General features: G+C 40.2%; 3 protein-coding genes and 1 long non-coding RNA gene across 7 annotated transcripts; 2 read left to right on the top strand and 2 right to left on the bottom strand.

Annotated features, from left to right (window-relative positions):
* The first annotated feature begins 3,457 nt into the window (after positions 1-3,457).
* LOC122669080 (protein tesmin/TSO1-like CXC 2) lies at positions 3,458-42,640 on the top strand. 4 transcript variants are annotated; one of them, XM_043865729.1, is made up of 11 exons: positions 3,458-3,665; positions 5,020-5,180; positions 5,286-6,135; positions 23,301-24,028; positions 24,123-24,197; positions 24,274-24,460; positions 24,541-24,639; positions 24,732-24,798; positions 41,457-41,607; positions 41,712-42,441; positions 42,562-42,640. In XM_043865729.1, exons 1-10 carry the CDS (start codon positions 3,606-3,608, stop codon positions 42,418-42,420), a joined length of 3,087 nt encoding a protein of 1,028 aa, XP_043721664.1. In that variant the 5' UTR covers positions 3,458-3,605; the 3' UTR covers positions 42,421-42,441; positions 42,562-42,640. The 4 variants fall into 4 exon arrangements, with proteins under 4 accessions (XP_043721664.1, XP_043721665.1, XP_043721666.1 ...); XM_043865730.1 differs by having other exon boundaries at positions 24,274-24,457; positions 41,712-42,640; XM_043865731.1 differs by having other exon boundaries at positions 41,718-42,640.
* A 7,017-nt stretch (positions 42,641-49,657) lies between these two features.
* On the bottom strand, positions 49,658-73,620 carry LOC122666647 (flavin mononucleotide hydrolase 1, chloroplatic). The gene is made up of 7 exons (XM_043862686.1): positions 73,379-73,620; positions 72,946-73,021; positions 72,151-72,202; positions 55,958-56,072; positions 55,462-55,532; positions 52,351-52,438; positions 49,658-50,082 (listed from the first exon to the last, which is right to left on the bottom strand). The coding sequence occupies exons 1-7, from the start codon at positions 73,591-73,593 to the stop codon at positions 49,911-49,913; spliced, it is 789 nt and encodes a 262-aa protein (XP_043718621.1). The 5' UTR covers positions 73,594-73,620; the 3' UTR covers positions 49,658-49,910.
* On the top strand, positions 56,881-69,891 carry LOC122666648. The gene is made up of 4 exons (XR_006333696.1): positions 56,881-56,999; positions 57,039-57,044; positions 68,608-68,615; positions 69,881-69,891. It is a non-coding gene; the product is annotated as an uncharacterized LOC122666648 (long non-coding RNA).
* A 46,590-nt stretch (positions 73,621-120,210) lies between the features above and the next one.
* Positions 120,211-121,648, bottom strand: LOC122668460 (phospholipase A1-Ialpha2, chloroplastic-like). Its single transcript, XM_043865023.1, has one exon. It carries the CDS (start codon positions 121,646-121,648, stop codon positions 120,287-120,289), a length of 1,362 nt encoding a protein of 453 aa, XP_043720958.1. The 3' UTR covers positions 120,211-120,286.
* Positions 121,649-121,896: the final 248 nt, after the last annotated feature.

The following is a 121,896-nucleotide window of genomic DNA, read 5'->3' as shown; positions in this document are numbered from 1 at the left end:
GCCCCAAATAATCAAAATATGTCTGTTTCTGAAGTTGTCCTTGCAATGTCGCTGCCGGATACAGCTAAGCTTGGAAGAAACAATGGAGGAGATGGCTTTCCAAATCGTATCGAAAGATCTAGATTTGGAAGTCCATCTCCTAATATTTCTCTCCAACCAGATATGGTGAACTACAGCGCTAAAAACAAGCTTCCCAATAATGTCACAAATAGAGTTCCCTGGGAAATTCTTAAGCAACCAAAGCTCCTAACTCTTCTAGTCCGCGGCCAGATGGAAGACAAGGCCTTATTCCAGATGGTGGAGGTGAAGGGGCATTCGAAGAAGAGGTGAGAGGTGTCTTCTCGGCCAATCTAGCAAAGGTTACAGGCGGGGGAAGCTGAGATGGTGCGGTAGATGAGGAAAGCTTGGGTAGGCAGGCAATGTCTGAGGGTTCTCCAAATAGTGAGGCTATGGCGGGGAATGTGGCCCTTGAATAAGACTAGGTTGTGCCAGGGAACAGGAGGGCTAGGGTCCCTAGAGAGGTTCCAAGCAGAAGAAGAGGTGAAGATACCTTTGTGTGAGGGTAGCCAGTTAACCCGGTCCGCATGATGGGGAGTGTTGGGCTGGATGGGGGGGAGAGTTGCTCAGATCTGAGTGATGATGGAAGGATTAAGGTAAGGAGGGGGAGACCAGCGGCCGTCAGAAATGAGGGCGGAGACATTTGCATCCTTAGGGAGGCCAGAGGAATAGTTTGCTCTGGGACCAAGTATGTTGTAGAGGATCTAAGAGGGTGCCAAGGGTCAAGCCAGAGGGAAGTAGAGGTGCCATCTGCAATGTAGCAAGAGATGCCCTAGAGAGCAAGGGGGTGGAGGGAGACGATCTTCTGCCAGATCTAAGAGGAGTCAGTCGGGGTTTTGACCGTCCAGATGGAGTCAGACTTGAGGAGGTAGGATTGGACCCAGGTGCCCTAGATAGAGTCGTGGTGGGAAGTGATTTTCCACAGAAGCTTGAGAATGCCTGCCTTGTTAGAGTCACGGATGCGGCGGAGGCCCAGACCACCCTCCGATTTGGGGAGACAAATGGACTTCCAACTGGTCGGGTGGAGAAATATGGTGGTACCTTTTCCTTTCCAAAGGAAGGCACATAGTTTGCATTCAATGGCCTTGATGGTGGAATTAGGGATGTTGAATATACCGGTCCAGTAGATGTAAGAGGCTTGGAGGACCGAGCGAATGCATTCGAGTCTTCCAGCATAGGAGAGGAGCTTGCCTTTCCAGAGCTGGAGGCGCTTGTGAATGTTATCGAGCATAGGAGTGCAATGGTGGCTAGAGCGCCTGGCAGTGATCAGGGGAAGGCCTTGGTAGGTGACAGGAAGGAAGCCAATAGTGAAGCCAGTGAGCTGACGAAGAGCCTCTTTGGAAGAATCCGGGATACCAAAGAGGAAAATTTTGGACTTGAGAAGGTTGACATGAAGTCCGGAGAGAGACTCAAAGAGATGAAGAGAGTCCATGATGGCAGAGATAGAGGAGTGGGAGGCCTTGGAGAAGATCATCAGGTCGTTTGCAAAGGCCAGATGGGAGAGATTGATGTGTTTGCATTTAGGGAGGGGAGAAATGAGGTGGAGGTCCGTCTTAGCTTGGAGGCTTCTGGACAGGACTTCTAAGGTGAGGGAGAAGAGGAAAGGAGAGAGAGGGCAGCCTTGGTGAATGCCAACCTTGGAGTGGAAGAAGCCTGCAGGGGTGCCATTGACTAGCACAGAGAAGGAGGGGGAAGAGATGTAGGCATGGATCCAACGAACAAAGACAGGGGGGAAACCCATGGGGGAGAGAACATCACAAATGAAGTCCCAACGGATCGAGTCAAAGGCTTTGTGGAGATCAATTTTTAGAAGGGCCGCGGGGGAGTGAGGTTTGCGGTCAAAACCACGAACAATTTCAGAGCAGAGAATAATATTGTCCGCAATACTTCGGCCAGAGATGAAGGCCGATTGGTTGGGACTAACAAAGGAGGGGATGACAAGCTTGATTCGGTTGGCGAGAATCTTAGCAATGAACTTGTAGATGAGGTTGCAAAGGGAGATGGGCCGAAAATCGGATAGGGAAGAAGCCCCATCTTTTTTGGGGATGAGGCAAATGAATGTCTGATTGATCTGAGGAAACTGACCCGGCTTGAAGAAGAAACTGCGGATAGCTTTGAACACCTCACCTTTGATGGAGTCCCAGCGACTTAGAAAGAACCCCATGCTGAAGCCATCTGGGCCAGGGGCTTTGTTGGCTTTGTGGGAGAGGATAGCTAAAGAGATTTCCTCATCGGAGGGAATGGCGATGAGGGAATCGGAGAGGGAAGAGGGGATGAATTTATCAATGAGCCCCAGCGGGATAGGGGTAGGGGGGAGGGAGGGGTTGAAGAGAGAGGAGAAGAAGGATGAGGCAGCCTCTTTAATAGTAGGGGGAAGTGAGGGAGGAACCATCAGCGGCGGTAAGCTGGGTGATGGAGTTAGAGTTCTACCTGGCTTTAAGAGAGCGATGGAAATAGGTAGAATTCGAATCTCCAACTTCAAGTCACTTGGAGCGGGATTTCTGACGCAGGAAGCTCTCCTCGAGCAGGGAGAGGGAAGAAAGCTCTTCGGAGAGACGCTTTTCATCAATGGCAAAGCCCAGGTTGAGAGGATCGAACTGAAGCTGAAATTAGACCATTGAAAGATCCGACCGACAAGAAGAAAGCCTTGAAGGGATATTACCGAAGGTGGAGAGATTCCAACGGCGGAGGGCCGCTTTGGCATCACGAAGCTTTCTAGCTAGGGTAATCAGGGGCTGCAATGGGGCCGAGACAGAGATGCACCAGGCTTTCACGATAGTGTCGTGAAAGAGGGGGTGAGAAGTCCACATGTCAAAGAATTTGAAAGGCTTGGGACCAAAGGAGGAGTAAGGTGGGATGTGGATGAGACAGGGGCAATGGTCAGAGAGACCCTAGAGAAGAAAAGAGGCATGGGAGAGGGGAAAGGAGGAGAGCCAAGCTTCATTGACAAGGAAACGGTCAAGTTTACAGGCGATACGATCCGGACCGACACGACGGTTGTGCCAAGTGAGAGGGGAGCTGGACCAACGAAGGTCGTCCAAATCAAGATCCTCAATACAATCATTGAAAGGGTCCACCGCAGAGCGATCAGTTTTGGATTTTATCGGTCGGTTTCGGTTCATTCATTGTTCTGGTCCTAATTAACACTCCTATTTGTTTAATTTATGTCTAACCCTATTTTCTCATTTCATTACTAGGGAGGATGGTTTCACCTCCCCCCCCCCCCCCCCCAAAAAAAAAAAAAAAAAAAAAAAACTATGGAGGATGGAAATTTCATGTAATAAAAAAGAAAGAAGAAAAAAGCACATGGCGAAAACTATTATATGGTGTAGAATGTAGATACGTAGAAATTGACGGCGTAGGAAAATTCCCGCCCATATTTAAGAGTTGGCGCTTCTCGCCTCTCTTATCTATCTTATAAGCCTGAAAAAGCATAAAAATAAAAGTTCCATTTTTATTTTCCATTTCCCTCTTCTTCCGTTTCAGGACAACAGCGTTAAAAAAGATGCAGCGGGACCGTCTCAAGCCAAGGTCTAGGGTTTCAAACCATGGATTCTCCTGAAGGCAATCGTATCGTACCTACCTCATCCTCTTCGCCCCCTATTCAAGTACAGTAAAATTTGTTAATTGTATTTTATTGTGAATAAGGTTTCTTGGAACTACTGTTCTACTATAGTTCATCCATGTCGATGATTTGAAAATTTATTAATCCGTACTTGGTTTTACTTTTTGTGGGTAAGCTTTAGATGGAGTACCCATTTCGTTTTTTCGGATTGTTTTTGTTGTGAAATTTTCCATATTTTCATTTTTGTGTATGATTTTTGTTGAATATGGAATTGAGTTGTTTGTTTCTTCTTAATGGCTTGAATTCGAGCTTTGGTTTAGGATCTTTTGTTGCAATGCCGTGGCTAGGGTTTTGATGCATTTTGTGGAGGTTTGTTTAGTGGTTGGCTTTTAGATCGGCCAGGAAAGTCATTCCTTAGCTTAGAATTAGAAAGGTTAGCCATCCAATACAAGTTGGTTTGACAGTTAGCTTCATGGTTGACCAGCTTGTCGGCCAAGTTATTACCTTCTCTGACTAATACATGTGACATGTTAGACGTTCTATCGGCCTGATCTTGCCCTTGATGTTTGTCAGTGTCTCACAGTCTTCCAGTATGATATGAGTGAGGCAAAGTTCTTGAGTTTTTTGAGGCATGAAGTTTGCAGCCATATCTGTAAGGCTGGTACTTATATGCCTATAGAGAAACAAAAACTAAACTGAGCATGGTGTTATGCTAGTCCTCTGCAGCCCACCTTGCCAGGTTGTCCTATGGATAGACAGGCCATCAAGACAGAGCTTGACGTAAGGCGAAGAGCCCAATGAAGATCTCCTTGATGTGGAGATGGGCATGTGTGGCTCTGCTATTAGCCTCTGTGGCTGCCTTGGTGTGTGGTATGAGCTGTAGTAGGTGAGTATGCCCCACTGTTGGAAAACCAACTATTTCTTGACATTCCAGAAGGCTGTTGGTAGTGCAGGATCACCCATGTGTTTCAGAGGCAGACTTCCAGGAAAGTTTTACTCAGTTATTTGCAATGTCATGGTTGAATTAATTGATTGCACCTTCTAGTTTCCATGATTTTGTTCTTATCTTCCCATTTTCCAGTCTCTTTTCTTCCAAAATTTGTAAGCATTTAGAAAGTTTTACTCTCTAATCTGTTTATGTATTATTCTATAAGAGTACAAGTAATGGACATTGTAATGAAGAGTTTATGGATCTACTCTTCCGTTGAATTGTGAAAAGTTTTAAGATGTGCCTTTTCACACGACTTCTGAGCATTCCCTTTTGAAGATATTACGTGTTAACATAGTTAAACATATCTTTAGATTTATTGTTCTTGATAGAAAACACCTGGAATTTGTTTGTACAGCATTACAAATTTGGCTCTTGTTCATCATTTTTACTTCTAAATAAATTGCAGGATTCACCTTTCTCCAATTTCCTTCGCACTCTGTCACCTATAAAGTCAGTTAAGTCTATTCATGTTGCACAAGGATTTTCAGAACTTAATTTTCCTCCTCCACCTCCTGTGTTTACATCTCCACGTATAAACAAACAGCGAAGAGCAAGTTTCGTAAAAAGGTATTTGTTGCCTTTAAATTCACAGCGCATTTTGTCTTTTCAAATTGGAGAATGTGGATTTTGATTTGGCAGCTGGTCATGTGATAATTTTATTTTTGTTTTCAGGCCCCAATTTCCACACTCATCTAATGCAGAGCTCTCTCAGGCTGATGATAGTGACAAGATGGTTGCAGGAGCTTCAGATATTTCCAGCAGGTCTCAGAAGGAATGCGATAGTAAGTGCTCCGTTCAAGTTCAGCCCTGCAGTCCTTCAGGATGTGTTGATGAATTCCTGGCTGATCCTGTGGACCCAGAGGACAGTGTGAATTCCATTGATTCAGCCAATTTATGTTTGAAGCAATCTAATGGTGCACCTAAAGCACTAGAGAATAGTTCCAGCTTGAAGGAAAGCATAGAAAAAGTTAATGATAACATAGATAACAGGGAAGGCATTGATACTGAAGCGGTGGCTGCATCCCTTACCTTGTTAGAAAAAGCTGAAGAGGAAGTGCCAGAAAAGTTGCTGTTACCTGATAATCCAGTTGAATCTGAAGCTGAACAGCAAAAGGATAGTGGGAGGCTTCCTGGTGAGTACCAATGTGTAATTTCTGAGAAAATCAGTGCTCATGGGGAGTCTGATTTGTCCATACAACATGATTCTGTTGCACAAAATGACAAGAATGTAGTGGTCCAAATTGCTAAAGACTTATCCTCTATAATTTCAATGGAAGAGGAGCATGGAGATGCTGATTTTGATAAGAGACAAAGGTCTAATCGCTCCAGAAATCCTTGTCAACATAGATTAGAAGCTGTTACATTGCAGAATGCAGAAGGTGGGCAGCAGGATGAATGGGATTGTACACCTCAATTGTTGCCTGAATCTCTGCATATTTCTCAGGCATATCAAGATCATGATGAGAAGACAGGATTAATACTAAGTGTGTCTCTTGAAAGCAGGATGCAATGTGATTTTGAGGTACAAATAAGGTGTCTCTAATTCATCAATTGATTCTTCCAGTTATCTTTGTTTAGCTCTTATGAGAGTAACCAATTTATTCATAAGAAGAAATAATTTTGATGTTACAAATGCTCCATTATAGAGCCTTTGTGATGCTAAAATTACGTCTCAGCTTTAAACATCCGTGCAATATCACTTAGGAAAGATATGTCTCTTCCAATAACCTAACAGATTCTAACATGAACCCCTTGTTTTGCAAGCTTTTCTGAAACCTCATTGTATGAACTAGGAATTGAATTGAGTGAAGCATTCAAATAGGAACTTTTTTTTTCTTTTGTTGGAAAATAGGACAATGTTGATATTGTTTGTCCATGGTCGAGCATAAGTTTAAATAACTATTCATGAAAATACGCTAGTAAAATATTACTAAAATTGTTGCATGACTTGTTCTTGCTTTTATATACTAAAATTGATTGCTAATGACTTGGGCAAATGCATAAATACATAATACATATAAGAATGACAAGTTTCATTTTAATATATATCCTGCTTCATTTTGTAAGTTGATAGAATTGTGAGCTGGAATTAAGGATGCAGTTGGCGTGGGTTTAAATTGAATGATGGTAATGTAGTCCTAGGTAGGAGTAATCCCACTAGGAGCCAGGGTAAAGGGGTCACACACAAGGGCTGACCGATTAGGCTAGGGTTTAGTAACTTAGGGCAAAACTAGGGTTAGGGTTGGATATTGGGAAAGGGGTTTATAGGGTATTAATGGGCAGGTCTAGGGGGTCAATATGGTACAAAAAGGTTAGGGTTTGGATGAGTTTGGAAATTTTCCAATTTTGGGCAGAATTGAATTTTAGGGTTTTGGGTTTGGGTTTTAATGGAGCAAGGAGATGAAGGGGTTAGAGTGGGAGTTTGGGGCTGAAACTTGGATCGAGTGTAGGGAGAGATGAGAGGGATGTTCGATGGGAGTTTGGTTTGAAACTGATGGACAGATTTGAAGTTATGGAGGTTTCCTAGTAGAAGTAGGAGAGAGGGGTAAAACTGTAATTTCAGACAATCGGCTGGGTGGATGGTGATGAGATTTGAATCAAGTCTCTATTAGGGTTTGAGGAAGATTCGATCAAATTTTTAGCAGGTTCTAACGGTTAGATTTGGCTGGGCAGAATTCTCACCAAAATCACCTTGTATGTGACCTTCTAGAAGGAAGAAGAATAGTTGTAGAATTTCTTACTTGTTGCAGGTCTTCAATGGCAGCAACTTTGAAGATGAACAATGGGGTCTCCCGATCTTCACGATGCAAGGAGTCGATTGGAGATCCACCAATCCCTTCCACCTTGATAAACCCACAAGGATGCAACATTCTCAAGGACCAACAACAGCAACAAAGGCAACAAGCATAAAGCTGAGTTTTATTAATCAAATTCGTGTTCAATGCTGGCCTCCCTTACAAACATATATAGAAGACTCAAAAATAGACTTAAACACTAAAAAGGAAAGGCCTAACCCAATCCTTAACCTATTAGCTAACTTAATCTGATTAGGAAACTGAATAGATTCAAAATAGAGTCCTAATCCATCTCAACTAAACAACTAAAAGAAAAACTAATAAAATCACTTAAATTGAACCATTGGTTCAAACCAGCTTTGGACCGGTGATGCAGACCCTAGCCTCCTTCAATTGAAGAAGCCACCCTAAGCCTAGGGTTTTAGTAGGAGCCTTAGTTTAGTTATTTCAGTTCTATACTTAGGTTTTATTTTGTGTTTTTAATTGAACCGGTTTAAATTGGTTGCACCCAATTGGTTCAATTGGTCTAATTTAAGTGAAGTGCTCCTATTGGCTAAGAGGTTCTTATATCCTATTGGCTAGTAGGGAATCTTCTTTTATTTCAAGTAGTTTAAGTTGTTTTAAGTCATTAGGGTCAATTGAGTCTTTTTATACCTTTTAAATTGTTTTAAATCACTTAATTGTACCTCTCCACGATTTTGGATGGAGATTAGAGTTGTAATAGTTTTAGGAATTAGGCCTTTGGCCTCCTATTTAATAAGAGATCGTGGGAGAGGCTCCCCCACCAATGCATGTTTAAAAAAAATCGAGCTTTTTGCTGTTGGCCTTTGTTGCTGCTTCTTCTCTCTTCAGAGACTGTCTTGTGAGTCATATCAAGACCCCTTGTGAGTCATATCAAGGGTGAGGGCTGGTGGATTCCGGCGACTCCTTGCATCTTGTAGATCGGGAGGTCCTTCTCCTTCTTCAATCAAGTTTCTCCAAGCTACTGTTGTTGCAGATCTGCAAATCCAGTAAGTGTTTACAGTTTCTGCAAGTTATCCTTCTCTTCTTCTTCCCCCCATCTAACCTAATCGATCCCACAAAACCCTAGCTTTTCTAAATACATTCCAGCATTCATCCTTCACCCATATTCATCCAAAATCAGAGCATAACCTCTCCATACCAGTACCTCCACTCGACCTGACCCCTAAGCCTCCATTCTCATTTGAAACCCTAAAATCCCCTCATCCCCCATAAACCTAAACACCCTAAATTCTGTAAAACGCTATTCAGCCATCAGAAAACCCTTATATTACAGTTGAACATCCCCCTCCCTGTTTAGAAAACTCGACCTCAGCCCCAGCCCTTAGATCCCACTCAAAACCCTAAATTCAACCTATTTTCTAAAACCTAAAACCCAAACTCTAACCCTAGAATTTCAGAATTTTAATTTTCTGTTTAAACCTATTTAAAACCTATATCAGTAGCTTTCTTTAGACCTGCCCAACATTATCATATATCACATTCACTAATTCCCCTTACCTAACCCTAATTTTGAGTTAAATCAGCCTGCTTTGCCCAATCGGCTGATTAATTTCAGAACCATTGTACACCTGGCCTCTAATAGGATCCTTCTCCTATTTAGAGCTACATCAACCGGTTCAATTTAAAACATTAAAAACATGAAAATAAACTAAGTATGGGGTTAATCCCGTATGCAGCTCATGTACCCCAACTTTTGGCCCATAAAAGTGGCCTATTATATAGAAAACCCATGGGATCAAAGGCCCAACATGTATATAACCTAACCCTCGACTTATTCCTAATAAAAGAAGCCCAGTTTGGTGACAAATCTGCATCAGATGGTCTTGCCCTTTTCTCTCTTGTAATTTGTTATGCTTCATCATAGGCTGCATCGTGAGAGTCCCCCACTCTCTACGGTCACCCTTTTGTTCGGTTGGTCTTCTAGTCCATAAAGCTTCTAATGGTAAAACTCCTCAATTGGCCACTTTATAGGCAGCTATCTGCCCTTCAACATAGTAAAACTTTCTCTGACCCAACAATGGAGAATTCAAGGGGTTGTAGACACTTGATGGATAATGGGTTCTTCATTTTCAAAATTTCTGAGGAAGATAAACAAGATTCATGCTCTGGAAGGAGGGCCTTGGCAAGTGGGTCAGAAACCCATCTTCCTCTGGAAATGGGATCGATACCCGCAACTGCAACTGCAACTGCAACTGCAAGTGCAACGGGTAGGCTTCAGCAACATCCCTCTATAGATCACCCTTTTAAGGCTTCCTCTCCACTTCTGGTGTGAAGACGATCTCAGTATAGTTGGCTCGGTCTGGGAAAGCCGCTTTACTTTGATAGTAGAACAAAACATATAGATCAACTTGCTTATGCAAGTATATGTATAAATGTTGGCTGATGAAGCTCCTCCATTTTTCATCTCTATGGCTGATGATGAAGGCTTTTTCGTTCAACAAACAAATCTGCTTTGAGTGGCTTTGTCCTTAATGCTTAGTTTGTAAGGTATTTGGCCATGACTCTAGTAAGTGCTCCTCCATGCCTGCCGCCCCTGTGGATCTTCCCATTCCTTTGAAGCTACACTGTTACTCCTCAATTAGCTGGTGCTCCACATTCCTCTGGTGTATTCGTTGATGTAATCGAAGCTCCTTATTCCGCTGTTTCTCCCCAATGTTTTGTTGCAATTGGTACTGCTCCTAGTAAGCACAAGCCCACCATCTACCCCCTCTTCCTCTTTCCCTTTCATACCCTGGTTCTTCTCAGTCATTTGGCCTTCGCTCCTCTAATTGGGGCCACCGTAGAAGTCAACGGCGGAATAGAAACCACCATGCCACACAAGGATATACCTAGTAAATAGTTAACAACAACATCTGACCATACTCTTGATACTACCTTCCTACCATTGGTCCATAGTCCGTTAAGGACCAAAGACAACACCCTCCAACCTTGCCCCCATCTGATTTTGACATTGTCTGTCCTATTCCCTCCTCTGAGGCTTTGATTCTTCATGCAAGTTGCTTCTTTCCTCCTCTTTGTCCTTTGTCCAGTCACCATCTCTTGGCTGGCCCTGCGCTTGCTCGACAACGCCTCGCCCTTGAGTCCTTCAACTAACTTTCCCTTTGTAGTTGCAATTGATAACTCTAGAAATATCGCTTTCACCTCTCCCCTCCCCCTTTTACCTCTCCCTTCGAAACCCCTTTCGGGTCGGCCTAGCCTTGGTCTCGCTGCCTCTCTGCAACCCAGTCCTCAGCCTTGCCCATCATATCCTTCTAATCAAAGCCTTAGGACTAACTAGCCTCTCGTTTGCTAGCCCACCTTCATTCAGGCTTGACCCATCTGGTCCATCACCCTATAGACTGTTTGCACCCCAACTTGGTTGGACCACAATCATATCCAACACTTGCAAGTCTCCTTTCACCTTTTATCATCTGCAGAGTTGGAGCCTTTGCTGACCCACCCGACCCAATCATCCACTTATCCATCATCTTCACCCGCCCCCCAATGATGGCTCTTCTGTTTTGTCAATCAACCTGCCCTTCTATTGCCCTGCCATTCCTTGAGTCTTCCACTCTCCTTCTAATGACCCACTAGGTCCTCCCTTCCACCATTCTACTCTCCACCCCCTTTTGATGTTGCTTACCCCCTATCTGTGCTTACCATCGGCACCACCGTAGCAGTTAGTTTGTGTCTTGTCTGTCCGTGGCTAGTCCCAACTCTTTGAGCTTGTGTTGCACCCTCCCCTGCTAGCTAATGAATCAGGGTATTATTTATAATATATTAGAGGCCTCAACTCCCCTTCCAAGTAAGGTTTAAGAACTTGGTTTTGGTACAGGTTTTGCCCTGGCCAAAAACCGAGTTGGGGTAAATTTTTTTTTTTGGAACTCGATTGCTGGTTTCTGTGGGTTTAGACCTATTTTGGCACTCATCTTATTTTAGGCCATTTAAACACAATGACACTATCAGATTTTGCAAAAACAAAGTCCAAATAGGAGTTTCACTTTGGACCCTAGGTTGGTAGGAGACGACGTACAAATAGGCCCTATTCTACACTTAATTTAATAATTGAATACAATCAAATCATACAACTAATATAAAACATATATATATTTTTTTCCATAAAAAAATATATAAAACAACTTAAATAAACATTACAAATGTAAAAGTGTACATTACATCAATCTTAACATGTTACATCTATCATCCCATGCCATAGTGCCGAATCAAGTATTCATCTCCATATCGTGCCACAAAGTTTCCCACGTCATAATGTTGTTGTAGTATTGCACATAGGTTGCCACACAACTCATATAAGTGTTGTCATCAACATATTCCAAGTTCCCTAACCTAAGGTATATAAGAGGCGGTTGCGATGAGGGCCATGAGGCTTGAGATCCAATGCTACCGTCACCAGGCTGTTGAAAAACCATTGGCATGCATGGGAACTGGTGCTCTCCTGGCCATAATCATAGTCATATTGAGGCTGAGATGCATGCCACGATTGACGCTCACTAGTAGTATCTATACTCATGCTTCCGAAACTTTCAAGTATGGTCTTCATACTCATGTTATCATCCCGAACCTGTGACTGTTTGCGAAGTGGGCATCTCTGGTACGTAGCGGGGACACCATGGTTCTGATTGCGTGTGGCATGCGTAAATTGAGTCTCACCTGTGTAATGCACATGCCCCGACAACGTCCCCAGCTCATACTGGTACTGCTCGCGCATCCCCTCATGACGATTATCATAATAACCACCACCCAGCATGCCACTACCACCACCACCACCATCATCATTAGACTGGTGTTCCTCATCATTAACACTTCTTGTTGCAGCCTCTAAAGGTATCGGTGAGGTCTTCATACTCATGTCATCATCCCGAGCCTGTGACTGTTTGCGACGCGGGCATCTCTGGTACGTAGCGGGGACACCATGGTCCTGATCGTGTGTGTCATGTGTAAATTGAGTCTCACCTGTGTAATGCACATGCCCCGGCTACGTCCCCAGCTCATACTGGTACTGCTCGCGCATCCCCTCATGACGATCATCATAATAACCACCACCCAGCATGCCACTACCACCACCACCATCATCATCAGACTGGTGTTCCTCATCATAACACTTCTTGCTGCAGCCTCTGAAGGTCTCGGTGACTCTGAATGTACACCGCCCTCTTCTGATATATATTCGTCAACATCTGTACCGGTTTTGGTCGCAATGGTGGGGTTGGGCCTACCCCCTGCCTGATCCATTTTTGGTGCACCATGATCCCTCACCCACTGAATAGGGGATCCTCATCATCATCAGAGTCTGGTACACCAAGCCCAAGTCTGTTTTGTTGGTGCTCTGTGGAGCACTCAGGAACAACCCACCACCAGATTTGGGGAGGACCTCAGATTTAAGAGGAGTTTTTTTTGGGGGGGGGGGGAGAGTCTCAAGTTTTCAGGGCTGTCGTGTGAAATTCCGAAGGAACAACACCAACTCCGTCGGTACCACAACCTTCACGGCGAGAATGGGGCTACCCTGGTGGCCAGAATCCCCATTGATGAGCTCTCTCGTTTGTAAAGACGGAGCGGTCAAGGCCTCAAGGGAGGAATTTGGGCTTTTAGTTGTAGATGCATTGGACAGGGGGGAAGATTGAGAATGGGATGGGGAAGAGTATTTGTCTTGCCCTGGTTGAGAGTGTAGATGATGAGAAGGTAAACACCTACATTGTCATTGGCAGAAGCATTGGTTCCCTGCGTTCTGCGGGGCAAGATGAGGGGGTGCTGCGGCGGGGGATGGTTTGCTGTGTTCTACAGAGCAAGTGTTCTGCGGAGAAAGAAGAAGTAGAAGTAGAATGTGGGTCCCACTTCTGTTAATAAAATGAAAATAAATAACAATGACAGTTTAGGAGTTGAATAAAAAATTAAAAGGGGCCAATCGGTTAACATGGGAAAAGGAGGGGTAAATTTGGGTATTTTAAAGTACCTGGAGAGGAGAGGTAGAATTTTTTTTTTTGGGGGGGGGGATCAGATGAGGAAGTTCAAGTAGGGGGAGTTTGAGTAAATGTAGGGTACGCATAGGGGAGTGATAGAAATTTTCCCTTTAAAATAATATCCCTAAGTCTTCAATACGCAGAGTTGACACTTGTCCAATTGAGCTCTTTGGCGCATTCTCCAATGGTCTTACTGAAGTGAAGCTTGAGTCTTCAATTCTACTTCTGAATCTTCATGCCTTGGTTGGGCTTACTGAAATATCTTGATCTTCAATTTGTGTAGACATTTCATGCTGTCAATGGGCTTCCTGAGGTGGCTTATGATCTTTTAGTAAATATACCACTTCATGCTGCAGTTGTTGACCAAGCTTGAGAGATCTTCTAAGTTTCTTGTAGCTTGACAACACACCTTCCACTTGCTTTGGCAGAATTCCTGCACAATTTCGAGCTTAAGAGGGGTTACTTGGGAAACCAATTCAATTGAGCTTTTTAACAAGCAAAAATAATTACTCAAGTTAAATCACCAAAAACATGTTAAAATAATACAATGTCTCAACATTGTCCCCCTTTTTGGTGATGACAAACCAGTGTGCGAAAAAGACTATGTGCAAGGGCTCTTATGCATACCCATAAGAATTTGGAGAATTGATCCTCCTATGAATTATAATATATGCACACACAACTAATAGCAATACCATCCTTATAACTCTATACTTTTTCACATATTTCTCGCCCTTTTGTCATTGAGAAAAAGAGAAGTAACCAATGTAGCAAGGAAATGGGAAACAATAGAACAATTTTAGGCACAAGGAATGGTATGAATAATGGTATGAATTTAGCATTGTAAGTTGTAACTGTGCTACATTATCAAACTAAAAAGATTTCATTCCACAAACTTCAACCGTTTCATTGATTTGATCATCATTACACCTATGATTGAAGAGAGTACAAAAACAGGAAAAATACTGAAATGTTCAAACGAGCTTACAACAGGAAACAGAACACAACAAAAGTGATCCAAAGAACTTACATAACACTTATAATTAAAAGACCCAAAGGGCTTGCAAACCATATAAATGAGCTTACAAGCCTAGCCCACAAAACAGAGTCATACATTGAAATGTAAACACAACATATTGCTTACACAATGAACAGACAGACACCTTATAAACAAACAGAAAGCAAAGAAAACATGGACTGAAATGTGAGAGTTCCATTTCACTGCGGTGGAGGTGGAAAGACTCTGTTAATTTTACTTGAGAGCTCAAGGAGGAAATGCTGCAAACGCCGAATCTGTTCAGTATTTTCCTTTTGAGATACATTGAGATTATGCAGCTGTCTTATCATGTCCTCTTGATTTTCTTGAATCCGCTCTATGCCAATCAGTGCATCGTTGGCGAAGTCTCAGAACTCCCTTTTTTGAATCGGTATCATTCAGATTTTCTGAGGCTTTCCATTCATTATAGTTTAATTCATCAAGGAGCCTCTGATGTTGTCCTTGGGACTGAGCTACATTGTCTACGCTTCTCCTCCTTCCTCTACAGGAAAATGCTCTTTTGGGTCATAAGTACCCTATTATCTTCAATTAGATGTTCCAGAATATTGTCGTTGACAGAAGAGTTCCATTATGACCCTCCCCAGATCCCGCAATGGCGGGAGCCTTGTGCACTGGGTATGGCCTTTTTTGTACAGAAGAGTGCCATTCATGAATGGGAGTAGATTGTTTATTGGAAGATCTTCCATGGACAGGGGTAGATGGATCAGAGGAGGCATTTTCTCTTTCAGGGTTAGAAGACGATGGTGAACCTCTAAGAGCTCTTCTAGGTCTAGGAGCCATGAAGAAAATAAGTGAGTAAGGCGAAGAGAGTAGGAGAAAGGAAGAAGGTGAGGGTACAAGAAGGAAGATTCAGACGATGTGAGGTGGAAGGATCGACCAAGGGGGTGAGGAAGGTCTTAGGGCTTGAAATAAGAGAGAAAAATGGGAAGAAATGGCCTAGAACCCACATTTGGGATTTTAATTTCGGGTGTAATTGTTGACCGCTTGCTAGAGCCGGTCGACCGCCTAGTAAAAATTGACTAAGGCTGGCTGGGTCAGGAGAGAGAGAGAGAATGGAAAGGGGAAACACATAAACAGAAAAATTAAGTTCATTAAACTTACAAAAACAGTAAAACACACTCACACTACGATTAATTATCATAGTCACATATCAAGTCACAAAACAAGTAAGAAAACAATCCTAACTAATAAGCAGTCCTAAAACAGAAAAACAAAACTCAAGATGGACAAAAGTAAGACAAAAATCTTAACACACATTTGACTTAGTGATACTCATTAAGCTAAAGCTTCTAATCATGCTTCGAAGTCATAATTAATTAGTCATGTTTAACTAAGAGAGAGGAATATTTCTGCTCCTTTGAAGTAGTTATACTTATACCATTTATGCACTTGACCTCATTTAAGGCCATCTTTAAGCTTAGCATCCTCCTTTGAGGAAGATTCAAACCTCTTCAAGGTAACAAGCTTACCTACATGAGCTTTGTGAGCACTCAACAAAAATCCATCAATGGCTTATTTAACGGAATATGCATAGTTTAAAAATGAGATGCACAATGAATTAATGTCTCAACATTTTGCTCATGAAAAGTCCCAAATTGGTCAAGACTTAGTCTAGACCTATAATTTAAGCTCTATGAGCTTGGTTCAAAGCAACAAAGATAACCTTGATAAAGGCATGTGGTTTGAGGGATTAAGGAACTTTATACCTTTGTTCATATTAACCACTTTAACTAGGTATAGCCGTATAGATTTAGTGCTCATATCAAGATAATTTTGAGTTAGGGTGATGATACCCATACTCCTTACCGATGAGAGACAAATTATGAACAAGTTTTGAAAAACAATGAAGAAAGAAAGTTCAAACTAGAACTAAGAAACAAAAGAACACAAACTAAGCTAGCATGCATAATAAAAAAACTATCCTAGGCATGCAAACTACCTCCTTAAGCAAGTTAAAACTAGGTGTGATTGGGTAGTCCCAACACCCATAGTTTTAAATCAAACTGGGATCTCGAATATTTTGAGAATCTCGAGCTCCTTGAGATGAAATTACATACGAAACTTAAAACCTGCGGTGTTTCAAAAATTTCGGTCGAAATTTTGGCGAAATCTGGAATATCTCGACCTGCTTGAGAAGAAACTACTCTTGTTTCTTCTTGAACACTATGATGTGGCATTCATATGCCATGCAGATGGAAGACAATCCATGTCGGTTCCATTGGACCTCGAGTGGACTTGATTCTGCACGTCATAGTTCATATCAATAGACAGTCACAGACTCACAATATTGTATTGTTGGGACATGGAATAGAGCCGATTGGAGAGTACAGATCCATGTAGCTGACCCCATTTAGTTGAGAAAAGGCTGAGTTGAGTAGAGCTTAAATAAGGATTTTCAGTTTCATACCTTTCTTTACCTTTGTGTCTCTTGTCTTGGTTTTAAGAAGCTAACCTCTTATTCTTTTTAGGTTGTTTCAGGTTCTTCAATTCTTTCCCTTTTGTTGGCTTTGGAACTTGATGACCAACATTAAGAAATAAACATTTTAAAGTGGTCTTTGGTACCCTATTTTGCTTGGGTCTATGTTGGTTAGTCCTATATGACCCTCTTTTCCATACCAATGGCAATAGTAGAATTAAAAGATGCTGAATTATGTGAAACCTATCTAATGGTCTTAGTAGATCTACTTGCATGGCTAATTGACAATTCTTTGCTTAATCCTCCATTAGTGAGCTTCCCGAGTGATGCTTTTCAATCATCTACTTGTGAGCTCAAGGTTTTCATTGGGTTTCTTTAGAGAATCATTTTTGAAGTTTAGTGTAGAGGTCATTTTCTTAAGTTCCTCATTTTTAAAACATTATTTCTCAAACTCCTTATGTTATTCCTCAAAGGCATTTGTCAATTTCTCATAAGAGGATTATTACCTACCTCCTCTTCATCACTAGAATCTTCCATACCAAGAAAACATAGATTATCATTTTCATTAGGAGAGTACTCATTGATAATCCCAAGTGCACTGAGAGGCGGGGTGAATCAGTGTCTTCAAGAATTCTTTCAAACTCGATCCCGTGGCTATAAAAATCACGCACAAAGATTGGCCGGGGCAGTCCCGTAATTACCAATCAAACATGCATGTCTAGCTCGTAACCACTATGTGGCCTGGTCTACCAGACAGTGCACCACCATTCTGCAGCAAACACACTCCAAGAATATGCAGGAGAAATAACAAACACAGTACACCAAGTATACGTGGTTCGGCTAAGCTGCCTACATCCACGGAGGAATACTCATAAGGGTTTCGTATTTCCTCAAATACTCAACTCGAATTCAACTACTACAATAGCCCAAGTGCTACAACACCTGCTTTTGATTCCGCAACAACGAAATCTAGGGCTACAACCCCAATCCAATCAAGCCCCAACTTAATTGGTATTACAATATGAATTAAAAAAGTTCGATTACAAGTCCCTCCCAATAACATGAACAAATTTGGATTCTTTTTACATGAATCTAACCCTAGATATAAAATTGGACTTGTGAAAACAAAAGATTACCTCTCCCTGAGTAATCCTATGACGAACCCACCGCTTGAAGCCTTGCTGATGTCGTGCACGTTCTCTAATGTTCAAAGTAGCATCTCCGATCGTTCAACCAAGGTTTTGTCACAGTTTTTGACGTTTCTGACATTCTTCTATTCATTCTAACGCTTCCACTGTGTTCTCCTTGAAAAATTATGCAATTTAAAAAAAAAAATTGGCAACTGATTTGGACTCCGAATGAGAGATATATTGCCTTCCAAAGTTAAACGGTCCAAAAATGGCAAGTGGAGGGCGAAACTGTAATATTCAGAAACGTTTTGAGACAATTGGCATGGCATGACCCCGCAGCGGCAACGTTGGCCAACAGGTCTCTTTCCAGAACGCGGTGATAGCTGTACTGCACTTACGCAGTTTGAATTTCGAATTCCAAAAACGCGTGGAACTCTCCCATGGATCTAGGCTATGGCGTATGATGTAGCACTGTGCACCATTAGGGACAAGCCAATCAGAGAGCTCGCGTCGAATCTGACTGAAGAAACGACGCGTGCAACTTCGAGCTCTTCACCTTCGCCATTGAGATCTTGATTCGGTGTAGCGCAGCTGTACCAAACACCACAGAACCAGCCAATGGAGATGCGCCCGCCCGGATCAATAAAAATCGACATGGTGAACAAAATCCAACGGCCACCATGATTCTGTTTTCGATTTTTATAATGAATTTTTACTGTTTCAGAACATGGTTACCAAGAGCAAATAAGAAAAGACGCTAAAAAAAAACTAAGTATGGGAGAAAGACGTCCATCTCCAGATTTGCTTCGTTTTCGCGCGACGATATGAAAACCTCAATATCTCCTTCGTCCGAACTCCGAATTGCGTAATTCCGGTTGCGTTGGAACCACAATGCGAAGAACTAAATTTCTCATGAAGACCACTTCACCCAGATCAGCCACTAATTTCAAACATAGCTCCAAAGTGGCTGCCAGTGCATGAACATGTGAAATTTCAAATTTAATAGTATGAAATCTTCACCTGCTGCTTCAGGCCTTCACCAAACACTTTGTAAGGACCTAATACACTTCCAAATGGTGTCCCACACGTCTGGATGCCTCTGTAACCATGCCAAATGACCAAAATACCCTTGACGTTGTGTAGTTGACCGTTTGACAATTCCAACTCTTCCAACTCACCAAACACTACCGCCACATCATCAATATGACTAATATGGTTGCCAACAATGACAACACTACTCCAGAATACCTCAATTGACCCAGTTGACCAACACTCATTTTCCGACTCACTCTTATCGAGTTCATCCCAAGTGGCCTTCATGGCATTCTTCTTCTTAAAGTTGTCATTAGACACCTTTTTGGCTTTTTAGAAGGGCTCTCATTGGCCAAATGTCCCAACTTTTTACAATTATAGCATTGGACATTTTTAAATTGGTGGTTTACTACTATGATTTCTCCTTAAAATGTTCTTTAATTTTTTAGCAAGGAGAACTACATCCTTGTCATCTTCATTGGGATCCTCATCATCCGATGAGGCCTTAAGAGCAATGCCCTTCTTCTTGGATTCATCATCCCTAAGATTCATCTTGTGTGTAATGAGAGATCCCATAAGCTCCTCAAGAGGAAGCTTTCTAAGGTCTTTCGCCTCTTGAATGGTGGTTACCTTGGGTTCCCAATTCTTTGGTAGAGACCTAAGAATCTTGTTTACCAAATCTACCGTGTGATACACTTTCGTGGGAGAATTTAAACCATTAACAATATCGGTAAATCTAGCATACATTTCAGAATAGACTTACTATCCATCATTTTAAATAATTCAAATTGCTGAGCTAGAAGGTTAAGCAATTTGTACCTTCATGTGTAACCTTCAAGGTCATCCATATCTCCTTCGCCATCTTGCATATTGATATCCGGTTGAATTCTTCCTTACTCAGTGAACAAAACAAATTTTTTTTTGCCTTCGAGTTGAGGGTGTGAGCATAGTTGTCTAGGGGTCTTAAAGCGTTAGAGGGCCTTCCTAAGCGTTTAGGCGAAAAGGCTGTCTCTAGGCGGCGGGCCTAGGTGACTTGTGCGTGCATGAAGATGACCATGGAGCATGGAGAGAGAGAGACTGCCTGCCGGTTGAAAAAAAAACATGTGGGCACAATTGGATAATTGTCACCCACCATCTATACTCTATTTTCTCTTTTCCTTCCTTATCCCTTTTATAATTTTCACCATTGTATTAAAACCAAATAATTTAGGTAAAACAACCAATTGACCAAGGAAGCAAGTAGTAGAGAAGGGTTCCGACTTTGGTTGCTTCGTCCCACGATGAAATATTCTCCCTTTCTTTCTTTCTTTCCTCCCCCCCTTTTTAATACAAGGCATGATCCCATGCATCACCCTGTATATAAACATTCCACACACCCAATCAAAACAGTAGAAAAGGCATTTAATCATATATAATCATAAAAAAACCAAGGCGTTCAATACAATAAGGCGGTGAATGCCTAGGTCCCTAAAAGAAGCCTTGTTGCCTAGGCGGTGCTTAGTTGACGCTTTGACAGCTATGGGTGTGAGCCTTCTTCTTGGTGGTTGTCCACTTGGACCCCGACATAGGTGTTGCAACTCCACCGGTGGGAGTGGTTGGCTATTTGTAGCCTTCCTCCACCATCTCCCAAATCTCATAGTCAAGACTGAGGAAGATACACATCTTCGCCATCCAATAATTGTAATTCGTCATTGAAACTTAGTGGATGAGTGATGGAGAGATATTCGGCTTGACCGTAGTTTGACGTTGCCATCCTTCTAAAGGTAAGATTCTATGTGTAGGAACTTTGCTCTAATACTAGTTGTTGTATTGTTGGCAACCTAAGAGGGGGTGATTTGGGTATGGGAGAATGAAGTGACCAATTAAAATTTAACTTTATCCAATGATGAACCTCAAGTGGTTGTAAGAAAGTGTGTGAAGACCAATGTGAGAAGGAGGGAAAGAGACAATTGAAATTTTGAAGAGGTTCGGCAACCCTGCCTACATTCACTACTAAGAGACCCCACTCTTGGACTTTCCACTATTCGATCAAATTGCCCAATGGTATTGATAAAGTCTTTAACAATTGTTTTACCGGGTTCACAATCAACCCTAGTGTTAAGTCTCACACTCAAACCTAGTGGTTTTCGGGGGCTCACCACTAAAAACCAATCTTCCAATGAAGATTATGATTAATTGCTCTCACAAAACCAAGTTTACAAATGAAGCACAAATCTATACTCTACAATGATAAGTATACAAATGAAAGTTGCACAACAATGATTCTCACAAATTAAGCTCTAAGACTCAAGAATTGATCTACCAATAGAGTTCACAAAGTAGAAACTCTCTCAAAACCCCTTTAAATTGAGGTCAAGGAATGGCCAAAAAAAGTTCCAAAGCTCTAATTTTAGTAGAGGACTAGCTATGATAGAAATACCTTTTTATAGTCATTAACAGCATCTGGGTGATCGCTGGTTGACTGGTACATCATCCGGACACAGTCCGGTTTCTTACCATCGTCCGTCCACCTCTAGCTTTAATGTGGACTGGTCTCACTGTTCGATCGGATGTCTTCCGACATACCTTTTTGGGGCCAGGACAGTCTGACTCTCGGCATTTTAGCTCCCACATGTGTTTGGTCATTTTGCCTTGTCTAATATACCAATTAAGGTCCATATGTTCACTTATGGTCATTTGTCTAGGCCCCCCAATTAAAGGTTATACCATTTAAGGTCTTTTGTGTGACTTAGAAGACTAAGTTCAATGGGTCTGAGAGCCTATGTGAGAACCACTTTACAACTTAGAAATTATTACAAATTAAAATAGTATTCCTATATCTTCACTACACCGAGTTGACACTTGTCCAGTTGAGCTCTTGTCTCATTCTCCAATGGTCTTACTGAAGTGAAGCTTGAGTTTTCATTTTGGATTTTCAATCTTCATGCCTCGGTTGGGCTTATAAAAATGAATGATCTTCAATTTGTGTAGATACTTAATGCCAATAGGCTTTCTGAACTGGTTATGATCTTTCAATAAAATATACCCACTTTATGCCACGGTTACCAAGCTTGAGAGGTCTTCCAAGTTTGTTGTAGCTTGACAACACACATTCCATTTGCTTTGGCAGAATTCCTACACACTTTGGAGCTTAGGAGAGTTACTTGATAAACCAATTCAGTTGAGCTATTTTACAATCAAGCACTGGTTAGAATCACTAAACACATTCAAATAATACAATGCCTCAACACACCATCAAGTATTTTGAGCATTTAAGGCCCATACTTGTCCTCCCTCTTCTAGTTTTGAATTTTATCAATGAGTTCTTATCGCCATTGACACTTGGGCAAACATAAACTCTCTTTATTTAATAAGCTGTGAAACTAGGTTCTCTTTTTAAACCTTCAAGCAGATCCCTTTTTTCAACTTGCCCTATTTTTAAGTACCTTATCTGCACTCAGAATATATTTTTCTTTGCTTGCTACTTTATTTTTCACATATTTGTGGTTACCTACCTGTCGACCTCTCTTCCACATGTTCCATATGTTCACCAACCCTCCTTCCCCTAAAAAGGAAAAAAAAAAAAGAAGAAAAAAAAAACATGAATTTTGAATCGTGAAATTGGATTAATAATCACTGAATTACAGAGGTGCTTATGGACTGATAATGAGTTTGGATTCTGATCAAGTTTAACTAAGTTCTGAATGGCCATATCAGAATTGACACCTATCTTGATCTGATGATCCAAACAAAGACCAACTGATCCAGTGAGAGAAAGGCTATAGTAACATTTGGTGCAACAGCTTATCCCCAAAGCTCAAGCTGTTAGGAAGAGCACACAACAATGTATAGCAACACCCCCCCACATGTGCAGGCCCATATACACATGGCTCTGCACGTGATACCAACACATGGCATTGAGGGTACAAAGCGCAGGGGCACAACACTCCCCCGCACCTACCAGGGATTGAACAGCGGCCTCCTGGCTCTTATACCATGTTACAACAGCTTATCCCCAAAGCTCGAGCTGTTAGGAAGGGTGTACAACAATGTATATCAACAACAGTGTACCGCAGCGTTATCTGATCCACCTGGTATGATGGATTGGATCTGTCCTGTCTGATTCCAATACTCATTGGTGGTCCAATAAATTAATGCTGATTTTTGGAATCATAAGTGTCATAATTTGAGAAGTTTTGACAAACTGATGTCTAGCAAAACTAATATGCTTGGGTTTCTGTTATTTATTTCCTTTTAATATTTATTGCCAGTAGAATAATTGCAACAGTCAATGTAGGAGGCCAGTCAGCATCAACGGGGCACACTTAGGCGCTGTCTACAATTTGAGACTGCAGAGGGTCGTAGAAATATTGTTGGGAGTTGTTGCGGTCAGAACCCAACAAATATGACTCCTGGTACTCCTACAGACTTGGGGGATATGGATTTATGTAATCTTGGACCAAGTGCTGGTTCCAGTCCAAAGCAACCACTCGATTTATCTCAACCTGCCCCTTCAAAGTTGTCTCACTCCCCAGTTCAAAATTCAGAAACTCGAGTTGATAAGGTTGATAAATCTGTTCGAGATTGTGGAAATGCTGCCGTAACAGCTCTAGTGCCAACTGGTATTGGCTTGCACTTAAATAGCATTGTCCATGCTTCGGCAAGGGTAACTGGTGTAAGTGCAACCATGAAATTAGTGGAAAAGAGTTATGTGAATGTACAAGAGCAGAAGTCATTTTGTGTTATTAACCATCATTTCCAGGACGACTCAAAGAGTAGCCCACTTCCATTGAGAATGATTGGAGAAATTTCATCAAATATTGATGATGATCGGCAAGAAAGTCAGGCCACACTTCTGGCAACTTCTGCCTCCTCTCAGTTACCTGACAACATGAAAGCTATGAAAAATTCTCAGCAGTTGAAACTCACGGAACACCACTCGATCCCAAGTCATAAAAGAAAATCTGCCTCCGAAAGTGCTGACATGTTCGAGGAGTTCAACCAACTGAGCCCCAAAAAGGGGAGGCAAGTTCACCTGATTATTCTCTGGAATTTAAATTTAATCTTGTCATTCTTCTTTTATTGGGGAAACTCTAATTAGGATTTTCATTATGTCCAGGAAGAAAGCATCATACAACAACCAGAATGAAGGTTGCAAACGTTGCAATTGTAAGAGGTCAAAATGCTTGAAACTGTAAGTGCCAAGAACATTTTCCTTAACATTCTTATTATTGGTTACAGTTCCTGATTTTTCTTATCCATTTTGGCAGTTATTGTGAATGCTTTGCGGCAGGAGTGTATTGTGCTGATCCATGTGCATGCCAGGAGTGCTTCAACAAGCCTGAATATGAAGACACAGTTCTTGGGACCCGTCAACAAATTGAGACCCGCAATCCACTTGCATTTGCTCCAAAGATTGTGCAGCGTGTCTCTGAGTCTTCAGCAAACAGTGGGGTAGTGAGCCCCTTCTCTAAACAAATCTAAGTATTGTCCTTTTGACTTCAAATTAAACTTAACGGTCAGAGTGTTTTCTGTAGGAAGAGAGTAACCGGATGACACCATCTTCAGCAAGGCACAAAAGAGGATGCAATTGTAAGAGATCATTGTGTTTGAAAAAGTACTGCGAATGCTTTCAGGTTTTGGCTCTCTTTGCTCACTTGTGTATAACACATTCACCATTTGGACTTTTTCTGATTGGACATTCCTATCTATCTGTTATGCCTTAAAGTCTGGTGTTGGATGCTCTGAAGCTTGTCGATGCGAAGGATGTAAAAATGTTTACGGTGTGAAGGAAGGTAAGAACTTAAACTACAAGTTTTCTTCTTCAACTTCATATATTATTTTCTTTAAACTAATTTAGTACTATTTCTAGTTTTATAAGTCCAGAATATAAAAAACTTACTTTCCATGTAGTAGCTGTATGGATAAGATGGATGTCACCAGAATACAAGTCAGAGCAGAAAACAAACACTAGTGCATTAGCTTCCTCTATCTGCGCAAGGTGCAGTCCTAGTGTTTTTCCTGAAGAAACCAGTGTGCTGAAAAACATAACCATGATGTAATCAACGAACAGTTTTTAAGTAATCACACTTAAAAGAAATATCTGCATTGATAATGAACAGTTTTTAGTTCTGGATTATGGAATGAGGCACAGGTTAATCCTCTCTATTCTTGTGTTCTTGAGCCCTATAATCATATGATTTTGGTAATGAGTGAAGATGGAACTCTCTTACTTTAATGGTTACTAAGGGGCATCATGCAAAATCACCTCCGAGAGTTGGCTTTCCTATTGACCTTTTCTTGCACAAGATACTGGTGAATTATCTTCCTCAAATTTAGTGAGAGGAAATCAACTTGATGCCTTATGCTTCATTCACTCTAGCATGACCTTCAGAAATGTTGTATCTTCCCATTTAAGGGTAAAGCAATCCCCAATTGGAAACTTTTAGGCTGTGTTTGGTATGCATTCTTGGAATGCATTCTAAGTCGATTTCGCATTCTCAGACGATAAAAACAACTATTTTTATCATTCGAGAATGCGAAATCGACCCAGAATGCATTCCAAGAAAGCATACCAAATGCAGCCTTAGTTTCTGAAGTTTCAACATTCAATATCTTAAGCACATTGGAGAATAATAGTACTGAACTATATTGATATCAGATATCTGCTAGGATGATGTTTCTGCACAAGTTCAATAAGGTCAGGTCAGATATTTGATTTGATAGTATGTGCATTTTGCCTTCCAATGCAATCTTTTTGATTAGGGCTGCCAACTCTCAGTTGTATTCACATTTGTACCGTATTGCCATCATCTACTGCAGTTTGCAATAACTTGGGATATTTATTTGGTTCCAGTTAGTCTTGTACTTATTCTTTGGATATTCGTGCTAGGCTCTAAATGGGTGTTGACATCAAATAGATGTTCTTTAAACTTTCTGGGCATGTGTCATGTGGTCAAAGTGTTGCTAACTTACATGGTAGTTAACCAGGAAGCAAACTGCCTTCTTTGAAGATCCAATGAGCAGACTTTTTTACAACACAAGTAAGAAGTTATAATACATAAAAAATGACTGATAACAGAAAGAGAGGAAAACAGGCGTATCAAAGGTGTTCTACTTTTTGCCCAACAGCACAAGAATTTTTTTAAAAGGAAGTCTTAGATGGAGAAGCTCCTTCCTAGAAAAGTGAAATTTGCAAGAAAAGGGGGTGGGTAGACCAACAGATGTGAGACAAACTGAAAGTAAAAGCTCCTTTAGCAAGGAAATGGGCCTTCCTATTGGAGGAACGGGGAATGAATCTAAACAACACAACAGAGAATAAGGAAACTGAGGACAGAATATCATCAACTATGGCTCTAGTAGCTCAATCTAAAGAACACACAGACAAGTTACAAGCATCTACTACAGGTTGGCAATCACTAAAGATAACCATCGAAGATAGTTCGATGGCCATAGTGAGCAGAATTCCATCCCAGATTTCCTCAGCTTCCATAGCTGATCAGAGAAACTGATCCCAGTAGTGCACTTAGCTGCAACAGGGGAGCCCACTGGAGACTTGACAATAATTCCTCTACTTCCTTTCCACGAATCAGCCTTCCGGGCCTCATCTGTGGAGATAGTAAAGAGCCCAGGAGGCAGAGAAAGAGCAAAAGAGCTACCAGAACCAGGTACCAAAATTGAAGGATCAGAGCTAGTAATTCACACATGTCCCTCAACGACAGTAGCAGAAGTAGCAGTCAAGACACTATGCAAATCTGGGTCAATGTGATTGAAAACCATGTTATGGGCTTTCCAAATCTGGCACAAAATAGAAGATCATGAGATATGGAAATCAGAGGAATTAGGAACATCCTTAAACTTAGTAAAAAGATAGTTCAACCATTCTTTAAAGCACTCACAGTGGAATTCCTGGACATTGAAACAGAGAGGAGATACTAACTAAATAGAAGCTGTAAATGGACACCTAAAGAGAGCATGAGAGATGGTCTTCTAAGCACTATTGCACATAGGACAAGTGGCATTAGAAGTTAATTTCCTTACAAACAACTGATGTTTTACAGCTGTAAATACTAGAAGAGAGAAAGAGAGGAGAACTGGAGAAGAGAAGAGAACCCCTTCATTCATTATATATAGAGAGTGATTTAGGATACAAGAAAACCGAAATACCCAAACTACCCCTAGAACAGAATCGATACATGAAACAGTCCTACTAACACTCCCCTTCAAGATGGAGCATAGATATTAATCATGCCTAGCTTGTTACAAATATAATCTACTCTAACACTCCCCAAAGACTTCGTAAATAAATCTGCAAGTTGTTCTCTTGTACGAACATGGCTAGGAGAAATGAGTCTTTGTTGCAGCTTCTCTCGAACAAAGTGACAATCTACTTCAATGTGTTTCGTTCTTTCATGAAACACAGGGTTTGAAGTAATATGAATAACAACTTGATAATCACACCATAGTTGCATAGGACAGTCATCCATAAATCTAAGCTCAGTTAGCAACTGTTTCACCCACATCAATTCACATGTAACATGTGCCATGACTTGATACTCTGAATCGGCACTGGATTGAGCCATAATAGTCTGCTTTTTTACTTTTCCATGACACAAGAGTTCCTCCTATAAATGTGTAATAACCAGTAGTTGATCTTCTGTCAGCAGGAGAGCCAACCCAATTAGCATCAGAAAAACCCTCAACTCGACTATGTCCATGATCCGAGTAGAGTACACCACGTCCAGGAGCCTTCTTGAGGTACCTCAAGGTACGTATGACAACCTCCCAATGAGATGTACGAGGAGCAGATAGAAACTGACTCATGACACTGACGGGGAAGGCAATGTTAGGTTGAGTCACAGCCAATTAGTTTAGTTTCCCAACAAGCCTCCTATACTTCTCAGGCAAGGTACTAAAACTCGGGTCTCAGTACCAACTCGACCCTTGGAAAAACCGAGTCGAGTCGAGATCTCGCCGAGTTGGTGCATTTTTTTTTTCCGACTTAAAGCCTCAACTTGGTGGGTTTTAGGCCTAGTTTGGGTCTGAAACTTGGTATTCAGCCTATTTTAGGCCATTTAAACACAATGATGCTATCAGATTTTGTAAAAACAAAGTCCAAATATGAGTTTCAATTCGGACCATAGGTTGGTAGGCGATGACGTACTAAAATACCCTACTCTACACATAATTTAGTAATAGAAAGCAAGCAAAACATTCAATTAATAGCTAAACAACTTAAATAAGAATTAGAAATGTTAAAGTGATACATCAAACTGTTTAATAGTGCTACAACTATCATCACATAAAATGACTTTGAATCAAGTATTCAGCCCCCGCTAGTGTCACATAGTCTTCCCATGACATAGTGTTGTTGTAATGTTGCATATAGTGCTCCACAGGACCACAACAAGCATATAAGAGTTTTGTCAAGTTAGGTAAGTAAATACATAGTAGATGGGTCATTTCCGTCGAGATCTGAGATCTCGCCGAGATATGTCGAGTTCTGTCGAGTTAGGTAAGTAAATACACAGTAGAAGGGTCATTTCCATGGGTCAACCCGAGATTTTGACCCGAGATCCGAGATCTCGCTGAGATATTGCACTTTTATGTACCGTATGCCATCTCGTCTCTGTTTCTCAGAAAACCAAGAAACTCGCCGAGATCTCGCCGAGTCGAGACGAGTTTTAGAACTATGTTCTCAGAATCATTAAGAACATCACCACTATCAGTTGTAAGTTTTGAATTAGGATCCATCGGAGTATCTAGAGGTTTAGAGTTTAGACCCTAGCAATCCTGTCTCTGAAAGAAGGTCCATAGCATATTTTCATTGTGAGAGCGAAATCCCTTTCCTAGACTGAGCAACTTCAACACCCAGAAAGTATTTCAATCTTCACAAATCTTTGGTTTGAAACTTCTGTTGTAAGTGCATCTTCAACTTTTCAATTCCTTAAGAGTTATCTCCTGTAATGACAATACCATCCACATTTACAATAAGAAATATTCTTCTTGCATCAGAATGCTTGAAAAATACAGAACGATCACTATTACAATGTGTCAGTCCAAATTCCAAAACTACTTCAGTGAACCGACCAAACCAAGCTCTGGGTGACTTTTTGAGCCCATACAAGGATTTCTTCAACTTACACACCATCCCATACTCCCCCTGAGCAATAAACCCAGGAGGTTGCTCCATATATACCTCTTCTTAGAGATCACCATGTAAGAACGCATTCTTAACATCCAATTGAAACAGAGACTAGTGATGAATGACAGCAAGAAAAAGTAAGATACGAACAAAAGTGAGCTTAACAATAGGAGAGAAGGTGTGCAAATAGTCAACACCATACACTTGGGCATAGCCCTTTGCTACAAGTCGAGCCTTCAAGCGAGCTAGAGAGCCATCGGGATTCACCTTCACTACAAAGACCCATCTGCAACCAATTGCTGATTTACTAGAGGGTACTGGAACAAGATCCCATGTCTGATTGGTCTCCAAAGCTAACAATTCCTCAACCATAGCAGCCCTCCAGCCAGGATGAGATAGTGCCTCTGTAACAGACTTAGGAACAGGATGTTGTTTAAGAGTATTCAAGCAAGAATTGAAAGAAGTGGATAAACCAGAATATGACACAAAGTTAGATAAGGGATATTGGGTACAACTCCGAACACCCTTACGAAAAGCAATAGGAACATCAAGGTCAGAAGGAACAACATAAGAAGAATTACCCGGGGTAGGATCTGCCGGCAAAGAAGATGAGGGTGAAGCCGGAGCAGGGGGAGCCCACACCTAATGGTGATGACGTTGGTACACAACAACTGGTGGCAGCAGCGGTGGAGATGGCAGCTGTGGTGGAGGTGGAGAAACCTGTGGAGTAGAAGGCTGAACAATATAAAGAGGAAGATCATCATCCAATGTAGAGTCAGCAACAGGAGAAACTGTATAAGGAGTGGACTCAAAGAAGGAAACATGACCAGTAACAAAATACTTTTGTAACTCAAAGGAAAAACAACGATAGCCCTTTTGAGTTCGGGAATAACAAACTAACATGCATTTAAGGGCCTTGGGATCCAACTTGGATACACTTGGACGATGATCACAAGTGAAACAAACACTACCAAAGACATGTGGTGGTAAGGCAAATAAGGGAGCAAAAGGAAACAATAGAGAATGAGGTATCCCACCACGTAAGATAGAGGACGGCATGCGGTTGATTAGATAACAAGCTGTTAAAACAGCATCAGCCCAAAAAGGTTTGGCCATCCTCATCTCAAATAAAAGAGACCGAGTGACCTCCATCAATTGTCTGTTTTTCCTTTCTGCCACACCGTTTTGTTGTGGGGTGTCGGCATAGAAAGACTGATGTATAATGCCATGGTGAGTCATAAACTCAGTAAAGGGAGCAGAAAAATATTCCTTGGCATTATCACTACGAAGAACACGTAAAGGAGTACTAAATTGAGTGTTAACTTCATTCACAAATGCACAAAAAATATAAAACAACTCATAACGATTCTTCATTAAGTAAAGCCAAGTAACCCTGGAATAGTTATCAACAAAAGTTACAAAATAACGAAATCCCAATTTAGAAACAATAGGACAAGGACCCTATATATATGAATGAACTAAAGCAAAAGGTTAATTAGTCCTTGGACTTACTCTGGGGGGGATAGCTTACACGATGTAGCTTCCCAAACTGACAAGACTCACAATGTAAACTAGAAATAGACTGAAAACGAGGATCTAAAATCCATAAACTCTGTAATGATGGATGACCCAAGCGATAATTTACTTGATGAGGAGAGAAGCCAAACTCGAACATGCCACAGATAAGGTCTCTTCAAGTAGGTATAACCCTCCCGACTCATGACCTCCACCAATCATCTTCTTCGTCATAAGGTCCTGAAAGACACATGAATCAAAGAAAAAGTTTACAGAACAGTTATGAGTTTTAGTAAGCTTAGTAACGAACAGAAGGTTAAAAGGGAACTCAGGTAAATAGAGAACAACAGAAAGGGATAATAAACGAGTGGCCTAAACAATGCCTATACCAGTTACTTTAGCCAAAGAACTATCATCTAAGGTAACATTAGAGGATGATGCACGAAAGGAAGAAAATATACCTGAGACCATGGTCCGAAGCTCTTGAATTAATGATCCAGGGGCGAGGTGCAATCGAAAGACATGCAGTGGCATTACCTGTCTAACTAAAGGTAGCAGTAGAAGGCTGGGAAGACCGAGGGATCTGGAACTGAGTAAAGCGAGCATAATCCTCATCAGACATCGTCACTGTCTTACCCTCAGAAGGTGATGAATCAGTAGACTCAGTAATGGCAACAGAATTGGCAAACTGTTGCTGTGGTGGTTTGCTATGAAGATTCCAACAAAAGCGTTGAATATGCCCAGTACGACCACAGTGGTGACATGTCCTCACCATGCCTGAAGAATCTGAACCAGAAGTGGGAGTTGAAGTAGGAGCTTTCCCAGAGATAGGGGCTTTGCCAGAACCACCCCCACGGCTACGACTACCACCAATCCCTGTCCCACTACTAGGACCTTGGTAAGGTGTGAGAAAGGCCAAGGCCGAACTATCTACAGTGGTGGAATCATGAGAAGACTCACGAGATACGTGTAGAACTCGTGAAAAAGTGTCCGAAAGTGTGGCTACCTTATCACCACCAAGTATCTGAGAATGAACAGAGTCAAACTCCTTCCCAAGACCTCCCAGAAATCCCATGACTGCGAGTTGCTCTCACTGGTTCTGCATCTGTTGGACATCAGCAGTGATAGGAAGTAGGGAATTCAGCTCCTCATACATCCTCTTAAAATCAGCAAAATACTGGGTCAAGGGACGACCCTTTCGATCAGCCCTGTAGAAATATTGAGATAGCTCATAGATACGAGATAAGTTGTTCTGGCCAGAATACAAAACATGTAGATAGTCCCATAGTTCCTTGACTGTATCAATATGAGTTACCAGGTCAACAATCTTGTTGTCCATAGAGTTCAGCAGCTGCCCCAAGATGCGTGCATCAATTGTATCCCTACCAACCAGCACTAATCTAACAATCTTCTTCCATTATTGGAAGTTGTTGATGCCCTCCAACTTCTTCTCAATAATACGGTTAGATGAAGAGGATATAACCTCACTAACAGCAGTTTTCGATGAGTCACCCATTTCATCAAACACAAAGGATGCAAAAGGAAAAGAAGAAACCTGAGAAAATCGATTTTAGCTTCTAGAATCCCCAAAAACGATCTCAATACCTTGAAGTTGATGCCAAAAGCCCAAGACCTTGAAGCAAGCTTGATGTCTTCCTTCCAATGTGATAAGAATCACCTTCCAAGCAACCAAAACTTGATTTCAGGCCCAAACCAGAAAAGTCGATCTTAAAATTTCAAAATCCTGACAAAACCCTGATAATGTCGATCTCAGCTGCTGCCCCCAGAAATCGATCCAAAAACATGATCAGACTTGCTTTCTATACTCTTGAATGTATCCTCCACCTCATAGATCAATAAACCACCATAAAAGAGACCTAGTTCTCAATCTTCAGCCATGAATTAGTCTCTACACAGTACGAAAATGCAGTATAGGGTGCTGCACCCCTTTCAAACCAAAGAACTGAAGAAGCTCTCAAAACCCAATAAAAATAGAATCAATCAATGATGATTGAGACCTCAGAAGGAAAGAGACAAGATACTAGGAAGGTTGTAGCAGTCCCTAGAGATCTTGTTCTGATACCATGTAAATGCTAGAAGAGAGGAAGAGAAGAGAAGAGAGGAGAAGAGAAGAGGAGCCGATAGGTTGTGTACCCTTGGGAGATTTTCACTTAGTGTGAGAGCTACCCCTTCATTCATTATATATAGAGAGTGACTTAAGATACAAAAAAACAGAAAATACCCAAACTACCCCTAGAACAGAATCGATACATGAAACAGTCCTACTAACAACAGCAATAGCATTAGAACAGCAACGGCAAACAAAAAATTTAATCTTTGGAATTAACTTCAGTGCCCACAACTGAGCCCAAAAAGGTTTAATTAAAGAAGTAGCTAAATTCAAGGAGGCTAAAGAAACATTATAAGCAGACCTAACCGTAAACAATCCAGATTTTATATGGGCCCATGCCCAGCAATCCTCCTTTGAGGAAACACAAATAGGGATTTGTGAGATAGCACTAACCTCAGAGGCTGAGAAAAGGGATCTAAGGAGAGCAACATTCCAACATTTCTGAGGAAGTCAAATAAGATCAGAAACTTTAGAAACAAAAGGATGGGAAGGGATGCTAAAGATACGTCCCCTAGGAAGAGATGGAATCCATCTATCCTTGAAAACAAATGTTGAACACCCATTCCCAATTCTCCTACAAAGCCCCTGACAAAGCAAATCCCTACCCTTTAATAAACTACACCATGTCCAGGAACAATTAGGTCCAGAAGAAGCCTCAAGAAGAGGAGATAGGAAGTATTTCCCCTTAAAAACCTAAACCCATAAGGCAGTCTCATATGCAACAGCCTCCAAAATTGCCTGGCCAGGATAGCGAGATTAAAACTTATGATGTCCCTAAATCCAAGATGCTCATCCCACTTGCTTTGACAAAGTTGGTACCATTTAATCCAGGATACCCTCTTACCATCGCTACTCTCCCACCAAAACTGTCTAATAATCTTAGATAATTCCTTAAACAAGCCAACAGGGAGTAAAACCATTGACATATAATAGGAGGGAAGAGCACAGGCAACAGATTTGATAAGAATCTCCTTCCCAGTGGTAGGAGACTCTCTTTCCATCCAGAAAGCCTTTTCTGGAATCTTTCAATAATATGTGCAAACAAATGTTTTTTAGAATGTCTAAAATTAGTAGGCAGTCCCAAATAGTTTACCGAAATCAGAGACCTCCTTAAACCCAGTGGCAAGGGGCACCTCCCCCCTAATTGAAAGAGGGGTACTTGGATTAAACCAAATACCGGTCTTAGATATACATTAAGCATCTGGCCAGATACAAGGCAATAGTCCTGAATAAGGGAAGCGGTTTTCTGGCTCTCAAGAGTTCCAGCCTTAGAGAAGATTAAGCAGTCATCTGCAAAAAGGAGATGGGAAATAGTGGGTCCAGATCTGCTAGTCCTAACACCAGAAATTTCTTTGCACCTCTTAGCCCTAATCATGTGACAGGAAAATACCTCCTGGCATAAGATGAAGAGATAAGGGCTAATAAGAGGACACCCTTGCCTAAGGCCTCTATGAGTGCGGAACTGACCAATGATAAAACCATTTAATCTGATATGATATGACACTGTAGAAACGCACTGCATAATCCAATTAACCCAAGTAGGATAGAAGTCAAGCCTGAACTTAACATGTTTTAAATAGGGCCATTTGACTCTATCATAAGCTTTACTTAGATCCAACTTAATGGCCATAAAACCCTTCCTAGCTTTAGAGAGGTGCATTTGGTGCAAGACTTTATGGGCTACATACACATTATCTGAGATGGTCATAGAGGGGACAAAGGCACTTTGAAATGGGCATATGGGTTTTAAACAGAAGACTAATTGGTCTAAAACGGTGCAGTTCACGGGGATTCTTTTACTTGGGCACAAGGACTATAATAGTGCGGTTAAAATCTTTAATCATGTGCCCGAGTATTAAAAAACCATTGGACAGGCTTTGACTACATCAGTGCCTATAAAGTGCCAGTGAATGTGGAAAATCTTTGCTGCCAGGCCATCTCTGTCTGGGACTTTAAGAGCCCCAATTTGGAATGTAGCTGATTTAATTTCGTCATAGGAAAAAGGGGCAACATGCTTACTGTTATGCACATCAGCGACTCTAGGTTCAACACATTGCAACAGGTCCAAAATATTGGAATGATTGGAGGATGCAAATAACTGGGAAAAATGATCTAAGAAGAGTTGAGACACACCTGATTCAGTTGTTACACATTCACGAGAACCATTATGGATTCGAGATATATGGTTAAGTTGCCTCCGAGTTGTGGCAGTGTGGAAAAAAGTCGTATTTTTATTGCCTTCTTAATTCTTATATCCCCTGAATTCTGGATCTTTGAGCCCAATACTGCTCTTCTATAAGTAGGGCCCCTCAAGCTTCTGTGTAAGGGTAATCTCCTCTTGTTGAAGCAGCGCCCGCTGTGGATGTTTCTGTAGGTTCTCCAAGTCCTCAGTTAATAGAATAACTACTTTTTGGCCATTTTTGAAGACCTCAGAACTCTACCACTGAAGTTTGTATCCAGAGTCCTTAAACCACCTAGCTAGCGCGCTCCTCATCTCAATGCTACACTTCGGCAGCTACGAACTAACACGCTTCAGAAGAGAAGCTACATCCACTACCTGCATTCACCCTGACAGGCTAACCCGAGTGTACCAAGGGACTTACTGACCGAACCTGCTCACTAATGTGACTCTAGACAAAAAATTTCACCCGATCACCTCAATGTCCCGCTTGGAAAGCTCTCCTCTACCGTGCCCTAGCCTAGCCCCTCCGACTCAAATTAAAGGACGTAGACCCCTGAAAGTTCATTTGCCATGCCTGTGATACAACCTGAGGTAGTTTGGGGTGTCCAATCCACTTAGATTCGAAGAAGAATTGCCGCTGATGACGTTTGCCCAAGGAAGAAACCAGATTGAGAGTGGGGTATGATCCAACCCCACCATAACATGTCAACAGACTTCTATGAGCTCCTGCTTACAAAGGAGGTTGCCGTTCCCAAATGCTTTATCGATACTAGTCATGATTAACTCATACCTAATGCGCTCGTTCGACCAGGAAAAGCGCGGACCAGAGAAAGGAAGCTCCATAAGATTGCACTGATTAATTGCAGAGGAGAAGTCATGAATTTGGGCAACCACTTTGGCCTTCCAGTTTTTTGTCCAGACGTGAGATTTCATTGAAATCACCGATACAAAGCCAAGGTTCAGTAACAGAATGTCTCTACTAGACTATCTCATGCCACATATTCTGTCGAAGCTTGGCTTGGAATCACCATACACAAGCCTAGTGGAAGAGACCAAAAGGAGCACAAATTAACAGATCAAAGATTCTGCATGAGACACAGAGAATTGATAGTGATATGCTATCATCCCAAAATAAAGCAGAGCCCCTCCGAACGCCCCTAAGGATCAAGAAATTAGGAATTAACAAAGCCTAAACTTCGTTGAAGCTTATTTATATACCTCTGTTGTTGCTTAGTTTCAATCAAGAAAAAGTACTGCCAGTTGGATTGATGAGCAAAGGCTGCTCAAATACCAAACTGCCAGGGGCCGACTGCGCCTGGCAGTTCCAGCATAGGAGACTTATGGCCCTTGGGGGGTTGAGTTAGGGCAGCCACCCCCGATTAGAAAGAAAACATTACCATAAGATGATCTATCCGCAACAGGGAAATTTAGGACGAGCTCAATCCTTAGTACACAAATGGGAAGGATAGAAATCCAACAAAGCCAGCTGAGGAGCTGGCTGGAAAACAAGACAGTCCTCCGCCTATGATTCCAGTCGTAAACTTTTAAATTTCCTGATAATAGGAGTAGAGGATTCTCTTGACAGATGTTTACTAGCCATGCGACGAGTGGGGTAGACTGGTGGGGAAGGTATCTCCTCAATAACAACCGACGAAGGGGGGTCAGAGGGTGAGGCCGTAAAGTCAGTTGACAAAAGAACAATCTTCGAAGCTGTTACTATTGCTAAGTTCTCCGGTTTATATTCTGCCACACCCTGGGCTGACCCTAGACCATCAGATAGAGAGGAAATTTGCCTCAAGGTCAGGGTTATCACGCAAAATAACAGAAGAGCAAGATTGAGCCTAGACTGGACTTAAACCAGAGCTCAAGGGCTGGGGTGGACTAGGAACTGGCTGACCTTGAATAAGGCATGCTGGACCAGAGCCTACTTTGCAGCCAAATCATCACGAACTCAAGGAGAGGTAGACTTAGGATAGTGGGCAGGCCGAGGCGATAATGCCTTGGATAAAACCTCGTTTAGAAATCGGTCAGGGCCGCAGGTCATGTGGGTTCCAGTTATAGATTGGCTCGAAGAAATAGAGTCCACACAAGTATTTGTGGATTGGCAAGGACGTGGGCCCACGGGGTTCATATGACCCAGTCTAGATTGTATAACAGCATTGTGAAGCCCAGAGCTACAAGGCTGGCCTGTTAAAGGAGAATTGGGCAAGGTCCAAAACACCCATACCTGTTTTAGAGGACCGGACCGGAGAAGATATCCATTTACCATTCAAAGCAGAGTTACTTGAAGCAAGCCCACTAGGCACAATGGGCTCGCAAGACGATTCCAACGAAACTGGCTTACTCTAGTTGGTAAGACCAACCGATCTATTGTCACCGTCGTTGGGCCTTGGGGTTTGGCCCAACAAGCCCATATGGATCATTCACGAAAATTCTGGACCAGGTTGCTGCAAGCGCTGATGTCGGCCTCCTGAAACTTGCCGGAGACAAAGAAGATGAGCTGCACTTAGAGAGGAATGCTGACACAGAGGTTCGTCGGGATGGAGGAGCCAAAATAGGAGTCCTTCCAAATAGCTTGATCTTTGCAACGTCTGATCCATAACCAAAGAATCACTTGCCGGAGATCGGAACTCAATCGTCAGAAGGATTGTCTTGGCTGCCAGACACATTTGGATGTTTGTTGTTGGCCGAGCGACTGATCCACCTAGGGGGAACCAGTTGCCAAAACTGGCATCCCAGAATTTCTGTCTAAGCTCTGGGGTAAGGGACATGGCCTTGATGAGGGAAAACCCTCAGGGAGAGCATCTCACTCAGGACACAATCTAGACTCATGGCTGACAACTCCACGTAAGAAACAAAACAAAGGTAACTTGGCATAACAGAATTTGAGCCAAATAGGCTTGCAGTCAGGCCAAGTGAGCCTCATACCAAGGTGGAGAGGAGCACAAAGCTATAAGGACACTCGAATGGCCAAAGCCCGATTTACAGCCCTAAGGGACACACGGAGACAGACATCCCTGAAAATCCCTATTTTTCTAGCTATGCATAGTGCTACCTTCGTATGAAGAAAGAATGGTAGTTCGTAAAATGTATACCTAGATATGAGAAGACTCTAAAGACATATTGGACCGACGGTGACCAGAGCTGGAATACAACCAGATAGTTCTTTACAAGCCACAGCCCCTGATTAAGGGTAGTGGAGACCTCATTCTGATTTTCGAGCTGAAAGAGGAACATATTACCTCCTAGTGCTCGTACCTCAAGATCTTTGCTTAATCCCCAAGCTACGGATAAAGATTTGGAGATTGAAGCGGAGAAAACTTGTTTCACTGTAAGAATTTTTCCGATGATAACAAGGTTCCAACAAATGCCACTAGATTCCTGAATCAGATCTGTAGAAGTCAAATCTAAACCCTCGGCTGTATTCGAAGAAAGTAGACCTGGCCACTCTTCTGCAGTGTTTGTTTTCATGTCGGAAGCCGTGGATTGATCTAGCAGATGCCTGCACAGAGTTAGAAAACAAAGAGAAACCCTAACCTAACCAAGAACAAGAGAAAAGCCCTAAAAAATAACAAAGAAACCCTAACCTACCCAAACCAAATCGCTGTCAAACTGTAAACTGAGCAAAGAAAACGTGTTTAACAGGAACAGAGAGAATAAAGAAGCACAACCCGAACATCACACAAATGACAAACAAAAGTAAAAAAAGAAGAAATTCACAAACACAATGAAACAAGAGAATGACCGCCAAAAACTAGAAAAGAAACAGAAGAGAAGCACATGCAAACCAGAGAGACACTAACGATCAAATGTAAACAAACAAAGAAACAAACAAAGAAACAAACAAGAAAATTAAGCTCCAAAGCCAAAACACAAGCAGGCCAGGAGCAAAGGAAAGCAAAAAAAGAAATAGAGAAAGGCTGGAGTGACGGATCCAGACAGGAACAACGAGTAGGAACCTCACCAAAGAGTATCGCTGGTGCAAACCGTTCATGCAATCATAGAATCACCCCTCACGGGAAGGAAACCTTGCAGCGATCGAAACCCTAAGGAAAGAAGGAGAACCCTAAACACGGTAGCAAGAAACCTTGAAGAGCAAGGAACTGTCTAACAGATGAATTGTCTTGCACATACTCCGCTACATCAAAGGTATTCTACAACAACAACAACAGCTATCCCAACTAAATGAAGTCGGCTACCTGGATCCTTGCCATCCAATCTGCTTTATTCAAGGTTATACTTGATATAAGACCTAAGCTATTCATGTCTTTTCTCACCACTTCTCCTAAGGCCAGTTTAGGTCTACCCCTGGCTCTTTTAGATCTTTCAATTTGAATCGAATTACTCCATAAAACCTTGCACTAATCCATCCATGCGTTCCCAAAATTGTAACTTGACTTTCATCCAATCTTACTTGAGGTGTGTAGATGCTAATTATATTGACAACCTCTTTCTCCAACACAAGCTTGATGGAAATAATCCTATCTCGGATTCTTTAACATCCACCAACATCGTTCTTTAAATCCATATCCACTACTATGCTCACTCCACTTCTGTTACTTTTATCCCGGTACACCAAAGTTTAAAGTCGTCCAACTCCTTAGCTTTTTTACCCTTCCATATAGTCTCTTGACTACAGGCTACTAGAATTGCTATTCTTGGCCAACAGAGTCCAATGACATTGACTGGATGTCAATCGGACTCCTCAAGAAAATTCATCAGCCCAAAGGCGTACGATGAGAATATACGAAAAAGGGCAGTACAACAGTATAGGAAAAGTAACTTACAGATAATTTAAAATAGTAAAACAAAGTTAATTAATGACAAAATTAAATAATTAAATAAAGTGAGGAGACAAAAATGCATGGTTTGGCCAAAAAGGCCTCGTAGACTCAGTTTTGCAGAGTTTTGACGCTCTTGTTGCGATCACATCAGATTCTTGGCTCTAGGGGTATTTTGGGATTTTCCAGGGCTCTCTCATAGGTTTTTCAGAGGATTTCCTTAACTGTTTCAAATCTCTGAATTGCACATTGTGTTTTTGAAATGAGGGGGACCCCTATTTATATTAAATTCAGGGTTAGGGGTAAAATGGTAAGAAAACCAAAGGCAACATTGCCAAGGGACTGAAGGGAGGTTTGGCGGTGCCACCAAGGGCTTGCCATGTGCCTGCCCTCGGATGGCCCAGAAACCCTAATTTTGTTGCTTTATGGTCAATTTTCGGATGGTGTGTACTTGGAGATCGAATCATCGGGATTTTCGCAAGCCATATGTCGTTGAAAAGGTCTTTCCGATTACTATCCAATGATGCAGAATCGGATACACATTCGCCCGGGAATACAGCCAAAATTGTGCTTAAAGTGGGGGACTCGCATAACAGTAATTAGTGGTCACCCTGCTTGACCTATTGCCATCCTTAGATCTGATTGATAATTGGGTTAGGGCTGGGACCAGGCTATTGTGGCTTGTACATTTTTTCAAGGTGTCCAGGAGCCTTGGTCAGCTAGGCAGGCACCTTGGGTCGCCTAGATGCCATGACAACTATGGGATTATTATAAGTCAGATCATATTATGGGATTTCATTGTAATACTGGTTGTATTTATTATAAATTCCTTTTATGTTTTTTTAAAGTTCTGTTGCATTTTCAACTTAAATATTTAGAGTGCAATACATATCTGATTTAGTACCTGCCTTTTGGTGGATGTGGTGCAGACTCATCCATCTATACCTGGGCAACTCTGGATCCAACAAAAGCCCAGGCCACCGAACATAATAGGGCCTGGATGTGGGTGTGATAGGAACCCACCTCACCAACCTGTTGAGAACCCTATATTTGGACAGGCATGCTGAAGTGTCCAACACAAAGGCTTTAAGCTTTTAGGTGGAGGCCCAACTGTTATATCAAGCCATCTAAGGTCTAAGTTTTAGAATTTGGGATTACTCTCAATGCTCCTCCTCACATGTTGCCCTTCTTTTAGGTGGCAGTACACGTGTCATGTGTGGCTCCTCCTTTGGGTGACCATACACAGGCATTATTAATGTGGTGGGGCTTGATGGATTTAATACCATGCTGAAGTATCCAACCCAAAAACTTAAGATTTTAGGTGAAGAGGCTCAATTGGTGTATAAAGTCATCCAAAGTCCCAGAGTTTTCCAATGTGGGATTATTTCGAACAGGGTATTTCCGATTATTTAAGATTGGTATAACTTGCACATCAACAGTACTTAATTGTATTTTGATATAACTAGACATCCCACATTTAGGGTATGTTCAAAAGGTGGTTCAGAAATTGGGAGTTTTTGACAGAGAACACTAACACAATCAATTTTATACTGGCAACTAACCTCTTACCATAGTTTTCCATGAAATAAAATTATGTTTAGACACTAAATGCCACTTTAGTTTTTTTTCTCTTTAGATTGGAAATGGATTCGTCCTTTTCAGTCACAATGAAATTTACTTGGGCTATGGTGGAATTACAGAAATGATGTACAAAAGGGCTGTTGATGAAAGATGGGAGGACCTGTCTAATGAGAAGCTAGATATGGTGGAAGCGAGGAGTGACACTTCACAGTGGGAGCATTCTCATCCCCAAAGCCTGTCACCTCTCACACCATCATTTGACTGCTCTAAGTAAGGCTCCATTTGAACATAACTAAATGATGTCACATTCTTTCATTGAGATCTGTTTTCTTTGTTTTTGTTTGCCAAGAAGATTAATATATTTCACTTTCCAGCCATGGAAAGAATGTGCCCAAACCACGAGTACCTGCTAGAAGATGTCTACCATCCCCAGAATCTGATTCTTCTGCTTTATCATCCTATGGCAAGTCTGCAAGGTCTCCAAACAATAACTATGAGACGCAACAAAAAACGAGTAAAGAAGTTTTAGATATTGTTCCTTATGATCAGGATTTGGACTTCATCAAGGCAGGAAGAGTTGATCAATTTTTGCCAAGATGGGATGGACATGCTGACATCTGCAATCTCACTCCATTGCCACATCCTCCTTCAAGGGCTATTGCCTCTTTGGCTTCATCCAATACCAGTGACCACATAAAAGTTTCACGAGCCCCGTCATCTCGTGGAAGTGGCCACTTATCATCAGTTAGTTCCCTTCGTTGGCATAGCTCACCCATCACTCCTATGCCCCACTTGGGTGGTAGTAATTTCACCTCAGAACTGGACTCTGATAATGGGCTATATGACATCTTGGGAGATGACACACCTGAGATACTGAAGGATACTGCTACTCCCATCAATGTTGTGAAAGCAAGTTCTCCGAATAAGAAGAGAGTTTCTCCTCCACACAGTCGCTTGCACGAGGTGAAGTCAAATTCTTCACTGGCTTTGAGAAGTGGCCGCAAGTTCATATTGCAGGCTGTACCTTCATTCCCTCCGCTCTCTCCAGACAGTGATCCTAAGAGTAGTAGTGGTGACAAGTGATTGTTACAATAAGAGACAAAGGTTAGTACCTAGTTTTCTTTATTATCAGGGTCTATATGTTACATCCTTTTGACCTTTAATTCACAGAGTTGCTGTTATTTGACAGTACCCTGCTTTGTGGTGGCATGTGGTTGAGACCAGAAAGAGCAGAAGCTGTGATGAGGTGCTTGTTCTAAATGAATTGCACAGGTTTGGGCGGACCTTGACTTGTGAACTTTTTCCAAATTTATCATTACTTGGCTGCTCCTGCCGTAACTATCAGTACTTGAGGAACCCAATTTTTTTTTTTAATTGGGAGGATACAAGTCCAAAAATGGAAGATAAATGTGGTGACATTGCCAGTAAACCTACATGGTTTACTTTGCATTACCCCGTTAATTTCACTTAGTTTTGTTGTTGAATTGGCTTTGTTGCAGTACTGATAAAAGAGATGGACCCATTGGCTTAAATAATTTGATGCATGTCTAAGTAATTCCCAGTTCCAAAACTAAGAAAAGATCAAAAAAATTTGGGAAAAAGATTTCCACAACGCAAGTGTGCAGTTTCCCTCACATATATATTTTTTTAAAATTTTCTCATCTGCTTTTAAAATGTGGGCCCCATATACATGATACCTTTTTCAAGATGTCCATTGGTGTACGTGCAGATTCCTCCCCACACTAGCAGCGTAGGGAACCCTCTCCCAAAAAATTTATAGCTACTTCAAATTGCTTTTTGATTTCTCTAGTTACTAGCTAACCTGAGTAGCGGTGAAGGTTTACAGCCTGGCCCCATGTTAAGTGTTGAATTGCTTAAAGCTGCCCTTGCAGTTTGACCCCAGAGTACTGCACCTTGCAACCCTTCATGCCTATATTGTTTTGCTTAACATGATTTAAACCAAATTAGTAAATGATTTATGGGAACATGTTCTCTGTCGGGAGTGCTCCCCATTGTTTTGCTTAACATGATTTAAACCAAATTAGTAATTGATTTATGGGAACATGTTCTCTGTCCGGGAGTGCTCCCCTGTGCCCAGGCATGGGCATGCGAAGTGACCACCGCACCCCTCTTGGTTGATGCCCATGTGTGCATTCTCATTGGCTGGGTGCTGGTTCAGGGGCCACGTTCCCTGACAGAGTTCATTTTCCTATGATTTATAAAGAAGTTTGCTTCGAATGCTGATAAAGGATAGGTTTATCTAAATCTTTTGGATCGTAGGACTGAAAATGGATGCTTTATTTGTATGGTAGTCTACTGCACTGTATAAAAGGATCTTGGGTTGGCTTTTGTTGTTTTACATGTGTACAAACCTGTTTGCCCTGAATAATTTAAGGGAGAGGGATCTATGTGTGCTGCCCATTTATATTGGGATCTTACATGTCAAGCCAATAGCGGATAGTGAAACAGTATATTTAATAGAAAGATGACCCATATAAAAGAAAGACATTGGGTATTGAGTAATAACAAATCACTTTAGACCTTCTGTCTTGCTAAATTTCTTGCAACATGGGAAATGCCACTTCACGGCTTTGTAGAGATAAGCCTCTCTAAAGGATTCATATCTTATGATCCACACATTGGATCTTCAAGGGTAAGTGGAATATATTAGCCATGTGTTGAAATTCCCGTTTCTATCTCCATTGTATAACTTACCATGTTAGGGTTTTTATGTGAAGGAAATTTGCCAAAGTTGAACAATCAATTTTGAGAGATGGGCTGTCAATCAATGTAACCTTAATTTATTTAACTGACAGGAATCCTTTACCCTATATATACTACTAAGAATTAGATAGCTTCCTGTGTTTTCTGGCAGAAGAGGTGCAAAACAGATTGTTAAGGAGAGCAAGTAAGGCAGATATGAATGGGGTGTAAGCTTGACTACGATGGTACCTGAAAGTCCCAGGGTCTGAATTCTGAAATTCTATATACGGGAGTGGGCCTCCTTAGCCATGAACTTATTAGAATTTCTGTAGAAGCTAGGCTATAAAATATTTGTTAAAAGCCTTTCAGCCCCTGCAATCGTCCCCTGAGCTTTGTACTAAATCCAATCCGATGGTACAAAAAATCTCCAAATAGATAAAAATCAGAAAGCAATTAATATACAATTCTATTGATTCTTTCAATCTCAAGAAACCTAGAAACTTATCTTAGACCAGAAATGAAAAATAGGTATATATGCAGACAAGGCTGTCTGATGCGTGGACGGATGAGAGAGAGAGAGAGAGAGAGAGAGATTGGCTAAATTAGGAGGAAACCAACCTCTATTCTCGAGAGAGAAGTAGGGAGTTAAAAGGGAGAGGGATTTACTTGGCTGATTGGGAGGTAGCTGAGCCTTACTTCTTATAAGAGAATAATTAGGAAATTCAAATTTTACGATTGATCCATAATAACTTTCATTAAATTCCTAATACAATAACCACTATTAACTACATATTCAAACTCATAACTAGATAATTGGATACTAAATATCTAACATAACTTACCTCCCATATTACCAAGTTGCCCATGCCATAGGTACGTAACAAATTTCTCCCCCTAAGAAATTGTCAATGTCCTCGAGAACAAATTGATCTGGATCATATGGAAAAGTTTGGACAAATGATCGAAGGATCTCTCCCCCTTGGAATTGTTCTTGAAAAAGCATATGTGTACTAGGATGGCAGAAAAATATGAACTCACGCTCACTTTCCTTGCCAATAATTGCTGACAATCCACCAAGTCTTGAAATCCCAACAACAACATTTGCAGGAGCTCCCCCATGCATGGGCCTCCTTAAATGCCGGTGCTTTTGCAAGGGAAGCTTTACCAACAGTTGGAACAAAGTCAATTAAATCTCCCCAACACACACAACAAATGAGCCATTCTGTGGAGTTTCGCTTCTCGCATCTTCAGAAAGAGATTTCAGTTCATCATTGGTGCCGCTGAAATGGGGACATATAATCTTATCAAGTTTGGGTAGCACTGGAATGGAGTGTCCGACTCGAATAGACTCATTTTGACCGTTGCCACCTGCTACCAACTACTCAAGGTGGGTGAAAGTTGCCCATAGTTTCTCCGCTCTGATGACAAGGGATGTCACTTTTGCCCATAGTTTCTTCTCTCGAGAATTGAGGTTGCTTCCTCCTAGTTTCTCACATGTTAAGTTTCTACCTGAATGGGGTTGCTCAAATGGTGAGATAAAACCTAAAACTTCAAGACTACCAAGAAGATGAATGACAGTACATGGGAAGATATATGATTGAACTGAAGTTGACACATAGCAAATCCAAGCAGTCATTCCCTAGGTATTCAACTATCGAAATCGCCCAATATTAATCCCTCCACATAGCAACAACAAGCCTCGTTTGAGCAAAATTCCAAGGTTACTCCAGTAATCTTACTATTTTGAAATTTAACATTGCATGCTATGCAACTTTTTTTTTGTTTTTGTTTGGTCTATCCTACTCAAGGGCCCACAGGCCAACTACAAGCTAAGGGGGAAGGCTAAGACAAACCAACAATCTACAACCCTCGGGGGGGAGGGGAGAGAGGGGAGCCTTTTTGGCACAGTATGCAATCCAGAAGAGTCAATCCCTTAACCTCCTAGGGGGGTATGCATTCAACCGGTAATGCCTCCAACCAACCGAGCTAGCGGTTGTTTTGCCTATGCAACTTTTCACTTGCTCTAAATTGTAGGTAGACTAATATCTTCTCTATACTTAACTTTTACAACTGTGCGATTAAGGAAGGAAAATGAAATCAAATCATTGGTGATGTGGGAATTTTTGGTATCATTACCTCACATTATTGTGTAATTAATTCCAAAACATTTCAAGTTTGATAATTATTTTTTTGGGAATGAGCTGGCTTCTTGGGCCTTTAGAGTCTGCACGTGCGCATTAGCCAAAGGGAGTGCATGTGCAAGCATCGCCCTAGGTAAAATTTCCACCTTTCCATGGGAGTAGCGGAGGGAAAATTATCCTTTCCAATTCCTTCAAGTGTGGCAGTGCGGCAGTGCTAGGTGAAGATGTCGACACTTGGCAGCTGCTGCATCCAACGGTCCATATCAATGAGATCGAACCGTTGGATGCGATAGCTGCTAGGTGTCGACATCTCCAACTAGCACTGCCGCACTGCCACACTTTAGGAATTGGAGAGGATAATAATTCGGTAGCGGAATACTCTCACGGGTTTCTGTGTCTAGGTGCAGGAGCCACACGGGCCATGTGACCAGGTAGCGTTCTTGTCCCCTAAATTTTGTTTTATTTTGCAACCAAATCCCTTTGAAAAATAAAAATTGAGGTAGCTCTTAGATACTTATCAGTTCCAAAATTTCCTTTTTCTTTTCAAAACTAATCGCCTTAAATCTTAAGAGAGAGAGAGAGAGATTCTTGTGTTGCTAAATCTGAAAATTTACTTTATAAATAGATACTTTCTCTCTTTCTCCTCTCCAAAGAGAGGGAAATATCGGCTAAATTAGGAGGAAACAACCTCAATTCTTAAGAGAGAGAAAGTAGGGAGATAAAAGGGAGAGGGATTTACTTGCCTGATTGGGAGCTAGTTGAGCCTCACTTCTTATAAATAATTAGGGAATTCAAATCTTACGTTCGATCCATGATAACTCCCATTAACTTCCTAATATAATAACTACTATTAATTACATATTCAAACTCATAACTAGATAATGGATACTAAATATCTTATGCAACTTCCCTCTCATATCAGCAAGTTGCCCACGCCATAGGTACGTAACTCTCTCATGGTGGATCCAGGCTCAAGTAGCCATCAAGTGAGACAGGAAAGTCATAGTTCTTTTTTTTTTTCATTACACTAATATTAATAAAAGTTGTAGATAATTATTTGATATCCCATAAAATTTGGAAAACTTCCCAAGGCCATGAATCCATATCACCCATAATCCAATTTACCACATCTTGGCCATCAGTCCAGAATTCAATATCGAAAGTAATTACGTCTCGAGGTCTTTGTAGTCTAATGAGGATGGCTCTTGCCTCGGACTTCTTAGTGATCCTTGCAAAATCAAAGTCCTAGTAAAATTGTGATTGATAAAACTTATGACTGCCCAAACTGCTTCTTTGGAGGACTGAAGAAAACTGCCATCGCATATGATAGTAAGGGAAAAGTTTTCATACACGGCTGTGTAAGCCGTGTATGTGAGAGGGTCTCTCAGAAAGAGTTGGAAAAATCATAAATCCCCACCCATTAATTAATGCCTTGAAACTCCCACCCTCTCACATACACGGTTTACACGACCGTGTATGAAAACTTTCCCCTAGTAGTAAACATAAAAGAAATAGGAGCTGGAGATGGATTAAAAGAGTTTTGGATAGTAGCTTCTTTGAAATCCAAAAGCTGGAGGTCTGAAATCCACCAAAAGATATTCTACATTATTTTATGTGAGTTAGGTTTCTCAGAAGAGTAAATACATTGATTTTGAGCAACCCAAAGAAAATAACAAGTTATTGTAAAGATAACCAGAATATTACCTTTCTCCTTAGATTCCTACAAATTATGAAGAAAGGAATGAAGAAAATCTATTATAAAGGAAGCAGTAATTAGTTATGTTCTCAAGACCAAAGGACCAGAACCCCAAATTCTTTTTGCAAAAGAACAAGATAGAAACACATGCCAAGTAGTCCAACTGCAGTCCCCACCAAAAACACAAGAACAGTTCAATTTAAAAAATTTTTGAAATTTATCCTTTGTAGCAATACCATCATGTAAAAGTTCCCATAGAAAATGCTGAAACTTGGGGTGCATTTTGGACGTCCAAATGAAATTCTAGATGTTGAAAGAGAATCGGATTAAAGACCTGTGAAATTACCCAGGTTGAATTGTCGGATTGATGAAATTCTAGGAGCTCATTGGATAGGGCAGTCATTTCACTCTCCTTGTGTTTGGGCGTAGGGGTCATGCAACCTGTTAACGATCCCCTTGACAAAAGAGGAAATGTTTATAGACAAAATCTTATCTTGATGCCATTTTATGGCAGGTTGGGTTCAACCCTTTCTTTCTCCCTGTGCAATCGATAATTTTCTATACGTTACATACAGTTTCTGTATTTAGTATTTTTTTTCTGAGTCCTTTTCCCTAGTACATTGCCATTAAGAATGCATGTTTGGTGGATGGTTGAACCTGTTTTTCATTTAAATTTTTTTTTTTTTTTTTTTATAAAACTTTTTGGAGGGTTGAACCTGTTGCATACTGAGAAATATGTCATTCATCCCATTCTTCAATGTGGCTATCACTTCAGGATTTGACAATACAAACTTTGTATTACCAAAAAAACACAATACAAACTGTATTTTTTTTGGGTAAAGATGACAATACAAACTCCCCACACTATATAATGTATATCTGCTAGGGGAAAAACATGATAGAAGGCCGCTAACACTTGGTCTTCAAGTATCAGTCAAGCACGAATATGAGCTTGAGATTGAGGTGAGACGGCTTTCAGCAACATTCAGAATTTCAAGATCAGTCAGGCCAGATGAATTGACTTTTTTTTTCTTTCTTTCTTACAATTGCTGTTACAGGCATGCTTTGGAGCTGGTTTTGATGTTGAGGGCTTTCTTTGGAATGCCACAACAGTGGTAGTATAGAAAAAGATCCTATCCAACCACCCATATGGAGGACTTGAACACGCATCTCCAAGTGTTGGGATGCATGTACAAGTCCTCCCAACCATTAAATGGGTGTTTGGAGAGTAGTTAGACGCCCAAATAGTTGGAGAGGATCCGACTCCCCAGTTCCCCACCCCCCACACGAAAAAAAAAAAAATACAACTTTTGTAAGTGTCCACTTTATTTTCACCATTACAAAAGCAATCATCGACAGGATCAGATAAAAACTGCAGAAATAAAGTGATGTGATCATCAACATTACTGGAGTATTAGCATTCAGTGAAAATGGTTTGAGTGTTGGAATTCCATTTTCTTGATGGTATGTTGAAGCTTCCGAAAGATTAAAGAAAAGGGATATCCTTCATTGAGACTTCAGACTCTGCTATCACTGCAGTGCTATATTTTACAGGAATTATCTAAAACCTCTAAGTGACATGAATTGGATTTGAAACATGACTTTGATTTTAAATATCTTTTTAGTTTTTTTTTTCCAAAAAAAAAAATTAATATCTCCGTCTACAGATGCAATTTTTCCCCACAAACACACACACACTTAACCATCTACAGCTCCTTGCAGAAGAAAACCAAAATTTTGGAGCAACGAGCATTCAGGTAGTCTTAAATTTTTTCAGAAATTGTGAAATTCAAGAATTACTTCAATTCAATATAATCTTGTTTCAGAATTGGCCAGTGCTGCCTATTGAGTTTGAGACATATATATATAAGGTTTGACCAAGTAGAATTGCAGACAATGCCAACCAGGACATCAGTAGTTTAATTGTATTGATAATAATAACTGCCAACAAAAAGAGTGACAATAATCAAAGCAGAAAAAAAAAAAAAAAATACCACACTAAGTTTACAGATTGCATTGAGAGATTGAAGAACTTAAGACAATGGTTCTTTGATGAGGATGGCTGGATCCAGCTTTTGGTGGCATTTATCTGCTGGAGAATCAATCTCAATCCCTAGTATAGAGAGATCATGCTGAAGAGAAACTGAATCCTTGAAATGTAAACCGACCATCCCAACATTTACTGCTGCTTCAACATTTGCCATCCTGGTGAAGTTCAGACATTGAAAGAAAATCAGTATAGGCCAATAAGAAGAAAACAAATCAATGCTGAACACAATGAGTAAGAGATGTTAAACACTACGGAGAAAATAAGAGTACCTGAATCAAATGAATAAGATACATATAGATATCTTCTAAACACATGAGAACTCACAATCTGAAAAGTGCAATCACCTGTGTAACCTCAAGATCTAAAGTTTTTTTCTTTTCTGATGAATCCTCAGAGTTGTATCTTTGATGTCTATATAGTTTTTTTTCTTCTTTTTGGTTAGCAACAACAAAATTACATTTATTTATCAAAATTTCATTCACTGATCTTTACACTTTCTAAAAGAATATGGTACTTAAAATCAACTACTTTGAGTTAATTTTCTAAGGCAGTTCTGAGTGCTCCCACCAGGATGTGGGCCCACCTCACTCAGGCTCCACATGCATGGGTATACCAAGAAACACAATTTAAATCATCATGACCTCAGAGTAAGGGTGTTAAACGGTCCGGTTTCAGTTAAACGGTTCGGTTCAGTTCAGTTTTGACTACTCGAGGGTAGAAACCGTAACCAGACCGATTAACTAAACGGTCTCATAATCAAAACCTGGACCGTTTGCTAAACGGTTTCGGTTAAACGGTTTTTAAACAGTTTCGGTTAAATGGTTCTATACGGTTTTACACGGTTTTGGTTAGACAGTTCTACACACATTTTTTACTTTTTTTATTAATACTAGTTATTAGTTAATAGTTATTACTTATTACTTACTAAGTTATTAGTTTTTTTTTGGAAAAAGGAAATCATTAATGAAGAAAATGACTGCTTAGTAGTTGCTACTTGCTAGGTTTTGACTTTCTGTTTATAAAAAAAAAAGTTTTATTAAGTTTTTAAACGGTTAGACGGTTTGGTTATAATCGGTTTTAATTGGTTTAGATGGTTTGAAACCATTGGATTAATCAGCCTAAACCAAATCAAACCGATTAAATAAACGGTGTAATTTCTAAAACCATAACCGGACCATTTAACTAAACAGTCTGCTGGTTTTGGTTTAAACGGTTCGGTTCGGTTTCGGTAAACGGTCTCGGTTTAGTTTTGACACCCTTACCTCAGAGTTACTTGATCCACACTTCCACTCGCTAAACTTCAAGAGAATAAAGGAAACAAAAATTACTGACCAACAAAAAAAAGAAAAAGAAAGATCAGTTAACTATTTCTTGCATCCGAAATTGTCAGATTTAGAAGAGTTCGCTTTTAGAACTCGACCAAATTCAATAGATATATTGACATTTCTCCCCGGATTCAGCTTTGTAGAAACACGGAAGAGCCATCAGCCACCTTCCAATTTGCTCAGTCAAGGAATCACTACATGTAACGGTAAGACTCTGAAGTTTTTCATGCTGGAAACTCATAATTCTTCTTTTTTATTTTTATTTTTTTATAATGAAATCTACAAAGAAACAAAAAAGATTTGAGGTTGAGATGAGGCCAAAGGCAGGCAAATATATAGGAACACAAGCAGCAAAATAACCTCTATATAGGCTATAAGGTAGCACCAATGTAACGTTAGCTAGCCCATCTACACCAGAGTAGCTAGATCTACATTTTTTTGGAGAACAATATTTCATAGAGGAAATCAAAGACCTAGCTTTTCTAAGCAGACAGGAGTGCATCAAGAGATGTCCCTCAGCTGAAAACATATCCATCAAATATCTATTGCAGGTTTCCTTCAATTTCAAAGTGGGGAAAGTGAATGGAAGACAGAATCTTCATGGAAACTCTATTCCCATAAACAATGGTAAAGTCCAAATCTATGAAGATCATAAAAGGGCAAGAAATCAAGCTTAAAAAGAGAATGGGGAAATTTTTAATTAGGTTATCACAACAGTTACTTATGATAATGGAATATTCAGTCTGGAGGTTGGCTCTCACAGATCCAATGATCCTAAGTTCAGACCCAATGATTCCTCTTGTGGACCATCTCACCTTATTTATTGAAAGTCTAAAAGTGGAGATTGACTGGTGCAATATTTAGAATCTGGCCTATAAAAATAAAGGCTTTTTGTTGCTTTGGAAACAACTGATTATGGAAAGAGGTAGAAATACAAACTTAGCTGGTTCAGGAACAAAACTATATCCTGTGAACATAATATGACTCAACTCAACTCAACTCAACTCAACTAAGCCTTATCCCAACTAATTTTGTGAAGATAACAATCCAGAAAATATTCTTGTTAGTTGATCCAAGCCGAAAGAAAAAATAATTAACCTGTCATCAATGAAAACACAGCTTGCTGGCTCCACTTCTAGATGCCTCAGAGCCTCCCAGTAAAAATCAGCAGCAGGCTTCCTTTTTCCTGCATAAAGCAGTAGATGCGTTATTCCCATAGAACAGGCCACAAGTCAATCAAAGAGTCTATAGAGAATATGACACTGAGACTAATATTTCTAGTTGGAAGATATTCTATTACCTCATTAGAATAATAACTACAAGCCTGAGTTCATTTATAAATTCCACAAGAAAATGAGGTAAAGCACAACCTAAAATTAGATATTCTCTACTTTCTCTCTCAGACAAGAGATTTCTACTGATGGGATCGGTGATTTCAGGGACAAATCATTGCCCATCAAGTACTTCCACAATGAAATCATTGTGATTATATCAAAAGATATGATTTGCAACAATAAGAAAGGACCAGTGGACACGTGCAACCTTGCTAAAAGAAATATTGATTACTCTCTTTGTTTCACCTTTCAAGTGGTCCTTTAACCATATGAACCAGCCATCAGGTTAATAGTTTTGTCTCTATCCTCGGCTCTAGTGCTGCACCTCTGAGCAACCCATAAATACAACTTGCACAAGTTCATCAACAGATCACATAATGCAACCCAAGAAAAAGGTTGCACAAGAAAATGAACTACTTACTCCAGGTTGCATTTGTAAAAGAGGGTCAACCATCAACCGAAATGTGCAAGCTTTTGATAAGAAATCGGAATCAAGAAACTTATTCCCTTTTATTTATGATTTTCCAAAAGCAATACCGGACAAGTAGCATTAATTAGAACTATACAACCAACCTTCCAAACATCTTCCAATGACAGGCATAACTTAAACTGTACCGCACAGTCTTTGGATAATAGGTTGATCCAATCAAGTGCCAAACCAAAACGAGAACCTACACTCCTGACATCCTAGATCGGCAAGACAAAGAAGATGGATAAAATCTTTAGCGTGGTGATTGTTGGCTGATGCTAAGCTCATTGTTCTATACTTCACTTTTAATTTAAACTTCAGACCCCTTAGAAATGAAATTAGTTTGTGACTTTGTGGAAATATGTGGACATGCATGAAAACATTGTCAAAAAAATATAGATCCATGGTTATCTAATTGAATCTTCACTGAAGCTATGAAAATGATAGAACATGCTGAGGACTTATTATATAAGCTACGAACCAGTCTGCATATATCTGGAATTAAGGTTGATGTCAGTTAAATTACAAGGTCTACAAATATGAAAATAAAATATTTATATTAATTTATATCATGTTATTCTAATGAAGTTTAAGTTAATAGATTTACAAATAATGAATAAAGCAATTTAAATAATTGAATGAATCCCACATAAGAGATCGTGGGCTCAAAGTTGAACATTACCAGATGATCCCCAATGAATATTTTCACTCATATGAATGGCTTTTTTTTTTCCCTACAAACAATATTTATTTTATTTTTAAGTTACTATAGTCATTTAGATGGTTAAAAAACATGTCTACAAATTTGCAAGAAAAAATAAGTCATAATCATTTTATTATACAGATATTCTGGCGTGTACAGTTTATTAGGAAGTAATTGGTCCTATTGGATGATGATAACTTGTGAACTAATTATAGCTGAGGTACCCAAAGTTTAAGGAAACTACATCTGGGGTACCACACACTTGAAAAACTACGTTTGAGGTACTTTCTTTTCATATTTCCAACTTCACCCACACCACCACCTCCTACGGCGCTGCCGCCGCCACCAGCGATGTCGACATCCTCCACCTCTGACATCACTGCTGGCCCTTGCCACTGGCCCCCATTGCTGCTGTGCCCGCTTTCCACTGACCCCTGTTGCATCCGTCACCTGCTGCTGCTGCCCCCACCACCTCACAATAGGCCACCTCTTGCTGTGCACCACCTACTGCTCCCCCTGCCGTGCGCTCCCCTGCTGCCCCTGCCATGCAGTACTCTACTGCGCAACCCGCACCCCCTCACCCCAGCCTCCCCCCCTGCTGTGAGCTCCTGATGCAGTTATCGACATGGTTCCTTAGGCTATTTTGTAATTTCATTTATTATCATAGGAGATAGAGTTTGAGTAGATTTTGTTTCCAGTTCAATAACGGCCTGAGGTATGCTCCAGCCATTCTCTTTCTCCCTCACACAAGTTGGGACAGAACCAACCTTTTCAACCCTGGGCTTTCCGATGAGGTTGCTGGAGATCTCTCTCCTTTTGAATAAAAACCGAAAAGGAAAAAAGAGGATCAGTTTGTGCTATATTATCAGAATCTGGAATTTTTTTTTAATCACCATTTTTGCAACTTGGTTTTTCAACTGAGGAAGAATTTGTTGTTTTCTTTTTTCTCCTGGTTGTTTGTTCACTGACCATGAATTGTTCTTGCCACAAGGAATAGAAGATTGTCTTATAGCTCTGAAACAAATTTGGCATGTACCGCTGAGAGTTGTTTCTCCCCCCTCCCCCCTTACTGCTCTCTTTCTCCCCTGTTCACTCTCTGCATTTCTCTATCCCCTCCACTCAGTTTTTCTTTCCCGCATCTATGGGAAAACATGGAATATAAAAAGAGGGGTACCTCAAACATAACATATATGAAACACAAGGTACCCCAAACGTAGTTTTTCAAAAACGTTTGGTACCTCAGATATAATTTACCCTATTTAAATAATACAATCATTACATAAATAGTTTCATTCATCTTCTGTTTAACCAATACCACGGTCAAGAGGGATTGAAAAGTGGAAAGTATAATAATCATTTCAGTTAAATATAAAAAAGACTGGATCTCATACTACTTCAATTTGGAACTGGGGATCTTCTCAACATTGCTATGTATTTCAGGTTGTGCATGGCCTCAGAGATATTGGTTGCCATTAATTTACAATTGGTACAACAAAGGGTCTACTGCCGTCATTTTCTATCAAAACTAGAATAACTTAAATGGATTGCTAGCTCTTGAACATCTAAGCCTACTTTATGAAATAAAATTGGTAAAAACGAGCAATCAAAATTCAAAAGAAAGATGCAGAAAGCATTTGTTGGAGTCTTTACTAAGGCAAAAGGAAAAGAACAGAGCAAAAAACATTTAGATGGGAAAACAATACCAGTTACGCATGAGCAGAATGTCCAAGATAAATAGGTTGAGATGTTTAACTTGTCTTCAATCATTGTGTACCTTCAAAACAGAATTTCCAGAAAATTACTTAAAACTGGGCAATGAGATACAAGATCCAGATATATCAACAAGCTTAGCATACTCGCATTGAAATGATATGATAACACTGATAATGCCCATATATCTAGAAATCATATTTTGTTTCCTACTGTACTATATACTAGTCCACTAAGTGAATTTCAATTTGTTTTGTCAAAAATATCTATAAATACCCCAGAAACATTATTTATATTGCAGGCTTAAAAAAAATTGCCATAATTTTAAGTATAAAAAAGACACTTTGCCTTGGAAAAACTAAAAGCATCTAAGAATAATGGGTGGGATTCATGTTCATGTCCCATGGGAGATGAACTGTACTTTTTTGTGCCTCAGTTTCCATAGAGTGTAATTGGTAAGACTAATAAATCCAGTGACTTTCACAATACCAGATTGGATAGTTTGTAAATGCATGGATCTCATAGTTGTTTTTTTTCAAACTACGAAGCAATTCTTCAACACCATCTATGTAGGAATATCCTCTTCTCATACATTCTTTAAGACCTGCAAGGAAAATAGGTAAACTCAATGCCTTGTAAGCAGTAAACAAGAAAGATGTACATCAATAAACAGATTTACTACTTATGAGGTATACCATAAAGTATATATAAAGTCACAAATTTGTATCTATTAATAGACAAACCTCGGAAAATCCAGCCTATTTTTTTGGGTAAATAAAAATAGGGCAAATGGCATCCAGGGTACCTGACGTTTTGTGATATTGCAGTAAAGATGCCTAACGTTCCACATCACTCCCTTGTACCATCCCACCACCATCTCTCCTGTACCACCCCCACCCCCGGACAAAAAATACTCCCATGTACCCCATCACCCCATCACTCCCTTGTACCGTCCCACCCCCATCTCTCCTGTATAGTCCCCACCCCCACTGCTACTATTTTTCTTCCTTACACCGTCACTCCCCCGTACTGCCCCACCCTCATCTCTCCTGTACTGCCCCACTCCCATCTCCCCTTACTATTATGAGCCATTTATTTGAGGTGGGTAAGTTTTCCCATTAGTTTCTGTTACACTTTAGCATTTCCGTTTGAAAGAGCATGATAAAAGTCTTCTCAACATGCATGCACTTTCCACTGTTGAAAAGACACAAGTACCATAGATTGTATAATCCTATGATACATGAGAACGCCTCAAAACCCAGAAACAAATCAGACATTTCTGATTGGCTAATTGTTAGGATTAAAAGTGTTTCTAAGAACAGCATGGCACCTCATAATTTTCATTGGTATTGAACCACACTTATCACAACAGTTTAAGTTTCATCCTTCCTGTGTCAAAAAGCAACACATGGCATTGTTTCATACAAGAAAGGATGTTTATTATTATTTATGCTTGTTTTGAACAGAATCTCTTTCTCCACACTTCCTTTCTCTCTTTTCTATCCAAATCTGAGCAAACTCAAGTGATCATGTGGTGTGGGTTGATGCTATCAGTCCAACAAAGACTCAGTTTGGTGTTGCAAACAGAGGAGGGTGATTCCGCGAGCCTGTTAGGAATTGTTTGATTAATACATGATAGTATGACTATTTTGCATGAAGAATGGTTCACACTCTCCATTAGGAATAATATATATACATCCAAAATCTGGAGTTGGTGGACTAATATCAATACGTTAACTCTCCATTAACTAGTAGATTCATTTCTGTTAACCTATGGCCATGATATTTCTTCTCATTTTCAGTAGTCATTTGCACACATTGAATCAAAATTCCAAAAATCTTCTCAGAGGTTATCCATCGATTTCCCCCCAGTTACAAGTAAATGGATGCTTGAATTTCTTCCAAAGTTCTTTCCTTGGTTTCTTCTACAAACTTTGCCACAAACAGAATGGTTATTGCAGCAACTCTAACACACAAGAAAAAAAATATACCTGAAAACCAAACAAACATGACCTGTGTAGTTGAAGATTGGGAAAACATATTTTCTGCTGATATTAATGGACTCTTCACCTGAAGAGACCTAGTTCATGAAAAAAATTATGTTGGCATGGGAAGGAGAAATGGCAAGGCGTATATTAGTCATCCGATTTTCTCTCTCTCAATGGGTTCGTTGGCAGGGGAAGGAGAAATGGCAAGGAAGATGAGAGGTGGGACTTGGAATATTATGGTGGTGAGGGAAGAAAAATAGTAGGGACTTGGGATGGGGGCGGTGGGGAAGAAAAGTAGTAGAGGTGGGAAATGGGGGTCGAAGAGTAATGGATGAGGAGTTGTAGAACGGAGATGGAAGATGAATCGTTTATTGGTTTATGGAAGAAGGATAAATAGGGTATATTAAGGGTAAAATTGAAAATTAAAAAAAATTTAATTTCGTTAAGGTTACCTTCGTTTAGGTATCCCAAACACAATATATAAAACGTTAGGTCCCTTTATTGCAATTTCACAAAACGTCAGGTACCTTAGATGCCATTTACCCATAAAAATATATTAAGAGAAGAGGAGAACATAAGGGCACCTCCTAAAAGGAGGGAGGAAAAGAGAAATTAAACAAATATAAGTACAAGGCGACAGCCCTCAGGAAGGAGGGGCAGGGGACAAAAGAAAGGGAGACCACAGGAGACAACAATGAGCTTGTTCCTTGGGATATCAAGGCACTGATAAGAGAAACATGAGAGTTTGGATCTGATGTCAAAGGAGATAGTATCCCAATATTGCTAGATGGATCTAGATTTATGGGTCCATCACCTGATGTTACGCTCCATCCAAATGTGGTAAATGGCGGCACCGAAAGCAAGCTTGCCCATCAAGTCACAACTGGACTCAAAGGGCAGGAGCTGACTGGTCTGGGGCCGGCATTTGGCGAGAAGCCCTTTTCCAGACCGAGGAGAAGGGGCACTCGAAGAAGAGGTGATCCACATCTTTCGTTCCAACAAGGGCAGTAGTTGCGGGAGGCAGGAATCCGTCTTTGGATTAGAAAAGATTGTGTAGGAAGAGAACTGGTGAAGGCCCTCCATAGAGTGAAGCTGTGGCAGCCTGGCAGGGAATGTGGCATCTGAACCAAAAAGTGTTATGACGGGACCATTGAGGGGGCATTTCCATACAACAAGGTCACCACTCCCCCTGTGCCTTCTACTGGTAAGAGAAACGACATCCAAAGCGGCAGTCAAGGAAGGGATGAAAGAGGACCAAGGGGCCCAGACAGAGTCGAGAGGGATGTCTGACACCTTAGCCATTCTAGCAAAGCCAGAGGAGTATCTGGATCTGTCGCCAGCAGAGAGAATGAGAATCCCATGAAGGTGCCAAACATTCAACCAAAGCAAGGAGTCTGCTCCATCATCAATAAGGGATGTGGTGGCACTAGAGGCCAAGTGCCTGAACTTCAAGATTTTTCTCCACCCAAGAAGCATTTGAGGGAAGGGAAAAAGTCCAGATGGATTCATTCTGGAGGAATCTAAAGTGGACTGAATCGACCCAAATGCTTTTCTTCTTAGTGGCAATATTCTAGATCAACTTAAGGATGCCGACGATATTTACATCTTTGATTCCTCACAAGCCTAGATCCCAATCTTGCTTGGGGAGGCAAATAGAGGACCAACTGGTAGGGGGCAATAATTTGGAAGGGTCTGAGCCTCTCCAGAGAAAGGCACACATCAAAGTTCAAGCTATTGATGGTGGAATGAGGAAGCCTAAAAATACCTGACCAATAGATATAGTAGGACTGATCTGATTAGCTCGAACCGGCCGACATACGAGAGGAGCTTGCTCTTCCAAAAGTGGAGTTTCTTGCAGATGAGATCAATGATTGGGGGGGGGGGAGTAATGGTGGGGTGACAACTTGAAAGGAATCAAATGGAGGCCAAGGCATTTGACCGGCAGACGACCCAAGGGAAACCTTGTGATACCCTTCAGATTGACCTTATCGACCTTAGAAACACTAGCATAGAAGGGGAGAGACTTCTGAAGGTTAACAAGCAAGCCCGACATTCCTTCAAAGGAGCGCAGACAGCCCGTAACAACATCCACAGAGGAGAGATTCACTTTGGAGAAAATCATGAGATCAACAACAAAGGCCAGGTGGGAAATTCGGAGAGACTTGCATTTTGAAAGGGGGGAGATGAGCTGTTGGTCCATCTTGGTTTGGATGCATCTTTTTTTTGGATGAATGGAAAATATATTAAGGAAAAGAGCATAGTACAACATAATAGCCAAACTGGCTAACCAAAGGGGACCCCAATCAAGAGAAACAAAACAACTAACAAAAGGATGGTACATCAAAAGCCAGGGGGGATGAAACAATATCAAAAGGATGATACATCAAGAATCCGAGGGGGGGGGGGAGAAATAAGAGGGAAAAGAAGAGGCTAGATGCCTATTTCTTAAAGTGTTTGGGCTTGCAGTTTGAATAGGAGGAAGTCTGTTTTTGATCTAAAAAATGATGGCTTCTAAGATCTGTTCAATAGTACGCATTGAGGAGGTCCATCTTTTTTTATTTCTTTCCCACCAAATATGATGAATAACAGCACCAAAGGCAAGTTTACCAATATAGTTACAGATTGACTACCACCACAAATTTTCAAGATCCAAGTCTATGATGGGCCAATACTTACTAAGGACACCTTTCCAAACAGATCTAGAGAAAAAAAAAAGAAATGAAGAGGTGTTCCACATTTTCATAAGAGTTCTAGCAAAGAAAACAATTAGAGATAAACATATTTCTCTTGAAAAGGAACTCCTAGGTTGGGAAAGATAAGGTCAAAGCTAGATAGACATATTTCTCTTGAGAAGGAACTCCTAGGTTGGGAAAGATAAGGTTAAAGCTCGCCACACAGTAAAACTGTGTCTAACAATACTGAACTTGTTAGAGAAATAGAGAATATAGATGAAGAAAACCAGAACCGAGAATGAAGGAAGAAGAGAGAAAGAGAAGAAGATGAGGAAGAGGAGAGAACTGTTAAACTTATCAGTCTCCCTCATAATGCTTGTATTTATAATCTCAACTTACAATAAAAAGGGCAACTCCTAATCAGATTAGGAATTCCTAATCATGATAGGATTCCAAGTTACAATAGGAATAGAACTAGAACTAACAACTCAAACTGAAACTAAGACTAACAACTCACAGTAGAATTAGGACTTGACATAATTAGAAACTAGGACTCCAACTAGGACTAGGAAAATAGAAGATACACATATCAACCCAATCACTGTTCACGTGAACAGTGTCACATGAACAGTACTTCAACACTCCCCCTTAAGCTGGATTATACAAATAAGTAAAGAAAGAAGATCCAGCTTGAACTAAAAGGAAAAAAAAGAACTCCATAATAATGCAAACACCCCCTCAAGTTGGCGCATACAAGGTATCAATGCCCAACTTGAACAAAATGAGAAGAAACTAAGTTGCAGCAGAATCCAGCTTGACAGATGAATGTAGCTCCCAAATAAACCTTCAAGAACTTGAAATAATTGATCTTCAAAACCTGGACAGACATGATCAGCAAACCGGGACTAGAATTTCTTCCAAAAAAGGCAGCTTTTAACGATCTTCAATAGCTAACTAGTGATGAATCTTAGATTGTCATAATGACATAAAATCTTGAAGTTAAATAACTAGAGCAGCAAGTAGCAGAAATGAGCTGAATTAGGTAACGGAAAAACACTGTATCAACCCAACTAAAAGTCCTCATTTTGGTTTGAAGAAGGAAACCATGTAGATAACCTAGGACCTGTAACCAGTAACTTGAGAGAGAAGAAAAGATGAGGAAGATGAGAGAACTGGAACCAGCGTATATCGAGAGAACTTCTCCATTCAACCGCCAATCACCCTGAAATTTTGGGTGGAGAATCGCAACACAATGCCATCTTGAATGCAAGCTAAAAAAAGTTGAATAACAAAGGTAAGGTTGAACAAAAAATTCCTGAAACCAGATAAAGCGGTAGTTATGGTTTCAGGTCTGATTTCAAGGACATATCTCACAACTCCCTTTGAGTTTCGACCAAAAACTCAGTATACTGGGTCGCCTCCAAGAGAGGTAATGGTACCTCAAGCCGCGGGAAGAAAGAAGATGCAACTAACAGGATCAACTCGATTCGTTGATCGACTATTACGCCACAAACGAGCACGATAAAATTGCTGATTCAAGAGCAAATCGAGTAATGACAGAGATCAAAATAGCAAGAATCCATTTAAGGAAATAAATCGTAACTTGCAATAGCGTAATAGTAGCGGAATAGAGCAGCAAATACATATCGATGGAGCATAACATTAGTTCTTGAGAAATTAATAGCAATCGATTCGATGAATCGATGCACACCCAACTTCGTATGATCTTCAGACACTATTTCATTGTCATCAAAACCAAGATGTGAAACCCTAGTTCCTCTTCTTCCTCTATAACTAGGGTTTCCTTCTTCAAACCAGAATTTAAAATCGACTCTCAAAACAGCAATCTTGGAGAGAATCAGTCACTGGTAACCTAGCTCTGATACCATGTTAGAGAAATAGAGAATATAGATGAAGAAAACCAAAACCGAGAATGGAGGAAGAAGAGAGAAAGAGAAGTAGATGAGGAAGAGGAGAGAACTGTTAAACTTATCGTCTCCCTCATAATGCTTGTATTTAAAATCTCAAATTACAATAAAAGGGGAACTCCTAATCGATTAGGAATTCCTAATCATGATAGGATTCCAAGTACAATAGGAATAGAACTAGAACTAACAACTCAAACTGAAACTAAGACTAACAACTCACAGAGAATTAGGACTTGACATAATTAGAAACTAGGACTCCAACTAGGACTAGGAAAATAGAAGATACACATATCAACCCAATCACTGTTCACGTGAACAGTGTCACATGAACAGTACTTCAACAGAACTAAACCAGACAATCTTATGCCAAGGAATTTTTTCAGATTTTGATCTGATCAGATTCCAGGCAGAGATAAAGGTAAATTTCTTAGAAGAATTTGGAATCCATTAAACTAAATCACCGCTGCCCCTAGTGCTCAACAGAAATTAGAGAGATGAGACCAAACCTCAATCAAATTACTGGAATTACTAGGACTAGGACACCAAATACCATCTCAAATAATGGAGGAGACCTTGGCCATTCTATCGGAACCGGCATCATATCTGCTATGGTCACCATATCTGGAAATGAGCACCGGGTTAGGATGCCAGTTATCAAGCCACAGCTATGTGTCACATCCATCGTCAATGCTTGAACGAATTGCATCATTGACAAGGTGTCCACACTCGAAGGATTTTCCGCCATGCCCAAGATGCATCCGAAGGGCAAGTAGCAGTCCAAATGGAGTCTAGCTTAAGGTATCTTGAGTATCCCAGTTAGTTCAAATACTATCATTTTTTAGATACAATTTTCCAGATAAGTTTAATGATGCTCGTAAGGTTAGATTCCTTGACTCGGCGAAGCCCCAACCCACCTGCATCTTTCGAGAGGTAGACTTTTGCCCAACTAATAGGATGAAGGAAATTAGAGCTTTCCTGGCCTTTCCAAAGGAAAAAAGACATAATGAATTTGATCTTGGAAATGGTAGAAGCTAGAAGCCCAAAAAAACCATACCAGTAGTGTAAATAAACAGAGAAAGAAGAAGAAAAAAGAGAGGAAGAGGAGGAGGAAGAAGAAGAGGGCCAAAGAGCAGCTCTCTCATTTAAGAGAGAGGGCTGCAGAATATTTTCATATAAAGAGGGTTAGGGATTACAAGGGCAAAAGGGGAAAAGGGATAAAGGTATTAATTAAAGAGAGGAAATCCTCTTGGTATTAGCGCCAGAATTCTGACGCTAATCCCCAGAGAGATATTCTCCCTCTCAACACTCCCCCTCAAGCTGGAGCATTTATATCAATCATGCCCAGCTTGTTACAAATATAGTTAACCCTCCCACTTCCTAAAGACTTAGTAAAAAGATCTGCGAGTTACTCTCCTGTCTTGATGTGCTTTGTAGAGATTACTCCCTGCTGAAGCTTTTCTCAAACAAAGTGACAGTCCACCTGTGTTTGGTCCTTTCATGGAACATTGGATTGGAGGCAATATGTATTGCTGCTTGGTTATCACACCACAGTTGCATTGGTGAAGAATCCTCAAACCCAAGCTCCGTCAATAACATTTTCAGCCAAACCAGTTCAGAGGTTGCATGCGCCATGGCTCGATACTCGGACTCTACACTTGATCTAGCCACTACACTTTGTTTCTTACTCTTCCAGGAGATAAGATTACCTCCCACAAACACACAATAACCTGTAGTTGATCTCCTATCAATAGGTGACCCAGCTCAATTTGCATTTGAAAAACCTTCAACTCTCCCATGTCCATGATCAGCATAGACTAATCCTCGTCTTGGAGCCTTCTTGAGATATCTCAAAATTTGGATAACAACATCCCAATGAGAAGTCCGAGGAGATGACAAGAACTGGCTTACAACACTCACCGGAAAGGCAATATCGGGTCTGGTGAAAGTCAAATAGTTGAGCTTTCCAACAAGTCTTCTATACTTCTTTGGATCTGCAAGAACATCTCCCTCATCAGCAACAAGTTTGACATTAGGGTCCATCGGGTTATCAAGAGGTCTACACCCTAACATCCCAGTCTTTGTAAGTAGATCAAGAGTATACTTTCGCTGTGAGAGAGATATACCCTTCCTTGACTGAGCCACTTCAACACCTAGGAAATAATTTAATTTCCCCAAATCCTTAGTTTGAAACCTCTGTTGTAAATGGAACTTCAAACTCTTAATGCCTTCAAAATCATCTCTAGTAATGACAATATCATCCACATACACAACAAGGAAAATTCTGCCTGTGTTGGTTTGTCGATAAAAGAGAGTAATCACTGTTACATCGAGATAGATCAAACTCAAGAACTACTTCTGTTAACCGATTAAACCAGGCCCTGCGAGACAGTTTCAAGCCGTACCAGGACTGCTTCAACTTACAAACCAAGCCACACTCCCCCTGAGCAACAAGCCCTAGAGGTTGCTCCATATGTACCTCTTTTTGGAGATCGCTATGAAGGAACGCATTCTTGACATCGAGCTGGTGCAAAGGCCACGTATGAGTGGCCACAAGTGAGATCAAAACCCGAACAGAAATGTGTTTAGCAACGGGAGAAAAAGTATCTGAATAATCCACCCCATAAACTTGAGTATAGCCCTTAGCCATAAGGCAGGCCTTAAGGTGAGCAAGAGAGCCAGCTGCATTAACCTTGACAACATAAACCCATCGACAGCCTATAACAGATTTCCCATTGGGGTAGTGGAACAAGATCCCAAGTCTGGTTATGTTCCAAAGCCTACAATTCTTCCTCCATAGCTGTCCTCCAGCCAGAACTAGATAATGTCTCTGCAGTGGTCTTAGGAACAAGATGAGATGCAACAGTAGACAGACAAGCACGAAAGGAAGTAGACAAACCAGAATAGGAAACCTGAGCAGAAAGAGGATAGCGAACACACCGACACTTACCTTTGCGCTGAGCAATGGGAAGGTCCAAATCGGAAGGTGGAGGAACCGGAACCGGTGTAGAATCTCCAGACGACAAAGGCGTGGCAGCAGGTAGAGGATCAATAGGGGTAGCATCTTCTTCCCTTGGACGATGACCATAAACATTGCGAATCTCAGGCCGAACTCGGGTAGGGACAGAAGCAGGTGGAGGAGGCACTGGCACAGGAGTAGGGGAAACAGGCACAGACATAGGAGAATGAATAACATAAATGGGAATATCAGCATCCAAATCAGAGGAAGTAACCGATGTAGCTGAATACGATTGAGACTCAAAGAAAGAAACATCAACAGTAATAAAATATTTCCGAAGAGTGGGAGAATAACACCGATACCCCTTCTGAACTGGAGTAGCCAACAAAAATACACTTAAGAGATTTAGGGTCAAGTTTGGATAACCCAGGGGTGTGATCCCAAATAAAACAAACACACCCAAAAACACGTGGGGGCAAATGAAACAAAGAGTCGGAAGAAAAAAGCAAGGAATGAGGAATACCACTTCAACAGAGAAGAAGGCATTCGATTGATGAGATAACATGCAGTCAAAACAGCATTTGCCGAAAAGGATTTGGTCACCTTCATTTCAAAGAGAAGGGACCGAGTAACCTCCATCAGATGACGATTCTTCCATTTTGCCACACCATTTTGCTGAGGTGTGTCAGGACAAGAAGACTGATGAATAATACCATGAGTGGTCATGAAAACATTAAAAGGAGCAAAAAAGTATTCTCGTGCATTGTCACTATAAAAAACTTTAATGTAACAACCAAACTGATTTCTTATTTCAGCAACAAAGGTGGAAAAGACAGAAAACAATTCAGACCGACTTTTCATTAAATATAACCATGTAACATGAGAATAGTCATCTACAAAAATAACAAAATACTTAAACCCAAGAGTGGATGTTATAGGACAAAGACCCCATACATCAGAATGAACCAAAGAAAAAGGGGCAGTTGCTAGTTTATTGACTCTAGGGGACTAGCTCACACGGTGGAGTTTTCCAAACTGACAAGATTCACAATCTAAAACTGAAAGAGAACGAAAACTAGGATAAAGTTTCGGCAAACTCTGTAAAGAAAGATGTCCCAGCCCAACAATGTACCTGGTGAGGGGATGATGTACTCGAACAGGCAACAGAAGCTGTGTCCTCAAGAAGATATAGCCCCCCTGATACCCTGCCTCTACCAATCGTCTTCTTTGTCCGAAGATCCTGAAAGACAACCATTAGGGAAAAAGGTTATAGAAAAGTTATAAGTCTTGGTGATTTGGCTAACAGACAAAAGATTAAAAGGGAACTTAGGCAAATATAGAACTGAAGATAAAGAAATAGTAGGAGTAGGTTGTACAGTGCCAGTACCCTTGACTGTAACAAAGGAACCATTAGCAAGGGCAACAGTAGAAGAAGAGTTATGTAAAAAGGAAAAGATACCTGACATCCTAGACATATGATTAGACGCCCCAGAATCAATAATCCAGGGCCTAGAGGTGGAGAAGCACGCAATGGCAATACCTGTCTGGACAAAAGTAGCAGTGGAGGAAGCCTCCTGGAGATGCCTTCCCTTGGCTGTACCGAGCATACTCCTCCTTTGTCATGGTCAAAGTCACAAGTCGCTCCTCCATAGGCACAAACGGGGCTGCTGGGTCAGTACTAGGCTACTAGCAGTGTTGGCTGTCTTGGACTGAGGTAGTTTGCCATGTAACTTCCAACAAAAACGCTGAATATGCCTAGCTTTACCACAATGGTGACACACCATTCTTGTAGGGCCAGTCTTCTCAGATTTATTGGGCAAGCCTTGAGTGTGGGCGGATGAGGAAACAACAGAGGTGGGCTGATTCTTAGGAGGACCACGTCCCCCTGCACGGCCACTGCTCACAAGGGTAGTACTATCAACAGTACTAGAGTCTCGTTTAGTGTCTCGGGACACACGAAGAACCCTAGAAAAAGTGTCTGCAAGAGATGGAACCTTGTCACCACCAAGGATCTGAGATCAAACCGAATCAAATTCGGGTCCCAAGCTACCCAAAAAACTCATAACAGCTAACTATTCCCGCTGGTTTTGCATGTGTGTCACATCAGAGGTAATGGGCAGCAGTGCATTCAACTCTTCATACATACGCTTGAAATCAGTAAAGTGTTGGGTAAGTGGACGACCCTTCCTATCAACTTGATAAAATTCTTGAGATAACTCATAAATCCTCGAAAGGTTGTTGTGTCCAAAGTACAACACAACCAAGTAGTCCCACAGCTCCTTGACAGTGTTGATATGAGTGACTAAATCAACAATATGGCTGTCCATGGAATTCAGCATTTGTCCCAAAATCCGAGCATCAGTAATTTCCCATGAAGACGCATCAGTGCCCGCAAGCTTCACCTCTGTCAAGTGATGTTTGTCACCCCTTCCAGTCAGAACTAAGGACACAATCTTCTGCCACTGTTGGAAGTTGTGACTCCCTTCTAACCTATTAGAAGTGAGATATGTTGATGAGGAGGATACAACCTCAGTCATCAATTTAGCATCCTTTGGTGTCTCTCCCATTACAACCAATATAAAGAGAAACCAGAAATAACACTGGACAGGTCCAAAAAATCAGCAGCAAAGTAGTTCAAAGAACTCCAAACAGCAGTAAAATCAGTCCAATATGCTTCAACAAATGAGCACCAAAAGACTGACCCAAGTAGCAGAAAAACAATCTCAATCAAAGAGCCATACATCCATAAACATCAATCCCAATCAGCCAAACTGAGAACCAGATAGCCATAGGAATCGATCTGAAAATATAATCCCTTCACTATCGAATTCAAGCACTCATGGTAGAGTGTAAAATAGCAGCAACACTCGAGTGACACAAGTACCAGCAATAGAATTGACCACTATTCTTCAGAAATTAGCCGAAAAGAAAAAAAAGGGCATCAAACCTGAGCTACGATGTCATCAACCCATCCCAAAACAGTTCTTAATCGCAAGAAAATCTGGGGTGAAACACCCCCTGCTGCAGAAAAGAAGTCGAGAGCCCTAGGAGATTGATTACAGCTTCACCTTCTTATTATGGGGATGAAGAAGGCTATGGAGAACCAAGTGGAGTTGCTTGACCTTGTACCCAGTAATCAGAATAGCTCTGATATCATGTAAATAAACCGAGAAAGAAGAAGAAAGAAGAGAGGAAGAGGGCCAAAGAGCAGCTCTCTCGTTTAAGAGAGAGGGCTGCGATATATTTTCATATAAAGAGGGTTAGGGATTACAGGGGCAAAAAGGGGAAAAGGGAAAAGGTATTAATTAAAGAGAGGAGATCCTCTTGGTATTAGCGCCAGAATTCTGATGCTAATCCCGAGAGAGATATTCTCACTCTCAACAAGTAGATATAGGAATTTTGCATAACTGATCTAATGAGTTCAAGGCGGCTAACAAAAGATAGAAGCTTATTTTTCCATAATTTTAATCTCTTCAGAAATATATCTAAAATAAGGTAACAATGATATGCATATAGTTTCGAAAAGATCAAAAGAAGGCCAAAATAATTGATCGGAAAATGACTATAGTTGTCAAGGCGTCGCCTAGGCGTCCAGGCACCTTGGTCGCCTAGGTGGATACAATAGGCGCCTTGTTGGTGTTGTCTTACGTTTAGGCCTCCTCCAACGCCTTGGGTTGCCTGAACGCTTTGACAACTATGAAAATGACCCTCCGGAACACCCAAAATGTCTTTGAGCTGAGCTTTTATGCCATCAAAAACTCCTGCAAAGAATGCCAAGGATCTGAGAGGATTAATACTAAGACCAAACATATCTGAGAAGGTATCCAAAGCTTCCTTGACAGAAGAAATAGAGGGGAGGGAAGCTTTGGAGAAAATCATAAGGTCATCGGAAAAAGCTAAGTGAGTAATCCTCACAGCCTTACATTTTGGGATTAGTTAAATTAAATTTTGTATAGTTTTAAGCTCAAAGCACTTGGAGAGGCCCTCCATAGCAATAGAGAACAACAACGGGGAGATTGGGCAGCCTTGACAAATCCCTACCTTAGACTTAAAAAAACCCTTAGGAGAACCATTAAGTAGAACCAAGAAATGTGCACTAGAGATACAATATTGGATCCAATGAATGAAGTTTGGAGGGAAGTCCATTCCGGATAAAAGGTAAGTAATATATTCCCATTTGAGAGAATCAAAAGCTTTATGGATATCAATCTTGAGAAAGACAGCAGTAGAATGATTCTATCTCTCAAATCCTTGAGCAATTTCATGACAAAAAAAGATATTATCTGTGATATTCCAACCAGGGATAAAAGCCACCAAATCATCAATGGCCAACTTAAATCTAGCAATAATTTTTGCTATAACTTATAAATAAGGTTGGCAAGAGAAATAGGGCCAAAAAATGAGATATTATCAGCCCCTTCATGCTTAAGGATCAGACAAATGGAAATCTGATTAATGCTTTTGATTTTAGACGGCTAGAAGAAGCCACGGACTGCCTGGATAAGAGATCATCTTTTATAATATCCCAAGCAGCAGCGAAGAATCGAAAACTAAAGTCATCAGGGCCTGGGGCTTTCTGAATCTTATGAGATTTGATTGCAACTAGAATCGCCTCCTCAGATGGAATATAGCAAAGGATCCTTGGACCTTCTTGAAGGATAACTCCTCCAAAATGAGACTAACCTAATTTAGAACAGCAGGGCTAAATTGCCTCGAAAAATGTAAAACAAAATCTGATTCAATCTCCTCAAGGCCAGTGAATACTAATGTTGTCATCGGGATTTCTAAGTCTAAAGATGGAATTTTAACTCTACTTAGCCTTTACAGATTTGTGAAAAAAATGCAGCGTTGGAATCTCCAAGAGAAAGCCACTTAATTTTGCAGTTTTGCTTATAGAAGCTTTCATCATGTTTGCATAGAGTTCCTAACTTGAGGGAGGTAGATCTTTCCTCATTTGCTAATCTAGGGTTATGGGGATCAAATTCAAGATTAAATTGGATATTAAAAAGTACAGTCCTACAATCCTAAATAGAAGCAGAGATGTTACCAAAGGTGTTTGTTCCAAGCCTTTAGACCAAGGTTTAAAGTATCGGTATCGGGTATCGTATCGGAAGGGTGATTTTAAGAGACGTATCATATCATATTGGAGAGACGCAAGATACGCTAGATATGTATGGAAATGGTCAAGAAACATATGAAATGCTTAGGATGTATGCAAAATACATTTTTGAAGCATAAAACACTATAAATAAGTAACATGTAAAATATATAATGTATATAAAGGAGAACAAAATACGATGAGGCAAGTGCATTCAATTGATTAAATATAAAAGATGCGGTTTCTTATGTATTAATACCTAATTTTTAGGTATTGTAACGATATCATATCTTATTGGTACCTTAAAAATAAAATACGTATCGATTAGTTTTGGTGGATACGGAAGGATACTTTAAACCTTGTTTGAGACCAAGTTTTACATTCTTTAATTTTTGGGCAAAAATAATGAGAGGACAACTCTTCTCTTTAACAAGATCCAAGCCTGACTGACAACAAGGAGTCACTATGATTGGTCCACCGTCGACATGCCAAAGAATTTCAAAGGCTTAGGCCCAAAAGAAATATATGGACTGATTACACACTTGCTGTTGGGTGGTTATAACTGCCCACGACACTACCACTAAAAATGAAAACTAAAATACATGCAAAAAAAAAAAAGAAACTGCTCCTGTAAAATAAACTGAAATAAAACTAACTACACTGCAATAACTGAAATAAAAACTAAATGCAGAGCTGGTAGGGCTTGGGCTTGGGCCTGGGCTAGGGCAGCAGCCCCCAAATGTCCTGCATCACTGTTAGTAGGATTCCTACTAACTAAGCTAACCTATATCATGATAGGACACTCCCCCTATCGTGACTAATTACTAACAACTAATGTATAACAATACAAATCTTAACGATCATTATTGTCCAACCTTTACCCGATAATTTGATACCCACTAAATGAGCATTCTACCCAATCTTAAGCCATATCTTCTGATTACACCCCCAACTCCCCCCCCCCTCCAAAAAACAAAAAAAAAGTCGTGTACTGCTAGGGGTAAATACTCAAATCTTTCCCCAGTACATCAACCTACTCTTCTTCATTTGGGTTTATATATTTATTTTATATCATAAAAAAAAAACTACTCTTCTTCAACCCATCCCCTTTTCATTTTATAGCTAGTCTTCAAGTTGCCCCAAGTCACTCTTAATAGTTCTCCCATTAGTCACTGTTTTTTTATGACAATATCATCTATAATGTCTCTACTTGTTCTATCACCTACTTGGGGTACTCCAAAATTCCCTAACAAATGCAATCTAATTTTTCATCCTATATTTGCTGCTTGAGTGGTTTGTTGCTCGATACTTCATAGGATCATCACTGTTGAAATTTAAAGAAAAGATCTCCCAATGAGAAACCAGTATCTCATGTGTTTAAAAGAAGATGGACCTGTAAATAATCTTTTCGTCCATTGTGTTATGACTTAGGATTTATGGATATAGCATGGAAAACCCAAAAATACAAATTTGGGACTGTAGGTTACGATATACAGATATACTATTATGGAGGAATCTGATTGGCAAATTTTTCTATAGGTTCATTACCATTTTGTCTTCTACTTTGCTGCAAAATGTGCCATGGAAGACAGTCTACTCCAAAAATCTCTATAGCATCAGAAACCTTGAGTTTCATTATGAACCGAAAACCGTAATTTCAAATATATGAAATGCTATTTGCACTACTGTTTTCTTACCACGTAAATCAATAACGTGAACAGTATTTAGGTGAACAAGGAACTCCAATATAACCATATAGGGTGCTCAAGGAGAGAGAAATCATACATGTCTTACAATGAAATGTGTTGCGAATCTCCCTCTCCTCTATTTATTCTCTTTTTTTATAGTATCAAATGTTCATAAATTCATACAACATACTGTCACAAGATTATTGTAATCACTGTAATCAAGATAAATATTCTTGCAAGATCATTTTCTAAAATTTGATGAAAACAATGTGCTTTATAAGGGAAACTATCACTAAAAGACATATCTCTAAAGATCTATCTCAACTGAAGTATGAGTGTATGACCCTCTTACCCTCCATGTCAAATGACCTTCCATCTTTGAAGAATTTTCCAGCTAGCTCCATCTGCAAAAAGAGGGGGGGGGGGGAAGTGTTAGATAAATAAACAAGAGTAAGACACAAACATAATGAATTCTTTAGTAACATCAAGAAATTAGAAAGTTAAATAATCAGTTCCCTTTAAGGAAGAGTTCTACATTAGGAAAACTAAGGCTTGTTCCTGAATTAGCAAGCCGAACCAGTTACTGGATTCACATCTCAATGGACGTGAGACTTTATATGGAATCCCTTAATCATGTAACCCCCAAAGTCGTTATGAATGCAAAATGAAACTATCAAGAATAATGTCATTTCAGTGAGAGACATTTAGATGGTGAATATCTCTCATCACAAAGGTAATTACGATCACTAGCCGACCCCATTAAGTTGGGATAAGGCTGAGTTTGTTGTTGTTGTAGAAGACTCGAACTCAAATAAACAATAAAATAAAAAAATCTAACTCAATGATTGTCACAAAGATCATCAAGCAAAGATAAACCGAAGATCACAGGAGAATCTGCCTTCCCTTGTTTGATTCTTCACTAACACCTAAACTAAAAAAGAGGAAATATGAACACAATGACAAGAAAGGTTATCCAAGGCCAGTCTATTTTCCTATCCTCTTTCAACTCCCTTAAACTCTATTTCAACCCTAAATTCACTTTCCTACCAGTTATCCATGGATAAGCCTTTCTATCATTCATGCCTAATAGCCTTTTTCTAGACTTCCCCAGTTTCAGTAATTACTCTTCACACATTGTTAAGAATACCTCATTAATCCGCCCCTCTTCAAACTCAATCCATGCAGTCGGGTGCTTGCACTCTATTAGTTCTTTCAAAGTCATTCTGAACAGGAAAATTGTCAAATCAGGTAGTACAAAAAAAAGGAACATAAGCCATAAAAGACATTGAGGGAAGCTACAATAACTGGAGAGAATACAAGGCCGTACTACCGCTACAATGGCAAATTAGCAAATTAATCACAAGACTTACATTGTAATCAGTTCAAATCATGTTTCATGTTCTTATTAAGTGTTCTAGTGAAGAATTTTTATGTGGGCTAAAACCTATCTGCTTTAGCTTCCATTTTAGAGTGTTATGCAATGAAGGCAGAATTCTTATCTCCAGGAAAAAATTAAATAATTTTATCATTCGCATTGGTACTTAGGATTGAAATATTATAGAATTTAGGATACAAATTACCTGAAGAAACCGGGTACATCTTCATAGAAAGGATCACGGACTATTGTATCCATTACATCGAAGAGCAATATCGGCAATTTACTCTTTTCTGAGGAAGAAGAGGAGAACGAAGGTTTCATAGAGTGAGCTATTTTCACAGATTTCAAAGTGGGTGTTGGACGTACAGATAGTAGTGTTGGTCTGAGAAACAGAGCCATTAACGGCGACCATGGCATCAAGGAAAGCACAACGATCAAGGACTTGTATTTATTGAATTTTTATCCGTAACTGGAGCGCTGCTGTGGCATCGTGCAGCGCAGCAGTGGATAAAGGTCCGTATTTATTATCAACGTCACGATCAGAACCCCCACCCCCACAAAAAAAAAAAAAAAAAAAAGAGTAATGTTAACGTTCACCCTTCACCGCAAAATAATGGGAGCTTGGTTAGATCATCCAATCGGATTGAACTCCTCTCCAGAGCCTAGAACCCAGAGCCTAAGGGGCATTCAGCCGTTGGGATGTGTGTGATACAGTTCAGCCCTTAGATGCCCCCTAGGCACTCCCTTGGCGTTGATTTCTTTGAGACAAGCTGGATCCATCATCATCCAATCATGGTTCTTAATCTTGGTTGATCTTGGATTGGTCAAGGCGAAATTGAACTACTACCAATTCGGATCAGTTAAAATTGGATTGATCATACCATTAGACATTTGGATTTGATATCCCGTATCGATCGATACACATGTCCGGTCTTATTTTAGTCCTATCTTTTTTTTAGATGAGTAACTATTTTTATTTTTTTTCGGTGGAAAAACATTTTATTCATAGTGAACGTGTAAAACTCAAGAAAGGGGAAGCATACAATCTTCAGAATCCATGGAACTTGGTAAGTGAGTTTTTACTATTCACACTTCTACCAACTCCACTGAGGCAATTATTTAAACTGTTGTCCTGTCTTGTTGAATCCTTGCTTAGAAAGTTAGATCTAATCGGTAAAGATGACTGGTGGGTGAAAAGAGAATAAAGTATGGGAAGAACTTTGTCAGGGAGTGTGGCTTGTGCCAGCACTCCCATGAGTCTATCTCTCTCCTCCTCATATGAAAAGGCACCTTTGCCCCCTTGTTTTGAGAAGGAGAGAGATAGATAGACACATGGGAGTGTTGGCATAAGCCACACTCCCGGACAAAAAACTACTTCCCATAAACTATATAATAAGAATGACGTAGAACTTTGTAGAGCTAAATAAGCACTTTTTTCTCACATTTCCAAAGATAAATGGGATCCTAAGCCAAGAAGACACACTATGCAGATATAGACCTACACAGATCACTGGTGCTCCATGGAAAAATCTCTTGTTAGAGTTATTTTGATAGAAAGACACATGGGCCAATATAGACATCTCAGGTGGGGAGAAATAATTAAGGTTAATTTTGTGTATAGACAGAGAAGTATCTGAATGTTAGGACCTCTTTTGGTTGTTCATTTAGAAGGATTTATTTTTTGGTAAAATGGAAGGTTCTTTGTCTCACTCTCATGGTGATGCCTAGAGAGGGTGATGTTCATAGTAATCATTTTGAAACCGGCTTCCTATATGAACAATTCGACCCCTGGGGCGAAGGAAGGGTCCCCCCGCATTAAAGTATGATTGGCTATTTTTAGGAAAAATGTATGTTAAAATCCTTATTGCTTAATTATCCTTTTTAATCCTGAGTGTTTTTTTTTTTTTTTTTTTTTGAACAGAAAATATATATTGATTAGAAAAGATAGTAATTTACATGAGGACCCTTGTAGAGAATTCCAATTTTCTCAAAAAGGGTTTTATGGGCCAGACATTCCAGCATAATATATTCAAATAGAGTTTTCAACAAAGGGGGAGGATGGGTCACGTTAGCTGAATAGTTTGAATAGGTAGATATTAATGAATCTGGTTCAAAAAGCAAGACTATCAACCTCAACATTCAAATCTAAATTCAATTTTTTTTAATCTCCACATGTAGTTGTCACATGGGTGTGTTCTCTTCATTGATAATCAAACCTTCATTGTTTTCTTCTTCTTTAAAACTTCAACAACACTTCTGTCGAGAAAATCTCCCAACCACAATCCTCTCCGTTGGGAGAACTTCTCCAACCACCGTGCATGGTTATCTCTGTCATATTTGTCTATTCTTGATAAATATATACTTTATGCAGTAAACCTTTATTTTGGAATCGATTCTATGCAGTGTTAGAATTTTAGTTCTAATAAAATTCAATATGAACATAATTAAATTCCTAAACTAGACTAATTAGGATTTTGATCTAATAAAGTGGGGTCATTAAGTTATATTAGAAGTCTAATGTGGACTGGCTTAGTGTGGGTCAGATAGATTCCTATTGAGACTGTGATGAGTCAGACTCTATAGGGATTACTATATAAGAAGAGCTAGGTCCCCCCTCTACCCAACACAACTTATTATTCTCAATTACTATTGAGGAGTGCATTCTTGAAAGAAAGGGAGATATTCAGTGTTCGTTGTCCCTGCGCATTCGGTATTCTCATCAGGCCAGTTACTTTGAGAATAGAGGGAAAGCACCTAGATCTTTGTTTTTTATTTTTCGCTGCGATCATCATCACTATGGATGCGAAACAAGGTTGGTGGTTCTATCCCTATTTTCTATTATTTATTTGATTGTGTTCTTGAACGCCCTATGGAGATCCTGGCTTATGGGATCTTGTCCCTATTCGGATCGATTTATTCAAACATGTGGTATCAGAGCCTCCATAGATCCGTTCTTGAACCTATATGGATTCAAAATAATAGAACATAATAAGGGAATCGAAATTTTTTCGATTCGAATCAAGGTTTTTAGGGTTTTTTCCAGTTTTTCAAAAACCTGTACGGACATTGGCATTCTGCCGATTTTTTTAGGCTGCAAAAATAGAATCTGATCACTTGGGGGCGTAGAGCTCGGAAAATCAGAGTTTTCGGTGGATGGATCACCGTCGGCAGCAGCCGCGGGTGATCTTCACTCGCCGACAGAAGTTTAAAAAAAAAAAAAGGAGGGTTTATAGGGTTTGCTATCGTGCGCCTGATAGTATTTATGGGCGATGCTAACGTGCGCTACCCGGGTCGGGTCGACCCGCTTTCCTACCCGTTGACCCGGGCCTGGTTGAACCATAAATGCCCGATTTTGGTGGACCAGGTTTGGTTCAGAACTGAACCGGTTTGACCCTTTGGACCGGTCAAACCAGTACAGTCAACCATTTTGGACTGAAAACTTTGACCGGACTTTTCGGGGGCTACGAGACTCCGTTTGGGGTCCCGTTTTTTGCGTTGGCTCTGTTTTTCTGTGCTCTACACAGTGGTGCCCTCTGTTTTGATCAGATATGAATATTTTAAATATTTTTGATATTCTTTTAATGCATGCCCTATTCTGAAATTTGTTGATTCGTTCCATTGGGAATCGAACTAATTTTCTGATTTGTTGGAATACCTACCTTGATGAACAGAATCGTTGGATTTTGTGTTAGTTTTAAGACATTAAAAACAGATATGCATATTTTAAATATTCTTGGTATTCTTTTGATGCATGCCCTATTATGGAATTTGTCGATTCGTTCCATTGGGAACCGAACTAATTTTCTGACTTACTGGAATACCTACTTTGATGAACAATACTGTTGACAAATTTGTGTTAATTTTGAGACAGTTAAGCCCATTGTCATAAAGTATAAAATAATACAATTTGTTTAAGGATGTAAGTAATTTTGGAATATCTCAAGAGAGGGTTCCATGGGTTTGACAGGATGCAGCCGCCAAAGCGACCTTCCTTGTTGGATTTGTGAAACACCGGTCTCATACAGTTGTGGGATGTCCTTCAACTCTAATGTGTGGTCATACACCCAAATGTGGTGGTCATGTATTGGTACTTGAAGGGGTACATATACAGTATGCATATGAATAGGCTGACCCTAGAATTCTGCACACCCAAAGGTGGTGGATTTTGAAAGTTGAGCTGTATTCCCATGGCCACTGGTATGTAGGGATTTTTACAATTGCATGTTGAGAATTCAGCCCAAAGGTGTTTTCACAACGATGTGTGTAAAATTCTCATTAGCTTATAAGGTTTCAAGCTGTACTTGCATCATGCTGATTATTGTACTGTTCATTGTTTAAATTTTCAGTCAACTTTTCTGTCAATAATAACATGGTCACTATTGAGATTCTTACTGGGTCAAATTTTAAGAAGTGGAAAGAGGACATTATGTTTGCCATGGAGATGACAAATGTGCATACGTCCCTTGTTATAGATAAACCAATGGATCTAACAACTGATAGTACTGAGGATGAAAAATTTGTGCATTCTGCATGGGAAAAGAGTAATCACTTAACTGTACTATCTACAAAGAGGTCGATACCGGAACACCTTAAGAGTGGTCTACGATAAATGTCTTGCGGAGTATTCTTGGATGCAATTTTCAAGAGATACCAAGTTTCATCGAATGCTAAGATTGGGAGACTTCTGCAAGGGTTATTTAATATGGAATACCATGGTTTTGGGGGTGTTAGGGATTATATTGTTTGGATGATTAACTATCAAACCAAAATCAAAGCCTTGAATATTGTTCTTCCTGATGCCTTGATTGTTCATCAAGTTCTTAATACCCTACCTTCTGATTTTGACATCATCAAAACCAACTACCTTTCCCAGGACAGTGTCTGGAGAATCGATGACCTTATTTCTAGAGTTGTATCCGAGGAAGAGAAACTACTTGTTATTTTCAAATCCCATAAGAGTGAAAAGTCTAAAAACCATACTCATAAGTCTGTCAATAAAGAGTGCGGTCGGATTAACAATTTGGGACCTAAGAAAGACTCTTTCAAGAAAGAGAGTGATCGTTGCTTCTTTTGCAAGAAGAAGGGTCACATAAAGAAGGACTGCAACAAATACAAGACTTGGTTATCAAAACCCAGGCCATCAGGTAACGATTCTTTGGCTTTTGTTTGTGAGTCCAATCTATCATAAGCCTCATCCAGTACTTGGAGGCTAGACGGCGGGGCAACTAACTAAGTTGCTTTTACCATATAGGGATTCATAAACCGGAAAAGGCCAAATCAGGATGAATCAAGACTTGTCATAGGGAATGATGGATATGATTGACGTAAAGTTCGTGGGAGATATCATTTTATTACTAGTTTCTAGTTTTAATTTGACTGTAAAGAATACTTTTTATGTACCATCCTTCAGGCGGAATTTAATTTCGATTTCAGTGTTGGACATTGGTAGTTACCATTTTGAAATAAAGAATAGTATGATAAATTTGTTTCAAATAAAGTTGGTTCCTGCATTACGTCCAATGGATTGTACAGACTGTATTTATCTCCCACTGATATCTACGCCTTTCATAATATTGAAAACGTTGTTTCCAAAAGACCCTTACCTAAAGAACGGTCTTTCACATTGTGGCATAAGATCTTAGGTCATATTTCTAAGGCAAGAGTGGAAAGACTGATAAAGTCTGACATCCTACCTACTCTCAAAAGTGATCTAGAAACTTATGTAGACTGATGTAAGGGAAAGATGACCAAGATAAAGAAGAAAACTGTAGTCTATAGTTCTGACCTGTTGGAGGTCATTCACATTGACATCAGTGGTCCCTATTCAGCCACATTGTGTAGGAATTTTTTATTTCATCACTTTTAACAGGCGACTACTCCCGATATGGCTATCTGTTCTTAATTAAAGAAAAGTCTGAATTTCTTGACAAGTTCAAGATTTTTGGGACTAAAGTTGAGAAACAGTTGGAAAAAGTTATTAAAATTGTTAAATTCGATCGTGGGGGTGAGTATTATGATAGACATGGCGATGCTGGATAGCTTAAGGGCCTGTTTTCCAAATACTAAGAGGACTCTGCGATAGTTGGTCAATTTACTATGCCAAGAAGTCCTGAGAAAATGGTGTCGCCGAAAGGCATAACCGCACTGGTGAAGAGTATGATTAGTAAGACAAATTTTACCTAAGTTCTTATGGGAGAAGTTTTTTGAAAACTACTCTTTGTATCCTTAACCATGTAGTTACTAAACCCAGAAATCATCTTAGAGTTTGGGGATGCCCTGCAGAAGTAAAACTATATTATCCGACTTTGAACAAGTTGGATCCCAGGACTACTCATTACTATTTTGTTAGCTACCGAAGGGGATATAAATTTTATAACCCTGGGAGACACTAGAATTATGGACTTATAGGCGGTGAAGTTTCGGAATTTGATATGGCTAAAAGGAATGAGTGTTCTCAGACTGTTCGAGATAGTGACATGGTTGGTACATTGGTACATGTTCTTCTACCTATTCAAACGGATGTGGGGCATACCACGCCATTAGTTACACCTGCCTGGAGTTCAGGAGCCTGATATTGATAACGATCCTTGACATTCATGTAGCACCTGATGAGATTCCTCTCAATCAGGATGCAATTAAGGATCCTATCATTGATGTAGTTCCAGTTGAGATTTCTCAGATTCAGGGTGAGGCAGTGGTAGCACCATCACGGAAATCCATCAAGGGGAGAAATTCAGAAATACCATCTATCTATGAGGTCTATCTGAGAGAACATGACTACGACATTGGTTGTGTGGTTGATCCAGTTACTTATTCAGGCGTTGTTTCTAGTTCTCAGTTAGATTTGTGGTTAGATATAATGAGAGATGAGGTGGAATCGATGAAACATAATGATGTTTGGGAGCTTGTTGAATTAAACCTGAGGGTCTTGTGATGGATGGTTCAGACCATCTTGCGTGGACTCAAGAAGTCTATTTACGGTCTCAAACAAGCTTCCAGGCAGTGGTATTTGAAGTTTGACAGTGTCGTGACTTCATTCGGTTTTGTGGAAAATAAAGCGGATCAGTGTATATATCACAAGGTCAGTGGGAGCAAATTCTATTTTCTCATATTTTATATGGATGACATCCTGCTTGCTAGCGGTGACCTAGGGATGTTGCATAAAGGAAAGCAACTATTATCTAGGGAATTTGACATGAAGGACCTTGGTGAGGTTTCTTTTGTCCTTGGCATTGAGATCCATAGGGATCGTTCTCATCGTTTACTAAGTTTTTCTCAGAGGGCTTATGTTGATCGTATTCAGGAGAGGTTCAGTATGCTGGATTGCAAACCTGGGAATGTTCCTGTTCTCAAACTGAGCTCGACACGATGCCAAAAATGAAGTGAGAAAGATGACATAATGAGGTGCCTTATACTAGCGCACTAGGTAGTATCATGTATGCTCAGTCTGCACGATCGGATATTATTTTTGTGATGGGTCTTCTTGGCGATATCCAAATCCTGGTCTTAGCCACTGGGTTGCTGCCAAGAAAGTATTATGATACTTATAGGGGACAAAAGATTATATGTAACATAAAGACACATTCCTGAACTCAAACTAGTGGGTCATACAGATTCTGACCTTGCTAGCTGTGAGAATGATAGGAGATCCACATCTGGTTAAGTTTTTCTAATAGCAGGAAGGGTAGTATTATGGAACAGTACAAAACAAACATTGGTAACCACATTGACTATACAGGTGAAGTTTGTAGCATGCCATGGGATTGCTATTCAGGTTATTTGACTCAGGAATCTCATAAAGTAGTTGACCATTTTAGATTATGTGGATAGACCCATCTAGACATATAGTAATACTGATTTTCTTTGTTTTTTATAAACAACAATAAAGAACTTAGAGGGTCTTAGGACATGAAGGTCAAGTATTTGACCATAAAGGAGACGATAAGAAAGGTGACATTGCGGTGGAGCATATTGGTACGGATGATATGGTTATAGATCCCCTAACCTAAGGTCTTTGCCCTTGTGTTTTGAAAGACATGTCATAAGCATGGGTTTAGAAGCATCATGGGATGCGATTGGTTAGTGGGAGTTGTTTTGCTCCATTGTAAAATAAAATTTATTTTCATCTGTACTTTTTACCGTATGGTAAATCTTGGCTTATATGTATCAGTTGTCATTGCATGCAAAATTCTTTTGAACACTTGGGTGTTTCATTTGTTGACATGATATATATATATATCTAGGTTTAAAGTCTTAAGGAATATGTTAACCTTAAGCAAGGCTGGGGCATTAAGTTGTTAGCCTAAAGGTATGTCTTGTAACACATAAAGTATAACTCGAGTTATTTTTGATGAGACATACAGATTCGTTAGAATCACAAAGTTTATTTCTCTAGTGAGCCTGTGCCACTTAAAGAAGAGAAATTTTGGACTGATAAACGGATAATACATAAGGAATCACTACGTGAGTATTATCTCGTTGCCACACTATCACATTGCATCCATGTTAGTAGAGTTGAGGGCTCTCGTGACCATGGAAGGCTCTGTGTCGCTTGATCATAGATGCAGTTACCGCCATGATTCGGTGTCTAAAACTCTATGGGATAGGATTGACTTTCTAATATGACCTCTAGACCAATTTATTTTAAAAATTGTGCACATAAAGTTTTCTTAAAGAGTTGTTAGCCTGTGATTTGTTTTGGTCAAAATTGGTTTTAAATCCTTTTAAAAATAAGGAATTTAATGTAAGTCCAAGTGGGAGAATGTTAGAATTTTAGTTCTAATAAAATTCTATATGGACATAATTAAATCCCTAAACCAGGCTAATTAGGGTTTTGGTCTAATAAAGTGGGGTCATTAAGTTATATTAGAAGTCTAATGTGGACTGGCTTAGTGTGGGCCAGATAGATTCCTATTGGGACTGTGATGAGTCAGACCCTATAGGGATTACTATATAAGGAGAGCTAGGTCCCCCCTCTACCCAACACAACTTATTATTCTCAATTGCTATTGAGGAGTGCATTCTTGAAAGAGAGGGAGATATTCAGTGTTCGTCGTCCCTGTGCATTCGGTATTCTCATCAGGCCAGTTACTTTGGGAATAGAGGGGAAGCACCTAGATCTTTGTTCTTTATTTTTCACTGCGATCATCATCACTATGGATGCGAAACAAGGTTGGTGGTTCTATCCCTATTTTCTATTATTTATTTGATTGTGTTCTTGAACGCCCTATGGAGATCCTGGCTTATGGGATCTTGTCCCTATTCGGATCGATTTATTCAAAGATGCAGAACCAAAGTCATCTGGGATTCACGCGAGTTCTACACCTCATTTTTTCCATTTGCGTCGGCATTATGTGATAGGTAGGTGGTGGGTAGAATCCCTCTGTTTTGATTTTTCTTCGATCAACTGGCACTCGCATTAATTCCTTAGCCGTTTAAATTATGGCCGGTGCACTGTTCCTTGACTTCCCACTTCTAATTCTATCATCCACCTCCAACGTAGAGGAGCAAGAGAGAGTCTATAAAGATAAGGCAGGGACACTGCCTGAGAGGAGGTTATATGATCATTTTGTCACCATGTGAGGGGACAGTATCCTGCTGTCCGGTCAGCGGACAGCAGAGAATAGAAATCTGACTAAGTCACCAAGCCTGGACAACCGATTACATCTCCTTGAAATATATTTTGGTTTCAATACATTTATCAATTTTATATAATATAAAAGTAGTAGTAATAGTTACATTTCAGTCTATTATTTTATATATATTTATGTTGAATAGTGTTACATGATCTCATTATGTTTACATTGGTTTCATTTATTATTTTTGGATAGTGATTGCATCACCCTATTATTTTATATGTCTATGTTTGTAAGTTTGTTTCATTGATTAGTTTATATATATATATGTTGGCTAGTGATTATATCATTTCATTATTTTATATAAATGTTTGTTGGATATTGATGACATTACCCCATTATTTAATATGTTGGTTTCATTGATGGGTGGTGGTGACCCCATTGCTAAATAGTATACCCGATTCTTAAATGTTTTCACCGTCTCTAGATTCTGGGCCTAAGATCCCCATCTGGGCCCGCGGACAGAACCGATATGCTGTTTCTTGGGAAATAGCAGCACGCCAATAGGTATGTGATAACTTACAAACCGTATGTCGAATGGATGCAGGACCTACGCCCATATCTTTGTGTTGAAAAGATCTAGAAGTTGAGTGAAGGAACCCAAAAACAGAAGAAGACGTAGGGAGCCCGAGAGACCTTCCAACACTGTATGAAACCAAGAAGGTTAGAAAAATCTAAAGGATGACAAAGTAAAATGTCCAGAAACTAATAATGGTTCTTTGATTAGATGAACCAGAGTCAAAATCGGGGAAGTTGGTAGTATATACAATGAACCAAAAACCTAAAATTAGGATTATCTACATTCTTAAATCATTAAAATTGAAGTAATAAAATGTTTAGATTCTAAATTACGTAAGGATACCCATGTAGGTGAGGTGGACGAATTCACAAGAAACAAGACAGAAAGGGTTTTCATAGAACCGACGGACACAGTGCAATGTGAGTGGAATATCATCATATTATTGAGTTTTACCGCATTTTAGGATTAAATATGTTTCATTGCATCATGATTTATGTTTAAGTGAAATGTATTATATTATATGCCTTAGAATGTTTTAGATGATATATAAATACATGATCTTATTTATGATGAGATTTTCAGGCTAATATGGACTACATGAAAGAGATATAGAAAGAAATGTTATGGACTCATGGAAATGGAAATGAAACGAAAGGAATGGAATGGTAAAGAACCCAAGTGACTACCACCCCTTTCCAGTAGGGGGTTAAGTATTGGATGAGGTGTACAGATACTAGAGTGTGATCCTTCCTGGGGTTATGATGCCCGGAATCAGGAGTAGTTCATACCTGGTGTGACAGACGTCCTCCCCGGGGTTACGATGCCCAGAACTAGGAGTAGACATAGTATATTTTGAGATAGCCCTTTCCGGGGTTACGATGTCCAGAATCAGGAGTAGACTATCCCTTATATACCAATGAGATTAGTCCCTCCCATGGTTACGATGCCTGGAACTAGGGGTAGACTACCCATTGTTCATTGATGTGGCGGTCCTCCCCAGGGTTACGATGCCTGGAATCAGAAGTAGACCTTACGTTCATGGTGGTTATGATGACCTCACTTTCTACGTATGAGTGGTAGTTCACAATGATAACCTGACCAGACCAAATTAATTAAATGATTTGTTTTAAGAATTAAAAGATGAACCTTATTTTCATTGAGCATGTTTTCAATGTTATTTTCAAATTGCCATGCATGATTACTTATCTATGATCTAATGTATACTATGTTCAGATTCTATCGTCCATGTTTCTTGCATCATAATATGACTATATTCTTCTCACGGGCTAGTTGAGCTCACCCCTCAATATTTTACAGTTACAGAGCAGGCTCATGTGGAGTGTCACTGTACGGAGTGCGTTAAGAAAGCTAGGGGAAAATACTTGGTAATTCCTGAGTAGTGGATCTTTGGTATAATAACGCTTAGAGTTATTTCTTTTCTTTTTATGATTCGAGACATTTGGTGAGATTCAGTGTGACAGTAGATGGTCAGTAGCATTAATGTAATTTGAAGAATAGAATGGGATGTAATGCTTTATGATGATACAGGTTGTATGATGACTTAAGTACGAGGTTTTTAGACTATGGTTATGTGAATGAAGTTCTTCTTAGATTTCGGTCATTGCCAGAATTACTTAGAATGAATAGCTTCCGCTGTGCATTGAGGTGACATATTCTTAGTTTCCGCGGCAATTCTACGATATGTGAGTGATTAATTATCCACTGCGTATGATGTAAAGGTAAGTGAGATGGAAAACCAGCCATTATCACACGGCGGCCTGTAAGGGCCAGCACTCATATCTCACCCAGATTTGGGGGCGCTATAGTGAATGATATGAATATCACTATTAGGTCACATACACCAAGATCCAAATTAGCTAGGGTTTGGATCATACCTGAATGTGTACGGAAGCGCAGCGGAAGAAGGATCAAACGCCAAGCTTACGGTTACAAGCACGCGAATAAAGCTCCATGATCACGACAGGTTTCTCCACAGAGAACTCCACATCACAGATCCTTGGGAAGAGATGGAATCCCAAAGAGAACACAAAACACTGGAGAGAGGGAGAATATGGTTTCACAGATCTCTAGGTCTTAGGGTTACAGGCTTTCTATATAAAGCTAAAACCCTAAGACCCCTGCCCCTTTTAGACTTCCACTGGGAATATATCTAAGAGGGAGTGGCTGGTTCTCCCCATGCGCACCAGGGTCGGGTCGGGTCCAACCTATCCCTTGTGGGCGGCTTGGACCAGGCCTGGCCCGTGTTTTATTTACATCTCTCACTCGCCCACATGGGGCGCAATAGTTTAACTATGCATCCAAGTCTCTCTCAATTGTGTAACTCTTCATATAGGAAATGGGGCGTGCGACCTATCGAGATAAAACAGGGTAGGAGTACTATATCAAGCTTCCATCTAACCAACATAGTACATCACTCACAAACAATCTCGAAATACCCTAAACTATCCACTTACACCAGATCTAACACTCTCGACTCCTCATGATGAGCAGTGTTAATCCTTGGTATGTAATGTGCTCATGACTACGTCGATCACAAATATGACACGTTGCTCGGGCAATGAGTCACATAACAAAGGTGTAACGTCTAATAGTTTTCCCTGAGCCCTTCATGACAATTCAAATATCCCCAACAGCTTTTTCAATCGCTTCTCGCTGGACCGCATCATCCATGATCCTAAGGAGAACGTCAAAGTAGTGTCCTTGGGTGTCTTTTTCATGACATCGTCTCAGGTAATAAGGGTACTGTGGGATTAATATAATCCATGTGGCTCACATAGTGACAAAGCAGGGATCCATTTGAACACTCTCACTATCGGTCGTCATAAGCACATGGAGTATGATATCCATGCTATGGCGTAACTCCCACTAGGGTGGGCATGTCACTCGTAGTAAATAAATGCCATACGAATTTTAGTCTAGTCGCTACTCTAGGCGCCTAACCTGAGTTTCTAGCACAGTTGCCTCATGGTTTCTCCCTAGAAACTCACATATGGCTTCGGACAGGCTGCTTAGAAGTGTGTTATCTTCCATGTTGGACCAAGTAAAGGTCTCATCTTAGCTCTAACTAAGGCGTCATTGAGCACACATGCTCATGGGCTCAACTCGCTCGCTACGCTCAAGCGCCAAGGCGAATCACCCATGTGAGTGGGTCGATTCAATGCCTAGTGACATCTTTACAAATAATGAATGTATACGCACAAGATTACTCAAACAAATATATGCTCATTAATAAATGTAAGAGAAACACAGATAAATGTCCATCACAAACAATGTGTTCCCAAAGAAGATACATATCAAATCCACCTGAGTCCCAAGTTCCTAACGTGAACTAGGAAAACATCTCTGGCAATAGGCTTAGTCAATGGATCAGCCAACATATTGTCAGTAGAGATATGCTGCAGAACAAATTCCCCTCCCGCTACCATGTCACGAATGTAGTGATACCGTATGTCAATGTGCTTGGCTCTACCATGGAATTTGGGGTCCTTCGCAAATGTAAGCACTACCGTGCTGCCATAGTGTATAAGCACAGCGTCGTCTAAGTGAGCAGAAACACTAAGTCTCTACAAGAACCTCTTGAGCCAAACGGCCTCTTGTACAGCTATCGAACATGCGACGTACTCCGACTCCATCGTGGATAGGGCGATGCAAGTCTGTATCTTGCTACTCCAAGTGACAGCCCCGCCTCCCAGGATAAATGCATACCCTGAAGTGGACTTGCGCTCGTCTCTATTACTAGCCTAATCAGCATCACTATAGCCTCTCAGTCTCAAGTCTGAACTCCTGAAGGTGAGAGAGAGGTCTGTAGTACCACGTAGATATTGAAGTATCCTCTTTATTGTCTGCCAATGAACTGGCCCTGGGTTACTCTGGTAATGGCTCACCATGCCAACGGTAATGCAAATATCTGGACGCGTGCACATCATCGCATGCATCAAACTACCTACTGCCATTGCATAGGGTATTTTTGGACATTTGGTTTCTCTCTTCATCACTCTTAGGGCATTGGTCTAGGCTTAAAATGCATGCCTTGTCCATTGGGGTGTCAATGGATTTTGAGTTGTTCATATGGAATCGCTCCAGGACTTTCTTTATGTAAGTCTCTTAAGACAAACTAAGAAGTCTCCAAGCGCGGTCCCTCACAATCTTCACAGGCCTTACCCATGTCCTTCATCTCAAAAGTAGAGGAAGATCACTCTTCAGTAGCGACAATCATTTCAATGTCATTCCCAGCCAACAAGATGTCGTCAACATATAAGGATAGGATAAGAAACCCTACCTTGGATCATTTAATGTACACACAGTGGTCCTCTTCAATCATGTCAAAACCTGCAGTGGTAATGGCATGGTGAAATCTAATGTACCACTGCCTGGACGATTACTTAAGGCCATAGATGGAACGTTTAAGACAACATACTTTGCGCTCATATCCCTTCTTCTCAAAGCCTATAGGCTGAAGTATAAAGATCTCCTCGTCCAGTTCTCCATTGAGAAAAATAGAATGTCCATTTGGTAGAGTTCCAAATCCAACTTTGCCCGCGTATGGAGGCCATTCTCACCATAGGGGATAACATCTCATCATAGGCTATACCATCTTTTTGGGTATATCCCTTCACCACAAGACGTGCCTTATACTTGTCAATTGATCCGTTTGCCTTTCGCTTGACCTTCAAGACCCACTTGCTCTGATGGCCTTGCACCCAGGTGGAAGATCAACTAACTCCCAGACTTGGTTCTTACTTATAGAACTCAACTCGTCTTCCATAACAGCTTGCCATATTTCCTTAGCTGAAGAAGAGAGCACCTCGCTCACTGAGGCTGGCTCATCCTCGTCCCTCGAGACATAGATGAGGGCAGCGTCCCCTTCAATCTCAAAATGACATTGGGGAATGTGTCCACATGTGGTTTTACGCGTAGAGGGTTCTTGACCCACAGGTTGTGCGCTTTCATTAGGTAGCGCACTCCCACTTGGCTGATGATCACTCTCACCCTCTCTGGCAGTCTCTTGATGAGTGTTTGATTCCTCACCTTTGCCAAGAGTAGGTGAAATATTTTCATCAGTCTCTATCTTAAAGAAATCAAGGTCTCTGCTAGCGTCACTAATGCTAGGAAAATCGGTCTCAAGAAAATCCACATCGCGGGACTCACTCTCTGTCATTCCTCCATCTTGATGTTCACCGTACACTACATAGCCTTTCGAGGTATCGGAATACCTTATAAAGATACTCTTTTTAGCTCTAGGGCTAAGTTTCCCAAACTTATAGGAGGTACTATGAACATATCCTGCACAATCCCATGGTCGCATATGCCCCAAAATGGGCTTTGCGCCTTTCCACAATTCATACGGAGTGGAAGGAACTGACTATGATGGCACGCGGTTAAGGATGGCAGCGGTCAACATAGCATCCCCCCAGAAAGATATTGGGAGGTTGACCTACGTCATCATCTACCTAACCATATCTAAAAGCGTCCTATTCCTCTGCTCTGCTACACCATTTTGTTGCGGGGTATTGGAAATAGTAAGCTGTTTGGTGATTCCTTTTTCCTCACACATCTCTTTAAATTGATCTGATAAATATTCACGTCCTCGGTCAGTGCGCAGAGTTTTTAAACTCTTACCTTGTTGATTCTCAACCTTTGCTACAAAGCGTTTGAAGCAATCTAGCGCTTCGTAGCGGTGAGTGATCAGATCAACATAACTAAATCGTGAGTAATTGTCGATAAAGGTAAGAAAATAGGAACCATCATGACGTGCCTTCACGTTTATTGGTCCGCAGATGTCCGAATGGATAAGCTGTAGGGTCTGGGTTGACCGTTTAGCCTTTTCAAAAGGCTTCCGGTGGGCCTTACCCGCTAAACAGACCTCACATATCGATAGGTTGACTTTAGCGAGTGACCCAAGAAGGCCTTCTTGAGCTAGCCGTCCCATCCTATCTCGACCTATGTGTCCTAGTCTAGCATGCCATGTAATTGAATCAGGACTAGTATTAGAATCAACCACAAATGATGAAGAGAAAACAACATAAATTATTAAATTTAATTTAATAAAACCATTCTCAAGTCTACAATATCCAAAAACACTACCATCCAATCGTATCTTAAATGAGTTACCATAAAAAAATAAAGGAATATCTAAAAGTCAATAATGCAGTAACAGAAAGTAGATTATGTTGGATTTTTGGTACGTATAGCACATCATGAAGTAGTAAGATGCGCCCAGTGCGCAAGGTGAGCTGGTAGGTACCAACTCCTCAAACTGTTTCACTCGTGCCATTCCCAATGTAGATACTTTGGGTGCCATCCGGAATCTTTCTATAATCTACGAACCCTCCTCGATCTCATGCTATGTGCCTTGTTGCACCTGTATCCACAATCCAATCAGATTGGGTTTGGAAAACCAAAACATGTGTACATACAAAAGTACAAGGAGAGAGGGGCAGAAATGGTACCTGCTTCACTTCAGTGCAGTCACGAGCGAAGTGCCCCATCTTCTGGCAGTTATAGCACTTAACCTTGGTGATATATTTCTTTCCATCTTGCTTGTAATGTCAGCGCTTGGTGGTCTTACGTCCAGTTGGTGCAGCGTTCTGAGCTTGGTCTTGATTTCCAGTGGTCCTCTGTCTCTTGCGCTTAGACCCATTCTTGTACTGCCCCGTTTGGGCGACAAAGGCATGTGATTGGGTCGCCTCTAGGCTCTCCGCCTCTAGTTCCACATGAGCGGCAATGCTATTAAATGTCTTGACAATGTCATTATGTGTTAGAACTATCTTCAACTGCCCCCAGGAATCAGTAAACGTCCTAATAACGGCTTGTACTTGCTGCTCATCGGTAAGGTGTACCCCAGCATTATCCAATTTTTGGATCATGTCTTTCACGACCCTGAGGTGTTCAACCTTAGTGTGCTTGGAGTCCTTACGGTACATCTCAAACTTCAAGGTCATGGACCTAAGCCTGGTAGTGGATGTACTGCCACAATCGAGCTTTACTTGGTCCCACATGGACTTGGCAGTCTTGCACTTCTCATACTACCGATGAGATCATCGTGCATCGTGCTTAACATAAGAAGTGCGCACTACAATCTCGCTTAAACCAATTATCGTAAGCCTCTTTTTCTTAACGGTGATGGGTCGAGTGCGGTCATTTCAATGGTCAGGTGTTTAAGGTAATCTTGCTCATTAAGCAAGAATTGGGCCTTTCGGTGCCACATGTCATAGTTGGTGCCATCCAACTTGTTGCCTTGGTTAAGGTCAGCAATAACACTTTTAGAGGCCATCACTACAATGTGCAAGGGAGGACATTTAGTATACATCCATAAACCAAATTTATTCAAGAAACCCTAATTAAAATTAATGGTTCCTTTTCCCACACGGTGAGACAAAAAACTTCACTAAGTTGGTAATCAAATCTCACATTATGTGGGTCCGGGGACGTATAACTTTAATTGATTTCGAACAAAAATAAGAGACCCAAATTGGTACTTGAAGTGATATGCCGAGTCGGTACGGGGTTGTGATATACAGTGCATTAGCTCCCATTATATGGCTTCCAAAAAATATTAAAAATTACAACCGGCTCTTTACGTTCAAGATTCCTACTACAAACTACCGGCGAGCACTGCACTTTGTATCACTTCCAGATATCAACTCTGACGCACATACATCTCAAAAAATATATCACTATCCAAGCACCAAATCCATCCCATGGAAAAATAAAAAATAATAAAAACACATGTTGTGTATGGGATGGGGTGTTTGACACCATTACCCCAATGGTGACGTCAAACCGGTCTGGGCTGCAATGGGGGGTTTATAATTGCTAATTTAAATTTACAAACACATAACAACAAAAATAGATATAAAAGCAACAATTAAGGCCCTAAAAAAATTGGCCCATACCTGTAAATATAAGCCCATTAGGGAAAAAGGTAAAGGGGTGGGTGAAGGGATTCCCACTTCACCCATCTCCTTCCCCTAAAAACCCTAGAAAAATAAATCCTTAAAAAAAAAGAATTCGGATCTGCCCATTTTTTTTTATCGTGGGACTGACCACCATGCAAGCAGCCTTGTGGCACACAGCTGCGACAGTCGCAGGCCACGGCTTACTGCTGCCGCTGCTGTGCGCACAGGCACATCACGGGCAGAGCTTAAAAAATAAAAAAATTGTTGTTTAAAAAAAAAACACAGATTATTATTATTTTTTAAATCAAATCATAACGTAATCATTACCTTTTTAAAAGAACCATCATGATTACAGTCACTGTGACATCATCCATTAAAAAAAACTTTTCCTTATTTTTTTTCTTCTTTCTTCTCGTTTTCTTTCTTTTTTTTACTCAGCAACAGCTACTTGGCCCAGCCAGCTGCTGTTGCCATATGTACGCCTTGCTGCACATGGCCGCGGTAGCGCAGGCCATAGCCCGCTACTGCTGCTACTGTACACAGCTAGGTTGTGTGCGCCCATGCACACACCCGCGGCAACCGCTGGTCATGGCCTGCTGTTGCGGGCGTGAGCCAAGACCAGTGAGGCGTGGGGAAGAAAGAAAGAAAAAAAATGTGCAAACTATAAGCCAATAACTCTGATACCATTATTAGGTCACATACACCAAGATCCAAATTAACTAGGGTTTGGATCATACCTGAATGTGTACAAAAGCGTAATGGAAGAAAGATCAAACGCTAAGCTTATGATTACGAGTATTCGAACGAAGCTCCATGACCACGACAGGCTTCTCCATAGAGAACTCCACACCACAAATCCTTGGGAAGAGATGGAATCCCAAAGAGAACACAAAACACTGGAGAGAGGGAGAATATGGTTTCACAGATCTCTAGGTCTTAGGGTTACAAGCTTTCTATATAAAGCCAAAACCATAAGACCCCTGCCCCTTTTAGACTCCCACTGGGAATCTATCTAAGAGGGAGGAAGAGACCCAACCACTTAAGTGGCTGGTTCTTCCCATGCGCACCAGGGTCGGGTCGGGTCTGACCTGCCCCTTATGGGCGGTTTCTTCTATTTACAATCACTATATGAGAATACAAAGAAAGTTGGTCCATAAAGTATCAGGGGTTACAACGCCCTTAGAGCCAGGAGTAAATGATAGGAAAGTTGGCTATTGAAGGTGCTCATGATGGGTTGTTGGATTGATAGGCAACCCAAGAGGGAGAATGAATTTGATGATGTGGGATGATATGACAATTTAAATTTTTTACCCAAATCAAAGGATGAATGCAAATGTAATAAGAAACTACAATTAACAAAGTGAGAAGGGGAAAGAGAGTTGGGATAAGGCTGAGTTATTGTTGTTGTTTTTGTAGAAAGGGAAAGAGACAATAAGATTTAGAGTCGTTCAGAAACCTAACATACATTCACTACTAAGTGATTCTCACACACTTTGACTTTCCACTAAAGAACAATTTCCAAATTAAATGGTATTGGTCAAACCTTTTCACAATGGTTTTTCCGGGATCACAACAAAGCATTACATATATCTTTTCACATGGCTCACTACAAATTAACTTTCTGTTGTTTTCAAAGTTCATAACAAACCCATTTGTTTCGGTTCACCCTCAAACCTTACAATAATGGAGACACCCTATATCTAACTACAACTCTTTTGAAACGTGTTTGCACTTAAAATGAAAAGTTTCTCTAAGGAAAGATATACAATTACAAACACAAATCTAAGACATCTAGATGGTAGAATAAGCAAGTTAAAGCACAATGCAATTTTTCTCAAACAAACCTTTAAATTAAGAGTAAAACATATTCAAAATGTGTGTAAGACTCTTCTAGAAAGATGCCCGAAAGTCCCCTAATTATAGGCTAAACAAATCCATTCAAAAACTAAATTGTTAGACATCCTAACGGTATTATTTTCGCTCCCATGGACGTTCGTTGAACAATTGACCTTTTTGGCCTTTCGATGTGGACGTCCATTTCTATCCTTGGACATCCGTCATTACTTTGCTTCCGAACATGATATGTAAATTGGCCTTAATTTTTCGTTTGAGATTAAATTGATCTGATTCTTAAACCATAAGAAATAAGACTCAGTGAGACATAAATCTCATGTTTTGAGCTTGGGCCAAAATGAATGCAAGAGGTTATAAATTTCCCATGAAGTTAAGGATGAGTAGAACTAGGATTCTAAACATCAGGGAATGTAGACACTAAATTTGTCTCCCTAGAGAACCCTTACAACATTGATGAATTGAGTTCGGCACTGCACTCAGAGTTCGTAAAGCAAAAATTGATTGTTTTGTACTTGGGGTTACTTGGGTGCCCGAACATTCTCAGAATTGGCTGAAACTTCTAGGATAACCCTGTTTATCATTTTAGCCCATTTCTAGCCTTTGACGTGAAGAAGACGTCGTTTGGCCATTAATTTATGCAAAACATTTATTTACGGGTACCTCACTTTAAGCATAGTTTTGGATATGTTCCCAGAAGAATTTGTGTCTAACCTCTGCATCAATGGATAGTACCCAGAAAGACCTTTCCAACAATATATGACTTGTGAAAATCCTACGGCCAGGTTGGAAGAACATATTGCCATTTGAAGTTCTGTGTAGAATTAAGGTTTTCTGATTTACTAGGGATTGCCACATGGCAGCTACTGGATGGTACCACCTGCATATGCATGGTGGCACCACCCATCTTAGTTGGAAGGCACCTCCTTATGTGGTTTTTGACCATTTCGCCCATATCTCCTTGGTTTAATATAGATAGGGCATTCCCCCACTACAAAAACATAGTTCATAAATTCAAGGAAGAGAATTCTATAGGGAAGAGATAGACAGAGCCCAAGAAAATCCAAAATAGAAAAAACCCAAAATACCCCTTAAGCCTAGAATTTCGTCAAGGATTCAATGAGAGTGTCAAAACTATATAGAACTAAGTTAGCGAGGCCTCTTTGGCCAAAATAGGTATTTTTCTCTCCTCCGTTTTTCATTTATTTAACTAGATAATTATTTATTTTAATTAATTATTACATAGTGTACATAATTTTTCTATCTTTCCTAAATACTCTTTTCACACCATTATGCCACAAAATAAGATTTTTTTTTACATATTAAAATATTCTCAGCTGTTACGCCGTTATACTGCCAAAATAAAGTTTTGGTAAAAATATAATATCCTTGCCAATATTCCTCATCAATCAATCTAGGCCCTTGAAATCAAATCTTTTTTCGTGGGAATCTGATTGACACCGAGTCAATGTCATTGGACTCTCTATGCCCTAAATAGGTGATTTTGACCTTCAATTCTCCAAAATTCCCTGTGGATTCCATTGATCAAATCTGGGCCCTTAAAATAGAATCTTTTTCTGTGGGAGTCTGATCGATACCCAGTCAGTGTCATTGGACTCGCCAAGAATAGATATTCAAAACCATCAAATCATGTTTGGCCCTAAACTATGTTTGATATGTTCCTTGTCAAGGGTACTTGACAAAGTGATGTTCAAGTTTGATCCTCTCACCCAGTGTTTCTTTCATTTCTGTCATATATTCATATCAATTTTATATGCTTTCTAGCATTGTCATGATAACATTGCAATATTTACCATAATTTCTCTGCTCTCTGACATTTTTTTTACTGCTTTTCAACTTAGCAACTTAGATTAGAGTTAGATTATTTTCATTGCTTTTACTGTGCATCATAGTATATATGACTAATAAATAGGATATACCAAAGATTGAGTTAGTTACTTTCTTGATATTGATTATCGCTGTTGTTTTTGTAATATCAATTCGGAATCCCTTTAGCACTTGTTTTTTTTTTCTTGTAATATTTCTAAACATATATGGGTTGTGATAAACCCAAAAACACATTTGGACCAATCATGAGCCGCCACATGTCCTAGCACAAGGATGAGGAGGATCAAGGCCCGGCCCTTTCAATGCTCATCCAAATAGGCCCAAGAGGTCATCCAGAGATTAAGACTTCCAAGCCAAGCCAACAAGATCCGACTATGACGTCACCACCAGAACATAACTTTTTCCTCAAAGAGCCATGATATAATCTGGATTCTAAACACAAAGGATCATCATCCAAAAGGGAACCTCTATCTAATGGGGAACCTCTTCCCTATCAGGACTCTACATCCCATCAAGTGGCGATCTACTACGTGATAGACTCGGCCACAAAGAGTACTTATAACCAACTAGGACTCTCCACACTGCCATACTCAACTATAAATAATCAGGTATTCCAACCTATAATTCATCTTGAATTCCAGTAATTCATCTGTTACTGGGAGAGATCTAACTTAGGCATCGGAGAGTCCTAGGCTGGAACCACACCGGTTCTGCCTTGTTCGTGACGTCCTTTTGTAGGTCGTGGCACCTGAAGGACCTGCCAAAGATTTCCTGAGGCAACAGATTGGCACCGTCTGTGGGAACAACACTAGCTAACGTTTCTACTAGCTCGCTTCCTCAAGCACTCAATGGCATCGCGGGGTAAGAAGGTCGCTCCCTCTACCAATGCTCTGAGGGAGAGGAATGAGACACCCCCACCGGAGAGCTCTTGTCGGAGAGCCAATAATCATGAACTCCAAGAGACGGAGAACCCGGAGAACGAGCACGTCAATGTAATTAATCTCAATAATGAAGTAACCATGGAGGCAGTACCTGACACGAATGCACCGACAACTGTGGGTCAGATTAATTAATGACTTGCAGATGTAGATCCTCCAAGACCAAAACCTTTTTTGGGATTATCTGAGGCAGTGGGTGACTTCCCACAGGAGGGTGGTGCCACTGTCGAGGACAGAACTAATCTCTTGATAGGCGCAAAACCCTAGGAGGTCACTCCCTGGAGGTAAAAGATCAGAGAGACTCCTGAGATGTGCAAGTTTGACCCATCAACAAGGAAACTCTTCACGTCATCCTGTGAGAACTGTGGATATGTCGATCCGATCAAAACGTGGGGGATCATCGACGCATAGATCGGTGGAACCTAATCAGGATGGTTCAATAAAAAGATCGGTATTCCAGGGGTAACTAGGAGGAAGTCGCACACCAAGGCCGAGTCGGACCTATAGTGAAGAAAATCCCTCACGTTCACATCAAGGCTCATCATGTCATAACCACTCGCCATCACACCGAAACTCACGACAGGAGGAAACATGAAGGAGGGGTTGAGAGCAGGTCCGTAGTGAACGCGCAACCAGGCATGACAGACAATCACGTGATGAGGAGCTAGATAAAAGACTCTTAGAATTGGACGAGAAGTTGGAAGGATTGAAGAAGCAGACGAAAGGCGAAACACACTCCATACCAGGCCAACATCCATTCTCGACAAAAATCATGAGCGCATCTCTCCCCTTCAGATTCAGGTTACCTACCTTCGAGCTCTACAACAGAACCACGGACCCCAACGATCATTTCAACTACTTCAGTGGGATGATGACCCTATATGGTGGATCGGAGGTCATCTCTTGCCGAGCTTTCCTGGTATCCCTCAAAGGCGCGGTCACTTCGTGGTTCTCAAGACTTAAGCCTTGATCAATAAACTCCTTCATGGAACTCTATGAATAGTTTGTCACCTGCTTCCAAAGTAGCATCAAGCAAAAGAAAGCCACCGTCAACTTATTGAACATAGTACAGAATCCAGGGGAGTCCCTCAGGGAATATGTCATAAGATTTATGAAGGAATCCCTGGAGGTTAGAGATTTGGACGACCAGACTCAATATGCATCCCTAGCCGGGGGCACAAGAGACCTAGACCTCATCAAGGACCTGGCACAACACCAGACCAAGACAATGAGAGAACTACTGGAGCGGTACAATGAGTTTGCCAACATGGCCGAAGTACTACAAGCTCGGAAGAAAGTGAACGAGGCCAAACCATAGGAGAATAAAAGATCGGCGTCAGATGATCGTGGAGAAAGCAAACAGACTAGAACAAAGCATCGATAGGAGAAGGGTGACCGCCAACTGGTGAAGACTAAGCATCGCCTAGAGAGGATTGGTCGAGCTGGAAGTCTCGACTACACTCCCCTGAACACCACAAGGTCACAGATGCATATGCAGATCCAAGACCGTGGTTTGCTCAATTGGCCGCGACCCATGCTTGTAGGACCCGAGAAGCGAAATCCAAACAAGTATTGTCTCTTCCACAAGGACACAGGACATGACAGCGAAGAATGCATTCAGCTGAAGCGGAAGATAGAATAACTCATTAAGGCAGGGAATCTAAACAAGTACATAAAGGGAGGTCGAGAAGGCCGTTCGGGTTAAGGAGGTAGAGACCATGATCGGGGAAGAGAGGAGCCGCGATGGGAGGAGAGGAGAACAGATCATGACGGGGATAGAGGCCGCCATGAAGAAAGAAGAAATACCACAAGACCAAGCAACACTAGAGGAGCCCCAATCCTCACTATATTAGGAGGACCAGGGTAGGAGTTTACAAGAAAGGCAAAAGCCCATGCTCGGTTCGTAGGGGTAGCAGAGATGCCGAACAAGACAGCCAAAATAGAAACGGTAATCTCCTTCTTGGACACCGACCTAGAAGGAGTGAGCCTACCGCATAAAGATGCCCTCATGGTGCAGGTGGAGAGAGCCAATCGAGCAGTACATAGGACACTAGTTGACACCGAAGCATTCGTAGACGTAATCTCACTGGAGGCCTACAGACAGTTCAGATTCAGTGACGATAAGCTTAAGCTTGAAGCAATCTACCTCCATGGGTTCTCAGGAGCCTCCTCTTCCATTAGAGGAACAATCGAACTGCCAGTCACCTTCAGAGACCATCCTTGGCAAGTTACGATCATGATCACCTTCATGGTAGTAAGGTTAGTTGTATCCTTTAACTGCATCTTGAGACGACCGTCCCTAACTGCCCTGAAGGGAATCGAATTGCCGATACACCTAAAGACGAAGTTCCCAATAGAGAATGGTGTTGGCGAGATCAAAGGGGACCAGAAGAAGACTAGGGAGTGTTATGCACTATTTGTCAAGAAGAATAATGACAACACTAGGGGGATGGCTCTATGCATAGAGAACCCCATTAGCGATCAGAGGGATGAGCTCACAGAACGGAGAGGAAAGCTGGTGGAAGACCTCGTCCCATTCCCTCTCAACGAGGATGAACCCACCAAGATAGTGCAGGTCGGATCGTTGTTGGATGAGGAACTAAATGGTAAATGGAGAATTGCTGAACATGCCAAGCATACCTCGGCACATTGCCGAACATAGGTTCCATGTGGATCTAACTAAGAAGCCTGTCCAATAGAAGCGGAGGAACTATGCCCTCAACAGACAAGCTGCAATCAAGGAAGGGGTCGAGAAGCTGAGCTGTTCGGGGTTCATCAAGAAGGAGAAATTCCCTACTTGGCTCACAAATGTCGTCATGGTTTCCAAACCAAATGGTAAATGGAGAATGTGCGTGGACTATACTAACCTAAACAAGGCATATCCCAAAGATGATACCCCCTATCGAGGAGCATGATCGGGGATAATGGGAGAAGTTTATGGACGGATCGAGAGAGGAGCATGATCGGGGATCATGGGAGTTATTTGTGGACGGATCGAGTAATGCAGCAGGAAGCAGGGCTGGATTCATGATCACCAATCCTGAAGGCTTCCGGATACAATACACAATCCGGTTTATGTTCCAAGCATCTAACAATGAGGCAGAGTATGAGGCAGTACTTGTCAGACTATGAGTTGCAAGGGCCACCCAGGTTGCCCACCTAGTTGTACGAAGTAATTCCCAACTCATGGTAAACCAAATAAATGGGGAGTATGAGGAAAAGGATGAACGCATGGCGTCCTACCTAACGCAAGTTCGAGATAGTTCAAGAAGTTCGAGATGGTTTGAGAAGTTTGAGATAGTTTGAGATGGTTCGAGATAGTTCGAGATGGTTCAAGATGGTTTGAGATTTATGGGAAGGACCCTACATAATTTCCAAGCAAATACGACTTGGGACGTATCGCTTGAAAACTTCGGGGGGTAAGAAGATAGATCGACCCTAGAACTTTGAACATCTGAAAAAGTTCTACCAGTAAAGGATCAGCTATAGTTGGTTATTTACATGTTTCAGGAAATTTGAAGTTAATTTACCCCGTTTCAAGAATTTTGAATTTTTTTCAAGTAAGATTTTCAAAGTTTTTTCTAAGTTGAAGATTTTCAAGAAATGAAAGCTCTCAACTACACTCCTCCATCGTCGATCAAGTTCGCACAAGAACCACTGTTATACCCGCACCCCGGGAGTATAATTAATTATTATTATTTTTTTGTGACGTGTGGTTACCGCTGCCATATATGCTGGTGAGCTGTTCTCACTGGTGGTCAAACCCAACTACAAAATTATTGACCACAGTACGGGTTTGCCTATAGAGGAAACTATCGGGGTCATGGGGGACAAAACATGACGGCTAAGAAGTAAGTTCTAGCCCTTAATTTTATTTATTTACCCTTTCCCTTGATGTCCTCGAAGTGCAGGTCAAGGTTTGAACCGCCCGGGCTATTTTAGTTGAGTAGGAGATATTTTATTTGTGGGTCCCACTTGCCTTGGGAAGCATGTGAAGGACTTGTGTCCCCATATCATGTGGACCCCATTCTTTAATAATCTTAATTCCTATTTAGAACTAATGGGTTGACCCATTTAACTTAAAATAACCCATTTGGCTTAATGACCCATCCAACTTTGGTGATCCATTTAACTTAAGTGACCCATTTAAGTTTATTTGACCCAAGAATGGGTTTATTCTATTTCTTGCCCAACCAAATGGACCCATCCTTATTGGGTTCTTTTCTATTTAAAATAAGTGGGTCGACCCATTTAGCTCTCATGACCCATTTGACTTAAAGGACCCAAGTCACTTACTATAAATAGGACAAAAGGGGGGAGAAGCATTCATTCTCATTACTTCTGCTCCAACCAAAAACGTGGGAAGAAGGGAAAGAAGAGAAAGAAAGAAGAAAGGAGAGGAAAAGAAGGAAAGGAAGAAGAAGGAAGGAGAAAAGGAGGAAGAAAGGAGGAGAAGCTTGGTTGGAGGCTTGAACCCTCAACGTGGAGCTCCTTTACCTTCAGGTAGGTAAGCCATTAAAACCCACTTCACTTCTTCTATTTTTAGGTTTAGGGTTTGGGAAATGGGAGAGGCTCGATCTAGGATTATCTTGGGACCCAAAGATCGATTGGAACTTTTGACTTTGGTTATTATGGAGTATTTCACTCCATGGCTAGCCCTAAAGCTCACAATCCCATTCCATTTGAAAGACCTAGGGTTTCTACCCTATTATGCCTTAGATTAGGTTCTTCTTGGATTCACCTCTTAAATCCCTTGGGTTGTATGGACCTAATGAGGTCTTAGAACCCTAATAGACCTAATGGGAAAGCTTCTTTGATGTTCTTCTACCTTTAAACCCCTTGAAAATGGATCCCTTGGTGAGAAACCCCTTGAATCTCAGACCTGCAGGTATGAGGTTTTACATGTGGTTTCAATACCTACGAGAAACCACCCTTGCAACCACCTCCCTGAGAAGGCCCCTGGAAAACTAGGATTTATGTGGAGTTTCATTTCCTGAGACAAATCACTTGTGCAACCGCACTTGGCAGAGACCTTCCTGAGCCCCTGGTTAGCTAGGATTTACATATGGATTCAGGAATTGGGCATGAGACCACCCATAAAACCACCCTATCTCTGAAATCTTATACTTAGGAGAATTAAGAGAGATCTTTTGGGGATCATTTCCTTTACTTATTTAACCCTATTCTTACTGTTAGTCTAGGTTTAAAACTCCCATCTTGTGGCATATTACTTAATCGTGACGACAACTTGTAACTTCAGGACATAACTTATATTGTGAGTGGGTTTGGTTTGTTTGGGCTTGCTATTATTATTAATTTTATATGTATCATGCTATTAGTATATTTTATTAAGCATGATTGTGTATTTTGTATATTTTATTAAATGATTGATATGATGATGTTGTGGTTGCTTTCCATTCTTTATTGGGTTACGGTGTCGATGAATGCCGATGCCGAAACCCCAAAATACATATGTAATACCTTTGATTGAATGTCATATTGAACTGTATGCACCATGCCGTGCTGGTACCCGGGTTCTAAACCAGATGAAAAGTAGATGCGCCCGGATTACCTCTCGGGATGATAGGACTTGCATGTAGTATATCTGCGGCTAGGATTTTGCACCCTTATGCTACGACCCTTACCAACAGGGGTTTAGGTGTTGGGTAACCAGAACTCTGGATTCTGTAGAGGTGGGAGAGGCCAGTCATGGTAGTAATGGTTATCGAGGTTTGTCACTTAGATGTTTTGGTGGCATTGTCTGGCGTAGGCCCCCTGGTGACAATTGAGGTTCATTGTGGCGATAAGTTAAGTGACCCACGGTGTTTCTCGAGTTGTCACAGTAGCATATACCTCTGACTTAGTTGTGTGATAGGTGGAAAAATGCAATTAACATGTGCATGTATCATTGGACTATGTGAATTATGTGTTTGTACAACCCCATCCCCTCACTGGCTCAGTGGAGCTAACCCCCTCGTGTATACACTTTTTAGATTATGGTGCAGGTACAGAGGAGCTGAAAGCTGTGTTTGAGGAACATGGCGACGGGTGTCTTTGTGACGATTGCGCCTACGGTGTGAGGATACTTGGGACTTGTTCCCCTTTTGTTATTTTAGGGCTTAAATCCCAGGTATAAACATTTACTGTTATACCCTTGTTGATAGTTGTTAGATGGTCATGGAAAATGTATTAATTACAGTATTTATCATTTAGCCTTTGAACATCTTGTAACTATTTGATTTTATACGCTTCCACAAAACTATTGATCTTTGGAATGTAATATTCCCTTGTCGCACTCTGATATTATATTATATTACTTTAATATTGGTTATGACTGTGTGTTGGGACACTGTGTCAGTGATCCTGGCAGCTTAATGGGATGACACGTGTTGTCCTAGTCACCCCTTATAATGTATAATATTCATTGTCTGGGATGGGGGTGTGACAACCAAAGCCATCGGTCACGAGGCTATATGTCAACCAAGGCCATCGGCCATGAGGCTATATGCCAACCAAGGCCATCGGCCACGAGGCTTTATGCCAACCAAGGCCATCGGCCACAAGGTGATATGCCACCGGGGCTTATTGGCCATAAGACGACGAGGTAATAGTAAGGCGCGACATACATAAGGAAGAAAGTTTGAAAACAGGAAGATGGCATCAAAGCTCTACGAATATTCACATCAATTTCAAGACAGAGTCAAAATAATTCCAAAAATAAGTATTATACGACACAATTAAGGAGCCAGGGGAGCAGTGGGGACGGTATCACCGTCGAGAAGCGGCACCCTAGGAGATGAAGGAGAGGGAACCCCCAAGGACTGAGGATGAACTACTTCGGCGTCCCCCTCTGGAACACCAGCTGCCTCATCTACATCCGTGGCAGCTGGAGGCACGTAGCTCGGAAACTCGGAGAAGTTATAGCCAGGAGTTCTCTCAAGGACGTAGCCCATAGTGTCATTTACGCCCATAGTGTAGATCTCATCGCTATACTCATAGAACATGTCCTCACAAGCGTGGGATGCTTGAAACTCCACCACTGCCTGCTCACGAGCCTGGAGAAGATCGACATCATGCTTCTGGCTTAGGGCTCGAAGCTCCTCCTTGAGAGCCAAAACCCGGGTGGATAAATTCAAGGTCTGGGACTTTAAAACAACCTTCTCGGAAGATAGTATGCTGATCTCCTCAGTCATCCTCCTCTCTCAGACAACACCCTCCTCACAAGCGGCTTTCTGCTCCAAAAGATTGCTCTCCAAACCCCGTAGGTGTCGAGCATGCTGAACCTTCTGGAAGGCATATCTCTCAAAGCGAAACATCGCTTTCGTAGTATGATAATGGACCTACAACCGGGTTAAAGTAAAAAAACCTCCAACATATTAGAAGAAGAAAGTAAAGAGGTGCTGACTCACAGAGGCCATATCTCCGTAAATAGCCCTCAGCAGCTCAGAATCGAACATCTCATATAAGGCCTGACGATTCAAAGGAAGCCGGCTCTTGTCCATCCATTCTCTGGCGTTGTCCAGGCTAGCAGTAATAGAATCCCCTTCCTGGATATCCCAGGGAAGAACCAAGGGAGACGGAGTTGATAGATCCTCGCCAGCACCCGCAAAAGAGGCCACTCCCTTTCCCTTGGAAGACAGTAGAGTTGAAACACCGGAAGCGGGGGGTAGGGGAGAGGTAGTGGGAGTGAACTGAGGAAGCTTTAACACCAATGAGCCCCTCCCAGCTAAGGGTGTCAATTTGGGATCAGAACCGGGAACCGTCCCATTACCGTTTCGCTAAAACCTGGTACTGGACCGTCCCATTAGTAAATGGGACGGTATTGGTATCTGATTTTAGTACCGAATGATAAATGGGATGGGACGATTCTAGGAAGGGATTCCCAATAGTACCAGTACCGAAACACCAATTAGGTATCGGATGGTACCGGAACTACTAGTACCGTTTAAAAAGAATGAGTATATAAGATCCTTTTTTTTTTTTTTAGTGAAAAGAGTAGGGTATAAGAATTACGACTCATTGGGGTTTCACTAATTGCCTTTTGAATACAAAGAGGAACAACAGATCAATAGCCGCAGCTTGAAGTCTCTCTTCACAGAACCTGCTACAGTGCTACAGTGGTATTCCTTCCTCCCTCGACCAACTACATCTACCAGTTTCTTCCTTTTTACACTTCGTACTTCGTACCATACTACCATGTGACATGTGTGATAAATAGAGTTTTGTTTGGGAAAATCCAAGAGGAAACACAAATGGGATTCTTCCATTCCTATTGTTTTACTTTTGTGAGTTTTGTCCTATCTATCCTTTTTTTTATATATATATTTGTCCTATCTGTCATCCATTATTTGATTAGAATAAAGAAATGGGAAGGGGAAAGCTACCATGATCTTGCTTTCGATTTTGTTTGGTGTAAGTACCGTGGTCCTCGGGATGAGGGTTCCTCAGTCTTATGGCGACAAGGATTGACTTCGATGAATAATGCCATGTCATTCCGATATATCATCATGGGGATTGGGATTATGCTTTATAAAGAAATGGAGTCGCCACCTAGGATTAGGGCCTAGGACCCAATGGGTGTAGCCCCATCTGGGGTTAGCGAAAAGGGCTACGTGATTCCATATGGTCTGGTTAGAGATTCAGGGTAAGTAGTCAGGTTACGAAGGTGGGAAGGTGTTAGGCACCCACCTCGCCCGGATAAACCGATCATTCTACTAGATGCTGGTTTTTGAATATTCTCCCTTGATAATATATCCTATACTAACATGTAAGGCTAAGTTATGATGCACTAATCTTGACAAAGAAAGAAAAAATCATTTATTATGTACACTAAACGATTGCTTTAATTGTCTACATTATGCCAAAAATAATGAGAGAGAAAGAGATAGATACCTGTCTAGAAATACAAGAAATAAATGAAAGTGCATCAAGGGCAAAATATGTGATGTCCCACGGCTCAGGTGGAGACGAACGATCCGCTTGTCTCTCTCTTGTGATGAATAACGACGTGTCATTCCGATATATCATCATGGGGATTGGGATCATGCTTTATAAAGAAATGGAGTCGCCACCTAGGATTAGGGCCTAGGACCCAATGGGTGTAGCCCCATCTGGGGTTAGCAAAAAGGGCTACGTGATTCCATATAGTTTGGTTAGAGATTCAGGGTAAGTAGTCAGGTTACGAAGGTGGGAAGGTGTTAGGCACCCACCTCGCCCGGATAAACCGATCATTCTTCTAGATGCTGGTTTTCAAATATTCTCCCTTGATAATATATCCTATATTAACATGTAAGGCTAAGTTATAATGCACTAATCTTGACAAAGAAAGAAAAAATCATTTATTATGTACACTAAACGAGTTGCTTTAATTGTCTACATTATGCCAAAAATAATGAGAGAGAAAGAGATAGATACCTGTTTAGAAATACAAGAAATAAATGAAAGCGCACTAAGGGCAAAATATGTGATATACCACGGCTCAGGTGGAGACGGACGATCCGCTTATCTCTCTCTTGTTGGACAGAATGAGGCTATACGGGATGAGTTTTGTCACTCAGACTTCGGGTAGAGTAACGGCTATATAAGAGATTCTCATTATCTGTATACAGACAAAATAACGGCTGTGAAGGGGGTTTTTTGTTATCCGTACACTGACAGAATAACAATACCTAAGAGCAGAATCGCTCTATGTTTGGATGGGTAATCGAAGGATCTACCCACGTCGAAGAACTCCACTTACTCACATACTCATGAGGAAAAGATGAGGAAAAAGATGGTGAAAAGGAGGCAAAATAAGCCCTGGAGGGTCTCCTTACCCGAGAAAAGCTTGTTTTGGAGGGAGGGGGACCCTCCAATTTATAGGGGAGGGTCTGTCCTCCACGGTGCCGTGTAGATGTCCATGGCGCCGTGGGTGACGTCAGTAGGCTGATGTCACACCCCTCCGTGGCGTCGTGGAAAAAGTACACTAGTGCCGTGGTGGGCCCCCACGGTGCCATGAAAATGTCCACGGCGCCGTGGGAGCGCAATGTCACTTTTCCTTGATTTTGGGCCTTGTCTGGGCTCGTAGTGGGGGAGGGTGAGCAGTACCTCCTTCAGCGTTTAGTAAAAGGGTCTGATAAGTCATTTTAGAGATGTTAAGATGATTTGGTTCAGATGTAGGGACAAGAGTCCTTCTTGAGAGAGATATCGATGTCTGTCCGTGTCCTGTTATCATCATCGTCGGGGGGGTGACAAAATTCAGAGTCTACAGTTTGCCCCTAAATCAAAGAGGAAACACAACGGGATTCTTCCATTCCTATTGTTAATGTTTTTACTTTTGTCCTATCTGTCATCTATTATTTGATTAGACTAAAGAAAAGGGAAGGGGAAAGCTGTCATGATTGTGATTTTTCTAGTAATAACAAGTACACAGTGACACCCCAATGCCTTTTTCTTTTACTTTCTATTCTATTGAGATGTCACTTGACATCTGTAAAGCATGAGACTGATCATTTAATGGGGCCCAGATAAAACATATAAATACATAGAATTGGTTTTAAACTTTTAAAAATAAGGGATTAGATATTTGTGTTAGACTTTTTTTCAAATAGTGGATTAAATTGATTTTATGAAACTAATCGTTTGATTTGCAGAACTCTATACCTCATGGTATAATTTTCTTGTTATTATGAATTTGATGCATTATTGTGCTACATAATTGATCTGTTTAGTTTTGTTCAAAAAAGTTTCTCTCTTTCCTTTCATACGTTATATTACGGTGAAGTGGTGAACTGCAATTTTCTTTGGAGAAGTCATACGCATGGTTTCTTTAAGTAATGTTAATATTTATTTATTAAAGTTTGAGTTTAAAACAGATTTTTATATTGTGCTTGATTTTAACTTAATATTAATTTTCTTTTAGGTGCCTATTTAGGGTAATTATAATTTTCATTGTGCAAAATGGTGGATACTGAAAGTCTTCTTCCCCTAAAGCTAAGAAGACTAGGAAGAGAACTTTGGCCTGTTGCAATCCTAAATGGTTCAAGGAGTTGGACAAAAAAAAATTTCATGATAATAGGCCCAGGGTAGAATGCATGAAGTGTAAGACTATTTTACTTGCTGATACTACAAAAATGGAACCTCTGGTCTTAATAAGCACATGAGATGTTGCCCTAAGCGTGACAATATAGATGTAGCCTAGATGCTTATGACAACATCTAGAGGGAAGGTGACCATGAGGGATAGGCATATTGATCCAAGAGTTGTATGGGAGATGGTGATGACATTGATAGTGAAGAATGAATTACCTCTCAAATTTATAGAGTATGAGGATTTTAGAAAATTGATGTTGTATATTTGGCTAGAGTACAAACCCATATCTATGAACACTCAAATGTCAGATATTCATAAATTATGGAAAAGAGAGAAGAATAAGACCAAGGAGTTAATCATAAGTTCTCCAGGAAGAGTTTCTTTGACTACTGATCTTTGGACTTCCATTACTAATGATGGTTACATTGTCCTCACAGCTCATTATATTGATAGATTATGGGTTTTGCAAAAGAAGATGCTCAGATTTACTATCTTGCCACCTCCGCATACTGGTGCTCATATTAGTGAAACAATTGGGAAGATGTTGATGGAATGAGGAATCCAAATGAAACTATTTTTTTCCAGTAGAAAATGCTAGTTCTAATGATTTGTTTGTGAATTTTTTAAATGATAAATTAAATGCAAAAAATGCTCTTTTGTACAAATGTGACTTTTTTCATGTTAGATGTTGTGCACATGTCTTGAACCTAATTGTACAAGATAGAATTAATTTAATAGATAGTTCTGTACAAAAGGTTCGAGATAGTGCAAAATTTGTGAAAAGTTCTCAATCAAGAAAGATAAAGTCTATGGATAGTTGCAAGCAATTGAGAATCGCATGTAACAAGGCCTTGAATGCATATGTGACTACCCGATGGAATTCCACCTACCAGATGCTTGAGGGTGCAATCTTTTATTGTACAACCTTTGAAAATTTATGTGAGTTGGACAATTACATGTGTTGTCCTGATGCTAATGAATGGATGAAAATTCAAAAGATCACCAAGTTTTTGAAGTCATTCGATGAAATCAAAAATTTGCTCTCTAGTATAAAATACCCCACTTTTAACTTGTATTTTCCTAGTGTGGTGAAAATTTATATTATCTTGTAAGAAGAGATTGTAAATGATGAGAACTTTATGAGAGAGATAGTGAATGCAATGAAAAAAAAATTTAACAAATATTAGAGTGAACATGTGTAATACCCCGACCCAAGTACTATCTCTTAATATTAGTTTATTGTTTATTTTATAGAGTGACTGGACTAGATGGAAGGAGATCGATTCTGCTGTATGATATTGATTGATTTTGGTAAAAATTCTAATTATGAATTTTACTTGTGTTAAAATGGTTCATGGGCTTATTCTTAAATAATGGGTAGGTATGAGCTTTATGTTGTTTTCTTTTAAAGCCCATGATTTTTATTTGATTTATGAGCCTAGTTTCTAATGTGTCATATTTTGGGCTCATATGTGAATTTAAGTTAAATAAAGTGAATTTGGCTTGAGTTAATTTAAGTGAATTTAACTTGATTTAATTTAAGTAAATTTGATTTGAGTTAATTTAAGTGAATTTGACTTGATTTAATTTAAATGAATTTGGTTGGAGTTAATTTAAGTGAATTTGGTTTGAGTTAATCTAAGTGAATTTTAACCTAGCAATGAAACTAAGGGAATTTAAGTAAAAGACCTTAGCTAGATATTTTTATCTTTGAGCATTATTGGATGTTAGGATTAGGGTTTAGGTTTTTGACATGACTTTTTGGGTATTTTTAAATGGAGACTTGTTATTTACCAAAGTGCCATGGATTATAAATAATCCTTATGGAGAAGAAAATTCACATTTTTGAGTTCTATTCACTTAGCTAAAGAAGAGAAAGAAGGGGATTTTACTTTGAATTGAAGATTCAAAGATCTTGTTGGTGAAATTGAAGATGATTGAAGCAAGTTTAGGAATGTAATTGAAGGATTTAAGCCTTGGTTTGAAGAAGCAATCTCCTACTTGGAATTTATAGGTAAGTAAGCTTGATTATAGCTTTAATCTTTGAATTAAAAGTATAGATCTATAAAATTGATTACTTAAACCTTTTGTTTAGGTTGTAAGGAAGTTATAGTTATGTTGATTTGAAGAAAACCCATGATTTGATAAAGGGATCAAGTGAAGAACCTTGCAAATTTGGGGGTTTTTCATTTGAGAAGAAGGTATCTCCTTTTGATTAATTGATTGATTAAATTAGCTTAAGTTAGAGCTTTTTAAGTGAATTTGGAAGCTTCATTTGATGGGTATTAATGATGGAAAGCATGCTTGGGAACTTGGGAATGAAATCCCCAATGTTGGAATGAGTTTTCATGAAGTTTCTTCAATTTCGAATTTCATGCTATATTTTTCTCTAAACAGAAGGGTCCCAAAATTTGAAAATATGATTTTTTGAAAAATATTTATACAGCTTTGTTCTATATTTTGGTCAGTCCTTGGATACCAAGAATGATATAAAAATGGATTAATATGATGACCTTTAGGGCCATTCGAAGATTGGATCCAAGTTGAAAATATTGGGAAGTGTTGGAAGGTTAGTAATTATATATGATCATATTAAAATTTATGGTTATAAAATAAATGTATTTTGAATGAACAAATGAATGAGTGTTATTATGCAACTTATAAGTTTTGTATGCATAGTATATGAAGATATGTATGTTAGAATGGAAGTGAAAGTTTTATTTAGTTATAGAAGAAAATGATAATTAGCATTATATGACAATCGAGAATATGATTGAGATAGATGCATGATGATGGTTTATGAACTGTGCATGTGAATTGAATATTTATGCTTATGTTGTGCCTCGTAACTATGTTATGCTCCTATGTATTACTCACATGTTCAAGATAGGGCTAAGAGTGATTAAGGGAAAAGTACACATATACATAATGAAAGTCAAATGTTTAAGAAAAAATGTAAAATGTAGCCTAAATAAATGGAAGACTCAGAATGGTAATTAATGGTGTTTGAGAGGCATTGAGACTAAATCCAAGACATGATCCGATACAAAAAGCTTAGAGAGGCGTTGAGGCTTTAGTAAAGACACGGCCCGACATGAAAGGAAATTATTTTCAATGAGGAGTTGAAATTAAGGCTAAGAATATTAAACGGGTATCGTGTGAACGATATAAAGAAAAGTGGAAATAATGAAAGGTACATGTTACCCTAGATTGATTAAAATAAAGAGTATATTTGACTATGAATGATTGTTTATCTTGCTTACTAGACTGTTAAGCTCATTCCATTATCATAAATGTTTATATAGAGAAAGGAGCCAAAGACAAAGGAAAGGGAATTGTGATCAAGCAGGATCACTTGGATTGAAGAGAACCTTGCTATTCTTGGAAGTTTAGCTAAGGTCTCTGATATGTATGTTTAAACATTGTATTATAGATGTTTAAGAATTGTATTTCTTAAGGATGACTATATTAAACAAGGATTGATGCCAATAGTGTTACTACCCAATGAATGGGTGTAAGTTTTAATGGTTTTAATTTGATGCCCCGCTATGACTCTGATAATTATCTTGTTATGGATCTAAGGAATGGTTTTACTATGTTAAGTTTGGAGTTCTAAACTTCATGAATGTTTAAGATTCAGGCATAATATGTTTTTAATAAAACTATTTAAGCTTTGCTTATACGATCCCTAGTTAAATCCGATGTCATGGGCCCCATCAGGTCTAGTCATTCTGGGGGTGTGTCAATATGCTCTGATTTTATCAATTGCAGTGGTTCTTGATCCCAGATACAAGTTGACTATAGTAGAATGGGTAAATTCTAGGATTTGTGGGACTAAAGAGGTAGTTGAAGAGGTTGTTTCACGTCTCAAGACAGCATTGTACCAAATTTTTAAAGCATACAAGAGCATGCCAAATGTTGAAGATCATATAAGTAATGTTGCTGAGGAGGAAGATGACTATATGGAGGTACATATAAATTCTATTTTTTTATTAAACCACTCTTGTAATTATGTTCTATTGATATATGTAGATTTTATGTTGCATATGGATTTCTTGATTGGATTTTACCATTTTGTAGGACTTCTCTAAATTTATAAAAATGAAGGTAATTACAGGTTCAAACAAGTCTGACCTGGATCAGTATTTAGAGGAGCCACCAAAGGCTAATTCCAAGGAATTTGATGTTTTAACATATTGAAAGGGATGTGAGCAGTAATGTCCTAATCTTGCTCGGATGACATGTGATATTCTGGTAATTCCTGTTTCCAACAGGGGGTAGGGTGATCGATAAATACCGAAGTAAACTACTACCTAAAAATGTTGAAGCGTTGATTTATGTGCGAGATTGGTTATTTAATGTGGATTTTGGAGGTAATCTTTATTTTTTTTTCTTTTAACTTACAATAATTTGTTTTGTACTAATAGTGTATTCATTTCCTTGTATATAGTCGATCCCTATACTGATGTCGATGATTTGGTTGATGCATTGAGCAATGTACTTACAATTGCTACTCCAACTGAACGATGTACTACCTCCTAGGTTGATGTGTAACTGTGTGATGGATAATATGTAGGTATGATATTCAACTTGAGGGTACTATTTATTCAACTTCTAGTTCAATTGGATTTAGAGTAGTGTATGATACATATGTCTCTCATTAGATGAGTTAGCATATCTGCATTTATTTACAGTAGTGCAACTTTGGGCTACAATCAGTTCGATAACAAATTAAAGTTCCTAATTGTTTTTTTTTTTTTTTTTTGCAGGCTACATTGATAGTGCTCACTTTATTGTTATTTATGTCGTGGTTGCAGCCTACATGGCCATCCTGCCTAAGGAGAAAAAGTGTTGACTGGCCTTTGATAGTAGTTTCATGAAGATGTCATTTTTTATGTTCTTGTGTTTAAGTTTTATGACAGTAGTTTGATTTATTTAGGAGCCTTTTCTCTTATGGAGGTTTCAAGTGATTGATCTTTAGTTCTATTTTTATAAACTTGTTTGGTGATGACATTAAAACTATATTTGATTTTTTTATTTGATTATCATTAACTCTTAGTTATAATCTTGAGAAGCTTATTACATGTGATCTTAGGGAGTTTGAAGAAGTAAAACTATGATTTCATAATTTAAGTTGCTTTATAAAATGCAGTAGACAACTTAGATTTCATGATAGTGAAAAAATTCCACAACACTAATAAACCCGCCTCGTTAGGAACAATTAAACTTCTTCTCCCTTTTTCTATAGTGCCTAGAACCATTTAGGAACCGGTACTGTCCCGTTCTACTAGTAATCGGGACTGGGATCTAGGTTTGGTCCCGTTAACTAAATGGGATGGTATTGGGATTGGCACTTTTGGTACCGGTACCGGTACCATCCCATCCCAAATACCGGGAACCTTCCCAATTGACACCCTTACTCCCAGCGCCAGGAGGACTGGGGCCCACCTTCCTCTTGGCACCAACAGCAAGAACCACGACAGGGAGAGAGGTGGGGGGAAGGGAAGCTCCAGTGTCCCCCACCCTGGCAGTAGAAGCATCCTTGCAAGGACGCGCAGCCTTAGAAGCCTGTAGAGCCGCCTTCTTCTTAGCAGTATTGGCATGGAAACGGTCGTGATCGGATCGCAGATTCACTGACAACAACAACATAGAAAAAGTTGGGTCAACATCGAGATAAATAAAGGGATAGTCAAAGTACAGATAAGGGACAAAACCAAAAAACTTACTAGGACTCAACTTCCAAAGGTATAGAAAAGCCTCCGGCTCCAACTGACGAACATCAAACCATAGCCTTTCAAGCACAAGGCGAGAGGCTCCCTCTTAAAGTCATTCAAGGAAAGGGGGCGATTCACACTCTTCAAGTCAATTATCCCCAAAGGGTCCATAAAGGACACTGAGGGATAGAAGCAAAGAAAAATTGGCCCCTCCAATGCTTGACGTTGTTGGGCATCCTCTCGAAGAAATCGAAATGGGCAAAGGAGCCATTGAGGGAACGGTGACAAAAATGATACCACCCATCTCCTCTCCTCAAAGTATAAAAGTGCGAGAACAAAGGGACGGTAGCAGCATGCCCCAACCGAGCAAAGAACACATAGAAGCCCAAGATAATTTCCAGGAATTGGGTAACACCTGCCCAGAGGTAAGATGCCAGTGGTCTAGTACCAACTCGACAAACTTGAGGAGAGGAAAGCAAAGACTGTTGGAGAGGGAAACCCCATAAAGACAGATCTCATTTGCTCAGTGGGAGAAAGCACGATCACCTTCCTTGTGGACACGGAGGATGATCTCAAATGGAATGTGATACAATCGACGTAAAGTCGCTAGATCAGAGGTGGTCAAGATACTCTGGTATAGTCCCACCCTGCTAGTCATATCCCCGGCAGAGGAACACACCACAAGATCATCTTAATCTGAGCAACCATCTAAACCCGAGCTCTCATCAGAGGGAATGGTAACAGTGGCCTCCTCCCCATCATCACTAAGTAAAGGCATAGGGGAAGGTAAAGGAGGGAGAGTGTCCACATCCGACTCGGACGAAGAAGAGCCTGAGGCAGGCCCATCGGTGTCGTACCCCTCAGTCATGACATCCAGATCAGAATCACTCAACATAGTAATGAGAAGAGAAGACTTACTCGAGTGAAGCTCCCCAAGCTAAGCACCTCAAGAGTGAACTGCAACATGCACAAACAGGCAACCAAGAGAGAATCTCAAAAACTAAATTACCGAAGTGCTCGCAAAGATTGATAGTGACAAAGCAATAGAAGCATACCAGGAAGGTCGAGGTCCGCAAAGAAGATCAAGGTCTAGTTACGTCTATGAAAAAGACAAGGTCCCATTAGTACCCAAAAAAAATAAATTTTTGTTTGGGGCTATGGCCATACCTGACGGGCGAGAGCCCGCGGGAGCGAGAACACACGGGCACAGACGAGAGCAGGGCGAGAGCATGCAGGTGTGAGCACAAGGGCGAGAGCGATGGGCGTGAGCACGTGGGCGAGAGCGACGGACGAGAGCGTGCGGGCATGAGCACACGGGCGAGAATGCGTGGGCACAGACAAGAGCCAAGCGAGAGCGTGCGAACGTGAGCATGCGGGCTCAAGCACGTGGGCGAGAGCTGGGTGGACGCGAGCACACAGGCGAGAGCACGGGCGAGAGAGCGACGGGCGAGACCCCTACCCTACGAGGAACAAAAGTGTGGGTGAACTGGGCGAGACCAAGAGGGAAAGACCAAATGGAAGAAAGAAAAAGACAAACACTTGGAGGGCAAAAAGATTGACTTAGCTCCAAGGAAGAGAGAGAGTAAGGAAAAGGTGAAAAGCAAGGAGAAGAGAGAGTGAAGAAAAAGTGAAAAAGTGAGGCCAAGTGCAGAATGGAGGAAAGAATAAGGAGGAAATGGAAAAAGAAACAAAAGTAATAAAAGTGTAGGGGGGAGGATTTGAACCCCTCACCTCTTCCAGTCACTAAGAAGAAAAGCAAGTCACCTACCTTAGGCATCAAGATTCATCCAATAGTCACAAAATGTTTGCCATGAAGCTCCCCCCAAGAAGGCTTATTCGCAACGAACCCCTCACTAGATTAAGATGCTACTCTCTTGAACACTCCGTTCCAAGAGAGTGGGGGGCATGTGATAAATCCAAAAATACACTTGGGCCAATCATGAGCCGCCCCATGTCCTAGCACAAGGATGAGGAGGATCAAGGCCCGACCACTTCAATGCTCATCCAAATAGGCCCAAGAGGTCATCCGGAGATTAAGACTTCCATGCCAAGCCAACAAGATCCGACTACGACTTCACCACCAGAATGGAACTTTATCCTCAAAGAGCCGTGATATAATCCAGATTCTAAACACCAAGGATCATGATCCAAAAGGGAACCTCTATCTAATGGGGAACCTCTTCCCTATCAGGACTCTACGTCCCATCAAGTGGCGATCTACTACGTGATAGACTCGGTCACGAAGAGTACTTATCACCAACTGGGACTCTCCACACCGCCATACTCAACTATAAATACTCAGGTATTCCAACCCATTATTCATCTTGAATTCCAGTAATTCATCTGTTGCTGAGAGAGATCTAACTTAGGCATCGGAGAGTCCTAGGCCGGAACTACACTGGTTCTCCCTTGTCCCTGACGTCCTTTTGCAGGTTGCGGCATCCAAAGGACCTACTGGAGATTTCCTGACGCAACAGGTTGCAAGAACATTAGGATTATGTATTGAGCTTGTACAAGTTTCCTCACCTTTATAGTACTTTGATGCCTTAACCAGGTCTAACTTTTTATCATTTTCAGATGTTAAGACTATTATGTCAGTCTCGGCTATCACCTTTTATTTTAGGGTTTTAACAAATGCCCCCCTTGAAATGCCCATTTGTTTAAATACCCCCTATAAATTTTTTAATTGCAAATACCCCCTAAATTTCAAAACATTGTAGCACTTTGGTCCAGTCTGTTAATTTGGGACGTTAAACGTTAGTTTTAAGGAATCTAATGACTAAAATGCCCTTCTAATAAAAACCCACCAAAATTAAAGAATAAAATGATCAAATTGCCCTCATCTTCCCCAAATGGTTTAGGATTTGAAACTGAAAATCAAACCATAAACCATTTGGGGATGATGAACCCTAAAATCAAACCTCCAAAATTGAAAATCAAACCTCCAAATTGAAGTTGTAGTGAAGGAATTTATTCGAGTTCGCTCAAATATTTACATGAAGGCAACTAATTCCTGCTTCTCATAGAAATCAAAATCTACAATTATAGGTGGAGATCTGGATTCTTGTTGTTGTTCATGGAATTGAAACATGAAGTTGGAAGATGTAATTTATATAATGCACTGTTGTTTATGTTGTCTAAAGTACAATGGGGCAATTCCTAGCTGTGTAGACTCTCGCGGTCCAATCTGTCCCTAATCAGAGTTATGAATCCACACTTAGGGATGAGCAGTTGCATCCACCACTAAGTATATATATGGTCTTTTGATCTTCTTAATTAAGAAGATGGAGAAGTCATAATTACTCTTAAGTCGAACTGAATCGGCAACAAAGAGTTGTCAATCCAATGTTTTCTATGACCACCCAGTCCTTTGTACTTCCTACCCTCCTTGAAAATCATTAAAAATCCTCCCACCAGCCGATCCAACAGTTCCCATTTTGTATTTATTCAACCTGGTTTTCACATTAAGTTATGGTTTGTTCTGAACAAAGCTTATCTGACAGAACAAGTTATCTTTCACTTGCAGGAGTCCTTATCTGTACTTTGACCCAAGGACTCCAAGACCCAAGAACTCCAACAATTAGAGGTATGGTTGCTAGTGACAATGATGTATATTTGTTTTTATTTAATTAATGATATTTTTTTTTTCCATTAAAAAAATAAAAATAATAAAAAAAGAATTTGTAAGTTGCATCATGCATATGAAACGGCTTACGTAAGTGATGACATTAGTGAGCAACATATGACATCTCCCAAAGACATGGAAAAGATGAAAAGATCTAATCATGCACACCTTCACTAGGAGTCTAGGACGCGTTAGGTGTTGAGAGAGCCACCCCCACCTCACCCCAGGTCCCCCACGTACCGTGTCACCGTGTGTTTATGGTCAACGTCATCACTTTCTCACGTGTTTCATTCAGGTCTTTCTTATGTGGTCGGTGGGGTTGGGTTACTCATCACGCCTTTGTCTTACTTATCTCCGCGAATCCGAAACATTCGTCTTAATCTTTACTTAATTAAAAGTTAAAACAACTAAACCCTTTTGTTCTTAATTAAATTTTGTGGTTTATGACCGTATTGGTTAAAACATTAGTAACCATGGCTTCCTCATGTTAATTTTTTTTTAATTTTACCAAACATGCATGATTAAAGATAATGGTAGGAATAATCCACTACTTAAAAAGTTTTAGACATTTGGAATAGGGAGTGATAAAAAAGAGAGTTTTCCACACGTTTTGGGATTAAATTAAATTTAGGACACAAATAGTGAACTACACTGGAGAAGTAATTAAGGTAATAAAATAATAATAATCTGACATAAGAAAATCTTGCAACAATATTATTTAAGGTTTTGACAATTTTGTTCAAGTCAACACTAGAAGCCCAAAATTGCTGCTCATTTAAGGTCTAGAGAGGATACTATTATGTCCAACTAGGTCATCAAATATATTAGATTATTTGGTTTAACATGTTACTTCCCCCTCTTCTTTTGATTCTTTGACCTTGGTTTTTTTAATAAAATGAGAGAGGGACTTTTAAGTCCTTAATTTTCAAAGAAAACGTCTATGCTTGACATTTCTCCTACCATATAAGACATTTTGTCCTTGTTGAACCTATGTAAATTTTGTGCTCTCATACTTTATATTCTAATATTCCCTTCATCCTATAAATGAATTGTTGGAAATATATCCATCAAATTCATATTTGTACGGATTAAATATATTAATTTGTATAGTTTAATAATGGGTCTTGGTAGTCTTTAAATTTTAATTTAAAATTATTCATAATTAGGGACGAGACGAGAGAAACCCTGTTCATATGGTTGTCACACTATATGTACCTAGGAATGGAGATTTCGGGATACAAGTACAGGTATACATTCGGTTTGTACATCAAACTGGATCATATGAAAATTTCGCATGTGTGTTACAGTCAATTGTTTTAGAAACGAATCCTTGTCAGTAGTGTATGGTTGGTCCTTTGACCTGAAGGTTCTTATCAATGTGGTTACGCATTGCGAGTTTTGGCACACCAATGGTTGATCTCTCATTGATTATATATCAGTGCATTGGATTTATATATAGTGTTTGACCATATTCGAAAGAGATACGAAATCCATTGCCATAATTGGGAGAATATCGAAGAGAGAGAATGTTTGTAATTGATTGGAAGAAAATTTGGATCTGATGGGAATTTGGTAACTTTTTTGTAAAATTATCAAAATTAACATTATTTAGTAATATTTATTTTCACAAATAATTGTAAAAAGATTTTTACTCATCCAATCAGTATTACAGTGTCTCTGAAATGGAATTTATTATAGATTGGGGTTATGACAGTAATTTCACATGTTCTATAGTCTATAATGTGATATTGTACTATGGGGGACTACTGCGTAATTAATTATTTAATTTGGAAATCTTTGATTACAACACTGTTAGCAAAAACACGTTTTAAATGTGTTCTCATTTTTTACCGTTTTAAACACGTTTCATCATACGTTCGTATGTTGGAAGGGAAAAAAGGGCAAACAACAAGCATTCTCGTTTTAAACGCATTTAAAACACGTTCCCATTTTTTGATATTTTTTAAGATCTTGGACTTGTTGAACAATGATTTACTTAATTGATCATCTCTCTCTCTCTCTCTCGAACTTGGATGGACCTGATTTTTTCATCAACGTAAAGAGAATTAGAAGGGCTACATTTCTCATGATATCACCTTCAACTCAAGGTCAATGCATGGATCCCGAAATTGAGCTACAAACTGATACATCTACTGAAAAGGGTTTCTAAAGCAATGAATCCCAAGTCCAACTAAACATGCATCACTCCATGAGTGTGTTGGCTGTGTTGACTACAATGAACAGCACCATAGCCAAGTCACATTGCTCAACTTTAGGCATTATAGGGTATAAAATGGGAATTGATATTGGATGATATATTTTGGATGATATTAGATGACATGTCTTGGAACTTACAATGGGTTATGGAATATATATGGATTAATTTTGGATGTTACAAGTGTTTTGAACATTAGAAGCACACATTTCAAATAAAAATTCCTCAATTTATACTCCAAATGTTATATTACCCTATCCAACATTCATACCTCAACAAAGGACCATGTATGTGTTTGATGTGTTGATAAACTTGAAAGAAATGGTGGTTTATGAGAACAAGTGAATAAGCCCTTTTTAATGGTTTTAAGCTTATCTTTCTAAGATATACTTTTCTTTTTCTTATTTTCTTTTGTAAAAAGAGAATGTATTAAATACATTTAAAAGTATTTTTTTTCTAAATTCATTAGGGGAATGATATCAATTTTTTTAGAAAAAAAATCAAAACTTGTTGGCAATATCTTGGAATTGACTAAGGCAATTGATTTATAAATTTTGCAACATTGAAGCCATTCCAGCCATATATGTCCTTAAGAAATGAAGTTGGAATTTATAGCACCAAAGTTAATTATGTCTTTTAGAAGTATACATGATTTTGGTGAAAGACTTATTGGGCACCTGTAGACTAAGTTGCTTCAATCACAATAAGTCTAAAAGATTTACTGCTACATGGTTGACTTGGTAGGCTAAAAAAAGTATTTTACCATATGTGGTGCAGAATGAAGTGAAATACTACAGCATGTAATGATAATGTAGGTGATTGGAAAAATAAGGTTTAAGAAAAGGTGAAAGATAGCTTAGATTGATTTCTCTACTACCATAGGTTAAATCAAAATTTACTGAGTAGTAGTAGAAAAATACACATCGATCGATAGAAATCCAACCACTTTATTCTTTTTTGTAACCCTAATTTATATTGAAGGGGAAATCCTACTGATTGTAGTCAATTATGTAATTATCCCTAATAGGCCAACATTTGAATGAACTGTGTGAAAGTTGAAGCATCAATCAAGGATGATAAAATATTGAAGTCAATATTTTTATTTAAATTTGCAATTAAGAAGCTGATCAAGAACCCTATACTAAGAGAAACACTTCATGAGTTTCATTGAGTTTATAAATTGTTTCATTAACCTCTTTAAACCCTTCAGGCAAGAAATTACTTACCTTTATATATTGTTCTAGAAATAATTAATACTCCAAAGTTATATGAAAGGCACAAAGATGAACTACATTTCTATGGGTTAGGAACCATCAATTAATCAATGTTCAAAGTATCCCAAATCATGATCTTTCAACATGATTTAGGAGGATGGACCAGTGGAAATTAAGTTCTCAGACACTACTTCATGATTATCGCATGTACGTATTCATATGAAGAACACCCTTAGTTCAGCAAGAAAGATCCTTTTTTTTTTTTCTTTCTTTTTGATGGGTAGAGATCCAAAACTTAAATGAACAATTGAAAACCTTCTATTCTCAATCAAGTGCTTAGATTTAGCAAGACAAATAGCAAAACAAGGACATGTCTTTGTATGAATAATTTGATATCACAAGAGAGAGTTTGACATACTTGTAGTTCTTCATAGATTTAAAAACCATCTCTAATATACAAAATGATATAACAGATATAAGCCCCTCTGCCCACAAAAAAGATATACAAGGGTTAGGGTTTTTTCCCTAATACAAAATTTATCTATATCTATCTTCTATGTCTTAGACATTGAAGTTAGCCATGATGCTCTTTGCAGCATTTTGCCATGACCAAGTGTCCAACTTCTGTGCACTCAAAAACCACTCCTTTGCTTTGTTCATAAGATCTTCTCCATCTCTTTGAGCTTGAACCCTCTTAGGACATTTCAATAAGTTGATATAGGTTTCCAAGTCATGAACACATGAAGGGTTTTGCATCTTAAAGAAATCAAGAGCTAACTCAACTCCCACATGAGCATAACATGAACAGCTCCATGGGAGTTCATATCTCTCTCCCCAAACCCTAAAATTCTCATTGAAGAGAACCCCAGGTAGCTTTGTAATTGGGTCATTGATATTCACTACTCTTAGAACCTTAACACCCAACTCCTCACATCTCTCCTTGAAACCAGGATTCCCTACTCTAGGACCAGCAAATGAGTATACTGTGAGAGGTATTTTTCGATTTGAATCATCGGTATTCAAACCGAGCTCGGCGATATCATATGCTAGAAGAAGAGCTAGGGCACTTCCCATACTATGTCCAGCAAATGTTATACTCACCTCTTCATCCTTATACTTGTTAACAAGACGAGAAACTTCGGAAAGAAGCTGTTCTCGACAACTCCCAAACCCAAATCGACGATTGCTGTCTTCTGATGTATATAAGCTTAGAAATCCAGACTCCACCTTCACTTCAGGCCTAGGGTTAATAGGGTCTAATCTCGCCGGTGTCAAAGAACTCATAAAATTGGCAATCCACTCTGGATTTGTCACAGTTCCACGAAATGTAACAAGAATATCTCTTCTTCCAAGCCTTCTTACAGCATCATCATTTGAAACAGCAACATAACCAATCCAACGAGCACAACACTCAACATTTTGGATTGGAACATTGATGTCAGGTGTTGCATAGATGTATTTGGTTACTTCATAACCAGATTCTTCAAGACCAACTTCTTTTAATATACTCTTCTTCCCATACTTACAATTCAAGTGGCGTTTCGAGTTTGGATCGAAATCAAAAGCTTTGTAACATGCTGTAACAAGCTCACCATACTTAATAATCTCATCACGTAGGAGAGGATTCAAGGGTTCAATTAGATTTTCCCAATTGTTGGAACCTTGAATCTCTTTCCAAACATGAGCTAAAGAAGAACTGGTTTCTGATATAACAACAGGTACAGGTGCAGCAAGCCTTGGTGCAACTGAGAAGGCAGTAATGGATTGTCTGTTTGCTGACAAGGTTGAACTCCAATTTGGTAATTTAACTTTCCCAAGAGAAGAAGAGTGTCTACTAGGGTTATTATAAACTTGAATATCAGAAAAAACTGTAAGTGGGTTTGGGTTTGGGTTTAAATTTGCTATGAAAGAAGCTGAAGCCATGGCTAGCAAGAGAGGAGAGAAATATAAGAGGAGGGAGAGCAAAAGAGAGACAGAGAGTGGCACAAGGAGGAAAGAGGGATTCGTGGGTAATATATATATATAGGGGCAGTAGAGAAACAATGAATGAAAACAAAGAAGAATTAATTGAAAGGCGAAAGGCATGTTTGGCGAGGGTTTGACTGAGATTTTTAGTTTTCTTTGGTGGTCGGTTTGGGAGTGTTTGGCGTTTACTACAGTACTACGATTTG

The sequence above is a fragment of the Telopea speciosissima genome, chromosome 7, assembly GCF_018873765.1.
Source record: "Telopea speciosissima isolate NSW1024214 ecotype Mountain lineage chromosome 7, Tspe_v1, whole genome shotgun sequence".
Lineage (NCBI taxonomy): Eukaryota > Viridiplantae > Streptophyta > Magnoliopsida > Proteales > Proteaceae > Telopea > Telopea speciosissima.
The sequence above is the reverse complement of the archived record's forward strand: the minus strand, read 5'-3'. Positions and strand labels throughout refer to the sequence as shown.

Coding starts and splice junctions, on each gene's coding strand:
- LOC122669080 (XM_043865729.1), top strand. CDS start 3,606: ATGGATTCTCCTGAAGGCAATCGTATCGTACCTACCTCATCCTCTTCG. Junction 24,029..24,122: donor CTGAGCCCCAAAAAGGGGAG/GCAAGTTCACCT, acceptor CATTATGTCCAG/GAAGAAAGCATCATACAACA. Junction 24,461..24,540: donor CTTCAGCAAACAGTGGGGTA/GTGAGCCCCTTC, acceptor TGTTTTCTGTAG/GAAGAGAGTAACCGGATGAC.
- LOC122666647 (XM_043862686.1), bottom strand. CDS start 73,593: ATGCCATGGTCGCCGTTAATGGCTCTGTTTCTCAGACCAACACTACTA. Junction 55,533..55,957: donor TTTACAAACTATCCAATCTG/GTATTGTGAAAG, acceptor TCTGTTTTGAAG/GTACACAATGATTGAAGACA. Junction 52,439..55,461: donor ATTCTGCTCATGCGTAACTG/GTATTGTTTTCC, acceptor TGCTTTATGCAG/GAAAAAGGAAGCCTGCTGCT.
- LOC122668460 (XM_043865023.1), bottom strand. CDS start 121,648: ATGGCTTCAGCTTCTTTCATAGCAAATTTAAACCCAAACCCAAACCCA.